We start from the raw sequence: 144,179 nt of genomic DNA, 5'->3' as shown, positions 1-144,179 counted from the left end.
TCTGAAGAAGTCATAATGGTAAGAAAACTTGGCAGATCTTTATTAAGTAAGCAAGCAGCTAGCTGACAGACAAGCAGAAAGGTAGAGACATTCTAATAGAGTGTGGGCACTCAAAGAGAGAGACATGCAGCTCTTTTGCATCATGGGTATTTATATGCCTGACTTCAAAGTTATGTAAAGATAGGTAGTGTTATACTTTCTGAGTTCCTGGATGTTTGGGGCATTTCTTCCAGGTAAGAATTCATCCTGTCAAAAAACAGATGCTTATCTTTGAGATAAGGAAGGCATCCTGTTGTTTTTATCTTAGAAACAAAAATAGTGTTTTTATGTTTCTAAATAGCTCATTTCTGAGTTGCCTTCTCCCGGTCTCATTTTCTCTAATTTATCCTGCCTCATTTTCCCCTAAAATGACTTTTGGTCTCTTATTTTTTTTTGAGGGGAGTCCGGTCATGGGGCCTGAACTCTGGGCCTGGGCGCTGTCCCCCAGCACTTCAGCTCAAGGCTAGGCACTCTACCACTTGAGCCATAGCACCACTTCCAGCTTTTTTCTTTTTGCTTATGTGGTGCTGAGGAATCTAACCCAGGGCCTCATGCATGCAAGGCAAGCGCTCTACCACTGAGCCACCTTCCCAGCCCTCCGTCTCTTATTCTTAAGGGAAGTAGATGGATGGATATCTCCTGTATTTGCTTTAAGTTTAAGTTTTTTGAATTCCTGGTAGCTGCTTGATTTTTCCTAACCTATCCTGCTTCAATTCCATTTGGTAATTCACCACATTTAGCTTCTGGCCTTATACAAGCAGCCTAGCATTTAATAAATGCTTGTTGCCTTGTTAGCTCTCTTTGTGTGTTTGGAGAAGGGATATATTGACTAACTCTATTTTCCAGTTTCTCCAAATATTCAAGTCTAGGAAAGGAGAGAATCCATCTTAACTTTCTTCCTCTTACTGGTGCAGGTGTCCTCACCTTCCTCTACTCACTCAACAAGATGCTGAATCCTGAGATTGATACCGAAGTCTTGGTTATCTTTAGAAATGCTCTGTGAGCTTACAGAGTAGCCTTTTCTAGAAAGAAAAGGAAGGAAGGAAAGAAAGAAAGAAAGAGAAAGAAAGAAAGAAAGAAAGAAAGAAAGAAAGAAAGAAAGAAAGAAAGAAAGAAAGAAAGAAAGAAAGAAAAGATTTCATTGTGACATTTCCTCACACGTATATAATGTACCCAATCAGACTCAACCCTTTATCTCTCTCTCCCTCATCCTTCTTTAAACAATTTCAAGGGTCCTGGGAATTTGGCCTAGTGGTAGAGAGTGCTTGCCTACTATGCTTGACGCCCTGGGTTCCATTCCTCAGTACCACATAAACAGAAAAAGCTAGAAGTAGTACTGTGGCTCAAGTGGTAGAGTGCTAGCCTTGAGCAAAAGAAGCTCAGGGACAGTGCCCAGGCCCTGAATTCAGGCACAGGACTGGCAAAAAATAAAAATAAATAAACATTTTAAACAAATGTCATTGTTCTGTTTTCTTTTCTTTTTTTTTTTTTGGGGGGGGGGTTCAGTCGTAGGGCCTGAACTCTAGGCCTGGGCACTGTCCCTCAGCTCTTCAGCTCAAGGCTAGCGCTCTACCACTTGAGCCACAGCGCCACTTCCAGCTTTTTTCTTTTTGCTTATGTGGTGCTGAGGAATCGAACCCAGGGCCTCAGGCATGCAAGGCAAGTGCTCTACCACTGAGCCACCTTCCCAGCCTCATTGTTCTATTTTCATACAAGCATGTAAAACACTTTGACGATATTCATCCTTGCTTACCCTGTCCTTTGTCCCCAGGTACCCCAACATAGTCTGCTTAATTTTCCTGTGACTTTTTCCATTTTAAAGTTTATATTAATTGTGTAAAAGGATTTTACCATGGCAGTTCACATGTGCTCATATCATAATTTAGTCAGATTAACACCTCTATTGCTTTCTGCTTATCTCCCTTATCCCTATTTTTCAATGCTTTCAGTAAGTTTCCTTATGGGATCTTTATAACATGTACTTTGATATCATAAAGGATGGACAATATCTTGATTCTACCAATACTAACGACATGTGGATTTCTGCATTTAAGCACTAATACACCCCTCTGTATAGTATTTTCACAATAAAAATAAATTAAAATGAAAAAAAACACTAATACATGTTGGACATGTAAATATGGATAATATAGACAACTGGAATAAAGAAACACATGTAATTCCACCACCAAATGACAACTATTGCTGTAAATCTAGAAGCAAATCTAAAGATCTTTATTTTAAGGCTGTTACTACATGTTAACTGATTTGATTTGCTAAAAGGGGTATACTAATTAGGTACAGTAAAACATGTTTGTAATCCCAGCATTTGGAAACAGAGAAAGAGGCCTACTGGAGTACATACCAAGAACTTGCCTTAAAAAAACTAAGCTATTTATGGCCCAGTAACCAAACACTTGCCAACCTCTGGTTGAATCCCAAACACCATAATAAAGGATATCTGTGACAAACTTACATTTCTACTAGCAACATATGAGTACCTGTCCTAATTGACATCATTAAATACATAATACATTATTAATATAATGTACTAGGAAAAATTCAAAATCATGCAGAATATAATTGTTCTTATATACAAAGTAAGTAAATAAGCAAAAGGTGAAAAACTATAAGGAGAGTAAGGTAGATCTGCACTAAATACTAGTGACATCCTTCATAAATTGGTAATGGGGGAAGTTAGTGTTAAAGGTTTGTTTTATTTCATTTTTGAAAACCTTTTTATTTGGGGCTGTGAAGGTGGCTCAGTGGTAGAATGCTTGCCTTGCATGCATGAGGCCCTGGGTTCGATTCCTCAGCACCACATAAGCAAAAAAAGCTGGAAGTGGCACTGTGGCTCGAGTGGTAGAGCACTAGCCTTGAGCTGAAAAGCTGAGGGACAGCGCCCAGGCCCAGAGTTCAGGTCCCATGACCAATAAAAAAAAATTATGTTGTGTATATTTGTTATATGAGAGAATTTCATAATGGTATTTTTACAGGCATAGAGTAAACGCCATCAGCCTCACCTCCTCTATCACTTTCCCTCATCTTCTCCTCTTCTTAAAACAATTTGAAGGCCAAGTGCAAGTGGCTCATGCCAACCCTAGCTACTTAGGATGCTGAGATCTGAGGATCTGCAGTTCAAAGCCAACCCTTGGCAAGAAAGTCCTTAAGACTCTTGTCTCCAATTAGCCACCAAAAGTCAGAAGTAGAGCTGTGGCTCAAGTGGTAGAGTGCTAGCCTTGAACAAAAAAGCTCAGAAACAGTGCCCAAGTCTTGAGTTTAAGCTCTAGAACTGGTACCCACGTGGGCACACATCAAGCACACAATTCAACAGGTTTTACTATTCTTTTGTCTACCATATTCACCCTCCTTTCTCTTACTAGAATGCATCCCCCAACAAAGCCTGTTTTATATTCCAGTCATTCATTTCTTTTAGTGTATATTAGTTTTACAAAGGAGTTCACTATGGTGTTTTTTTTTTTTTTTTGTCGGTCGTGGGGCTTGAACTCTGGGCCTGGGCGCTGTCCCTCAGCTCTTCAGCTCAAGGCGAGCGCTCTACCACTTGTGCTACAGCACCACTTCCGGTTTTCTGGTGGTTTATTGGAGATAGGAGTCTCACGGTCTTTCTTGCCCCGGCTGGCTTTGAACCGCGATCCTCAGATCTCAGCCTCCTGAGTAGCTAGGATTACAGGCGTGAGCCACCAGCGCCCGGCCCACTATGGTGGTTTTTATACATGCATATATTACACTTTAATCAAATTAGCCCCCTACCCCCCTTTCTTCCCCTTCCTCTCTCTCTTTCTCCCTCTCCCTCTCCCTCCTTCCCTTTCTCTCTCTTTCTGAACTCAGGGACTGGGCACTGTCCCTGAACTTCGTTGCTCAAGGCTAGTGCTCTACCACTTTAAGCCACAGGTCAGTTTCCTGGTGGTTAATTGTAGATAAGAGCATCACAGACTTTGCCATCCAGACTGGCTTTTAACCTCAATCCTCAGATCTCAGCCTCCTGAGTAAGTAGGATTACAGACATGAGCCACAAGTACCTGGCATTATTTTTCTTTACGCTTCACTTCACCCCTAATATCAGGGCTTATAATTTTTACATTAGTTTACATTTTTGAGGTATCTATTTCTGCTTGACTATGCTTTTCCTTAACATTAGAGCATAGAATTTTATAAATGAGTTTAGAATTACAAAATGACATCGCACACCATAAACCGTATGCTATTAACACTAACTCTGATCTGTGTGGTTTGAGTATATGGCTTTGCAGTTCATTAAGTGGTGAATTAATTTTAGATGGACAAGTTAAAAGCTGAAAATTAAATCAATAAGAACAATAGTAACTTAACTAGAGAAAACACAAGAGGGCAATCTTGTACAGCAATAAAATATGTTTGCATAAATTTCTTTCAAGTCAACATTTTTAGTCAACAATGTGTTTTTTCAATAGACATTTAAAGTCTTGTAGGTGTGTATTATCTTTATTGTCAACGTCACACAATGAATTTTGTGTGCACTTGAATTATGTTGCCAGTGTGTGTGTGTGTGTGTGTGTGTGTGCATTTTAATCCAGGAAAGAAGTAAATTTATTTCTCATTGACTACAATTTATACCACCTGAGTTCAATTTGAAGAAAAGCAAGGAAATAAATCTAAAAAATAAGAGACCTATTCTTTCATTATTAACATCAATTAATTATACAAGGGAGTTCCATATTTACATGTCCTTTTATGTGTATATGAACAACTAACCTCAACATTCACATATATAGTACATCTTGATCATAATTCCCCCCTATCATTCTTCCTTCTCCCTCTTCTCAAACCAGTTTCATCAAGTTCTTGGTCTATTCACGTGTACATGAAGTATTCTGATTGTATTTGTCTTCTCTCTCCATGTCTGCCCCCTCTCATATGAGTACCTATACAATAGACAGGACATGTTTCAACTTTCTCTTTCTCTCTTTCTCTCTCTTTCTCTCTCTCTTCCTTTCTCTCTTCCTTTCTCTCTCTCTCTCTTTCTCTTTCTCTTTCTTTCTTTCTCTCTTTCTTCCTCTCTTTCTTTCATTCTTTCATTCTTTCTTTCTTTCTTTCTTTCTTTCTTTCTTTCTTTCTTTCTTTCTTTCTTTCTTTCTTTCTTGCTTGCTTGCTTTCTTTCTTTCTTTCTTTCCTTTCTTTCCTTTCTTTCTCAGTCCTGGAGCTTGATCTCATGCCCTGAGCACTGTCCCTGAGCTTCTTTTACTCAAGGTTAACACTCTACCACTTGAGCCATAGCGCCACTTCTGGCTTTTTCTGTTTATGTGATGCTGAGGAATTGAACCCAGGGCTTCATGCATGCAAGGCAAGCATTCTACTACTAAGCCGCATTCCAACTCCATGTTTCAACTTTCTAATAGTAATTTTTGTTAAAGTGCAGCTTAATTGTCCCAATTACCATAGTATCACACACATGCATATACCATACTTTAGTCACACACACATGCTCCTGAGTGAACTTATATAAATGTTTATATTTTAGGTCTAATATCCATGTATGAGGGAAAACACGTGTCTTTTTTTTTTGAGTCTGGCTTTATCTAATGCTTTGGTTTCTAGATCCATTAAAAATATTTTTTATCTAGGATTTTATATATGCATGCAAACACATATAAAATAGAAATAATAGCTTAATTTTTTTCTGATGTAGAATGTGAGGGGTTGGGGATATGGCTTAGTGGTAGAGTGCTTGCCTAGCGTGCATGAAGCCCTGAGTTCAATTCTTCAGTACCACATAAAACAGAAAAAGCCAGAATTGGCGCTGTGACTCAAGTGGTAGAATGCTAGCCTTGAGCAAAAGAAGCTCAGAGACAGTGCCCAAGCCCTGAGTTCAGGCATCAGAACTGGCAAAAAAAAAAAAAAAAAGTGAAATCTGGCCAGGTGCTGGTGTTTCATGCCTGTAATCCTAGCTACTGAAGAATCCTAGCTACTGAGATACGAGATCTCAGTTCAAAGCTAGCCAGGGTAGTAAACTCTATGAGCCTCTTATCTCCAGTTAAGCACAGAAATTGCCAGAAGTGGAGCTGTGGCTCAAGTGGTAGAATGCTAGCTATCCTTCAGGAAAAAAGCCTCAGGGTCAGTGCAGAAGCCCTGCATTCAAGTTCCAACACTGGGGCTCATCAGTGAGAACCACCAGCACCTGAACCAAGTATCTTATTGTAGGTTCCTTACCACCACCTACAGACTCAAGGCAGCTGGAAAAAGAAAAAAGATGGCATGAGAAAAGAAAATGTTTAGTATTTCAGGTATAACAGAAACAATACTGACATAATCCAGAAGGCATCATGCATTCATATTGAAACATCCAGACAACGGATAATTTTCTCCTAATATTTTGTGTGTATATGTGCATTTTTGTGATAAGATATTTATAACATAAAAATGATCATCTCCAATTTATCATTTTTCAATGAATCTTCTATTATCATAACTAGCAAAATGAAAAATCTGCCACCTCTCACCATCACACTAGGGACCAAACTTCTAGCACATGAACTTCTGGGGGAAAAACACATCCAACCACAAAAATTCCTATGCACAAATACTCCCCTGTGAATAAGGACACCGATCATGCAAGTCTAGAAATTACTCAATAACCTTATCTTAACTTAGTCACCTGAAAAGAGCTTTTTTCAAATAAGTACACTCAAAGGTAGTAGGTGGGACAATGGAGCACTTTTTTTTGGTCAGTCATGGGGCCTGAATTCTGGGCCTGGGAGCTGTCTCTCAGCTCTTCAGCTCAAGGCTAGCGCTCTACCACTTTGAGCCACAGTGCCACTTCCAGCTTTTTCTGCTTATGTGGTGCTGAGGAATTGAACCCAGGGCCTCATGCATGCAAGGCAAATATTCTACCACTGAGCCACCTTCCCAGCCCTGAACACAGTTTTTGAAGGGAAGGAATCCAACTCTGAACATCACATAAGATATCAGTGGAAGAGAATGCAGGACAGGTAGTTGCATAAAGGCAGTGGCATAGGGGAAACAGTAGGTGGATTCCAGTAGAAGAGACTAGACAGATGTTCTTGGAGAAGAGAATTAGAAGAAAGACTCATCAATAGGACATACAGGAAGGTGAACAAATGCCACAGTGGTACTCAGTAGACACTATGTTGTGGGCAGGGATGGAAGAGAAAACAGGGAGTGTGAAGGAAGGGGTGACATTGTCCAAAAAGAAATGTACTCATTACCTGACATATAATTGGAACTCCTCTGTTCATCACCTTTATAATAACAATAAAAAAGAGGACATACAGGGCATAGTACTTGTTCAGTTCTATAAGTGAGGGGCTGTGTGGGAGAGATCCTGTGCCCACTAGTTCTTCAGGCTCAACCACTGGTGCCATAGTGAAATTTTAGTTGCCTCTGTTTGGAGGATGGATGGAACAAGGAAACGAGTGGAGGAAGAAAGACCAGACAGAAAACTCTTGAGGGCTGGGAAGTTGGCTCAGTGGTAGAGCGCTTGCCTTGCATGCCAGAGGCCCTGGGTTCGATTCCACAGTACCACATAAGCAAAAAGAAAAAAAAGCCGGAAGTGGCGCTGTGGCTCAAGTGGTAGAGTGCTAGCCTTGAGCTGAAGAGCTGAGGGACAGCGCCCAGGCCCAGAGTTCAGGCCCCACGACTGGACCCAAAAAAAAAAAAGAAAACTCTTGAGACTGTTTCAGAAACATCAGGCAGCATATCTTGAATTTGTTAAGGCACCAGACTCATGCTCACACCCTCTGCAACCTGAGTATGAAGGGGCTGTTTTCTTCTGAGTTGCAAATTCTCCCAGTCCAGATGGGCCTCATCTCCACCTCAGGAAACAAATAGTCTGGCAGTACATATTTTTAATTTTAATTTTTGCTTATAATTAGGATTTTATTTGAAGAAAAAGTTATTTTTTGGTTGTTTTTGTGCCTGTACTAGATGTTGAACTTGGGGCCTGGGCACTGTCCCTTGACATTTTTACTCAAGGCTGGTGCTCTACTGCCTGAGCCACAGATCGACATCTGGATTTTTGGTGGCTAATTGGAGATGAGAATCTCATGGACTTTCTTGCCTGGGCTGGCTTTGAACTGCCATCCTCAGATCTTAGTCCTCTGAGTAGCTAGGATTACAGCCATAAGCCACTGGCACCCAGCAGTTGAAGGAAAGTTTTCAGAGGGAAAAAAATTTATTCTCAAACAACTAGCTTGATGGAAAGAATAAACTTATATGATGGATATAAAAGCCAGCCAGGTAGTACTTGGATCCAAGTCTTCTATTTAGCAAGATCACTTACCTGAGTATCTGTTTCCTCATCAGCACAAAAGGGAGTAATAAATACTAAGAACTGGGCATGCATTATGTATTTAATTGCTTCCCTTATGCTATTCCTGAACTAGTAGGAACATGATGTTGTTATGCATTTCTTATTTATGAACATGAAATTCTCTGCAATACATTTTCCCCCTCAAGATTGCAATCTGTTCTTTCATTTTCCCAACTAACTGGGTTGCTTTATAAGTGGCGGTGCCATAGGTTGTCAAAGGTTATGTGTGTCGTTTGCTCTAAAGGAGGCCAGGGGTTGTTTATGGCTCTTTGGAAGGTGTTTCTGATATATTTTTTTTCCTTAGCAATTTCAGACTGACTCACCACAACATCTTGAATCAGAAAAATGAAATTTGAAAAGCGTCTTCTCCTTTAAGTTCTTAAGAGCTTTTCTGCACCTTTTGCTCAAAAGAGCGTAGAAAAGTGGGTTAATGGCCGAATTAAGTGTTGCCAGCTAGGCAGGTATTGTTTGCATCTGTGGAGGAAGCGTCCACCTGCCGCTTATCATTGTGCTTGCCTGCGATATGCTTACAATTATGTAGGGGATCCAACAACAAAAGAAAATAAAAAATGACCAGAAATAGATGAAAAGTGCCATTGTGTTCAGAAGCCAAGGTGGCACACATTTCAAAATGCCCCAGTTTTTGTTGTTGTGATTGTTGGTTTTTGTTTTTCCTCTGAGGAGCTAGGGCCAAGTAAAGTATCAACCATTTAGTAAGACTACCTAGTGTCCCTCTCTGGGACTGCTTATGAGGAGGTCCTGGAACATATTTAGAATTATATTGACCCCTCTTTTCAGAGAAGGCTTTACCTGGCTTCATCTTTCTCAGCAATTGACTTTTCAATACCACATTGCATGTTGGCTTGTGATTTCTGGTGCATACACATGATACAGTGTACCAACCAATGCTTGGTTCAGGTAGGGAGCAAAACATTATTAGCCAGGTGGGTTAGCCTGAATGTCCACTGTTGCATGTAGCTAACATTCAAAAGGAAGGCCACCATCTTACAATGACTCATCTCCAATTAACCACCAAATTAACCAGAAGTAGAGCTGTGGCTCAAGTGGTAGAGCACCAGCCTTTAACTAAAAAGCTAAGGGTCAGTAAATTCAAGCCCCAGTATAGGCGTCCACATACATACACGCATGCGCGCACGCGCGCACGCACACACACATACACACACACACACACACACACTTGTGTGCTGTGCCAAACATCATACATATTACACATGATAGCAACTATATGTGTTCAAGGAGCAAATGAACATAAAAGAGCTGAAGCTCAAGTAGCAGGCTGAATGCTCAGAACACAGTAGTAATGATTGCAAGCTGGTCTTGGTAGCTAAATTCAAACCATGAAATGAAACTAAAAATGCTTGTATTAAGATTAGAGACTCAAGGGTTGGGAATGTAGCTTAGTGGTAGAGCGCTTGCCTAGCATGCATGAAACTCTGGGTTTGACTCCTCAGTACCACATAAAACAGAAAAAGCTGCAAGTGGCACTGTGGCTCGATTGGTTAGAGTGCTAGCCTTGAGTAAAAGAAGCCCAGGGACAGTGCCCAGACTCTGAGTTCAAACCTAAGAACTAGCAAAAAAAAAAAAAAGATTAGAGTCTCAAAAATGATTATGTGTTTTCCTCAATGCAGTGTAACAAACTTTAGTGCACCTCCTTTGCCCTCTAGAAGACTCAGATATCAATTTCCTGAAAGTAATTTAAATTGAAGATCAATATCACTTTTCAACATAGGACTCTACATTGTCAGCACTTTTCATTTAGAAGGAGTTCAAGTATCCCTTAAAACTACTCAATTATCTTTTAGAATTGAAAATATAGGACTACCTTAATAGCAGACAATAGGGTACACAAATTTACACACACAACACTTTAAAAAACATAAATTATAACTGTGTTACATTATTCTTGCATTCAAGAACATTGAGAAGTAAAGATCACTTTATAAAGCTTCTTTCCCATAAAAGCCTTTAGGGCTATTTTTTATTCACATTGCATGTACTTAAGAAATAAAGATATTATTTAAGGAAATGTGTGTGTGTGTGTGTGTGTGTGTGTGTGTGTGTGTGTGTGTGTGCGCGCGCGCGCATGCGTGTGACTAACAGTAAGATCTATTATTTAAAAATCACATCTTCATCTCTTTTCTTTTTAAATTTCCTCCTTTTCTTTGCTCTTCTTGCTTTCCTGTTCTATTTAATTTTGCTTGATTTCTCTCTTACTGCCATCTTCCTTTGTTAAAATTTCTACCTTTTATCTCTTCATTTTTTTCTCATCTGTGTTCTTTCTCATTTTTACCCACCTAACAACTTCATATGCAACGTAATTACTATTCCACTAAATATTAAATGTATATTGAACTTTTGTCAGATATTTTATATAAAACTTTTCCAAACCTATAATTTGTGACAATTGAAAAATAAAAAAAATCTAAAACACCAAGAAATTGATTTGTTTGTTTTAATGCTTTTTTTTTTCATGAAGTTGACAAATTACTCCAGCTTTCTTAAATACCATAATGTAAACCTAAAAGGAAAATATAAATTACTATTCAATCAAAATAAGTCAGACTGAGAATGCAAAAGAAATCCCATAGCTTAGGTAATATTGCTTTTCTTGCCTCTGTACCTTCAGAGACAACACAACTAGAAAACTATTTGCTCATCTAGGTCAACTATGGCTCCTAATATGCACATTACAGAATAAAAATGGGAGGAAATAGAACAATCAAAAGAAAGATTCCCAGGAGAAATGGTACCTGCAAAGCAGAGCAAGACATTTGACATCCTAGCAAAGCAGAGTAACGTCAAAAGTTGTCCTCTGCACACTGTGAATCTGCTTTAGGTATAAAGCTTACAAGAAGTTGAGCATCCTGAAAACATTCCAGATTAACTTCCCAGTTTGACAGAAAGCAATTAGAGGTCCTGGAAGGAATGACAGATTGAAACTGAAAGCTCGGAATTTGTTTCTAATATATTCCTTCTTTAGAAAATCTTTTCTTATATAGAATCATGACTAGGAACTTATATAGTCATATTTTTTTTCAGGAATTGAGCTTAATAAACTACAAACATTCAAATAGGGAAAGAATTTCAGACATTGGTGCAATTATAATTTGTAAATGTATTACTGATGATTACTCCAGTAACAACTGGAACTCTTTCTTTATTTTTCTTTTTCTTATCTTCTTTTTTTGTTGGTTATGGGGCCTGAACTCTGGGCCTGGGCGCTGTCCCTCAGCTCTTCAGCTCAAGGGAGCACTCTACCACGTGAGCCATAGTGTCACTTCCGGTTTTCTAGTGGTTTATTGGAGATAAGAGTCTCTCGGACTTTCCTGCCCGGGCTGACTTTGAACCGTGATCCTCAGATCTCAGCCTCCTGAGTAGCTAGGATTACAGGCGTGAGCCACCGGCGCCCGGCTTGGAACTCTTTAAGTCTTGGATGCACAAAGATTTTCTAAATTTCTTTCATTATTTCTGTTTAAATTAAACTGAAGCTGATCACATAAAACCTCTGAGATTTATTGTTTTATTCCTTTAATTGTTTTGGTAATACTGGGATTTGAACTCAGGGCCTCAAACTCAATTGGCTTGTTTGCTGAGGTAGTGCTCTATCACTGGAGCCATTCCCCAAAGCCTGGCTTTTACTGGTTATTTTGGGGATGGAGTCTCACAGACTTTACCTACCTGGGCTGGCTTTGAACCCTGATTCTCTGGATCTCAACTTGTTCATTCATAAGCAACCAGCACCAGGCTCATTCTGAGATTTCTTAAATATGCTTCAAAGAGCACATCTTAATTACATATAAATTGGGGTGCAGACAAAGTACCGTTTGGAATTCATATTTCAATACAAACACAACATACTTTTTTTTTTTTGGTCAATCATGGGGCTTGAACTCTGCGCCACTTCCGGTTTTCTAGTGGTTAATTGGAGATAAGAGTCTCTCGGACTTTCCTGCCCGGGCTGACTTTGAACCGTGATCCTCAGATCTCAGCCTCCTGAGTAGCTAGGATTACAGGCATGAACTACCAGCTCCCAGCTAGAAGAAATATTTTTAAAAGCCCCTTTTGAGATTCTTTTTATCAGACTAGATTCATCAAAATGCCAGATGTACTAGGAATTTGCTTAAAATTCACTTTCATCCCAGAAAAGCCTTAAGAAATTCTGGTTCTCTCTATTATACATGTGTGCATATATACATTCATACAATATTTTTGACTAAAATAGAAATTACAAGGTATTTCTCATTTGACTCGAATAAAATTCTCTTCTTCCATATTTTCACACATCTCCAAAATATATACAATTTCAAAAAGGTAATTTCATTTATTGAGGAATGAAATACAAAATATAAAATACCTAGGCTTGAAATGTTATAAATCATGCTTTTTCCAAGTAAATAAACAAAAGGAAGCACAAGACTGGGCACAGTCAAACCCCTGCATTTCACTGAACTTTGTTCAAAACTCCAAACTCCAAACTTCACTGTAAAGTACTTTCAAAACCAATTTGAATTGGTATGAAACTACAAGTGCTGTTTCTCCTCGTGTCACACCAAGTCTGGTTGTACTTGATATGTTTGATATGTTTGGGATCAAGAGGTACAGAAATCATACTGTTTCTCTTTCTAAGGTCTTTGTCACCTATCTACTTCCCTTATGTCTTTTAAAAATTGACGTATGGGGCTGGGAAGGTGGCTCAGGGGTAGAGTGCTTGCCTTGCATGCATAAGGCCCTGGGTTCGATTCCTCAGCATCACATAAGCAGAAAAAGCTGGAAGTGGCACTGTGGCTCAAGTGGTAGAGCGCTAGGCTTGAGCTGAAGAGCTGAGGGACAGTGCCCAGGCCCAGAGTTCAGGACCCACGAGCGGCAAAAAAAAAAAAGACATATAATTAATATGCTATGAAATTTACAATACACAATAGAATTAAAATACTGAGTTGTGCAATTATCACCACCATCTTAATTCTAAAACATAACCCTCACCCTCAAAAGAAATTCCTAATCCATCAGCAATTATTTTTTTCCTTTTCTCTCGGCCCCTTGCAACCACCAATCAGCTTTCTAGGATTCTCTGTTTGGACATTGCAGGTAAATAAAACCATAAAATGTATGCCCTTTGTTTGCTGGTTTCGTTAGGCAGTATATATTCAAAGTTTATCCATGTTGAAGCAGATATCAGCACTTCATTTCCTTTTATGGCTAAGTAATAAGTACACTAAATTTTGTTTATGTATTCATCCATTGATGATGGACATTTCTTTCTACCCTTTGGGTATTGTGAAAGTGATGCTATGAATATTCTTGTACAAATATTTTTTTTTAATTCCCTTTAAGATTCACTTTATATCAGAGTAGATTTTGTGTATTTCTCCAAGTAGAATTACTGGTTTAATGATATTCTATGTTTAATATGTTTTGTATGTGTGCCAGTCCTGAGGTTTGGACTCAGGACTTGGGTGCTATCCCTGAGCTGTTTTTGCTCAAGACTAGTGATCTACCACTTGAGCCACAGTTCTACTTGCAGCTTTTGGTTTAGTGGAGATAGGAGTCTCACAGACTTTCCTGCCTTGGCTGGCTTTGAACTGTAATATGCAGATCTCAGCCTCTTAAGTAGCAAGGATTACAGACATGAACACTGGCTTCTGGCTTTTATGTTTAACTTTTTGAAGAACCTCAAAACATATGGAAGGCTACACCTTTTATAGCAGGAATGTCCCACTTTCTCTGTATCCTGACCAACACTTGTATCTGTCTCTCTTATTGCTGAAGTCCTAGTGTGTGTTAAGTTCTCATTGTGGTTTTGATTTCCCTGATGAGTAATAATACTATATTTTTCATGTGCCTATTGGCTATTCAGATTCTTTATTTGTAAAGTCTATGGGTTTTTATTAGGGTTCATTCTGTGGGGCCTTTTATTTTTGCAATTGAAATTCTGTATCAATTTCTTTCTTTCTTTCTTTCTTTCTTTCTTTCTTTCTTTCTTTCTTTCTTTCTTTCTTTCTTTCTTTCTTTCTTTCTTTCTTTCTTTCTTTCTTTCTTTCTTTCTTTCTTTCTTTCTTTCTTTCTTTCTGGTTGTTGTTGTTGTTGTTAGTCACGGTGCTTGAACTCTGGTCCTGGGCGCTGTCCCTGAGCCTTTTTTGCTCATGGGTAGCATTCTTCCACTTTGAACTCCACTTGCAGTTTTCTGGTGGTTAATTGGAGATAAGAGTCTTACAGACTTTCCTGCCTGGGCTGGATTAGAACCTCAGTTCTCAGATCTCAGCCTCCTGAGTGGCTAGGATTACAGGCATGAACCATCAGCACCTGGCCAGTGTCAATTTCTTTTACTTGTGTTATCAAATTTTCACTGGTTTAATTTGGAGGATTTTGTCAAGATCTAGATACATATATTGCTATTTTAAAATATCAGATAATGTAGTGGCTATCACAATATTATAGGGAAGAAATCCACATTTTCTTTTCTTGGAAGGAGATAAATGTAGTAGACTTTCATTTTTTTTAATGTACAATAAAAAGATTAAATTGTTTACATCTTATATAGGTTAGAAATGAATCAAGTATCATTATTTTAATTGTAATGTGCAAATTAATAATATGTACATGATATGGTTGTTGTAAGAATTGAGTATTTAGCTCATTGCTACACCCCTAGAATTTAACACAGTGCCTGGTACATAAAAAGTACTTAATAAATTCATACTTGATTAATCTGTAAAGTATCCAATGATACAGTACTGAGTTACTTTCTCCTTTTCTTCAGAAAACTTTGAGAGAGAAAGAAAGAAACATAGTAGCAGACCCCCATGAAACCTGTGGATTAAAGTACATTCTGAGCTGAGTCACTTGCCTCTTGTACATTCTGAGCTGAGTCACTTGCCTCTTATACACTCACTTAAACACTCTATACACAAGATGTATGGAGCTAATTGATTTAAAGAATATGAATGCTGGACCTCTACTTGTCTTTACCAGGGAAAAATAATCATAATTTATAGGACTGTTTGGATTTAGGAAGGTTAAAAAGCTCCTTTAAGCAAAATATTGCTAGCTTTGTGAAGCTGAGTTGCTTATTGATGCTCTTTCTAAACTGGCATTCCAAATTCTGGTGACTCAGATTCATGTCCAGGGAAATATGAAAGAGTTGTTTTGCCAGACAACAACTCAAAACATTAGGAGGTTAAACACAGGATTATCATTTAGGCTTTATTTATTTTTTATTTTCTTTTATTTGTTGGCCGTGGAGCTTGAACTCAGGGACTGAGCACTGTCCTTGAGGCCAGCACTCTACCACTTTTAGCCACAACTCCACTTCTGGTTTTCTGGTGGTAAGTTAGGGATAAGAGTCTCATGGACTTTCCTGCCCAGCCTGGCTTTGAAGCATGATCCTCAGATCTCAGCCTCCTGAGTCACTAGGATTGCAGGCGTGAGCCACCAGCTCCTAGCTTATTACTTATGTTTATATTTTATTTATTTATGTTTTATTTATATTGAAATGGTTGCAGGGAAAATGTTGTCATACTTGATATTTCAAGTATGATAGCATGTGATCAATATTTTAACTAATAATGGAGATTTCAAGTAAATCCTGTCTTACCACATCCCTCATCAAATTACTCTTAGTTACATGAATCAGTACAATTTATTTCTCACCCTCCAATATTATTTATGTCAATGCATAATTCAACATGACTAAGAAAGTTCTACTTATACCTCTTTATAAGCAGGATTTGACTCTGAGCATGAGTAAAGAAAGTACTTATTGCAAATTGGAACTTTCATTTCCTGTGATATATAAAAATAGCCTGTGAAGAGCATGACAGTTTATAATACCTTGAAAGTAGAAATGACTTATTAATGCCGATTTAATGAATGCAACAGAAATAGCTGCAGGCACATACTAAAAACCATTAGCTTTAAAAAAAAATGCCTGAAATGTAGAAAAAAAAACTTCTCATTTTTAAGAAGACTGATAATTGACATGCTTCATGATGCCCTTCTGAAAGGGAAACTTAATTTTTCAAAAGACATCTTTTACCTTGCTGAACACTCATGATAATAACGCTTGAACATAAAGAAAACTAACCTCTTAAAGCTATGAGACACAGTTGAAAGCATTGTGAATGTAGAATTCCTTTTAGTTTCTGATTTAAACTCAAGTGATTTTTTTTTTTTTTTCAAGGAGAATACACCAGGCAGAATGGAAAGGCCAAAATTTTCTGGCAAAGTTGAGGAAGTCCTGGCATTGCTGATTTGGAATCCATCCTCCGGCAATGACCTCAGGCTTAACATCTGCTAGTGCTGTGTGTTACCTTGAGACGGTTCTATCCTACTGGCTCTGAAAAGCTGGACTTTTCCCTTTAGTGGCGGGTATTTCTCCACATTGGCTGCCTCTGGCCTGATCATCCAGTGGCATACTTTGAGCTGGCTGTTTGTCTTTGCAGGGGCTTGTCTTAAAGAACATTCAAGGAAAAGAAGTGATTTCGTTACATATCACAGATCTCCTTAGCCATTTAAGAGAGATGCGGATAAAAGCCAATGGGATGTGCATTGTGGGGCAAGGGATGAAAAAAAATCCATCAGAAATGATAACATTGACAACATGAAAAATGTGCTGTTATTTTAGCTATCAGCCAACTCTTTGGAAATTGAAGTATGCAAGGTAATGACATGGTTCTGCAAGCATACTATTTAGTTGGAACTGGCAGAGGGTTTTTGTCTGATAGGCTGCCGGAGCAGAGAAGTGGCAGCTGATAGCCATGGAAACACTGTCCCCAGGACAACTGGGTGATTTGTGGGGAGGTGGAATGGTCTGAGCATGCAGGTTTAACATGACCAGACACATCCATGGTTCTCTCAGAAACCGGTTCTTAACTGAATTTTGCTCCTCTGGTGTGTTTTCCATTTGGGAAATTCCAGAAAAGATCAACAGTAGAACCTATGGCATTGACATGTTTTGAATGCTACATGAAATGAATAAAAAGAGTCCTCAGGATTCAGACATTTAAACTAAGTCCTCTGCTTTTCGTCTCTTCAGTATGTGTTGAAGGCTTAGACTTTGCTTTATGAAGTACTGTGTTACTCTGGAATTATTCACACTATTCACACAGGAATGATTAACAAGATGTTTTTCAATTTTTAAAAAATCATCTTGAAATAGTGGTACAAAGGAGTTGTCATTTAACAAAGCAGTTTATGAATATACTGTACCATTTTGTTGTTGTTGTTGTTGTTGTTATTGTTGGTGGTGGTGGTCACGGGGCTTGAACTTAGGTCTTGGCCCTGTTCCTGAGCTTTTTCACTCAAAGCTCGCATGCTACCTATTTGAACCACAGTACCCCTTCCAGTTTTCTAGGGGTTAATTAGAGATACAAATTTCATGGACTTTCCTGACCAGTCTGCTTTGAACCATGATCTTCAGATCTCAGCTTCCTGAGTAGCTAGGATTACAGGTATAAGCCACAGGTGCTGAAAATGCAATATATCTTGGTCAATATCACCCCTTTCAACATTCTCACCCATCCCTCCCCTCCCCAGCCCTTCCTTCACTCTTCTTAATTTTGTCGGATATACAATGCAGTCAAGGATCAAATATTTTTTTAATTTTATTTTTTGTCTACAAATGGTTGCGTGAGGTGGGTTAATATTTCACACGTCCATTTATGTGTCCAGAGTCTTCTTTTCCATCATTTTCCCCCTCCCACTTATACTTGTTCCTCCACCAATCACACTGATTCTCACTTCCTTTCTCATATACGTATGCTCAGTATTATTTTTCATCTACAATTCCCCTTTCCATTCATTCTCTCTCTTCCCATGAAAGCCCCCCCCCCCAATTCAAAACAAATTTCTGCTTCCTGATATTCATGAAACATATTTTTATCTGATAAATACTTACCTCTTGACAAATGCTACTTTTGTAAGTAGTATTTTTCACTCATATTAGATACCTAAGAATCTTGAAGCTTTTTTCCGAAAATATGTTCTTCAAAAAAAAATCATAGCATCCAGTAACGATGATTATGAGGTATTATTATACTTACAAGAGGTTGAAATGGAAATTATTGAAACGATTTGTTCAAATAATCTAAAGTATTTATGAATGAGCTCTAATTTAACCCAAATGACTAGGGTCCCATCTTAATGATTTCAAATACTGCTTGTACAAATAAAAGGATATTAATTTTAAGGCAATCACAACTGAGATGTACTTTGTCTTTCTGATAATTTTCTCAGCAAAACTGTTTTGTTTCTCACCTGGAAATAAATGCATGTGTAGTGGGTGGTGGTGGATCATGCCTGTAATCCTAGCTACTCAAGAGGCTAAGATCTGAAGATTGTGGTTGGAAGCCAGCCCAGGCATTAAAATCCATTAGACTCTTATCTCCAATTAACCACCAGAAAACTAGAAGTGGAGCAATAGCTCAAAGTGGTAGAGCACTGACTTGAATGAAAGAGCTCAGCAACAATTCCCAGGCCCTGAGTTCAAGCCCCTCAACCAGCAAAATTAAAAACAAAAAAACAAAACAAAAAAAACCCCAGCAGCAATAAAAACCCCACAAAACGTGCAAATGTGGTAGAAATTATGTATTTTGGTCTCTATATTTTTATAAATTAGAAAAAAGATAAGATGGGGCCCAATATAGAATCAAACTAGGAAATTTACATAGTCTGATACATAAGATTATTCTTATACTTTTATTTTTAAGGAAAGTAGTAAGGTGAAGAAAATCTCAGAGTTGAACAAAGTATTAAGACTGACTTAAAAAAAAAAAAAGACACATGCGTTTCTCTCTAAGGTAAGCCAAAGCAATAGGCCTTATATAACTGACTGACTGAACTTTTAAATACTGATTTTCCAAGTCACGGTTTCCATTATTTAGTTCTTTCACTTCAGGAGATATCTTCAGAGACAGATGTTTTATAGTAAATAATGGCCTCGTTTATTTTCCTGAGATACAGGGATGGTATAATAAATTACGCTAGGTAGCCTGCCTGGAATTATGTACAAAATACCCAGTAATTTTTATAGAATAGATAGAAAACCATTTTAAAAATTAACTATTGAGGAAGTAGCACTGTGACTCAAAGTGGCAGAGTGCTAACCTTGAGTGAAAAAGCTCAGCGATAGCACCCAGACCCTGAGTTTGAGCCCCACAACTGAAAAAAAAAAAAGAAAAAATAACACAAAAAAATAACCTCTCAATTAAGCTTGTACTTCTTTCTTTGGGAGGTAGACCACGGGAACATTTTTCTAAATGGTGAATTTGTTCCTGAGGATGGTGGAGAGATGGTCATCTCTGTGAGCCTTTGCACAAAACTAGATTGAGTGTGTGTATAAATCTGCGCCAATAGAACACTGATGTTGCCCCTTTGGGTAAGTGGGGAGATGCCATTGCTACATTATGTTTCATTAGATAAGATTGTCTCAGAGGCCAGAAATAAATTTTCCACTGATCATAAGAAGCCAGCTGCCATGTTGTGAAAAGACATGATTTCATTCTTCTTTATGTCTGAATAGTATTTCAAAGTATACATACACTCATCCATTGATTGGCACTTAGACAGAGATCACAACTTGACTATTACTTACACTTTTCTTTTTTAAACTTAAATTACAAACTTAACAGTTTTAGTTCTGCACATAATCATGATCATATTATTTTGTTGTAAGATAATATTGTACCACTCAGGCTACTTTCTGTTTTTCTAATTTGTACTTTGTTGTTGTTGTTGTTTTGGGAATCTCACCTTCCACAGGTTAGGCAGACTTTCTACCACTAAGCTACATTGCCAGCCCTAATCTGTACGTTTCATTCAGAACATAATAAAACAGAGATAAAGATTTAATGAGAGGGGCTGGGAAGGTGGCTCAGTGGTAGAGCGCTTGCCTTGCATGCATGAGGCCCTAGGTTCGATTCCTCAGCACCACATAAGCAAAAAGAAAAAAGCCGGAAGTAGCACTGTGGCTCAAGTGGTAGAGTGCTAGCCTTGAGCTGAAGAACTGAGGGACAGCGCCCAGGCCCAGAGTTCAGGCCCCACGACCTGACCCCCCCCCCCCCCCCCCCACAAAGAAAGATTTAATGAGAAGCAAGTTTAAAATCAATCATATGTCCTTTATAACTAGTCTGATTCCTTCCTTCCTTCCTTCCTTCCTTCCTTCTTTTATTCCTCCACCTTTCTTTCCTTCCTTCCCTCCTCATTTCTTCTTTCCTTCCTCTTTTCCTTTCATGTTGATGCTGGGACTTGAACTCAGGGCCTAGTTGCTGATTCTTAGCTTTTTTCACCCAAAGCTGGTGCTTTACAACTTGAGCCACAGCTCCACTTCTAGATTTTTGCTGGTTAATCGGAGTTAAGGTCTCATGAACTTTGCTGCCCAGGCAAGCTTCAAATGTCAATCCTTACATCTCAGCCTCCTGAGTAGTATTATAAGCAGAAGCCACTGGTGCCTGACTGATTTCTTTTGAGGTAACAGAAGCATATTTTATCCTTGTATGTTTTACTACAGCTGCTTTTTGGTAGAAGGTACAAATGTATAATAGTATAGACTTACCAGTAATTGGCTAGCATAGAAACCTCCTAGAAATATGATCTTCTGGAAGTGGTGCTGTGGCTCAAGTGGTAGAGTGCTATCCTTGAGCAAAAGAAGCTCAGGGACAGTGCCCATGCCCTGAGGTCAAGCCCCAGGACTAGCCAAAAAAAAAAAAAAAAAGACTTCTGTTGTCATTAAAATGTCAGGTTATATAAAACCAAAGACTTCTCCAGCTGCTAATATGTCTTATTTTATTTTTGTGTGCCTTTGTTCTGCTTTTCCTTTGTTCCTCTGCCAAAACTAGAGTCTTACTTACCTTTGTGATGATGTTTTTTATTGAAAGAGGCAGTGTTAACTGTTAGTTTAAAATTACCAAACTTATCAAATCCAATTGATTCTTTTATGTACAAGTTATACAAATTTATAATCCCATCCACCCGTGTTCTGACTCCTGTTGTTCAAGATTTGTGCATTCTCTATTTGCAGTCTTCATGGTGATGTCATACACAGAAGTCTGCTCATCGTTCTGTTGCAGATTTCCATAGCAATGGTAGTGGCCTGTAATTGGACTTGAATCTTCCAGAGGTGGTTGTTTCCCTGTGGTGGTTGTGATGACCCGTATGGTGGTATTATTTGGCTGACTATGAATTAAACATTTACTGTGTCATTTGTACTTGCTTCTTTTTAAAGATTGGTGATTACTAAAAATTTGTGGATTAGTGGGTCTGCTGTGAAATCGTGATGTTGCTGATCCTGTTGTGCTGTATTTTCATAAGTTGTGGGAGCAGGCTACAGGGTTGGATTTTAAGAGGTAGTAATAGTTGTAGTTGCCATAGAATTAGAAACATCTTTAATGTCTTTATTTGTTACAGTCACAGATGATATTTGAACTTAATCCAGTTCCATTTCCATCTTGTTTCAACCGAGAAAATGGTTCTTGTGGGAATTCTTTTTACTGTTCCCACCTGCCACAGGGTATTAGCAGATTAGAGCAAACATTGGGAGGTTCTCTGTACCTTATACATGAACAATGGCACTATTGTTTGCCTTTTTCACTCTCGAAGATATTTGAAGGTCGGTTGGCTTTTGGAGAGAGCATTTTGTGAACATAACAAAAAGCCATGTACTTGTGTAAAAATAGACAGATACTTGTCTAAAACAAGAATCTTCAAACTACATAACTACAAATAGGAAAGAAAGCCTAAGAGACTCTTAGTATCTTTTGTTTGTTTGTTTTTTCCATGTACTCAGTGCTTCAGCCACTCCTAGACCTCTCTTGCTCAAGGAAACCTTGACGTAGAAATGTACAGAATCCCAGTGAGCTGCAAACAGGTCAATAATCTTATCCTATAGGCAACACAAGAAAAATACAAAAGAGTAAATGTAAAAAGATGTCCTTTCCCCCAAAGTCATATCCTACGAAGGACTGAGAATCTATGCTGTTCCTGAATGACAGCATAATGCCCACCAAATAATTTAATTTGGTGGTTTTCTCATGTTTCCCACTGCGTGATAGAGCTCTGCAGGTATCATGAAGCTGCTTTAATGCTTTTTCTATAAAATAGAAAGAGTAAGGGGTAGTTCCTTCTAAAAGAACGTTCTAGCCCTGTTTAAGAAATGTTCATTTAAGCTAGGCACTGGTGGCTCATGCCTGTAATCCTAGCCACTCAGGAGGCTAAGATCTAAGGATCGTGGTTCAAAGCCAGCCTAGGCAGGAAAGTATATATGACTCTTATCTCCAATTAACAACCAAATAGTTGGAGGTAGGGCTTGTATCAAGTGATAGAATGCTTACTTTGAGCATAAAAGCTCAGGGACAGTGCCTAGCATTTATACCTTGAGTTCAAACTCCAGGACCAGCATCAAAAAACCAATATATGCCGGGCAATGGTGGCTTATGCCTGTAATCCTAGTTACTCAGGAGCCTGAGATCTGAGGTTTGCAGTTCACAGCCAGCAGGGCATGAAAGTCCATGTGATTCTTATCTCCAATAAACCTCTCAGAAAACCAGAAGTGATGCAGTGGCTCTAGTGGTAGAGAACTAGCCTTGAGCTGAAGAGCTGAGGGACAGCGTTCAGGCTCAGATTTCAAGCCCCATAACTGACAAAAAAAAAAAAAAAAAGCAAAAACCCCCAACGTATATGTGTGTGTGTGTGTGTGTGTGTGTGTGTGTGTGTGTGTGTGTGTGTGTGTGTGTATTATATGCTCATGTAAGAAATTAACCCTATGGGGTGGCAGTTCTTAAGATTGATAATTTTTCCCCTAATCTTTGACATTCATAATATCAAAGGAAAGAATTTTTTTTAAGAAGCAAGTACTTTTTTTTTTTTTAAAAAGCTGACATACCATTTTACAACTAGCAGAAGATGCTCAAGACATTGGTCTGTAAGATTTTATATTAAACAGAAAATGTATACTTAAAAACAGAGATTCATTAGGGGTTGTCCAAGAAGGCAAGTGGCTAATTCCATACTCTCCCTGGAAGGACAGACTGTATTGGGACTGAATTATTGAAGGAGAAATTATTTTTTAATAATTGTATTGTATCACATTTTATAGTTCCTTAAAAAATACTTGGATTAAAACCCATGAAGAATGACAAATCAAAACCTTCCTACGAATAAGCACCAAACACATTCAGAGCTTCAATGAGTCCATCCCTGTCTTCTTGCCACAGAGAATTTTCCAGAAGTCCAGAGGAAGAGAAGCGGCCAAGCTTCAACTGGCCGCAGGTGCAGCAGCTCTTCCACAGGGCGAGAACAATGTTCGGAGTGAGCCTGTGTTGGTTTGGCATCCCCCGTGGTGACTGCCAGTCGTGTGCAGACTTTTGTTTATTCTTTGTGTTTGGTTTGACTCAGCTTGAGCCAAACAAATCAGTAGCTAAAGCCAGTGCCTACCTTTTTTTGCAGAGAACATGGTGTTTGATGTTTCTGGACATTTTTCTAACATGTAACCCCTGCCCCGAGTTCCTGCTGCCTTACAAGCACTTCTCACATGAAAGTACAAGACTCTAAAATGGTACCTTCCACACACTACACTCCTGTTGAGGACGCAAGAAGACAATATTTTCTGACAGCTGGCTGTGCGTCTGGTGTTTGATGTGTGGTAGAAAAGCACCATGGGGTGATAAGGGAGATGGATGTTTCTGCAAGGTGACAACTCAGTGTCCCTGAATGTACCCTCCCTTGGGCTTTCTGCCCTTTGCACAGGATTTGAAGCGTCCCCTTCTCCTTTCTAATGCTCTAAGCTGTGTCTATTTAGCTACCTAGCTTTTCATTTACACCCAACTTCTCGATCACAACATACATTTCAAACACTTTGTTATAGTTTGTCAGCATGAATGTACTGCTAAAGCTTTCCAACAGTATCCATTCTTCTGCATTTTTATTCTTGCTGGACATGCTTTAGTTTGATTTGTTTGTGAACAGTGTCTCACCTGCCTAGTCCAGAAAACTAGAAAGAGAAATGTTTATGCTCAACACAAAGGTATCACCTTGGCATCAACATCAAGATATAGCTAATCTTTGTAAAACTTTTAATACTCTTTAGCTTGCTGTCTGAAGCTTATAAATAGTTCAACTATCTGTATATAGATTCCTATATCATAAATATCCAGATTTGTCCAGGTATTAAATACATTTAAAAACCTATGCTTTGTGTCAACAAAACCTATTTCACACCTTTCATAGAAAATTACAAGTAATGAAATATAAAGGAATGTGCATGGTTTAAGTGTCAGAATTTTCTAAATGGATCTATTATACATACAATCATTTTTTGTTTGTTGTGTGCCAGTCCTAGGGCTTGAGTGCTTTCCCTGAGCTTTGTTTATCACTCTACCACTTGAGCCACAGTCTTACTTCTGGATTTTTGGTGGTTAATTAGAAATAAGAGTCTTTCTCATGGACCTTCCTGCCCAGTCTGCCTTCAATTCCAGCTTCCTCAGTAGCTTGGATGACAGGCATGAGCCACCAATGCCTGGTGTACAATGTTTATTTAAAACAAACGTAAATGGTAAAGGTACTAACTGGGCATATTGGTTTATACAATCCTAGCTACTTGGGAGGTGAAGAGAAAGAGATTATGGATAAAGGCAAGCCTGGGTTTAAAGAGTTCACAAGATTCCATTTCAACCAAAGGCTTAGTGCAGTGACATGCACCTGAGAACCAGCGAAAAAGAGAGGCATCAAGGGAATTTTAGTTCATGTTGGCCCTAGTACAAAGTGAGATTCTATCTCAAGAATAACTAACACAACACAAAAAAATCTAGTACCATTAAAAAACAACACAGCTGAAGTACGCAGCCCAATAATGTTTACATAATAAAACATTGAAAATACTTTTATTTTGATTTTATTTTCAATCAAGGTATGCGATCAGCACATAGAAAAATACTTCACAGTTGTCCCTTGAAAAGAAACCAAGCCTCTAGGGCACTGGTGGCTCTCATCTGTAATCAATCTCAGCTACTTAGGAGGCTGAGATCTGAGGATCATGATTTGAAGCTAGTCCAGGCCGGAAAGGCCATGAGACTGTTTATCTCCATTAAAGGACACAAAAAGACGGAAGTGGCGCTGTGGCTCAAGTGGTACAGCACTAGCCTTGAGCAAAAAGAAGTTCAGGGACAGTGTCCAGGCCCCGAGTTCAAGCCACAGAACCCATACACAAGAGAAAAGGAAGCTGTGATGATCAGGTTAATTCAAGAGAAAGGAGATCAGCTTTCCAAGGAGTAGCCTGGACTTCTCACATAGACTGAGCACTTTTCTGAGATCCATGACCACTTTACTGCCAAGAAGACCCTTATGCAGGGTCTTCCATCTTACTCAGTATTATTCTCTGTTTTTATTCCTCTTGGCACTCATTTTCCATTTGCAGTGAGTGTGAGAACATCATGGCTAGCTTTGAGTTGGGCCTGGCATCAAATCTCAAGAACTCTTAGATGGACAGATGGGAGAAAACAGCCCAGGGATGGTAATCTCAGCCAGACTTGCTTCTTATACTCAACAGCCAAGTGTTTTGTTTCTGTGCCCTTCTGGTAGACAGAAGAAAACAAGAGATCAAAATGTTGTTGTTGGTTCTGAGGCCAGATTGGCTGAATGTGGGGTGTAATGAAAATGGCAAGCTGGGGTACAGTTGCTACCAACACTGAGAAATAGCTGCTAATGTTAATCATTTCAGATAAATGTTTTAGATGATATGGGTATTGCTAGGTGTCTTGTTTAAAATGGAGAATAAAAATCTGTTTTAAGAGATACAATTTGTTTTTCTTTTGCAGTGCTGGGAAATCAAACCCATGGTCTTATGCACGCTAGGCAAGTGCTTGGTTGCTGAGCTATAGTCTTACCCCAAAGGCATACAATTTTAAGAGGCCTAGCAAGATATCTAATACTTGTAATTAAATAGATTAGAAGGTAAATCCAAGAAAAGTTTTAAAAAAGATGCAAAACTAAAGGAGGCCAATACAATTTAACAACAAAATTTGCTCAAACAGGGATTTAAGTGCATCCAGAGAATACACAAAGGAAGGGAAGAGGAGAGGGAAAGAGGGAAGGAGCAAGGTAGAAAGGGAGGGAAATGGAAGAGGGAGAAGGAGCAGAAGAGAGGGAGAGGGAAAGGGGAGGAATAGAGAGAAGATAAGGGAGGAGGAAGGTGAGAGGGATGGGGGGGTAGAGAGAAGAGAGAGAAGGACATACCTGTTTAGTGAAAGAGGAAACATTTTAAATACTAAGTTTAGGTTTTAACTATTAGTTATTTTTTTTTTAATATAAAGCATAATCTTTTCCTACAGTGTTCACCTTTTCACTTTTCATGACATGGCCATCTTGCAGAGTGATCCAGAAAAACCAGAGAGCAGCAGCAACAGGTCAAGTCCAGGAAGATAGCATAGAAAGTAGACAGCCTCTATTCTCAACTTCCCTAAGGCTGAAGATGAATTCTGGATTTTTCCCCCTATTTCCCAGAAGTGAAGAGTAACAAGCTTTTCAGTTTGCATGAAATTTCCTACTGAGGACAATGGAGTCACTTCTTCCAATTGGAGAATATATTTGTTCCTTGATCTAGCTTCAAGGGTTTAGCTCTTTTCTCTATCATCTTAATTTTGCTACTAATCTTATCCAGTAAGATCCTAAAATTTCAGTTATGTGTTAAGGTTCTAAACATTTCCATTTGCTTTCTACTTTGCTTGGTTTTTGCCTACTTGCCTGCCTGCCTGCCTTCCTTCCTTCCTTCCTTCCTTCCTTCCTTCCTTTCCTCCTTCCTTTGTCTTTTTTTTGATACATTCCTTCGTATACAACTAGTTCACTCACAGAATTGCATTCATTCTCAAAATCTTTCCTCTCAGATTTCCTCCATAATTTCCTGCCCCCAAAGTCTCTTTTCTTGTCTCCTCTGGACAAAAGAAATGGGGTCCAGCCCTGAGTGTAAAGAAGTCCCCACTACCACAGGTCTGGCCCATACCCAGTATAAACCAGTGGGAGGGGGGAACTAGGGGTAGTGGGAGTGCTTAGCATGCAGGAGACTCTGTATCCTACATTAGCTCTGAAAACAAACAAGGGCAAATAGTAAGGCTCCCTCTGCACTCTGTTCTGTGTCCTATGACACCAATCCATGACTGGCCTCACTTCAGAGATTAAAAAAACAAAAACAGAAAAGAAAAACAGATTCCTCCTGGTTTAGTGGTTTCTCATTACAGACCCTGGCCAGAAAGAGTTTGTCAGCAGTTCTCTGATATCATCTACCTTGTAGTAAAAGTTAGAAGTCCAAGAAGCAAAATAGCTAAAAAAAATCTAACTTGAAAAAGAAATTCCCCAGAAAAAATCACCACCACTGATAGGCACTGGTGGCTCACACCTGTAATCCCTAGCTACTCAGGAAGCTGAGATTTGAGGATCACAGTTGGAAGCCAGCCCAGCAGGAAAATCTGTGAGACTCTTATCTTCACTAAACCCAAAAAGCTACAAGTAGAGCTGTGGCTTGAGTGGTAGAGCATCCTTGAGCAAAAACAAAACAAAACAAAATCTCAGGGACAGCATCCAGGCCTTGAGTTCAAGTCCCAGGACAGGCACTAAAAATAAAAAGTCACCACCACTGACATGATCACTACACAAGATGAGAATGGGTTCATAAGAGTCAGAAACTTGTCAGTAATTCCCTGAACTCACTGCCATTGTGGCTATAAGTTTTCAATGTACTTTCCTCAATTCCAAGGAAGTTGCTTCTTTTTTTTTTTTTTTTTTTTTAATTTAATTTTATTTTATTTGAGAACATACTGTACAGAGGGGTTACAATTACATGGGCAGGATAATGCATACATTTCTTACCAAGCATTGCAGCCTCCTCCTTTGTTTACCCTTCACCTCCCTTCCCAGCCTCCCCCCTCCCTCCCACCCAAACATACCCCCCCTCCCCCCCCCCCCCCCCCGACATTGTAAAGCTGGTTTTGATATGACATTTTGTACTTCTCATTGTTGCAACAGGTCCACCTGAATCCTTAAACGACTTGTTTGTCCCCATCTCCTCCACATGTTATACTGGCATCAAATATAGTGAAAGCGGGGGTTACACTGTGGGGGAGGGACATACAAAGCAACAAAGAGATAATATTATAAATGCGTTAGAAACACATGCATGAAAGAAACAAAAACATTAAAATACATATTTGAGGTTTCGTTTTCCTAACATCACATTATTTGACTTTTTCCGCTTGACTCATACCTATACTAGATATTGCAAATAAGGGAAACCATGGGACCTATGTTTCTTTCCAAGGAAGTTGCTTCTTATAGCTTCTCCAGAGTATTTTGTTTCTATTGTGTTTGTTTGCTTGAGTTTTTTTTTTTGTCAAGGTGATGCACAGAGGGGTTTCAGTTACATAAGTGTACAGAGGGGTTTCAGTTACATAAGTTACATAAATTTCTTGTCAACCTTGTTTTACAATACTGGGCCTGTGTTTGCCAAGTAGGTACTCTACCACTTGAGCCATCCCCCCCCAACCCTTTTTGCTTTGCTGTTTTATTTATTTTGTATTTTTATTTACATATTTATGTATATGTATACACTTTATTGTGAAAATACCTTACAGAGGGGTTACAATTACATGGGCAAGATAATGAGTACATTTCTTATCAAGCATTGTTGCCTCCTCCTTTGTTTCCCCTTACAATCCTTTCCCATCTCCCCCACCCTCTCCTTTGCTCTTTTTTTTTAAAAAAAACAAATTTTCTCATTTATGTTTCAGTGTATTATGGGGACCAGACTTATTCTTCCTATTTATGCTTTCTGTGTTCCTGTGATGACAGGTATGTGCCATGCACTCAGCTTTTTATTGGTTCAGATGAGGTCTTAGAAGCATTTTGTTGAGACTGGGTTTGAACTGCAAACCTCTGGATTTTCACTGCTCAAATAGCTAGGATTATAGGTTGAATCACCACATCTGGCCAGAGTTTAATCTCTATTCAATGGAAGATAAAGGTAGATTAATTACTTATATGGAAACATAGAAGTAGTTGCATAATAATACATTTAAAAAATACTATAAAGCCAACATTATCATCATGGTTATTGTGGACTGGTGGAATTCTGTTTTCTATTTGCTAAGTGTTTTATCACATACCTTGGTTAACCATCATACTTAATACCACTTCCAGATCTTTGGCTAGCCGAGTCTTTCCTGGAGGAACATGTAGTTTCAATCATTAAACCCTGTAAGAGCTGCTTCCAGCTGCTTTCTCTGCAACAAACAGAATTTACCAACTCAATAGCTTAGCCAATAACAAAGTATATTTTCTTACATAATAAAAAAAAGCCATCGGAAGTTAGTTCCAGGATTGGTTGACTTCACCTGTCCATGGTTAGGTTTGGCTGTGGCCTCAGCAAGAGCCTAAAGGCAGAAAATGGGCTTTCTTTCCTTATATTACTTAGTTTTCGATTTGATTTGTAAATGTCAGAAAACCTAAAGTCTCCCTCTCTGTCTCTCTCTCTCTCTCTCTCCGTCGATTGTGGAGCTTGAACTCAAAGCCTAGGCACTGTCCCTGAACCTCTTCGTGCTCAAGGCTAATGCTCTACCACTTGAGCCATAGTGCCATTTCCAGTTTTTGAGTAGTTAATTGGAGATAAGAGTCTCATAGAGACTTTCTGCCCAGGCTGGCTTCCACCCATGATTCTCAGATCTCAGCCTCTTCAGTAGCTAGGCTTACAAGGTGTGAGCCACCAGCACCTGGTTCTTCTCTTCTGTTTTGACATACATGATCCCTATTCACAAGGCCATTCACCATCAAATCCATATTCCGCATAGAAGAATGAAGAAAACTAGAGTGGGCAAAGAGAACTCATCAGCAGTGATCTCTCATATCATGTCTGTGTTTATCCCAGGAGCCAGAGCTGATCAAGCCACAATGGATAACAAAAAAAAGGGAGGCATTCTTTATTTTAGATCTCCCTGTGCCCAGTTCAACTTTCTACTGCTAAAAAATAAGGAGGCCTCAGTCCAATAGGGAACTACAAGTAGCCCTTCATCAAAGCCACAATCAGACTCTCCCTTACATCTTATGGCCCGGAAGAGAAGTGCAGGCCCATGGCCAAGTCAATCCAAACAAAGGAATAGGACCACCCAAACAGCTTACAGCAACCAAGGATCACTTTGGAACAGGGTTAAATCTTGTGAAGGAAATGGCTTTCAGTAAACAGGCAGACATCTTTGTGAAGTCAGGATTCTCAGGAAGGAGGTAAGAGTGCAGCAAAAGGAATGGCCAGGAGTACATTTCATAGGAAAAATCAGCATTCCCTTTATATGGAAGACAAAGATCCAGGCCCCTAAATCCATCAACTGTAATTAAAATGTTTATCTGTGATGTTTTTATCATAGTTCTGCCTCTCCAACATCTTTACCCTGACATGGTATCTTTTTATTTTTGTTGGTCATGGGGCCTGATCTCTGGGCCTGGGTGCTGTCCCTCAGCTCTTCAGCTCAAGGCTACTGCTCTATCACTTGAGCCACAGAGCCACTTCCGGCTTCTTCTGCTTATGTGGTGCTGAGGAATTGAACCCAGGGCCTCATGCATGTAAGGCAAGTGCTCTACCACTGAGCCACCTTCCCAGCCCCCTGATATGGTATCTTATGCCTGTAATTCCAGTTACTTGGGAGATGGAGCTTGGAAAGATCATGGTTCTAGAACAGCACCCCCAACCACCCCCCAAAACTCCAATTAAAACCCCAAAACAGAAATCCAACATACAAAAAAACCCTACTAAAAAAGTAAAAACCCCCAAAGGGGGGGTGGTGGGGAATGTCTGAGGGCATGGCTGAGGTGGTAGATTACCTGCTTTGTGAGCACAAGGCTCAGTTCACGTTCCCTCCCTCAATAGTGAGTTTATTGCAAATGTATATGCAAGCATGAAGGAAGAGGAGTGAAACCAAGTCCCCTTCATTGCCCTTTACTCCTAGTGGCTGCCCCACAGAGCATTCTCCTGCCACCTCATTCAAATTAAGTACTGAATTATAAAATTATTTATAGTGAGAAGTACTGATTTGAGTGAAGGTTATCACCAAAGAATCCTTGGAGGAGGCAACACTCCGGTCTAAACACAAAGAAAGCATGAGCAGAAATTAAGAAACAAAAAAGAGCCAGGCACCAGTGGCTCATACCTATAATCCTAGCTACTCAGGAGACAGAGATCTTAGGATCTAGGTTCAAAGCCAGCTCAGGCAGGAGGATCTGTGACACTCTTATCTCCAATTAAGCACTAAGAGTAGGATGTGGATGGAGTTGTGACACAAGTGTTAGAGTGCCAGCTTTAAGAGAGAAATCAAAGGCAAAATGCCTAGGACCTGACTTCAAGTCCTAGTACCAGTACGTGTGCATGCACACGCACACACACACACACACACACACACACACACGCACACACATACACAAATACACACAAATTGCTAACAGGTATATGAAACATTTATCAACATAATTAAACACTAACTCCCTCTTCTCACACATCAGTCATTACTGTTTCTCTTTTACCTACTGTTACTCGTTGCCTTTTTCTGGTATCCAGTGTTTCATCCTTTTCCGATAATTACAATTTCACATAGAAAAAAAATGATTCTGGGACTGCTGATACCCTTGGACTCCCAGCTAGGTCTGCCTGTCTGCTGGAGCCCAGAGCTCTAGGAGATTCCTTTTTTTTTTAATAAAATCTCTGTGTAGTCAAAAAAACCCCCCAAGCCTGTCCAGTTAGCCTGTCCAGGCTTCCAGTAGGGGGTGCTGTTGTCTAATACAAGGTCGAGTCTCAGACCTTGGGTTGTAGGTTCAGATCACTTCTAATCTTTGCCCTTTCCCAAGATTTAATCTGTTCAAATTAATATTGGTTGTTTGCTCTTAAGGTTACCGTGAATTTAATATTATGTTACCATTTAACACATTGAAGTACTATTTTGGTTGCTGCAGCTGTGCTGATTAGCATTTTACTTCCCTAGAATGTGTTCTGAATATCAGTGAGCCTACTCTGAAAATTCAATGATAATTTTAATATTTGAATACTTTGGGAAAAAATGCATGAATGTTTTGATGAGTTTGATTTTGTAATCAAGCTAAGACTTTTGGAGAAATTGAATATACAAGTTTTGCTTTGGAAGTTTTATTTTTTTTGGCTGGCAGAGATGTATTATATTTGCATTTTTGAGCCTGAATAATTTTAATTCCATTTTTATTGTACAAACCCGAGAGGAACATTTGCTTTGTTTTCACTGATTACTTATACAATTATTCTTTTCAGAGACTACATGAACCATGAACCATAATATTATATTCCTTGCTAATACATTTTGGCAAAAGTATTTACATGAAAACACAATACATAAGTGTAATGACTTTCTCAAATGAGTACATTGTCACCATGAAGCAATCACCTTTATGTTAATACAAGTTAAATTCATTAAAATTTTCTCAATTAGCAAAGCAACTTTTCCAAATGAGCCAGAGAAGGAAAAACATTGCCGTTTTTTTTTTTTTTTTTTTTTTTTTTATTTTTATCCCAACCCAGATGATTTGTCTTTTGTTACCAGATGCCTATTTGAGAAGGATAGAGACAGAAAAAAAAAGAGAAAGGTTTAATTTTAATAAACTTGATGCAATGCTGACTCCTAGGAGATTAGGTACGGTTCTGATACACTTAGTTTCTTTTCAGTTACTTTCAAAGTAAAAGTTAAATTTGAAAGCAAAAGCCTTTGAAGCAAAGATATTACATTCAGGCACTCGCACACTGAAAAGTAGAACTTGAAGGCCCAAATGAACAAATCCTTTGAATGGCAAACTTAATTTAACAAAAGAATATTTTATTTTTCCCCTTCTCACTGAAATGTTTTAATCCCGTCGTAAGCTTAATAAACAGATTACGCCATTTGACACAGACAATTGAGTTGAACCCTGTATCTGTAAGTAAAAATGTAGCTTTTTGTTGGTGTGTGTGTGGGGAATAACACAATTAATTTTAAGTGAAGTTATTAGTATATATTAATATAACTTAATTTCCTGTTTATGAAGTAATATTTTGTTGATGATTATGCATTTCATGTGTGCTGTGAAAGCATCTTTCCTTAAGAAAATAAAAATGATTATAGTCTTGCACATAGTGAGTGGGATATATGAAATCCATTACATGTCTTTAAGAAAAGCCTGAGAGGGTTGGGAAGGTGGCTCAGTGGTAGAGTGCTTGCTTAGCATGCATAAAGCCCTGGGTTGGATTCCTCAGTACCACATACACAGAAAAAGCCGAAAGTGGAGCTGTGGCTCAAGTAGTAGAACGCTAGCCTTGAGCAAAAGAAGCTCAGGGACAGCGTCCATGCCTTGAGTTCAAGCCCCAGGACTGGCAAAAAGAAGAAAGAAAAGCCTGAGAATATTAATTTTTCAATATTGATGGACTTCTGCTGTTAAGATAATATTGCTGACATCTAATTCTTGGGATACTTGTTTAGCAATTTTTAGGTGGACTGCCAAATATTCATTAATATTTGTAAGGGCATAAGGTTAAGACTGAAAATTCCAACCCAAAGTATATTTTTCTAGGAAATAAAACCATGAAGATAGTGTCTGTCTTGTAGGAAGCTAGAATAAGGTGTCAAGATATTATGCAATAAGTATGAGGAAATTTATCAGTATCTTTCTCTTTTCCTGATACAGTACTACAAATAGTTTTTAACTTGAATGGGAACTGGAGGTCTTAAAAACCAAACCACTCTGAAGACATAAAGTAAGATTTATCCACATGAACTCTAGGAAATGGAAACAAGAGTTTTGTGGTTGCTTTTGTTTGGTTTTCTTTTTGTTTTGTTTGTTTCGCTGTCTTTAGGAGGGTAAGGGGGAGACACAGAAATGGAGGGACAAAGGGTGAACAAATATAGCAGTGGTACTCACTAGACACTAGCTTGAGAATGAACTATACAAGTTGTGGGAGGCAATGGGAGGGAAAATACAGGAGAGAGACTGAGGGAAGGGGTGACATTTCCAAAAAGAAATGTATTCATTGCCTAACTTACATAACTGTGACCCCTCTGTATGTTATCTTTTTAATAACAATAAAAAAATAATTTTAAAAAATCAAACCAAACCAAACAACAACAGGAACAAAACAAAGAAAGGGAGAAAGAAAAATAGCAAGAATAAAAAGAAAGGAAGGAAAGGGAGAAAAAAGAAAAGGGAGAAGCAAGCATGTGAGAGCCCCCATTTTAAAAAAATATGGCTTCTCAGCAAAATGTCTGATTCTAGAGCTGAGGCAGGGAATATACAAGATGAATCTAGAGCAGTTTTAATCCAGTGAGTGAGAATGTATTCAAAATTCAGAAATGAAAAGACAAGGTGCATCAAGGGGATGCTGACACAGGAGCCAACTTAAAAATTGCCAATCAGAAGTAGTGTTGTGGCTCAAGTGGCAGAGTGTTCACCTTGAGCTGAAGAGCTGAGGGACAGTGCCCAGGCCCAGAGTTCAAGACCCACAACCGACAAAAAGGAAAAAAGAAAAATTGACATCAACACACAGCTCATAACTTAAGCATGGAAGGCTACCATCACAAATGACCACCAACTGGACAGTTTAAAATACATTTGTCGAGGAGAGTTCTCAAGATGGCGACGGGGCAGTAGGGAAACGCCACAGCTCTCTCCAACCAAAAAGAGAGTTCGAGTTCCAACCTTTAATCTCCCCAAGAGACCGACAACAACAAAAAGACGAACACTCAGAGAAAAACCAGAGGTGGAAAATAACAAAAAAAGAAAGAGAGGAAAAGAAGAAATTCAGAACAGAGAAGAGCGAAGACCCCTCCCCCAACCTTTACTGGCCGCGCGGCAGTGCGCCAAGCCGCCGGCCAGCCGGCCCGGCGGGGGCTGCCGGAGCCACAGAGACACAGGGGGCTGCTTGCAGATCACCAGGTACCGGATTGCAGAACAGCGGATCGCCAGGAACAGAGAAACCTACCAGCCGGGAGTCTCCAGGAGGATCCCACCCCACCCATCACTCTCCACCGGAGCGGAGAGGCTCCATCCCGCCAAAGCCGCCCGGCACCAGCAGCGCCACAAAGGGACCTGTCGCGATCGCAACGACCCGGCGGGGGGCCGCCCAACCCAGCCCGCAACCACCCCAACTGAACTCGGACTGCAACAACAACTGACGGACTGCAACAACAACTGACGACCTACAGGGTGAGTACCCATCAGGGGACAGGGAATCCATCAAGGGAGACCAGAGCTGGAGGGAATCCCCAGACCCTGACCTAGACTCCCTACCCCAACACCCGGACCTCAGGACCCACTAAAACTGGGAACTGTTCGAGAGCCCCACCAGCCGGTGGAGCACACTCTGCTGGCCAGGCCAGAGCAAGAGCGCCCCGGGAAGGGAGCTTAAATGCTCAAGCCAGGAACAGTGCCCCTGGGTCAAGACTACCAACAGTAGAAGAAATTTGAACTGTGTCCTCCAGGCTGCATAACCAAGGTGGTATACACATTAGCACAGGCCTAACGAGCGCGCTCCAGGCTGGGGCCGGAACCAGGCCAGGGGACCGGCGCCTGAACAAAGCAAAAAGGGTCAGAAGTGGGGCTGTGGCTCAAATGGTAGGGTGCCAGCCCTGAGCTGAAGAGCTGAGGGACAGCACCCAAACCTAGAGTTCAAGCCCACAACCAGCCCAAAACAAACAAAAACACATCAGGAGCCCATAGCAGACTCCAGTATTTGGGAGAGTGCATCCAGAGCATCTGATCTTCCCAAGAGCACCCGCAGGAGCAAACACAAGCAGTCTAGGCTGCTCAACCCTTCCAAAGGCGGGAATTGCTACAGCAGAGAGCTGAGAATCCTAAGTGAATAGCAGCTGGAAATAGGCTCCCAACAGAATCCAGATCAGACACAGACTCTCTCTACCAATAGAGAATCAGCAACCAAGCAAAGACAGACACACCAAAACAAGATTGAAGAGCAGTCTCCTGAACCCCCATGCGAAAATCACAGAGAAAAATCACAAGGTTTACCACTACCCAGGACAGCAAGCTCACCTCAAAAGCCAGCAGCCACGCAGGGGAGAGCCCCAGTGGGAGCAAAGCAGGAATGGAAGACAAAAACTACATCCAAGGGTTGCTGGAGGCAATGACTCAAGAAATAAAGCGAGAAATGGATCAGAAATTGAAAGAGCACAAGGATGAACTATCAAAAGATATACAGGATATCAAACAAAAATTGGATGCAAAAATAGAAGCTGCACAAACCTCAGTAAGAAGTGAGATAAACGCCAAATTAGAGGTAATGCATACTGATATCACCTCATTGAGAGGTGAGATCAGTACTCTGAGAACCAACATTGAATCCATAAAGGGATCCATTTCCATCATGCAAACCACAATAGAAGCCACGGTCAACAGAGTGAATGAAATGGAAGGTAGAGTGTCAGATACAGAAGACAGAATACACCAACTGGACCAAAAAGTGACAGATATGGAAAAATCACTCAAATTAAACCAAAGGGAAATTCAAGAGCAAGCAGATAATGCTAAAAAATTTAACCTTCGCATAATCGGAGTGGACGAAGGTGAGGAATTCCAGAGCAAGGGAATGCAACACCTATTTAACAAGATAGTCAATGAAAATTTTCCCCACCTCAAAAACGACCATCTTAACTACATCACAAAAGCTTATCGAACACCCAACAAGCAAGATCCCAGGAGAAACACTTCTAGGCACATAATAGTAACAATGATGGATCTGAATAATAAGGAAACAATCCTGCATGCAGCAAAAATGAAGAAGGAGCTATACTACAACGGGAAAAAAATTAGAATCACTGCAGATCTCTCCACACAAACAATGAATGCAAGAAAAGCCTGGGAAAGCACCATACAAGCCCTGAGAGCCAATAACTGCCAACCCAGACTGATATACCCGGCAAAGCTAGCATTCACATTCGATGGAGAACTGAAAACTTTTAATAGCAAAGAAAAACTAAATGAATACATAAACATTAAGCCAGCATTACAAAGAATTCTAAGAGGGGGGACACAACCTGAAGAAAGCAACCAGGAACTGGGACCTGCCCCAAACAGGCATTACTCAAAGTCTAACTGAGCAAGCACAGGAGGAAAGGAAAGAAGAAAAACTTAGGAAAACGGAATGGCAGGGACAACAATGCATCTCTCTATACTTTCTCTTAATATAAATGGGCTGAATTCGCCAATTAAAAGAAAACGAACTGAGGACTGGATCAGAAAACAAGACCCATCCATCTGTTGCCTTCAGGAGACCCACCTCTCAGCCAAACATACAAACAAACTCAGAGTGAAGGGGTGGAAAAGGATCTACCAATCAAATTCCCCCAATAAGAAAGCAGGTGTAGCTATCCTGATATCTGACAAAATAAACTTTTCATTAAAATCAGTACAGAAAGACAAGGACGGACATTACATATTAATAAAGGGAACAATCCAAGAGGAGGATATAACCATCATCAACTTATATGCCCCAAATATCGGTGCACCCAGATATGTTAAACAAATGCTCTCAAACTTACAGAATAAAATAGATCCCAATACGATAATACTAGGAGACTTTAACACGCCACTCTCACCAAAGGACAGGTCTACCAACCAGAGGATTGGCAAAGAAGCTACCGAATTAAGTGAGGCCATACTTCAAGCGGAATTAACTGACATCTACCGAGTATTTCACCCTAAAACAACACAGTACACATTCTTCTCAGCAGCTCATGGAACTTTCTCCAGAATAGACCATATCATAGTTCATTCAAGGAACTTAAGCAAATACAAAGGGATCGACATAATCCCCTGTATCCTATCTGACCACAGTGGAATCAAGCTAGCTCTCAATAACAAAGCATACCGCAGAAATTTCTCTAATACATGGAAATTGAACAGCACACTCCTTAACAAGGCCTGGGTAACAGAAGAGATCAGAGAAGAAATAAAGCATTTCCTAGAACTCAATGAAAATGAAAACACCTCACAAAGAAACTTGTGGGACACAGCAAAAGCAGTCCTGAGGGGCAAATTTATTGCCCTCAGTGCCCACATCAAGAGAATGGAGACAGACCAAGTAAATAATCTCATGTTGCAACTAAAACAGCTAGAAAAACAAGAAAAAATGGGACCTAAAGCTACTAGACGAAGCCAGATAACCAAATTGAGAGCAGAGATTAACCAATTAGAAAATCAGAAAACCATAACCAAAATAAACCAAACAAAAAGCTGGTTCTTTGAAAAAATAAACAAAATTGATGGCCCGTTGGCAAGATTAATTAAAAAAAGAAGAGAGGAAACCCATATTAATAGGATTAGGGATGCCACGGGAAACATCACAACACGTACCCAAGATATCCAAACAATTCTAACAGACTACTTTCAAAAGCTATACTCTCTAAAGGAAGAAAATCTGGCGGAAATGGATGCATTTTTAGAGAAATACAAGTTACCCAAACTGAGCAAAGAAGAAGTTAACCAATTAAATAAGCCAATATCCTATAATGAGATACAGGAAGCTATCAAAAGTCTTCCAACAAAAAAAAGCCCAGGACCAGATGGATTCACAGCAGAATTCTATAAGACCTTTAAAGAAGAACTAATACCCATACTCCTCAAGCTCTTCAGAGAAACAGAGAAGGAGGGAGCTATCCCAAACTCATTCTACGAAGCCAATATCACACTCATCCCCAAACCAGGCAAAGACCCAACCAAAAAGGAGAATTACAGGCCAATCTCCTTGATGAACACAGATGCAAAGATCCTTAACAAGATTCTAGCTAACAGAATCCAGAAACACATAAAAAAAAATAATACACTATGATCAGGTAGGCTTCATCCCAGAGACACAGGGATGGTTTAACATACGTAAGTCAATAAATGTAATCCAGCATATCAACAGAGCCAAGGTCAAGAATCACATGATTATCGCCACAGATGCAGAAAAGGCCTTTGATAAAATTCAACATTCATTCATGCTAAAAGCTCTGGAGAAAATAGGAATAGAAGGAACATTTCTAAAAACAATAAAAGCCATTTATGACAGACCAATAGCCAATATTATACTTAATGGGGAAAAGCTACAACCAATCCTCCTAAAAACAGGAACAAGGCAAGGATGTCCACTGTCTCCACTCCTCTTCAACATAGTCCTAGAACCCTTAGCCAGGGCAATAAGGCAAGAAAAAGACATTAAAGGGATCCGCATAGGGAAAGAAGAAGTGAAACTATCCCTTTTTGCAGACGACATGATACTATACCTCCACGATCCCAAAAACTCCATCCCCAAACTTTTAGAAATCATAAGTCACTTCGGCAAAATAGCAGGATACAAAATAAACCCACAAAAATCAGTTGCCTTCCTATACACTGATAACGCACAGGAAGAGAGGGAAATAAAGGGAGCAACCCCATTCACAATAACCTCCCAAAAAATAAAATATTTAGGAATTAACCTAACCAAAGATGTAAAAGAACTATTTAATGAGAACTATAAAAAGTTAAAGAAAGAAATTGCAGAAGACACTAGGAAATGGAAAGACCTCCCATGCTCCTGGATAGGCCGACTTAATATAGTAAAGATGGTGATACTTCCAAAATTAATATACAAATTCAATGCAATTCCTATTAAAATCCCAATGACGTACATCACTGAAATACAGAAAACAGTCCAAAAATTTATATGGAACAACAAAAGACCTAGAATAGCCAAAACAATTCTAGGGGATAAAGACAATATGGGAGGGCTATCCATGCCGAACTTCAAACTCTACTACAGAGCTATAATCACAAAGACAGCATGGTACTGGCACAAAAACAGACCCGAAGACCAATGGAACAGAATAGAAGATCCAGATATAAATCCACAGGCCTACAGCCAGCTGATATTCGACAAAGGAGCCAAAGACATACAATGGAAGAAACACAGCCTCTTCAACCGCTGGTGCTGGGAAAACTGGGCAGCCACATGCAGAAAACTAAAAGTGGACCCCAGCCTATCACCATGCACCAACATCAACTCAAAATGGATTAAAGACCTTAACATTAAACCTGAATCTCTGAAACTACTGCAGGACAGAGTAGGAGAGACACTTGAACTAATAGGCACAGGAAGGAACTTCCTGAACAGAGTCCCAGGGTCACAACAAGTTGGAGAGAGACTCGACAAATGGGACTACCTTAAAATAAAAAGCTTCTGCACAGCTAAATCTATCGCAACTAAGCTAGAAAGACAACCAACTAATTGGGAAAAAATATTTACCAGCAATATATCAGACAAGGGGTTAACATCCTGTATATACAGGGAACTCAAGAAACTAATCCCTCCCAAACCTAACAAACCAATTACTAAATGGGCAAGGGAACTAAAGAGGGACTTCTCAAATGAAGAAATAAAAATGGCAAAGAAACACATGAGGAAATGTTCATCATCCCTGGTGGTGAAGGAAATGCAAATAAAGACAACCCTGAGATACCACCTTACCCCAGTCAGAATGTCCCACATCCACAAATCAGCCAACGACAAATGCTGGAGGGGATGTGGAGAAAGAGGAACCCTATTACACTGCTGGTGGGAATGTACACTTATACAACCACTTTGGAAAGCAGTCTGGAGGGTCCTTAGAAAGCTAAAGATTGACCTCCCTTACGACCCAGTCATACCACTTCTAGGCATCTACCCTGAACAACAGGAACCAATATACAAGGACACGTGCACCTCCATGTTTATTGCAGCACTGTTCGCAATAGCTAGGATATGGAAACAACCTAGGTGCCCCACCACAGATGAATGGATCCAAAAATTGTGGTATCTATACACAATGGAATATTATGCAGCCATTAGAAATGACAAAATAATGGCATTTGCAGGGAAATGGATGGAGCTAGAAGGAATCATGTTGAGCGAGGTAAGCCAAGAACGAAGAGACAAACGGTACATGGTCTCCCTCATAAGTGGATGCTAAATCCAAAAGGTTAGTGATACGACAAAACTAACAGGACTTAAGAAACAAAGAACTCCCGCTCATCTGGTTGAACCACTACTAAATATCCTCATGCTGCTGATCACAAATATGGTATATAACATGTGAACACTGTTATATATTACAGACTGTGGTAGACAATTTGCTCCAGGGAAGTTAGAATGAACTTGTGACTTTGAAATTATGTAATCATTTAATCACAATCAAAAAAAAAAAAAAAAAAAAAAGAACCTCGGGGAAGGGAGGGAGGGAGGGGATGGTAGGGGAAAACAATGGAGGGGGTAACAATGTTCAAGAGGAAGTGTACTCATAACCTCACTCATGTAACTGTGACCCTCTGTATAGTAGCTTTACAATAAAAAAAAAAAAAAAAAAAAAAAAAATTGCCAATCAACAAAACCTGGATAATTTGAGCATCAAAATAAAGAAGATGGGATGAAATTATATGCTGAAATAAAAAAAATAAATAAATATGAATCCATGTTTGAATAAATAAACAAGAGTGATGCCCTACATTTTCCATATAGAAGAATTCCAAATGATTTCTGTAGACTCTTAAGGCCATCTCTCATGAAGGTACAGTTTCATTCTTTACTTAATTGTGAGCTGTGCTTGGTCGTGAGCTTAAGATGACGAGTAAAGAGCAAAAAAGAGGAAAGAGCCTACATTGGAAAAATATAATCAAGGTAAACATGATCAATGACAAAACCATATTGAAGCTGGGCACCGGTGGCTCACACCTGTAATCCTAGCTACTCAGGGGGCTGAGATCTGAGGATCATGGTTCAAAGCCAGCCAGGGCAGGAAAGTCTGTGAAACCCTTATCTCTAATAAACCATCAGAAAGTGGGAAGTGGTGCTGTGGCTCAAGTGGTGGAGTGTTAGCCTTGAGCTGAAGAGCTAAAGGATAGTGGTCAGGCCCAGTGCTCAAGCCCCATGACTGACAAACAACAAGAACAAGATAACAACAACAAAGCATGTCGATAATATGTCTCCTTTTGAGACATTTATGTTTTACTCAGATCTCCATAACCCCAGTTTAACAATAACAAAAATCACCATCTAAGCCCACTTTGAAGGATATTTTACAAGTTACCTGACCAGTACTCTTTAGAACAGCCAACATCATTAAAAGCAAGGAGAATTTGACAAATTGCCATACAGTAAAGGAGATTCAGGAGGGCAGATGGTATGGAGATATCCAGGAATATAGTCCAGGAAGAGGGAAAAATTAGTGGTACTGAGTAAACTGTGGAATTCAGTTAATAATGATGTACCAATGTTGGATCCTTAGATGTTTCCTATGATTTGGAAAATTTTCTTATTATTTTACTTAATGTTTTCTATCTCTTTAGTTTTCACCTCTTTTCTTCTACTCTGCCCATGACCTATGATATTTCGATTTGGCTCTTTAATAGTTTCCCATAGCTTTTGCCTATTTTTCTCATTTTTGTTTTCTTTTGACTGTTCGAGTATAGCTACTTTGTCCTTAATCCCTAATATTCTGTCTTCAGTTTGATTCATTCTACTTGAGAGAAACTCTCCTTTTTTCCTTCAGTCATGGGGCTTAATTCAGGGCCTGGGTGCTGTCCCTGGGCTCTTTTTGCTCAAGGCTAGCACTCTACCACTTTGAGCTCCAGTTCTGGTTTTTGAGTGGTTAATCAGAGATAAGAGTCTCACAGGGACTTTTCTGTCCAGGCTGGCTTTGAACTGTTTTCCTCAGATCTCAGCTTCCCAAATAGCTAGGGTTACAGGCATGAGCAAGACTAGCGCTCTACCACTTGAGCCACAGCGCCACTTCTGGTTTTCTGAATGGTTTACTGGAGATAAGAGTCTCACCACCTTTTCTACCCGGGCTGGCTTTGAACCTCGATCCTCAGAGCTCATTCTCCTGAGTAGCTAGGATTACAGGCGTGAGCCACTGGTACCTGGCTTCGATGGAGCTTTTATTTGACTTATTGAGCTTTTATTTCCAGAATTCCAGTTTGGTTATTTTAAAATGATTTTCTGTCTTTATTGGCTTCCTCTTTCATATATTGCATTGCTGTGTATTTGTATTCTTTTTGTTTCAGCAGTTCATTTGTATCCTCTGAATTCATTCAGCTTCTTATACATGCTTTCTGACTCCACTAATAATTCTTATAATCTTGCTTTTGAATTCTTTTTCTGAGCTTGCTTTACTATTGTTAATGTCTATTACTGTGGGGTTGTCTCTCACTGGAAGTGTCATGCTGCATTTTTTTCCTTATAATTTCTTGAGATTTATGCATCCAGGGCAGTTTATTGGGTAGACTTTAATCACCTTTCATTCACTTATTCACAATGGTCAGACAGAATAGTGTAGTAGAAGGTTGCTATTAGTTCCTCCCCTCCAAGCTAAGGGATAGTTTGTATCCAAGTTTTTGTCACATGACCAGGACACCAAACCTGTTCCTCCAGATAGAGAAGAACTAGCTGAGGTCTCTTGTATTTCCTATTTTTAAGTTGGTATTCTATGTGTCTAGGTACAATTTTCCAAGGGTCAGTTACACATTGCTATCCTGCCTCCATCTTAGAAGCTACCTTGATGTACTAGAACCTCTGATTGGCTACTTAGAGCTTTTATCATTTATGGTCAGGTCAAGATTTCACTTGCTACACATGTCCCCGATTGTGTACCTTGGGCAGGTGTCTCCATAATGTGCCTCATAGGAGGGGAACAAGTACTCACTTCTCCACTGGTGGTGGGAAATCGAGGAAGTTGGTGCTCTGCCAGGTCTCCTTCTCAGCAGTTCATTAGACTATGAGAGAGTGGAGGCTAGAGAATATCCCATGAAACCAATGTCCCATGATTCTTAGCCCCCCACCTGGCAACCCTAAAGCTACCAGATAGCTCCTCTATGTTGCACCCTCTGCCAGCCACCTACTTGGTGCTGTTTTGGTGGTGATTCTCAGGCACTGAGTTTTCTTCTAGCCAGGGGAACGGGGTCATGGATCCCCAGATTGCTCATGCCTGAACTCCTGCTGCCTCCATGAATTCTCAGCTTGCCTGGGTTTAAGCTGCTCTATTGAATAGCCACTGCTCATGGCTGTCTCTTGATTGTTCTTTGTTTTCTAAGCCTTTGGGTTGTGGCTCAATCTAGACCTGACTCTGCAGACTGCTTGCAAGGAGCTAATATAGAAAGATCACTCTCATAGCTCCCAGACTCTGAGAACCTCCACCAGAGGTAAAGTACCTGTTTTCTGCAATGTCCTTTAGGTAATGAAATGGTTCTCACAGATTGGGGTAGGGCTTTTTTTTTTAGCTCTCCCTGGAAGTTTGTTTGAGTCAATACCTCTCCCTCTGTACATTATCATCCAGTGATAGTCTCCCACATAAGCACCATGGCTAGGTGACCCAGAAATCCCTGAACATTGCTTGTTCAACTCTGAACCCCTTCCTTGTGTCTCAGTAGTAAAGTCTGCCTAAATTTAGGCTACTTGCAAGCAGCCAATGTGAACTCTGCAGATCTGAGTTTCCTACCAGTGCGGGGTAGGTGACTTGTTTTCCAAAGTGGCCCTCCAGTAATGAAGCTACACTCACTGGGAAGAATGGAGCCACCCACTACCATGAGACCATTGTCAAGACCTCTTCTCCTCTACCTCCACGGCAATCTGGCACCAGACACTGGCTACATTTCCCAGAATTCACTGATTACTGATTGTTCTTTGGTTTTATAAACTACAGGTTTTATGTCAGTCTCAAAGATTGCTTGCCTGGCCACTTTTGATACTCTGAGTTCCTCAGTCTTAATGAGAACATCTTGCATGAAAGTGTATATCTTATTCTCAGAGAGACTGGGAGTGAAAGGTGGTTTTGTCTGATGCCTACCTGTCATGCTGGGAAGCCATTGTCACACCCAATGTACTGGAGTTCAAGGCTGTAGGAGTTGTGGATTTATCCCACAGCTGAGTCTGCCAGTCTGTTTGTTTTGCTCTCAAAAAAAATTTTTTTTAATTTAATTTTATTTTATTTGTGAACATACTGTACAGAGGGGTTACAATTACATGGGCAGGATAATGCATACATTTCTTACCAAGCATTGCAGCCTCCTCCTTTGTTTACCCTTTGCTCTCAAAATTTTATGCTTCTTTTTAAAAGAAGCTCTTTCCAGTCGTTATGTATTCAGATAAAAATATTAGAAGGAATGTTGAGCTTTTTAACTGTCATCCTTAGATTGAAATCCAACAGAATACTGAGGGCAAGATGTTTTCTTGGTTCACAAAATTGAATCGTTGCCAGGTCACAGTTTTAACCTGAAATGCTTAGCAAGCATGGAGTAATTCAAGATGATAATTTTCCTCTGACTGATGATTGAAAGAAACCTGATTGGTGTAATAATTGTGGCAGTTAGAATGAGTAAGAAAACTTGCTGGGAGTATTTTTATGCAGAAATTTCTATATGCAGAAATACCTTTCTTCTTCCTCTTCTCAAAGAAAATTAATGAAGTATGTATTTTAAAATTATTTCATTTGTGAAAACTGTCTTCTTTGAAGGGCCTTAACATTCTCATGATTCAAATATAATACACTGAAGTTTCATAATCAAAAGCCCCTAAGAAAGAGAGGCAAAGGGCTAGATAGAGTACTTCCCTAGCAAGCACAAGGTCCTGAGTTCAAACCCCAGTATTGCCAAAATAAAAAATGTCTCCAGATTTTGGTGATTACAGCCTTCATCTCTATGAAGGTTCTTAACATTGTGCTTTTCACTTAGTAGACATGTAAGTGATGTTAATTTCTACTTATAAATTTTGTGATTCAGATATTTTACTGACTGAATATGTACAGTCTTAAAAGTTTAGATGATGTTCATATCCAGGTGGGGATAGAAAACATGATACATTCTTGTAAATGAGTTAGTTAAAAACAAAAAAGAAATATAGTCCTTGTATTTCATGCAACAAAGTTAACATACAATTCTTACATAGATTATGGAGAATTTTCAGTGAATACTCAATGTCCTAATGACTACATCTTTTTTTTTTTTTTTGGTCCTGTTGTGGGGCGTGAACTCTGGGCCTGAGTGCTGTCCCTCAGCTCTTCAGCTCAAGGCTAGCACTCTACCACTTGAGCCACAGCGCCACTTCCGGCTTTTTTTTTCTTTTTGCTTATATGGTGCTGAGGAATCGAACCCAGGGCCTCAGGCATGCAAGGCAAGCGCTCTACCACTGAGCCAACTTCCCAGCCCAAATGACTACATCTTGTAGATGATGCTAAGAGAATTTTTCATCAAGATAATTGCAACGCAGCACTGGTGGCTCATGTCTGTAATCTTTAGCTACTCAGGAGGCTGAGCTCTAAGGATCACAGTTTGAAGTCAACCTCAGCAAGGAATTCAGTGAGATTCTTGTTAACCACCAGAAACCTGGAAGTGGTACTGTGGCTCAAAATGGTAGAGCCCAGACCCTGAGTTCAAGTCCCACAACTGACAAAAAGAAAAAGAAACAAAAGGAGATAAATTGCAATATATTTTACACCAATATATTCCTCCAGGTATATTTGGTTTTAAGGGTGTCCTCCTTTTGTAGAGGGTTTTGATAGCTCCAAACTGTACTTACAATAGCCCACCTGTCTAAAAGCAAGGGCTAAAGGCTAACTTTTGGTGTTTTTCTCCTGAAAATACTCCATCAATGTTAATAGCTAGATAGTACCCCTGTTACTTTGAAGGACATATGCAGTGCCCTTTGAGAGCTTCCCAAAATAGTTCATGACGCTTAGTCCCTGTATCTAAAAAAAGGCACAGATTAAGATCTTATAAGTGCTACTGGAAAAACAACAACAACAACAACCCAACCATGATACTTACAGGGGTCAATCTTCGCAATAATGAAGTTTATATTTGGTATGATGGGTCGAGTATGTATGAGTTGTTTCTGGTTAATAATAGTCTTTGTTTAGTAATCACTCTCCTAGGAGGGACTGCTAATGTAAGACTCACTGAGTTTTCTGCTGCTGACTGGGAATTGTCAATAGGAACTACCACCACACAGAAAAGACAATAAGATTATATATACTCCTACTACCTCCAATTATAGTAAGAGCAACAATTATAAAGTACTCCTACAACCACCCTGGGGAGAAAATGAGAGGAAAATGTTCCATTAGCTTAATGAAGAGAGCATGGCACTGTCATAGTCAAATTTTCTTACTATTAGCACCTATGGTGTGTCTCCACACACTAGGGAAGCTTGAGTTCCAGGGTAACAATTAAACTTTCTGACAATTAGCGCCTGCAATGTACAGTCCCTGTACCCAAAGGAGACATTTCAAAAGATCACATTTACATTCTTCTCATCTCTTGCCTATGAAATTTGAGTGAGTCATTTGTTGTGGAAATGGAGGGTGTCGAGGCTAACCGTTTATTTCACAGATGACTGCAAAGCATCTTTGGCTTGGTGGGAGAGCACACAACTGAAGGCCACTCTTTTGTGAACAGGAGGATTAAGAGGAAAGACCTGAGAAGAAATACTCACCCAACTTAATTAAGGAAAGGATGGATCAAATGTAATTTGGCTTTGAAGTTATCTGGGTTAGGAAGAAGACCTGTGAGGTTTTAGAAAAGATAGATGTGAGGGTTCACTTTCCAAGTGCCAAAGAATCACATTTTTGCCTCTTGGAAGGTGATATATTAGAAAAGGAAGAAAGAAGGCTTCCTAGGCCAAATGCCTTTGGCTGAGTCCACCTACACCATTTAGCCATTCCAAGTTCCATTTTTCTTTTTTGGTCTTTTGCAAAAGGGATGCACGAATAGAACAAAGTTCCATGGGTTATTAGAGTTAGAGAAAATGAATGTAGATGTATCAATACTAAGTACTTCACAAGAGTTAGTTCTTATTATCCATATTCAGAATCAGTTTGGGGCATGCATTTGTATGGCATAAATAAATATTTGGGTGATGTTGAATATGGCCAAAATTTCCTTCTGAACCATGATTCAAAGCACTGAGTAGAGTCAAGTAGTTTATTTCCTTTCCTATCCATTGAAAGAACAGTAAAGGCTATTTATACAATTTTGAGGATATATCTGAGTTATTCTACAAATTATCCATAAATTGATAAATATGGGAATGAATGGACTATCCTGACACTCCCTATGGAATCCGGATGTCAATTTCGCCAGCCCACTACTCCTGCTGCTTCTGTTTGCTGCATGAAGTCGCTGTTGAGAAGTGTGTGTTCTGTACTCCCCTGGGGAGGGTAAAGCAGTTCTTTAAAGAAGCCTAACACTTCTTTCTTGACCACAGCTGTAACATACATCTCCTTCTATTTTCTACCCCATATCCTCCAAGGCTAACTGGCCTCAGTTACTATTGTGACTCAACTCAGAGAATAATAAGTAGAAAAGACTTTCATAAATTGGCAACTTTTTATAAGCATTTCTTACCATCACCACCATCATTTTTTCTCTACGAATAGTTTCTCTACGAATAGTTTTCTCTATGAATAGTTTCAATTCTTCTGTGTAAGGGGAGGCATAGAAATGGAGAGACAAAGGGTGAACACACACAGCCATGGTACTTACTGGACACTATGTTGAAAATGACCTATACAAAGTGAAGTAAGCCAGGCCCAAAGAAACATAGGTCCCATGGTTTCCCTTATTTGCAATATCTAGTATAGGTATGAGTCAAGCAGAAAAAGTCAGATAATGTGATGTTAGGAAAACAAACCCTCAAATATGTATTTTAATGTTTTTGTTTCTTTCATGCATGTGTTTCTAACGCATTTATAAGATTATTTCTTTGTTGCTTTGTATGTCCCTCCCCCACAGTGTAACCCCCACTTTCACTATATTTGATGTCAGTATAACATGTGGAGGAGACGGGGACAAACAAGTCGTTTAAGGATTCAGGTGGACCTGTTGCAACAATGAGAAGTACAAAATGTCATGTCAAAACCAGCTTTACAATGTTGGTGTGGTGGTGGGGGGGGTATGATTGGGTGGGGGGGAGGGGGGAGGCTGGGAAGGGAGGTGAAGGGTAAACAAAGGAGGAGGCTGCAATGCTTGGTAAGAAATGTATGCATTATCCTGCCCATGTAATTGTAACCCCTCTGTACAGTATGTTCTCAAATAAAATAAAATTAAATTAAAAAAGAAAAAGAAAAAGAAAAGAAAATGACCTATACAACTTGTGAATGGAATGGGAGGTAAAAAATGGGAGAGAGCAAAGGAATGAGTGATATTATCCGAAAAGAAATGTACTGTTTTCCTGACATATAACTGTAACCCTTCTCTACATCACCTTTATAATAACAATTAAAAATCTGACTGTTCTCCCAAAACTGCCTGTGGCTACAAATGATAAAATATGACACCTACACTAAAAAAATATATATAATTCTAAGAAGATAAAAAAGGGGAGACCATATAGTTATCCTGTTCTTACATTTTCCAGATGTGAAAAGTGACAGGAGAGGACATATTGGCATTTGTATACAATTCCTGCCTCTATTGTCTGAAGTTGAGGGTTTGGGCTTTAGTTTTAAGAGGAAAAAAATGTCACTCATGGAAAGGTTTGATAACTTGTCCTCATCAGGATAGACTCCTATAAGTTCAGGAGCCCTAAGCTCCATTTGCAAACATGAACAATGACTTAGCTGTCAGTTTCTCAGGGTGGACTAGTAAGTGAGGATGAATAAGAAGTTGCTGATCCAATATGTGATTTGACAGGTAGTGTAGCAACTCTAGAACTCAAAATATAAAATATTCCCAGTGTCAAAAATTGTGCGATTGGCTTTTGTGCTAAGCTTCACTTGGTCTGCAATTCTATTTGAAAAGCAAATCCTTAGAATACTGAAACATGAAAGGTTCTTAATACTTTAATGAGGACACAGAAACTTTGAAGGGATCCCAGAAATTCAGGACCACAGAAATACTGAGAGCACCGGGGAAGAAGCAGAGTGCATACTGGGAATGTACTAAAAGAGGAAACAAAGATGCTGAAGGTCAATTGCACACTGAAATCAAGTTCTGAGTTTTCTGGCCAGTTAAAAAATGGTAGGATGTGATGCAGAACTAATCATGTTGGATAAAGGCACTGGCAAACATATGGTTGATACACAGTTAGCTGACAATTGCTAATTTACTAGATCTCCTTTTAAGTGAGTATCAGTGGGCACATAAGATTCAAGATTGGTGAGATGTACAAGTCGTTAGAAAAACGAACTTTACAACTTTGGTGGGGGGAATGAAGGGGTTGATACGAAGAATGGGAAGGGGAAACAAAGCAGGAGGTTACAATGCTTGATAAGAAATGTGCTCATTATCTTACCCATGTAATTGTAACCCCTCTGTACAGTATTTTCACAATAAAAATAAAAAAAAGATTCAAGATTGGTGCCGACATCTAGGAATGTTTCTGTAGATGGATGTATTAGGCAAAAATGCAAGGCACATCTCATAGGTAGAGATGAAATGCAATATTTTGTGTAGCAGGTAGCCTCTTCTGATGTTGTGAGGCCTTGTCTGTACAGAAGTTAAATACAGTTAAATTTATTTTGTTCACCATGTGTCAACAGTTCTAATCAAGGAAGCTAGTTTTCACTGGTTTAAATGCTAAACAATTTCTGGGTTATTGTTGAGGCAAAATAAAGCATACAAAGTTTTAGTAAATTTTGTTAAGTTGTGCCGTAAGAAGTTACATCTTCCACTCAAGTGAATTTGGAAAACTTCCAGTTAAACTTCTACAAATGGACTCTACTTCTTCCAGGAGCAACTAACAATTGAGAAGCATTGAAGCTTGCTTGGAAAGCAATTTCTATCTATAAATTTTGTGGTGTTAAGTGTTCTATTTTCTGAAAGTACATTCAAAATTAATAATTGAGCATAATGATTTTAAAGATGAAGAAACAGAGCCCTAGTTACTTAAAAGGGTCACCCTGTGTAGTTTTTAAGCACTAAAATGGGACACCATAATTCTGAGATGGAGAAGTGAGATTTGATTTAAAACAGCAAGTCTTTTTTTTTTTTGCCGATCCTGGAGCTTGAACTCAGTGGGCCTAGGCATTGACCTTGATTCTCTCTGTGCTCAAAGCTAGTGCACTACCATTTGAGCCACAGCTCCATTTCTGGCTTTTTCTGCTTATGCGGTACTGAGGAATTGAATCCAGGGCCTCACACATGCTAGGCAAATACTCTATCACTATGCCACATTCGCAGCCCCAATTATCTTTTGTTGTTGTTGTTATGGGCTTGAACTCTGGGCCTGGGTACTGTCCCTGGGCTCTTCAGCTCAAGGTGAGCGCTCTACCACTTGAGGCACGGCGTCACTTCCAAACAGCAAGTCTTTTGCTGTATTTGAATAATACTTTTAACTCTTTCTTTTAATATAAACTATAACTCAGGAAAACAGCATTACTTCCATAGCATTATTTGTCTAAATTGTTCCTACATGAGAATGTTAAGAGTAACCTTGACAGAGTCATATTGAATATATAAACTTTTTGTCAAATGGTAACTCCTTTGTACAACTCACAATAATAAAAACATTCAAAATAAATTGTAACTAAATTTTATAATGTTTTGGTTTTATTTTTTTGCCAGTCCTGGGGCTTGAACTCAGGGCCTGGGCACTGTCCCTGAGTTTCTTTGTTCAAGGTTAGCACTCTACCTCTTGAGCCACAGTGCCACTTGCGGCTTTTTCTGTTTATGTGGTACTGAGGAATCAAACCCAGGGCTTCATGCATGCTAGGCAAGCACTCTACCAATAAGCCAACTTCCTAGCCATGCTTTGGTTTTATTAAAACTAACTTAACAGGTTATTGCAGTTCTATGCATTATTTCAACAGACAAATATTTAGGTATAAATTCTACCTCCTTTAATTAAGATTATGCAATTTTAAAAGATTGTCAATTGTCCATATTTTGTGATGATACTTGAATTCTGAACCAGTATGATTGAGTACACACACACACACACACACACACACACACAAAGATGATCTTTGCTATTTGCATTCCTTTATAGATCTTCATTCTTGTTCATGATTTTTGTTGAAAATAATTTGTCATGTGGAGGTGATAGGTGTCAGATACTCTAGCTAATACCTACACGGTATGATTCACAGAAAATGTAACAGACTATTAACTAGAAATTACCTCTATTAACTGGTTGCAACTAGAAAATATACTTTGCACCTTGATTGGTTGATTTTTTTTTTCTTTTGTCAGTTGTGGGGCTTGAGCTCAGAGCCTAGGCCCTGTTGCTGAGCTTTTTTTGCTCAAGGTTACCACTCTACCACTTTGAACCACAGCTCCACTTCTGTTTTTTTAGGGGGTTTGGAGATAAGAGTGTCATGGACACGTGCTGGGAATGTGTCTTGGCCTTAAGGAAAAGCTCAGGGGCAGTACCCAGGACCTGAGTTCAAGCCCCAGGACTGGCAGAAAGAAAGAAAAGGAAAGAAGAAAGAAAGAAAGGAAGGAAGGAAGAAAGAAAGAAAGATAGAAAGGAAGGAAGGAAGGAAGGAAGGAAGAAAGAAAGAAAGAAAGAAAAAGAGAGAAAGAAAGAGAGAGAGAAAGAAAGAAGTCCCATGGACTTTTCTGCCTGTGATTGGCTTTGAACTGCAATCCTCAGCTCTCAACCTTCTGAGTAGCTAGGGTCACAGACGTGAATACCAGCGTCCTGTGATTGATTGATTTTTCTAATGGTTACTAAGCCAGTGAGCTACATAAGAGCAATTTCAGTTCCATTTTTGACTCTATTAAATGATTTCTTATTAAATTAACATTTGGTTATCGGAGTTGCCATGCAATATACTGTATTATTTTACCTACTGTGTGTTCAAAGTAGTCTTGTCACAGAAACAGCATGCTTGCATGAAAAGCATTAGATCAAATAGGTAAACACATGTCATTTGTGAATTAAAAGGGGGGTAATTATGTCAGCCTTGCTGCATTTGTGAGTGAATAGTTAAGAGTAATTGAAGTAAAAATGTCAGGAAATATTTAACCTTAAATATGAATAATCACAGATTGTCATGAGAATAACCTATAAAACATAATTTTTAGTTTCTCTTGATCAAGTATTCAAATTAGAATATGAAAAAACATGGACAAATAGTCTCTTATTTTCTCTTTATTTAAAAGTTTCACTCCTAGACTAGACACTACAGGTACAATTGCTATAATTTTCCTGTCAAAATAGATATTCGCTATAAAAGACCTCCAAATTGTTATTTTTAAAATAATTTATCTTCATTCTTTGTTCAAAGAAGACCCAAATAAACCCCGATATTGAAAATATATTGGTTTCCTTGCAACATGTAAGACTGCATTGTATGGGGCATGCCTATTGTTAATATTTGTCTAAAAACAAACATTCCAGACCTTGCAAATGAGCCTCAAAGTACTATTTGGTTAACTATGCCAATGATCCTGCCATTGTGCAAAAATCTGTTGAGAATTCCTTTCTTTGAGAATGAACTTCATATTCTGTGGCATATTCTAAATATTTGATTTTTTCTTTCCTTGTCCTTTTTTTTTTTTTTTATTTTTTTGCAGTAGTGGGTCAAATCCTGTGCTGCAAGCATGCTAAGCAAATGCTTTACAACTGAGTTATACTCATTTAAAATAATTTGATGTGTCTGCTTCTGCTAAATGAAAGTTTTTGTTAAAAAAATTAAGGTTCATTTTTCCTCTGTACCTTCTAAATTATTACTGAGGGCTTTAATAAGAAGTCCCCTAAATTCTTTTCTAGCTGAGAGCTTCTCTGGAATCATCTCTAGAGAAGAGCAATTTGAAAAACATAATTTTTTGTATTTGAAAACATAATCTTCTAAAGTTACTAATGTGTCTCCCCTCCATATTTTAAAAAGTCAGATTCTAATGGCTTTTGTGAAACAATTATTTGTTTGAGCAAAAATACAATGCTGGAAGTTAGAAGTCATCAACCAGGCTAACACAATGTTTCATTAATCAATAAATTAAGCAACTGACAGTTTTAAAGATTGGTGTCATTAAATATTAAAAACATTTAGAAGAAACCAAGACCTTAAGCAATACTTCACAACATTTCATATCCTTTTGGGAAAGCAGGCACTTAGTCTAATCACATTTTTTCCCTCCTTAGGATGTAATACAGTATTTGGCATAATAAATACGTTACCAGAATATTCTGAGTAGATCCATCTTCTTATCAAAAAATCCAGCCATTTATTTTTATCAAGAAATGATTTTCAGATGAAAATTATTAACACAGGCTTTATCTTTAACAATGCAAAGACCTCTATTAATAGTTGGTGGGCTTTTAAACTTTTTCATTGTTATTATAAAAGTGATGTGCAGAGTGGTTACAGTTACTTAAGTCAGGTGACGAGTACATTTCTTTTTGGACAGTGTCACTCCTTCCCTTGCTCTGTTTCCCCTTCCATCTCCACCCATACGTTGTACAGTTAGTTCATTTTCAACATAGTGTCCTAGTTGGCGGATTTTAATAAATTTATTCTATTTTCCTGTAGGTAAATTTTAATTTTTTCAATCTTACTTTTTTTTTAGACTATGGCTGTTGTCTTTTATGTAAATTTTGAGTGAAAATATTCCCATGTATCATGAGAAATTAACAAATGCCACTCTTTTATAGTCATTTCATTTTTTTACTGTACTTTTTATTGTTATTACAAGGGTGATATCCAGCGGGGTTATAGTTACGTAAGTCAGGTAATGGGTAATACATTTTTTGGAAAATGTCAGCCCTTCTGCTTTTCTCTCCTGTCCCCACCCACAAGTTATATAATTCACTTTCAACATAGTGTCTAGTGAGTTCCAGTGCTGCATTTGTTTACCCTGCCTCTTCATTTCTGTGCTCCCCTTACCTCACAAAGATAGACAAATGAACAAACAGAACAACACAGTCATTTCATTAACTCCAAAGGCCCAATTCAAACCATTGTCCCTGCAGTATATAGCTGCACATTTAAAAAAGAGTATATGGACAATAAATATAATTTTGATAATCTGAAGGTATAACTATCTAATAATAGGAAGAGATCGTTCTATGAAAAGACCATTATAAACCTTTGATTTAGAAAGAAACAAGCAAGCCGGGCGCTGGTGGCTCACGCTTGTAATCCTAGCTACGCAGGAGGCTGAGATCTGAGGATCGCGGTTCAAAGCCAGCCCGGGCAGGAGAGACTGTGAGACTCCTATCTCCAATAAACCACCAGAAAACCGGAAATGGTGCTGTAGCTCAAGTGGTAGAGCACTCGCCTTGAGCTGAAGAGCTGAGGGACAGCGCCCAGGCCCAGAGTTCAAGCCCCACGACCGACCAAAAAAAAAAAAAAAAAAAGAAAGAAACAAGCATTGAATACTCATGCACTTAGAACTTGGAATCATTCAATGCCATTGCCCTAAGAAAAAGAAAACTAAAGACCACAGGTTGGGCAGTTTCTCCAGGACTATTCAGTTTGTAAACAGCAGAGCTGGGATTTGAACTAAGGCCTGTGTGATTTCAAATATTATTTTCTCTTAATGACTTTTGTCTTTACGATTAATGGAAATGTTCCAAACCATCACTTTAGGTCTGGGAGTATAGGTTTGGAGGTAGAATGCTTAGCCTTTGCGAAGGCCCAGGTTTCATCTCTAGCAGTGCAAAAACAAATGATCAAGAGTGACTTGCACTTCTTGGATATGGACCAGTCCCTCTCATCGGTACTTGGGGTCCAGTGAGAACCGCGGCAGACCACAGCCTATCCCGTCAATTTGAACTTGACTTTGGCAAATAGGGGGAAACCCACAAAGCTGCTGGAGCGTGAATTCCTAGGAAGGGAGCTTTCCTGAAGCTTAACTAGGCAAAATGAACCTAAGAGGGCCAGATTTGGCTGTTGTCTTAACAGGTTGAGCCAAAGCTCTGTAGAGTGTGCCTGAAGGGCAGTGTTACCAATGTCCACAAATTCTCTGAACACTGATGGAAGTAGCAACCACAGGCAGAATTCACCTATACAGATTGCAGACTGAATCACTGCTTGTACAGTGGACTTTCTTTATGCATATACAAAACCCCAAATTAGACAGCATTGATATGTCTTAGGGGAGATGACATGTTACTTTGGTATGTACCTAACATTTTGCTACTTTATTACATCAACACTAAGCTTCTTTTGTCTTTCTTGTGGCACTGACAGTATAAGGATGTGATCATTGACACTGTCAAAAGTTCAACATATTGGGTGAAACAAGAGGTAAGGATTTACATACAAAGAAGCAAATGTACATCTGTAAAGTAAATAAGGCTAAGAATGTGCCCCAAAAGTAGAAATTTTATTGAACTATCCTAAAGAAAAATTTAGCTTATCAATCCACAAATCGTAATAGTTATCAATAGATTGCATAGCATTTCCTCATAATACTGTACATTCAATTTATGCATTGATAATACAAAGGCAAATGTCATACTAGTACATGAACACTCAAAACTTAAAAGTTATTATAAAGGTGTACAGAGGGGCTACAGTTACAAGTCAGCTAAACAGTATATTTCTTTTTGGACATCACTGCTCCTCTACCCCCCTCCTCCCAGTTTTTCCCTCCCATTTCCATCTACAAGTTTTACAATTCATTTTCAACAGCATCTAGTGAGTACCACTGCTGCACTTGTTCACCCTTTGTTAGATGAATGTTCTTTGAACTTGTTATATTTTATCTGATACAGTAGGCACACCAAACTACAATAATTGCTTTATTCTACATTATCTAGACTGAAAACATTTGGAAGGAAAAGTGTAATCTCTTGCATAAATACACTTGTATTTAAAACCTCCCTTTTCTCTTTGTGTTACATCAGACTTTCAAGTTTCTGGGATTCAGACAGAGACAGACCTAGAGAGAAGCTCTTGCCTCTCCAATTCTGTTGCCTCTTGAATTTCCTTCTTTCATTTGCAGTGACTTTCAACCACCTCTTTGGAAAGCTTCTGTGTTATCATAGGGAAGTAGCTTTCTATACCATAACAACAATACATTGCAGAAGTTACAATGGATGGCTTAAAATCTGGAACTATTCTTGTCTTCATGTTTAGTTATAGAATATATACTGGAGCACAATAAATGTGCAAATAAAAATAAATCTGTATTAATAAAGTGGAGTAAGATGTTCACTTTAACTTGGTTGCTCAGTAATGTCTAAGCCATACCTTCTGTTTATAAGCAGAATTGCTACCTGAATATGGGGAAATGTGTTACAAGTCTGAGGCAACAGGTCACAGAACTGGGAGCATATACTTTTGACATAGTTCACAAAGAATCAACATTACTAGCTGGTAGGCCAATATTTTATACATTATGGATGAAGAAATTTTTTTTATTGATTCTGGACTTTAAATACAGAAAACCCACCTTATACTTTAGTGTACTACAGTTAAAAAATGTAAGAGTTTCAAAAACAAAACTTTACCTCAGCCTTTTTCTTTTTTTGTTAGTACTGAGGTTTAAACTTACAGTCTCATGCTTACTAAGCAGACGCTCAAACATCTGAACCACTCCTCTTGCCCTCAAAACAAAAAAATTCAATTCCTGAGTGTGAATTATGCCCTCAAGAATTATTCCTTAATCAATCAATCAAGCCAATAAGGGATTCAGAATATTGAACTCACATTCGATCATCAGAGATGTGACAATACTTGACTCTTAAAATGATTCTTCTATTCCTAAGATATAAAAAGAGCTTAACTTGTCAATTTTATAAAGATTAAAGCTAAACTTTCTAAATTTTTAGTCATCAACTTCCCATTTTACTGGTATACGCAAAATATTAAATTTAAATACCAGCCTGGCATGTTCTTCAGAAGGCTTTCTCATTCTCAATTTCATCTGTGAGGTAGTTCAAGATGACAGTTACTCTCAAAAGTAATTGCACCAAATTGTGTATGTTGCTGCATAAATACCTATAATCTCTGCACTGGAGGTGAGCAGGACTACAAGTTCTAGGTTAGCCTAAGCTACAAAGCAAGACCCTGTCCCCAAATACAAATGAACAAAAAAATCCAAAATAACAGTAAGTTATCACAGCAAACAGGAAATACCTCTCTCCAATGCATATATATATATATATATATATATATATATATATATGCGTATATATATAATTTTTTTTTTTTGGTCGGTTGTGGGGCCTGAACTCTGGGCCTGGGCATTGTTCCTCAGCTCAAGGCTCAAGGCTAGTGCTCTACCACATGAGCCACAGCACCACTTCTGGTTTTTTCTGCTTATGTGGTGCTGAGGAATCGAACCCAGGGCCTCATGCATGCAAGGCAAGCACTCTACCACTGAACCACCTTCCCAGCCCCTCCAGTGCACATATTTTATACTCAGTTGGACACCCATGTCAATAATTTCATAATTGTTTTCATTTTTATTTTCAGTAGAAGAAAATTAAAAGACTATTATTTAGTCATTCTAGTTTCTGGGAAGAAACTTACAGAGAGAATCTGGAAGTAAATGGAAAATATATTCAAGTAAATAAGTTTTTTTGGGGGGGATACATTTTCTAGAGAAATATTTAGGAGGTATTTTTCAGTCCAAAAACAAGATATTTTAAAGAAACACTTAGGTTTTGTTTTTCTAAAATATGCAAATGACTCATTTTTCTTATCAATTATGCAGTGGAATAGTCTAGAAGGCAGCAGGCTGCTTGAAGATGCAACGAACACTCTAAACACTTCAAAAAACACAATGTAAACATTCACTTTAATGTTTCCTTTGTTAAAGCAAAACTGAGGGCATATTTTCCTCTCCTGTGGCTGAGCCATGACTAGCTAAGTAGCAACAGCAGAGTGCTGAAAGAATTTTTCAACAGTAATTTGTTTGCTCTAATTTACTTTTCAAGGTTGATCAGAATCATGACATTGTTTGCAATAAGATCTATTTTTATTAATTTGATCCAGTCTTGTTCTCATCATATTCTCTGACAGCTCCAACTAAGTTAATTGAAACAGGAATGGCTACAGAACCCAGTTTTAGGTTCATATTAAAATGAACTCCTATGCCTTTTGAATCCAATCTGTTATACCCATTTAGAAAGCATAGATATACGCAATTGGATGACTTGTACTTCCTTACTATTATGTTCTTCAAATAGAATTATTATTACCAGTTGGTAGACTTAGGTCACAATAATTCCTTGTTCAATCATTTAAAAAATTAGAAGAGGACATTATTCATCAACCAGATCAAGTAACAGAAGAGTCACATACTTTTTAATGTTTTCTTTCATGCCATTTTACAAGTCATGTTAAAGAGGCACACCATTTCAGACACAAGAAAAAATAAGCTATCTAAAAAATCTTCAGGGTGAAAATAAGGGTGAAATATAAATGTTTTCCCAATTTTCTTTCTGTGAGGAAATGTGTGTTATTATGGATCCAACATTTAAAAATCCTAGCTAAAGTTCCGGATAGTCCAATAGTATCACACTTTTAATACTAAGTACAATTAAACCAGCAGAGAGAGAAAAAGAAACCTCTCATATTTCAATCACTGACAAATGAATAATAAATAAGTTGGATCATACCTTAGGATTAGACGTAAGCAGATGATACTTATAAAAGGGGGAAAAAAATCACAGGGTTCTTATGACATATGGTCATTAATTATCTCTTTGTAACCTGTAGAGGGCACTCAAGTCCCTTGAAGAAAAAGGTAAAAATTTTAAGAGGGATAATTAATTTTTTTTTCACCAATACTTTATAGTTTGTTAAATATTATTAAAAACCTCCAGAAACTAGCATTTAAAATAGGACTTTAAATGTTTAATGTATTATTTGATATGCAATCTTGACTTCCTAGAAAAACTGTTAGTAGATGGTTTCCATTCCTAAGCACTTAGCAATCTGCATGCTTATGCTATCCATCATACACTACCTCACCGATGTCAACTACAATAGCCAAGTCCTCGCAGAACCCAACCTGTACCTCAAGAGTAACTGGCTTAGGTAGCAAGAAGCTGAGGATAGAGTTACATCACTGTACTCTTTCAGGCTAGTTAGGGACAATACTGTGTAAGTTAGGAGCTAGTTGAAAAGCCTTCACCTTTTAAGTCTTAACCATTCTGTAAGACTAAATTCATGAGATCCTTGGTAATTTCCCTTTTAAGGAATCTATATTATTAACCAATATTATGCCCTGGGGGATGATATCTTAAAAATATTTGGTAGCAATATATCCATGGGATCCTCCTAACATTGTTTTTTGCTGATCCCCACTTCTGCTGTGATTAAATTGTGATCCAGAGATATTTAGGAACTGATTAATAAATGGAACGAGAAGAGGCTGGTTTGACAAAAACTGAGGTGTGCATTCTTTAGGTCACTGTTTCAATTTATAAATTAGATCCCAAAAAGGTATCAGCAAAATGCTGATAATTGAGTTGTTTTAAAGCTGAGCACTGGTGGCTCATGTCTCCTAGCTACTTGTGAGGCTGAGATCTGAGGATCAGAGTTTGAAGCCAGCCCAGGCAGGAAAATTGGTAAGATTCTTGTCTCCAATTAATCATCAAAAAGCCAGGGTGGAGCTGTGGTTCAACTGGAGAATAGTGGAGTAGGGACAATGCTCAGGCCGAGTTCCAGCCCCAGAATCAGTATGTGCATGCGCGTGCGCGTGCCCCCCCCACAGTGCGTTAATAAGCTTAGTATGAAAAACATCTTATTTTTCCCTCATAGTTCTACAGTATATTTCAAAGTTTAAGTATACAGATAGCTAAAAAAAGGGCAGAAAACATCCAAAATAATTCCAAGTATTTTGGTAATGATATCATTTACATTTTTAATGGAAGAAAAGCTTCATTCTGAAAATGGCATAGTTCTTTTAGTGGCAATGTAATAAATAATTTTCCTTAAGGAAATTAACAAGCAAATCTTTGAATTCAGAAGTCTGTTTTTCTACATTAGTACATACTATATGTACAAAGGGTTTCATCATGCTATTTCATGAGTATACAATGGATCTTGATTAGCCTCACCCTCTGACTCTCCCTTATTCTACTCTGGTAAAAAAATCAGAAGTCTTAAAGACAGTTAATTTTGTATTATGTTTCACTAACTGGACTGTTTTTACCACACAGCATGGTGTTTTCTAACGGTGGTGGGGGTGAGGTAAGAAGAAATCACATCGTTTAATAAAACAGAAGCATTTCTCAATCTCAATTGTAGCTGCCGACTTCTGGGTTACTTCAGGGCCAATAAGTATATACTGTAGTACATGAAACAAAACAAGAATGATACTTGGAACTGAGTCCCTTTTTCTTTCTTTCATCAAAGCCTGTTTCCTAACATCATTGTTAGGCAAAGCAAAAAAGAAATGTTTGCTCTGTTACGTAAGAAATAAACTTCATTTGGTATTCAACTGACTTTCTAACTCAGCAGACAGGACTTTACATCTTCAAATACTGAAAATAAATTGCATTCTTGGCCCTTGCTTGAAAAGGTTATAGAGAATAAATGCACACCCTGGTAGTGTTCTAGTGATCTCCCTAATCTCAGTTGCACTTTGTCAGAACGAGGTAACTGGTAGTTAAGTGAAATACCCTAGATCAAAGGGGGATTAATCACCAACTGAATCCTTGCTGAATAAACCTGTCATTCAAGAAAATTATTTCCACTGAACTTAGCAGAGGATTGAAGGTATTTGCATAACAGGGACCAACATACTTCAGCCAGGTTAAAAGGTTCAGAATTCATCCCATGTTTAGCTTTTTGCCTCCTTTTCCTTTCAGCAGTCGGGTACAATGGTTTCTAATCTGATAATACAGCTAACTATCTAAATGATGTCAGAACAGGAAAGTATTGCAAAGTTTCGATGAGGGATGGATCAATTTCACTTTCAGCATCTTCTAAATCTGATTTGTTGGAATTTAAGATGTAATCCTAAAAAAGTCCCTTAAACCTGGGGACTGTTTATTAACATCCTTTTTTGACCTTTGTCTTAGGAACAACTATTCTGCTGTGGCAGCAGTCCCTGCAGTAGTTTTAGATGTTAATTCTGTCTATCTATGTCTGTCCTAGAGGTAGTGGAGGAATGTATGACTGTTTACACAAAAACCAGAAAAAAAAAACCTGAATAATTTTTACTATGTACAAAATGATGTTAAAAAAACCCATACAATGTATAAAGCCATCTTAATTTTAACATGACTAACTGGTATGAAAAAATTTTATGAGACTTAATAATGTCTAATCAAACTTTTAAGTAATTTTCATAAGAATTCTGGACAAGGCTATTTATTTCAAACATAAAAGAGACAATCATTATAAAATACTACTAGATTATTACCTATAAAATGTTTAAAAATATTTTTTAGTAAAAAATGGGGAAAAGCTTTTACCAAAATCATACACCATCTTTTCTAGAGTTCTCAGAAAGTTTCTTTCTTTTTTTCACATTTTGAGTTTAGTGAATAATAATTACCCATATAATAGACATCAGGTTTCATAATCATATTTGGCATTTAACGGGAATTTAGCAATTTAGTGTCTAGAGTGGTCTGACACCATCCAAATCTTTCACTGGAAATAGTTGCTCATATTCATTGCACACGCAAAGCATCTTTCAAGTTAAAAAATGCAAAGAATAGTTATCAAAGAAAATGAATGAAATCCATAGTGAGATAATTTTTTAGAAAATGATTGAAGTTTTACCCCAAGAAAGGACTCTTAGAGTCTTATAGCTTAGAATAAGAACATGTCAATCACGATTAAGCTTCTGGAATCGGAATCCCTTTGAAATGCAGCTGTTTCTTCTTTAATTGTGGCAGTGGACTCTGAAGAAAAGAAAGGTCCAGCCTTAAAGATGAGTAAGGAATACAAAATAGCTCAGGATTAGTTGAGGAGTTCAAAGGTCGCTAATTACACTAAGGAGTTCCCAGACACAGGGAAAACATTAAACAGGTCACCTACCAAACGGGAAACAGACTTTGTCTTCAGAAATTATCCTGAAGTGACAGGTTTCTAGACAAAATCAAAAGCATCACAGTGTGCCCAGCTGATCTCAATGGGATGAAAACATGAGTTGGGCTTTAGTGCTGTAGTGTTATGTTAGAATGGAATGGCAACAGATGGTTTTGGGTTCCTTATCAACCCTAAACTTTTCCAGCACTTCCTATATCTTCTTCAAGTTTCTAGAAATGTCAAAAACCAAACAGTTCACTGCTTTTTTTCCCCCTCTTATCTGTTTATGAAGAAAACTTTTCTCAGAGTTTATTATATACCACTATATATTATTATATATATTACATACCACTAGATAAATGACTGTGAAACATTGTACAATCAAGATTTTCAAATGTCTCTATTAATACTAACCCAAGTAAAAGGCTAAGCTTTCACTGAGCTGAAGCACGACAATGTGTGAAAAACAGTATTTTCTTCTTTAAAAAGAAACCTTTTTACTACCGATTATGTATGATTAAGCTAGAATAGCAAGTTAAAGTCCTGGGCAGGCAGTTATTCTCTTTTCTTTGTTACTTGGGATCATTTTGAACATGGAATCTATGTTATGATAATGCTTTCTATAAATGAGGGTTTATAATGAGTAGGATTGACCTTAATTAAAAACTCATATTTCAAATCCTAAGTTTATAAGTACTATCCCTTCAAACTAGTAAAACTCTTTAGAGGAGTTAACAGCTCTTTTCTAAGCTTTCCCCTAGGAGCCTCATTAAAAAAACAGAACTCAGGATGTAGTTAAATTGAATATTAATCTGTAATGCATATTTTTTTTATAATGCTTCAAATTCTGTTCTGTAAAAAGAATTTCCAGATGTTCTGAGGATCTTATCATTATTATTTTTTGTTCTAAGGATCATGAGATGTCTTTTCTTCTTATGGTCATTTAAAGTCCACCCCGACAATGAATCACTTTGAAAAAAGAATTGTAGAATTAGAGAATTAAGACTATGGGTAGATAGAAAAAACTAAGAGCATGGGTAACAGAAAATAAGAGTAACAAAGTTAGAGAAAATATGCTACATAAAATAATGGTAAATGATACATTCTACTCACAGAAAGGTTTTTGAGTTTTTACCTAAATTCATTCATTAATAGATTTAATTTGGTGAAAGGGATAAAAAGCAGTTTTATGACTAAATTCTTTTTAAAAAATTGGTCTACAGACATTAGGTGGTCGTAAAGTACTATGCTCATTTTTTAAAAGTATCACTAACATCTTCATATGCCTAGCATCTTAAGCAAAATGTTATTCTGTCAGACTAAAAAGATTAGTTAAAAAAGTTCTAAAAAAAGAAGAAGAAAAGTAGGGTGCTAGTGGCTCACATCTGTAATAGTTTCGCAGGAGGCTGAGATCTGAGGATCGTAGTTTGAAACCAGCCTGGGCAGAAAAGTCTATGAGACTCTATCTATACAAAACTACCAAAAAATCTGGAAGTGGAGCTGTGGAAGTGGAGCTGTGGCAAGTGGCAGAGCACTAGCCTTGAACAAAAAAGAAACTCAGGAACAGTAGCCAGACCTTGAGTTAAAGCTCCTGGACTGGTGCCAAAAAAAAATTTTGCAGCAAAAACGAAAAGCTCTAGGAGAGAGATCAAAATTAAATAGAATTGTGGATTCTTTATTAATCAATAGATCTGATTTAAAAGCAAGATCAAATAATTTTTCTTTGTTTTCACTGGCTATCTTTTGAAGAGATTTACAGTTTTGCTTTTTCAGTTGTGGGGCTCGAACTCAGAGCCCGAGAGCTGTCCCTGAGCTTTTTTACCCAACTGGAGATAAGTTTCATGGCCTTTCCTGTGAGGGTTGATTTTGAACTGCAATTCTCAGATCTCAGCCTCCTAAGTAGCTAGGATCAGAGGCGAGGGCCACTAGTGTTGGGCTATTTTTAACCTGATTTCTGGTACTCTTTAACAGTACACTGTACTAAGAACAATTAGGTTTAGACAAGCAAATATTTTTGTCTTGCATACAACTGCAATGCATTGGAATGGCTGCCTAAAGCTCTGCACTGAAAAGAAGCCTGAGCTCTTACCCAGGAAAGCTTGTTGTAGAGAAAGGGCTATGACTGATTAGTAATGTCTGCCTCAGGAACATGTTGACCCAAGACTTGTCTGAAATAAGCCAAAATGAATCACTCTAAATTCTTGTTCTGGATCACAGTGACGTAACATCAAAAGGTAACAAAAACTTAGCCAAAACACATTAAATAAGTATTTTATAACTAATTCATTCAATGATATTCTTTCAGTCATAGGTTTTACAAATACATCTTTTAAAACAATGACTATGATTGGATACAATTCTAGTTAAGCTATGTTACCAGTATACAAATCCCATTTAAATACATTGTAATTACAATAACAATGATCCATATGTAACTGGAGCAGGGGCTTTAGAATTCCAGATGTAATAATCAGAAGAAATTATTTTCCGTCCTAAAAATAGAAAAAAGAAAGGAAAATAATGACAAAAATATTTTATGGTAGTTTAACTTCAACAAACAGCAAATCCATGACTTTGAAGTGTGGAAAACAACATTTCATGGTAATATTGTCCACATTCATTTTAATTTCACCTTATCAAATTTTTACCACTCTAATAAATGAGTTCTTAAATATTTGAACAATTCATCTTTTAGCTTATATGAATACCCTGTAACTTATGCCGTCTCTCAATTTTTTTCCCTCACATTTTCCCTAAATTCTACTTCTTGTGAATCATTACCTTAATTGAAAAGCATTTAAGATGGCTTGTTGGTTTCTTTTTTGAAGGCTCCCCTTACCCCCTTTTTAACTTGTTTCTGGTCTTGCAAATCAACATTCAGTTTTTCAGTAATACTTTAAAGAAGCATTCTTCTTATAATTCTGATTTATTTCTGTTTAAATACCTTTGTAACTGGACAAATGGCAACCTCTTTGAACTTTTCTGATATATAAAACTGAGATAATAATCCTCAGTTGGAGTTGGACATATAACTTGAAGTTCTTATTGTATGTATCACTAATATCCAATTCAGCCTTTTATAACCTTCATAACAGAATATGGAAGTAGAATCTTGTCCTTTTTTATTCAGTTCAGTTCAAAAGTTTGACAATCTAGAATGCCAAGAGAAAACACAGCACACTGCTGTGTGAACACATTCCAGAACAGACTGCTTGAATTTTGACTCCTAGTTCTGCCATTTACTAGCTACAGAATCCTAGTGTTACTGGTCATAACATGTTCTATCAGTGATTCTGTCTATAAAATGGCCATAACTCATATAGAATGCTGTCAGTTTTAATAAAAGACATACAGAAGCCAGGTGCTAGTGGCTCACACCTGTAAGCCTACTCAGGAGGCTGAGACCTGCCTGGGCAGGGAAGTCTGTGAGACATATAGTTAATATTAATAAAATGCTTAAAAGTATTTTAGTTACTACATAAAGAGAACGTATTCATCATAGACAATCTAAATACGGACCTGCTGGTATACAGATAAAACCACTGACTGTTCAGTATTAAACTTCCATTAAAAAATGAAAACAGGGGCTGGGAAGGTAGCTCAGTGGTATAGCACTTGCCTTGCATGCATGAGGCCCTGGGTTCGATTCCTCAGCACCACATAAGCAAAAAGAAAAAAGCTGGAAGTGGTGCTGTGGCTCAAGTGGTAGAGCTGAGGGACAGCGCCCAGGCCCAGAGTTCAGGCCCCATGACTGGACCCCCCCCCCCAAAAAAAAATGAAAACAGCTGGGTACCGGGGCTCATGCCTGTAATCCTAGCTACTCAGAAGGCTGAGATCTGAGAATCTCAGTTCAAAGCCAGCCCGAACAGAAAGTCTGTGAGACTCTTATCTCCAATTAACTACCAGAAAACTGGAAGTGGTGCTGTGGCTCAATTGGTAGAGCACTCGCCTTGAGCTGAAGAGCTCAGGTACAGCACTCAGGCCCAGAGTTAACGTCCTATGCTGACAAAAACAAAAACCAACAAAAAAACAAATGGTATACTGCTAGGCACAGAGGCTATGCTTGTAATCCTAGCTATTTGGATGGCAGAGATAGCTGGAGACCAACTGGGACAAAAAGTTAGAAAGACTCCAACTCAATGAAAAAAGCTAGGCCTGGTGGCATCCACCTGTCATCTCAGCTATTTTGGAGATGCAAAGCATGAAAACTGTAGTCCACGTTGGCTGATTAAAAAAAAAAGTGACACCATATCTGAAAAATAATTAAAGCAAAACCACCAGGGAAATGGTGCAAGTTGTAAGGCATCTGCCTAGTAAGCGCAAGACCCTGAGTTCAATCCCCAGTACTACTAAAGGGAGGGGAGGATACATATATAGATATATATATATCTATATATAGTATATATACACTATTACTATTTTATTTTATCAATTCAGGATACTGGCTTATTCTGGCATTACGCAGAATTAATTACTGCTAGTTACAAGAGATTGCTTACAATTCTGGTACAGAGTCTTGTTATATACCCTTCCGAATTTTAGGGCCCCATTTATGTGGTTTTTTTTCTTTTTATAATCAATAAACTCAATGAAGGTAGGGAACCATCTCTTTATTGCTTGCATATTGGCAGAATAGAAATGGTACTATATAATATTTACTGATAACATTACTAAAAATTATTTAAAATTTTAAATAATAATTATTTGTGACATCTATTGAATCTACACTATATGCTGAGTGCTTGATCAACATGTTATTATGCCTTATTTCAACTTTATAGATGGATGGAAAAGTAAATTTTAAAGTTCACTGAATTGCCCAAGCTACATAACCAATAAACTATTAGAGCTAAGTCAGATCCTGATCTATCCATTAATGAAGTCTCTGCGAACCATTTTTGAATGTAAAAGTTTATTATAACCAGAGCAAGGGAAATCCAACTTTATACTAAGAGTTATCCCTTTCCAATCCTTGCTCATTGACTTTTTTTGTGGAGGCAGCACTGTGGTTTGAACTCCGGCCTTGCCCTTGATAGGCTATGCTCTACCACTTAGGCAAACTTCCAGCCCTGTTTTTTTTTCTGTGTAGGCTGACCTCAAACTGTAATCCTTATCTTCTCAACTTCTGAGTAGCTAGGATTACAGGCATGAAGCATTGGTGACTGTCCTTGTTGCTGTTGTTGTTTTAAACATGAGAGAGTAACATAAAGTTCAGACAATGTAAAAAGGAGTAGAGCAGAACAGAATTTTTATTATTGAGATTACTCTTCCAATCTCTAAATTCTGTCACATTTTAACTCAGGCAAAAATATACCACTTGAATTCCATTACGTTAATTTGAATCTGCATTACTTACGTGCACTTATTTTTGGTTTTCCTGACCCAAAAACTTGAACTGAATGCTGATCAACATAACATCCTGTAAGTGTGTAATCCAGGATCCTAAAATGGAGCTAAAAAAATGAGAGGAATGTGCCAAATTGAGGTGATTATTTGATAAAAATCATGGTTACATTTTTGCCCTGACACCAATTTAGGGAATTTAGTTGACCATAGCTCACAAAGTTCAACTGGATGTGTACACATGTATATACACACTATACATACATACTTCCTTCCTTTGCCCTGGGCCATTTCTTTGTAAAACTGCCATGAAATACTTAACAGATACCAGGCACTTCATCAGTATGGACTCTAATCCACAACAAGGCCATCTTCATTATACAGAAGGGGAAAATAAGGTTCAGTGAAGGAAGCAATTAGCATCTAGAATGTAAGCAACAGAGCTGGTATTTGAACTCAGACCTGATGCACTATAAAAGCTGCATGCCTTCCACTGTACTGTTTAGAATACCCCTACGGCCATTTAATCCCAATATTATTTCAGGTCACAATTCTTTTGCAGGCAGGAATCGTGTACCTCTTAGTATAACAGCATAGGAATGCAATTACTAAAACAGAGACATCAGTTTATTTTAGTGTCAGAAGCAATAAGCTGATCTACTTCATTTTCCAGAAAATTAAAATTGACCTTTTATAGAACTAAGCTTAGAAATTTCCCCTTCTCAAAACTTTCTAAAATGTAATCTATCCTTCCTGAATTTCATTGACAGTGTGTTATTCTTACCATAAATGCCAATTATAATACTATGTTGTAACAAGCTGAGACATTACGACCTTCTTTGAAGGGATGGTGTCAGAGTGCATCTCAGTCACAAGTGTCACACAAGAACTATGAAAAGGCCCATGTTTTAGAGTTGCAGTCTACTTTCACTGTGGTTCTCCTCTTGCCTGTTGCTAAATGCTCCTGATTTTGCAAGATTCTTGAATTTTCTATACTTTTTCTTTTTACACAACACTGGGGACCAAATTCAGGGTCTTATGAATAAGTGCTCTATCACTGAGCTACAAGCCCAGCCTCATACTTTCTTTTCTCCTACCTGCCAGTTTCTCCCACTTTGTAAAAATGTTCTTTTCAATTGCCAAACTAGCTCTCAGGATATACTTTTTAGACTTCAGCAACTTCTTACTGCTGCAATGTAGGTAATTTCTGATAGTAAAGGGTTTGTTCTTGTTTGGTTTACTTCTGAATGCTTAAGGGTCATGCACAGCAAAACTGATTTTCACACAATTGATAGATAGAGCTGGCTGACGCTGACTGGAAAAATAATCATCAGTATATTTCTGATTTTTGTATTACTTCCTCAAGTTGCCTTTATGGATAGATTTCAATGTTAAATCTTTGATTTCTCTGACAGCATTATATTTTCCTTTCTAATCACTCAGTTTGCCTTACTGAATCGTTATTCTGAATTGTGTCTCCATTTAAAAAAAATTATGATCTTAACTATTTCTTCCCTGTGGTAACTTTTAAATCCTTATTTGAAGCTGGTTTCTCACTTGTGAATCAAGCTTTAGGTATTTGGCTACTATAGGACTTTACATTAAGGTATGTTACTATTATCTGCAACAATATATGAAGCTTACTCCTTCCCAACTTCTTCCACATCAATACTTTTTCACCCAAATATATTCACAAGTTCAGGAAATATTTATGTACTAGGTACTGGACTGGGATATTGGGAATAAAACAATAAACAAGACATATAGTTTCTGTTCTCTTGGAGTTTCAAGTCCAGGTTAACTTACATATTTTTAAACACCACCATCTTGACTAGTAACTATTTTTTGTCCAAATGTTAGCGACCAGGGATTCATGCACCTTTATCACAGATCTGCAGCAGTACCTTTCTTTCTCTTTATGCTCACACTATGCTAGATAGTATCAATGTATTAATTTCCATTTGCAATATTAAAGTATCTATAAAATGTTTTTGCTGTCTCTATTTTCTTCACTCATTCCTTGTGGATTAATGTTCTTTATAGCTCTTCTGTGAAATGCTACCACACTCTTTTAGAAATCCTAAAATAGGGCTGGGAAGGTGGCTCAGTGGCAGAGTGCTTGCCTTGCATGCATGAGGCCCTGGGTTCGATTCCTCAGCACCACATAAGCAGAAAAAGCTGGAAGTGGCACTGTGGCTCAAGTGGTACAGTGCTAGCCTTGAGCTGAAGAGCTGAGGGACAGCACCCAGGCCCACAGTTCAGGCCCCACGTCCAGCAAAAAAAAAAAAAAAAAAGAAATCCTAAAATACCTACCAAAGGAATAAAAGACTCAAATAACCAAATAACTACATTCTGAATTTAAACTACGTATCAAGTCTTACATAGAATGTCTGTTAATAGTGCTGGTTCTTATCTGCCTTGTTTACCCTCTGAACATTAATTATACAGTGTTTACTTCCTTTCATTATGTTATTTCTTTATCTAACCTATGATAGTCTTCAAGGAATGGCTTATCTTGTCCTCAGATTTTGCTTTACCTCCATCTTTCTTTGACCACTTTGGCCAGCAGTGCTCACTTGTTCTTGAGACCCCAAAAGCAATTAGCACTCACCGATTACTGATATGGATTACTGAAAAATCCTCAGAGACCAACAACTACATCTTATGTATTTTAAAATACAAATCTCAAGTTTGAGAACTAGGTAGGTAATTTAAATTAGGTTATTTAAGTTATACTTAATGTAAATTTTAAGGAAAATAGGAAAAAAAACTAATACTAAGCCAAAAGAAGCAAAACAATTTTAAAAAGGAGTTAAGAAGGACTATGCCAGATATAAAGCATAGAATTTAAAACAAATTTCTAGAAAATATAAAAAAATCTAGAGGCAATCTAGAAACAAAGGAAGGACTTTAAATATAAGAAGTCACATAAATAGGTTTACCTTTACATATGCTGTTGTGCCAATACAAATGTGGTCAAATGGTTGTTTATCACGGCTCTTGGATCCAAAAGTTACAGTTCCAGAAAGACTAATTTCCATTGATTTGGGGAACTTCTGGCCTACAAGCACAAGTATACCAAATTCTAAATTACTTAGATTCTACAACAAATGAAAGAAAATCAGTGAACAAAATCTTCTCACCAATAGTCCAGACCAATAAGCTTTTCTCTCGAAATACATCAAGCTGGCCAAAACTAACTTTGTATTCCAAATGTGTGATTGAACCTCTTAAAAAATAGGAAAAAAAAAGAATCTTAGATTTATGAGATTGAAGACAATCTTCTGTTACTAAATACAAGGGCAGCATAAAAGCTGATAAAGCTGATCTGTACTCTAGTTTGTAGAATAGAATGAATATATACCTCAGAACAACCAGAAATTATCTAAACATTTATATCAATGATTGCATTTGATTATTACTAATGACAATTATGAAATCACAAAGACTACTAATAGCCACATGGGTTGGTTCAACACTAAAAGTATGATTTTAGTATATATTTAAGTATTTTTTTTTTTTTTTGGGTGCTTGATCCTGTGCTTGAACTCAAGGCCTGGGTGATGTCCCTGAGCTTTTTAGCTCAAGGCCAGTTAGTGATCTACCACTTGTAGCATAGCTCCACTTCTAGCTTTTTGGAGATAAAAGTCTCATGGACTTTCTTATCCAGGCTGCCTTTGAACTGCAATCCTAAGTCCACTTTAAAAAGACTATGCTGCAATATAACTTTAAAAGAGATCTTGTGAGAAAGTAATCTTATAATTAGATAATTACCAGATTGCTGATAGTTGGAATTGACTTATATGTGGAATATGGAGGAATGATAGAAAGGAAGTTCCTAGTAAAATAATCCTTGAGGAAGTTATATTGGCTTAACTTTAGAACTTACTAGAAAGTTTAACCAGAAAAAGGAAGATACATTTAAAGTTATGCACATTATTTTGATTGAGAATCAGAATTCATTTGAATAAAAAATTTAATTTTAAAAATAAGGTTAAAAGAATAAATAATTTGTGGCAATAGGGAGGTAGAAATTGATAAGTTATTTATTCCTACCTATTGTAAAAAGGTATATGAGCTTCACAGAATTCAAAATTATTTTTCACACTTTCATGAAGTTTTAAATTAACTGTTAATTTTAGTTGTACTTCCTCTTCTTTCATTTGATAAAAACCCAAAATTGGTGGAACAGGGACCTGAAAACCAACACAAAATTTTATGTAATTCTCTCACTTTTGTAAAATGGGTCTAAAATATTAATTATGATTACAGTATTATACACTGTAGCAATATATATCTGCTTACATTGTGTATGTATATATAAAGATTATGGTATATGTAAGAAATATGTATCATATTTTAAGATTTATCAGATATTTAGTTATTCCAAGTTCTTTTGGTAATAGCAATAATGGGTCTACATTCACTTTAAGGACAGAGATTCTTCTATTTTTCCTGTTCCTAGAGATGAGAAAGGTACCTTACAGAAGGACACAGTATATTCTTGATCTTCTATGTTCTCAGAACTGCAGAATAGGGCCTGTGCTACAAACACTGATCACTGCTGTCCTGTCCATTCCCTGCTGATCCTTTCTGTGACTGCACTCCCTTCCATTTCCTTACCATCTAGCTCAAATATGCCTTATTTGATTGGTCATCAAAACTGGATGAAGGGGAAATAATATGAAGGCTGGTAAAAACCAATCACTGCTACTGGTACACTGAAATAAGACATAAAGATTTCTTCTACATGGTAATCCGTAGAACTGTAAGGCCATAGGCAAACACAGAAACTCAGGTGAAAGAGAAGAATGAGAAGCAGCAATGAGATAACTGGTGCTTGAGCACATAACGATTTTAGCTTTCTGGTTCTAGTTTGGGTATGACCTGGATCTACTTTTTTTCTTGAATGATAATAACCTATTGACTTCTCAAAATTAATTTCTTCTACTTAAACTAGTATAAGACTTTTTAACCTACTGAGCTATAATTAGAAAAAAATAAATGAAAAAAGACAAGATAAACAAATGGTATGGTTGTATAGAAAACATGTTGGGCTTGTGAATCTGGAAAATCTGGCTCTTCCATTTATCAGTCATATGACTCTGAGACTTCAAATGAAAAATCAGGATAGAAATACCCAAGTTAAGATTCATTAAAAGCACGAGAGAAAATATACCTGAAATGCCTAAGATCTGACACAGCATTGATTCAATAAGCAATACATAGCTATTAATATATTTGTAACTAAGGTTTTCCTGTGATTAGTGTTAGTTCATGTTTATAGTTAAAATCATGACTAAATCTTAACAGGACCTATCATGTGACCATGGACTTCTTATTAAGGAATATTAAAAAGAAATAGACTCCCAAGAATACAAATGATTTGCTTATCAATAGTATTTATAAACATACCAGAAACTTTCCTGATTGTTTACCTGGGAAGTATAGTAGCATAAGTTGAATGATTCTAAAGGTGGAGTGAATGGAAATTTATAAGGTCCACTAAATGCAGAATCATCCATTCCATCAACACTACTAGCAGTCAGAATGGCAGAATCGAGAGAAGTCACGCAAGGATGAACTAGGATATCTTGAAGTGGAGATCCATTGGTGGGGAGACTCAAGCTCATGGTAACATTTGGCATGATTCCTTCCAAATCACACTGCAATACAAACACAAATGAGATCTGAGTTGCATATACCTGTTTCTCCCAATTTACTTTACTTTTCTCCCTCGGTTTTCTTTTCTTTGCTTTCTGCTTTTCTGTTTAGTGGTTTTATCACACTCTTAGATAGCCAAGCAACTGGCCAGAGAGGCTTCGGACTCCTATGCTTACCTGTAAGCTTCTTAAAAAGATATTTCAAGCCACCCACTTCTCTCCATTCCTTTTCCAACATTTGTACAGGCCTTTACAATTTCTGTCCTGGTCCTCTAAATATGTTTAGACTTACTTTCCTCTAGCCAATCCATTCTTCATCAATGCTAGAGCTGCCTTAATGAATGATAATTAAAAAAAAATTGTATCCATGTTTAAAACATTTCACCTGGAAGCTTGTAATCCTAGCTACTCAGGAGCCTGAGATCTGAAGATCACAGTTCAAAGCCATCCCAGGTAGGAAAGTCTGTGAGATTCTTATCTCCAACAAATCACTAGAAAAGTGAAAATGGCGTAATGGCTCAAGAGGTAGGGTGCTTGCCTTGAGCTGAAGAGCACAAGGACAGCGCCCAAGACCAGAGTTCAAGCCCCAGGACCAACAAAAAAACAACAACAACAAAAATTTCACCAGGGCAGTTGTGGTTCATGCCTATAATCCTGACTACTCAGGAGGCTGAGATCTGAAGAATGGGATTCAGAACCAGTCTTGGCAGGAAAGTCTTATCTCCAGGAAGGGAAGACATTTATCTCCAATTAACCACCCAAAAGTTGGAAGTAAAGCTGGTAGAATACTATCCTTGAACAAAACAAACTCAGGGACAGCACCCAGACCTTTGAGTTCAAGGCCCAGAACTGGCACAAAAAAAGAATTAAAAAAAAAACAAAAAGAAAGTTCTTTTGGTTATAATTACAATAGTATCAAATGAAAATGTCCAATAATGTTACTAAAATGAAAAAAGGTGTATTTTAGTTTTAAAATGTTTGATACTTTGTTTTTATGTGCAGCATAAGAATAAAATTAGTTTTGGTTTTATACTTACGGAGATAATAATATAAGCCAACATTTACTAGTGCTATTAAATTTTAAATTTTATGCTAATTGAAAATTTCCCTATGATTTTAGAAACAGCATCATATGGACCCCTCCAATGAATTTCCTATTATTTAGGCACTAAAATAACCAGGGCAGCCATTTATTATAAAATGAGGATTGCTATTCTAGGACTTATCTACTACCGTTTAAACTCTTCTTCACATGCAAATCTGGACCTTAAAACCAGGAATGATAACTCAAGAGCTATGAATGACATCAGTTTTAAAGGATTCATATGGTTGTGTGACTTTTCTGTGGTCACAAAGAAAATCAGCAAGATTAAGGGCTGGAACTTCAGTTTAAATATACTATCATATATATAGTTCATTCCTATTCATTGTATTCCCCCTCTCATTCCCTCCTTCCCCTTCACTTCTCTCTTCTTCACCTTCCCTCCTTTCCCTTCTTTTGATAGGTGGTTCTGGTGATTGATCTGGTTCCTCAGAAATACTAGGTTAGGACTCTACCATTCAGTTACTTCCTCAGCCCGAGTGCTCAGACTTTCAGTTAATCAGTTTTTGTTGTTGTTGTTGTTTGCTTTTTTGTCCTGTTTCTGGGGCTTGCAGGATCTGGGTGCTGTCCCTGAGCCTCTCTGTGCTCAAGGCTAGCACTCTACCACTTGAGCTACAGGGCCACTTCAGACTTTTTTGAGTAGTTTATTGCAGATAAGAGTCTCAAAGGGACTTTTCTGGCTTTGAACTACAATTCTCAGATCTCAGCCTACTGAGTAGCTAGGACTGCAGGCATGAGCCACTGGTGCTTGGCTAGTTCATCAGGTTTTCTATTAGATATTTCCATTTATGATGGCATTCACAATAAGGCCATCAAATACTAAGTTCTTGAAATACTGTTTAAAGTGCTTGGCTATCTGTTGTGCTACTATGTACAATTGATAACATTTAGTGTTTCCTTTGTTTTGTATTTTTTTTTTAAAGGATGGTAATTTGTACAAAGAATCAATTCAAGTTTACATAAGTAACAAACTAGAGTCAACTTATAAATGGGCTGAGACATTATACACTAAAAGACATTATACACTAAATCAACTCAATTTAACATTTATGAATGACATAATCCATAATTTTAGAGCCATTTCTGGCTAATTACTGCTGATAGAATGATTAAGAGGAATGTATATGTTAAAAATAGATACAAAGTTTAGGTCATTGTAATTATGATAGAAAGGAAAAGAGAGATCTATTTTTCCATTAACACTGCTCTAATTCTTTGCAAAATCTACTTTTACATATAGTGCTTATATAGACACTTAAAAATAAATTTGAAATTCAAAAAGTTTACATTGAAGGCATATACAGTAAACAAAAGTAAAAGAGTACAAAGAAGAAAAGGAAGAAACAGACATCTGAGAATACTATTAACAGATAAACATAGAAGGTTCCTTGAAGAAATTTTACTTTGGTTGTTATGTTACACGAAACTAATTGCTGCTAACTATATTGATATTTCCTTGTTTTTTTTCCCAATTTTCTAACTGTAAGTCAGATAATTATGTATTAACCTATGGTCTTATTTAAATAAAACAAGAGGTTTTTTTGCATATCATGTCAGAGGATTTGTCAATTTCACTCACTAGAGAAAATAGGAAATGGATGTGGTGATATAAATATGCTCACAAATTCTCTGACAGTCTTTTCAGAAGGTACATCTAATACATGTGAGCAGACTTTGGTGACTCACATCTAATGCAGTAGAATTGGTGGTGGCATGTGACTTTTCTGTCTAACTCATAAAATAGCTTCTGACTCAACTTCCTCCTCTTTCTTCCTCCCCCACCACATCATCTGTTCTGAGAAAAGACAGTCATCAAGTTGCAAGAACAGTTAAGCAGCACTTAGAGAAGTTAATGTAGAAAGGAACTGAGGCCTCCCCCAGTAACCGGCATCAACTTGCCAGCCATACGAGTGGATTATCTTCCAAGTTGATCTCTTACCCCAGTCAAACCTTCAGATAACTATAGCGGCAACCAAAATCTTGACTGTGATCTCATGGTTCTACACTAGAAGTTTCTAGCTAAGGTACTCCAATACGAGCAGCTCATAAAGATAGTAAATAACCATAAGGATAGTAAATGTTTATTTTAAAGTAATGGAAGAATTCATCAATAGTTAAAACAAGAAGGAATATAACATTTCACAACTAACACTGAATGCTGCTGCTAAAGACAAAAATCAAGCATGCCATTTAACAGTGTAAAATAAAGGTCACAAATTTTACCTTTCTTTATATGTTAAAATGTTATGATAAAGCAAATACCCAAGGAAAAAAACTCTCACCTTGCAAACGACTGTTCCAACAACTTGCCACGTATCTGCTACATCCTGTTTATCATACTGCATGGATTTTACCTTTTCAGTTATAGAAATAAAAACCTGTGGTTTTCCTTTGTATGTTCCAGCTTTCCAGGCTGGCTGTTTTGGTAGCTGAGTCATAGAAGCAAAATCAATATTATCCATTGAATTCTGTAAGTTAGCATCTAATAAAGTACCAAATGGACAAGCCTGAAGAAGCAAGTCAGGTAATTGACTCAATCTTGTATTTAGCTCAGTGTCATTTTTCTGACCAGAGAAAAGAAAATCTTGTATCCCAAAAAGAAGTTCCAAGCCTTGTGAAATTCCACTAATGCTGATTAATGGTGGGGGAGGAGACAGAGTTTGTTCAACTAGTGGGATACTGGCATATATCATGCCATTCCTCAGAAAAGCAATTACTGGCCAGAGTTCTTGACCTCCTAATAGAAGTCTATAGATGGATGTTTTATTGATGCGTGAACAACTATCACGACTCTCCACAAAGTCCTTATCATCATCCAATAATCGAAATTCAAAGAGAAGTGCTTTAAGAAAGGGACCATCTTCAGGAATAGGCACATAACTTGCTCTATTGAAGACTTTGGCTCGTTTTTCAACAGTAGGGAATCGTCTGCATAGGAAAACAAAAACGTTGAAAAGAGGGAAAAAAAATTAAAAACAGCCCTAAACCACATGGCAAACAGTAGCAATCACAAACATACAACAAATATATATACCAAGAAAAGCCAGCAACCAAAAAATATATGTGTATTAAGTTCCTACTACAGTGTTTCATACTTAGAATGTTACCTTAAATGATAAAATATCATTTATTATTAGCGATGCTAATTCAACTTACTTAATTTTAGGGTAAGAGTATGTGATTTTAATCCCACATTTTTATTTTTTAGTCTCACAGATTTCCTTTTGGTGGACAAGGGGTATGTATCTAGACCATTTTAGTCATCTGTAAGACTTCTGTTTTTCTTTTGATTCCTTCTTAAAGAACAGAACCACAGTTGTGATTCACTATAAACTTCTAATTTGGATTCACCAATTAAGATGATATAATTTAAAAAAGAATGTCCTATTTTACTCAGTCTATTGTAACAGGTATATTAAGTCTTCCTCCAAATATTAACAAGAACGTCTTAGAAACAATGGCTTATCTCTAGAGTCCTGGAAGATACTAGGAGGTAATAAAACAAAATCTGTAATTCTTTATTGCTTGCTGGCTCTGAACAGAACATTAAGTTACTAATTTATCTGTTCTCTTTGGAAACTTAATACAAAATGCTATTGTTCTTGTACAGAAGTCTGCTTCTCAGTTTGACAAAATACATTTTTCCTATTCCTTCTCCCTCCACTTCAAAGTCTAGAGTAATATTAACTATTAACTTTTGAGTAAATCATCTAACTTTCCTAAGCTTATTTTCTTATTTGTAAAACAAATAGGAGGGCCATACTACAGCTCAGTGGTATAGCATCTGCTTAGCAGCACAAAGCCTTGGGTTCAATCTCTAGCATCAAAAATAAATAAAATTAGAGAAAATAAAACAAATGGGTGGCAAAAAATCAGCTGTTTTTATCAAGGGGCCAGAAACATACTTCCCTAAAACAATGCTTTTTACCAATACCAATGTTTGCTAATAATTAAAAAAAAAGAATGTATTCCAAGCTATCAATCTGAGTAAATTTCCCTCATTTAAATTCTAAAAGTTATAAAGTTAAGAAGTTCATCTGGAACCTTAAATAATTCCTTAATATGTGCTCAATAAATATTTTTGTTGGATGACTCAATTTGTCATTCCAAATTTTATTCTAGGTTTTTTTTTTTCCTAACAGGAGTCAAACCTTAATTGGGCCTATAATTATGGACACAATACCAACCTAAACCAGGCTTAAGCTGATACTATTAGTATCTGGACAGCAAATATTTAAACTAGAATTTAATTTTTAAACCAAGTTTTGGTGTGCTAAGAACATTTGCCTTCTTAAATCTTAAACAATGGCCAATGTACATCTGCTCAGCCTAACTCTAGTCTCAAGAAGTCAGAATTCTGAAAATAATGTAAGCTTGATTTGTTGAATAATACAGAATCAGTATCAGAGAGATAAATTATGTGAACCCAGAAAGCAGGGTTCACATAACCAATGAAGATATAAAGCTTAAATGATAATAGCAAAATTGATACATGGTCTAGAGAAAAACTAAGTAAGATTCCCACTTAACACCATGACTGAAGGAGTACCACAGATGAATTAAAGACCTAAATATAGTAGATAAAATAATGTGGTATAGTTGAATTTAGGATTTAAGAGTAGGGTTGTTTGGTGGTACTGGGTTAAAAAATATAAAATGGTTTTGATTGTAACAAAACTGCTACTTTGCCAGGTGCCAGTGGCTCACACCTACAAAGGAGGCTGAGATCTGAGTATTCCTGTTCAAAGCCAGCCCAGGAAGACAAAACTTAAGGATTCTTATCTCCAATTAACTAGCAAAAAGCAAGAAGGAGAAGCATGGCTCAATGCACCAGTTGTGATGGAAAAATCCCAGAAAACTGAGGGATAGTATGAGACCTGGAGTTCAAGCTCTAGAATACACACACACACACACACACACACACTCACACACACAATTTTAATGGCAGGTAACATAAAAGTTATTGATGAACTAAAAGAAAATATGTGAATATCTAAAATGACATGCATTAATATAAAAACACACAATAAACTTTCATAAATCAAGCAGGGAAAAGCATTAACTTTTAAAGTAAAAAAAGAGAAAATGTATAGGCAATTCACAAGAAGAGCATACATAAAGGACTCACAAATAACACAATTAGATATCCCTTACTGGCAAACATCAGATTAAGTGACATGAAATAAGAGAGATACAGAAACCCTCAATGTGTTGATGGGTACAATCAGTATTCTGGTAGTGTTTGGTCACTAGCATAGATATGTCCTATAGATCAATGTGAGTATAACTACAGAGCAATTGTTCTGATGGCTAGGAGGAAGGCACTAAAAAAGAGACAGGTAAAACGTGGAACAAGTAAAACATGAAGTATTACAGAGTAAGTTGAAGCAATGGCCTAGCTCTGTAATCCAATATGGTGGACACTAGGCACATGTGGTATTTAAACTTAAAAGTGATAGTGCTGAGAAATCTGAAAAATGTAAGAAAAGGGAATGAAAGTCTTGCATTCTTTTCTAATGTAAGAAAAAATGAGTCTTTTAAAATTATGTAACTTAACAATATATATGCAAACACACACAAATGACAGGATAAAATGAAATAGTGTAAGATTAACCCATGAGAGTAGAAATAGACAACCATAGGACAGTAGGTAAAATGGAAGGGTTCCTTAAATCAATGAAGCTGATGAACCATGGAGCTAAGAATATAATCAATTCTCTGTACCAAGGACCAGTAACAACAAATGTTCTCTGTCCTGAGGTCCAACAGCAACAAATGTTAAGTCAGGTATCCTGGAGGAAAATGATTAACTTCAACTCTGATACCTTCAGTAAGACAACTGTTTGGGTTGCAAAGACAGGATTTTTTTCATAGCTGCACTGTCAATCACTTTGCATTCAAAATTGCACTAATTTTTTATCCGTTTCAATCTCTCATTCAACTAGACCACAGGGCTTTCCTAGGAGAAGAATGCATTGTTAAGGTGGGAGGAGGGAGAGAAAGAACTATCAGTGGCCATTGAGAGTGAAAGGTGAAACAAATTACTACCTACATTTTAACTTATATTAAAAGCAGCGTACCTACAGCTAATTCTTTTAAAGTGGGACAAGATCATTTACATCATCAAAGGAAACAGTGATGGTAATTTAATGTTTTTCCCACGTCTTCTTATTTATTTCAACGACTGGGAACAGTAAACGACGGCGACTTCTAGCAGTCACGCACCTTGGTAAGATGAAAATACTACTGCTCAGTAATAACGATTTTTCAGCAGAATGAGTTTAAGATGACTTCGAATGACATCCTCCGTATAGTCTGATAATCCTAATTTTTTTTTCCCCTTTCCTTTCTCCAGCCTGCATCGACCCCCGAAGCAGATGGAGTTAATGTTAAGATGCCACCCTGGGGTGGGGGTGCGGGGCCCGAGGGGAGCCCAGGCAATACTTCATACGTGCCAGGTACGAAGTGAGTAGAACGCTTCCGCCTTCAGGGACAAAACAGGTGAAGTAAGATGCCCCAAGCCCTGGCGTGGCTTATTCGCGGCGGATCTGGGCTACAAAACATCCTCAGACTGTGCTCCGCCCTCCATCCCCGCCCCCGGCGTGCCCGAGGCCTCCGGGCGGCACTCACCTGGAGAATCTGACGGTGCCACCAGGTGGAGTTCCCGGTTCGTGGCGAACGAGCCACAGCGCCCGCTGGGCCATGGGGGGCCCCCGGCATCCGCTCACCTCGGAACTGCCCGCCACGCCCGCCGCGACCCACAGCGGCCGCCTCAGACCGACTCCACCAACACCTCCCGGGCTGGGTTCCGTCACCAGAGAAGCACCAGTCTCTCCGGTCAAGGCACGTCAACTCAAAGTTCTAAGAATCCGCACCGAGAACCTAGAGAAACTTGCCCATTCCGCCCTCCGCCAGCCAGCCGGTCTTCCTCGAATTTCTACTTCCGGGACGGTGGCCCGAGAGGACGAAACTTCCTCCAGGGCCGCCACGCGAACACTCACGAGTGCTCCAGTACTCGCTCTTCCGACGCCGGCCCCGCCCCGCCCCGCCCCTCCCGCGGCCTCCCCGGGCGCGCGCAGCTCCACTTCCGGCGTCCGAGGCGGTGACAATGGGAGCGGCGCGGGCGGCGCCGGGAGGCAGCTGACAGGCGTCGCTGACTTCGCTGCATGGCGGCTCTCTCCTCCAGCCTGGGCTCTGCGAGGACTGGGAGAGCCCAGGACTGCCCGAAGCCGGAGCTGACCGTGCCGAGCGGGGATCTGTGCGCCGCGCCGCGGAGGCGCAGCATGTGAAGCGGAGACGGAGTCGCGCGCGCGGCGATCCTCTCTGACGGCCGGGATGGCTACGACGGCCGAGCTCTTCGAGGTGGGTCCCGCGGCCGTGCGTGCGGGGAGTGGCAGGCCCGGGGTGCGGCGGAAGCTGGCCGCGTTCGTCGGGCTCTCCCCCCCCTCCCCCGAGCCCTCCGGAGCACGGTGCGAAGCCGGGGGGGCGGGGCGAGGTGGGATGGGGCGGCGGCCTCGCTCTCGGGGCGGGCTCCGTGCAATGGGGGGCGGGGGGGGCGCGGCTTCGGGTCCGGAGGGGGCCCGGGGTCGGGGGGGGGGAGCGTTGGTTTGTCAGGAGTGGGAGTCAGGAGGTTGCGGCGTTAGGAATTGTCTACCGGGAAGGGCTGGCTCGGGACGGGGAAAGCCCCCCCACCCCACCCCGAGCTCCCGGTGGGGCGAACCCGGTCGGGACGCGCGGATAGGCGGTAGCATTCGTAGAGACCACCTGGCGCGCGTGTGCGTGTGCGTGTGTGTGCGTGTGTGTGTATGGGAGGGGGACTCCCGGGGGTTTGTACCGAGCCACTGCTGAATGTTGTCCCGCTGCTTTTCCTTTACATTTAAAAAGGCTAGGAATAATCATTTAGGGCCCCAAAGGCCTACTTTATCCCGCAGACACAGGCAAGTGCACCTACCATGAACCGAGGGGCTCGGATCTCAGGGAATTTACAATTTTATGAAGCCACCGAACTGCTAAGCCAAAGGAATCCTTCCTGTGTGTTTGACAGGGAAGGGGAAGGATCACTCGCTGATGAATTTCCTGGTGTGTTTTCAGTGCCTAAACCTGCAATTTTAGTATAAAGTCCACTTTAAGGAGCTGTCATATTAGATGGTTGAATGAGACCAGGACACAATGAAACATACAAAATCTTTTCTTTTGTGAAAGGAATGAAAAGGGAGCATTAAAAAAAGGAAAGGTCTTTAAAAAAAAATATTATTAATATGAAGTACCAGAAGTGCTGTAAGTGGTAGACAACATTGCAGTTCACAGCTGAGAATTTCTCCAATAAAAATTGTATCTTTGAAAGCTTAAGATTTATTAGTTCTTGTAGCTTAAATTTTAGATGCCACTATTTACATAACAAATGTAACTCTTGATTGTTACTTTTGCTAGTAACTGCATCTTGGCTTTCAGTCACCTCTTGCATAGTTAATGCTTTTGTTGAGAGCAAAAAAAAAACCCCACAAAACAACCCATGTCAATTTAGAGTAAATTGTAACGAAATATTAATTTGTGAGTGTAGGATTATAATTTCACTCAACACTTAAATATTTGTTGCATTTTTTTCTGGGAGATTACACTAACATCTGCCATCTGTTCATTGATACTGGAGCAAGGAAGCATTCTTGTTCTGAATTCATTACTGTATGTTCCTGGGCAACATAGTGGTTTCTTGTTTGTATTTTCACATTTTATAAAGGTAGAAAACTTAAGGAATTTAATGCATTTCATGACAAGGAGACTGTTAGCAGAAAACCATTATATAGTCATACATTTCATAAGACATTATGTTTTGAATTAATGTCTTTTTTGATATTTATAGTTGTGTCTTCAGTCATATTATGTGTATTTAGAAATTTTAAATGTGTGATCACATGTGTTTGAAAAGGCTATTTGAAAATGTATTTTTTTCCAGAAAGAGAGGAGTGAAAAGTACATATTTTACTTTTTAACTTAGTGACTGGAGTTACATGGCAGCTGGAAATACTCAGCAGTGATATAGATACTGCTTAGAGGGCTCTTACACAAAGTTAAGCATGCGTATAGGCCTAAACACAAGTGACTTTCTTTACTGACCATATATCACTTGTTGCTTCATCAAAAGTAAACCAAATTACAGTAATAGTTAGAATGATGTATTATTAAATATAAATGTAAGACCTATATTTATCTTTTTTCTTTATGATTTTTGAGTATAGCTAGCCCTGTAGTGGCCTGTGCTCTTGAAATTACATTTTTATTCCCAAGTGAAAAGTTTACCTCTTTGCTTTAGAAAGAGGAGGACAAGAAAAAAACCCCTCAGTCTCTGCTGGCATTTCCTGCAGCTATTGCAATAGATCTAGGTTATAGGATAAATGAGGGTTTTTTTTTTTTTATCTCCTCTTTGACCTTCTTAGTCACAGCTGGAGAACCATGGAAAGCAGGACAGGATGTAGTCAAGGATATTTTGTTTGTATGCATCCTGGTTTTCATGCACTACTAAATAGAATGGGCTCTCATCTTCCACATTGAAGAACTGGAAACAAAATTAAACTTTGTTTAACCAGAGTTAACAATTGTCAGTTCTACTTTTAAAAAATATTTTGATCTTTTGAGTTTTCCCTTTTTACATAGACAACATCAAACAGCAAAATTGAACTAGGATATTTCCTTAATTGATAGAAGTGATTTATTAATACATAACTCAATTATTGTAATAATGTATATGTTAGAAGCTGCCCAGAATACCTTCTTAGTTTTCAACCCTTGTTGAAAGATCCTGAAAGGCTTCAACTGTAGTCTTTTAAACAACACACTTCAGGATGTCCTTTCTGTGGTTTGGATTAATGATATATCCTACATTTAAGAAGGCTTGGATGGTAAATACATTTGTTTCGTTTGCACTGCTGAAGACATTTCTCATGTTTGAATTTTCTCTTACATCCTTAGAAATTTTCTCTTACATCCTTACATCCTCCATTTTCTCTGGGCAGTCTACCTGTATGGAATAGTTCTCTGTTAATAACTAAAGTCAATTATTTACTCGGGAAATACCTTTGAGTACCTGCTGAGTTCAAGATAATGTGCCAACATTAATAAAGCTAAATATCCCATCGAAAATTCATCCATGCATTAATTCAGAAAGTATTCATTGAATACCTGTCTTATGCTGGATGTCATTTTAGATACTGGAGTTAGAAGTTAGTGAATTAAAATTATAGTTGGGGAGGACATGTATAACTGTTATCACAGTGCAGTGAAAGGACAGAATCTTCCTGAGGTGATTAGGAAAGATTTTATATGCATGTACACATCCTTTCTCTTAGTATTCCCTAAATAAATCTCACCTTAGGGTTGGGAAGGTGGCTCAGTGGTAGAGTGCTTGCCTTGCATGCATGAGGCCCTGGGTTTAATTCCTTAGTACCACATAAGCAGAAAAAGCCAGAAGTGGCGCTGTGGCTCAGGTGGTAGAGTATTAGCCTTGAGCTGAAGAGCTGAGGGACAGTGCCCAGGCCCAGAGTTCAGGCCCCACGACTGACACACACTCACACACACACAATATCTCACCTTAGAAGTTGGTGTTACTTCTGTGGCTGCTTTGGAAATTTGTACTCATCCATCAATGCTAAGTTTACATGTCATCACAATGTTTTAGGAATAGAGAGTAGAGGCTCCTGACAAAGCATTGAGACCTTAAAAGTCTTAGGAAGTTTGGAAGAGTCTTTATGTACCATGCTTGATGGGGCTGATGTTACTTTTATTTAAAGGTTTCAGGTGAGGTTGATAATTTTAATGTTAGTTTGAAAAATGTCATTTAATGGAGAAGAGATTATCAATCTGGCAACAGTCTCGTCATTTGGTCATTGTTCTATAATTGTCCATAATTGACTAATCAGGACAGTTGAAATCCTAACCTGTAATGGACAGGAAAGACAGGAAATTTGAGATGGCATTTTGGAGGAAGAATGAAAATAATTTGGTTATTGTGAACTTCAAAAACAATAGGTTGTTGGTATTGTACTAACTGTGGCAGTATTTTGGAACAATCCTTTCAGAAAGAAGAAGTCCTGTTAATTGTATTTAATTTATTTTTTGGCCGTGGGGCCTGAACTCTGGGCCTGGGCGCTGTCCCTGACCCCATCAGCTCAATGCTAGTGCTCTACCACTTGAGCCTCAGCGCCACTTCCGGCTTTTTCTGTTTATGTGGTGCTGAGGAATCGAACCCAGGGCTTCATGCACGCAAGGCAAGCACTCTACCACTGAGCTGTTACATTTCCAACCCGTGTTAATTTTTTTAAAGATATATATTTAGTTCTAGCAAGATATCCTTGTGAAAAAGTCTAGATGGTACTTATACATATGAATTAGAAATTCAGAAAGTGGTAGACAACTAGTTGACAGGAATTATTTTATATAGGTGATTATTTAAACTGGAAATTTCCCAGCTCTACCCTTGAGTAGGCTTGGATAAGTTACCTAACTTCTTTGTACTTCAATTTTCCTATTTATAAAATGGGAAGATAATAGTTCCTACTTCAGAAGGATGTTTGATAGATTACCTTTAATTGATAAATCACTTAGAAGAATGCGATTGAAAGAGTGATTGTAATTGAAAAAAATTAATTGGTAGCTACTTTATGTGGGTTAAGAGGAGAAAATTGAGCATCTTTTAGGGAGGAAAAGCTTTTCAAAGTAGACTAAGAAGAAATGATCCTAGAAATAGGAGAAGAGAATTACAAAAAGGAGTAGAAGGTTAATTTCAGGATTACCTAGTTAAGATTTGTCATCCTACAAAGTGACTTCTCATAGAGAAGAAGGGTCTAGTGCTGCTTTCTTGACTTGAATCAGGCTATGACTACAGTACAAGCAATGTAATACATTGATTTCCAAGATGAAGTTGTGAATGTTAATATGCCTGGACCTTTTCTGATATTCTGTTTTGGACTCAGACACCTTTTCTTTTTTTTTTGTCAGCCGTGGGGCTTGAACTCTGGGCCTGGGTGCTGTCCTTCAGCTCTTCAGCCCAAGGCGAGCACTCTACCACTTGAGCTACAGCGCCACTTCCGGTTTTCTGGTGGTTTATTGGAGATAGGAGTCTCACGGTCTCTCTTTGCCCGGGCTGGCTTTGAACCGCGATCCTCAGATCTCAGCCTCCTGAGTAGCTAGGATTACAGGCGTGAGCCACCAGCGCCCGGCTTCAGGCACCTTTTCAAAGAACCAAGACCCTTGGCCTTCAGCTTTGGCTAAACTGCCAAAAGACACTAAACACCAATTTGTCATCCTATGTTGAACAGAACTAGCTGATGTCATGTGGAGCAAACACAGGATTTGCTTGCTAAGTTGATTTGTGAACAAAATAATGATTATAGTTATTTTAAGTCACTAAGGACGGGAGTGGTTGGTGTACTGGGATGGTTGGTATGCAGTGATATAGGTAGCAAACTGTGGCTGATCTACTTACTTGCATCAAGATAAAGAGGCTCTTACTACTTTTAGTAAACAATGAATTGAAATATGATAAGAGTCATGGGTTTACATTAAAATGTTTTAAATATTTTTGTTATTAAGATGTACAGAGAGAGGGGTTAGAGTTTCATAAGTCAGGTGATGAGTACTTTTTTTTTTTTTTTTAGACAATGTCATCCTTTGCTTTCTGTATTTAAGTATTTTATGCCCTTGTTTTCTATACAAAACAACTTGGAATGAATTTGGAGAGAATTTTTGGAAGAAACAAGTCTTTAAAGACAGTTTTATAGACTACACATGTATGTAACTAGAAGAATATGAGTCCCTTATGTTCTAAGGAAATTGAATAGTTGTGTGGTATATGTGTGTGGCTTAAATGATTTATTTACCCCATTCTCCAGTAATGACTTGAAGTTTTATGTAGCACTCACCTGGAAATAAAACCTACACATTTTAAATAAAAATTTGAATCAGTTGAGTAGAATGCAATTTAGAAGTTTTGATTATTAGAATTTTTTTTTTTTTTTTTTTGGTTCGGTCGTAGGGCCTGAACTCTGGGCCTGGGCACTGTCCCTCAGCTCTTCAGCTCAAGGATAGCGCTCTACCACTTGAGCCACAGCACCACTTCCGGCTTTTTTCTTTTTGCTTATGTGATGCTGAGGAGTTGAACCCAGGGCCTCAGGCATGCAAGGCAAGTACTTTACCACTGAGCCACCTTCCCAACCCCACTGATTATTAGAATTTTATATACATTTAATATATTTTAAGAACTTAATATATTCAGCCCCAGCTAACTTAACTTTTCTTGGAAATGAAGTATGAAAATAACTATACCTTCCCTCCCCCCCCACATACACACATGTGCGCACGCACGCGTGCAAGTGCGCGCGCACGCACACACACACACACACACACACACACACTATTTAGCAGTAAGCCAAAGAAATAATTATTTTTTGCATTTACTTACTTAATTTCACCCAAGGCATCCAATAAATATTACTAACTTAAGGTAATCTTGAAAATAATCTTAGTTATGAACTTATTTTCTCAGTTTTCCAAATGAGTATACCGAGCCACAGATAACTAGGTTAAGACTGCACAGCTACTAATTACAGCTAAGAAATGCCATCCACTTAGGTTCTATATAAACATCGATAGTTTTTATTTTAAAACATGTTAGAATGGAAAAATAAATCTGGATTAGATACTGGCTTAGTACCCTAAGAAGACTTAAATTTTATGCTTACAATTCCTGTGTGTAAAAATATGAGATGGAAGAGTCAAGCCAAAGTTCATTCCTGCTTTAGAAATTTTAAATCTAGTTCTGTGATTCTATGAATTATGTAAGAAGTATCATTAAAGTTTGTTACCTTTCTCTTTGGAGCATAGAAATTAGATGTATTTTCACATGTGAGGTATATTTTCTCTTGGGAAGATATTTGACTTAAGAAAACCTAACGTATTTGAAAAAATTTCTAAAGTGACACAATTTAGATAGTCTACAAAACAATTCTGATAATATAATTAATTACAGATAGTTTAAAGATTGTCAGTTACTTGATATTGATTGTTTACATGGGCTTTACTTTCAAAGTAATTTTCAAAAATATATTTCAAAAGGTGGAGGCAACAACGCTCAATAGGAAATGTACTCATTGCCTTGCTCATGTAACTGTAACCCCTCTGTACAGCATTTTTTACAATAAAAAACGTACCCAAAAAAAATACATTTCAGCCGGGCGCTGGTGGCTCACGCCTACAATCCTAGCTACTCAGGAGGCTGAGATCTGAGGATTGTGGTTCAAAGCCAGCCTGGGCAGGAAAGTCCATGAGACTCTTATCTCCAATAAACCACTCAGAAAAGGGGAAGTGATGCTGTGGCTCAAGTGGTAGAGCACTAGCCTTCAGCTGAAGAGCCTGAGGGTCAGCGCTTAGGCTCAGAGTTCAAGCCCCATCAACGACAAAAAAAATTTTTTTTCAAACTTGGTTAAAAACTTTTTTTCTCTTCAAATAGTTTCTATTAGTATCTTGGGTTGATAGTACCATATGTTTGCTTTAATTTCTGGTTTTGGTATGATGGTCTTACCCTTCTGAGTTTGGATATATAGATCAGAGTGTGATTTTCAATATCATTTTAGAGGATTCAGCCAAACACTCAACTATCTAGTGTTTGGTTTGCCTAGCATTGTTCTGTTGACCATAGCTGGAAAGCAGGACATTATAAGGCAGAGCCTACCTTTGCTTTCAATTAAAATGTGGTGAAAAGAACTTAAAAAATAGTTTTAAGACAAAAAAATGAAGCTGGGTGCCTATGCAGGCCTGGGCCCTATTAAAAAATATAACAAATGCATAAAAAGATATGGTGGCTTAGCTCAAGTAGTAGAGTGCCTGCCTAGCAAGGCCTTATGTTCAAACCTCTTAGTACAAAGGAAGAAAGGGATAGGGGAGAGAAGGTGGAAGGAAGACCGGAAGGAAGGAATGAGAGAGAACAATTAGTAATACATGGTTCTCCATTGGATTTAGATTTATAGAAATCAAGAATGGAGAAATTAATGTGTATCATCTAGGGAAGGAACCATTCAAGGGCCAAATGGAACACTAGGGAAGAATTGAGCCAGTTTTTTAGTATGGGCATAGTGTTATTATAGTCTGTTTTGTGTTACTGTTAACAGAATTTCACAGATCAAATAATTGAAGGAAATTTATTTCTCACAGTTCTAGGGATTGAGGAGTCTAAAATCAAGGTGCTAGCCTCTAGTGAAGGCCTTTTTGACATATATAGAGAGGTACAATGATAGCCCAGTAACAATATTGGTGGCTCCTACAGAGAGTTCTGGAACTAAAATGACCTTTTGTAGTTGTGTGCTTTTGGCCAAAGGGATCAGGCTTTCATATGCTCATCTCAATCAGTCATTGGACTCATGCTATATTGAGAAAGGTCTGATATTGAGTGAAGTGTATCCTATACTGAAAGGATCCCCACAAATACTGCCAAGTAAAAGGTTGTTTTTTTGTTTTTGTTTTTGTTTTTTCCCTGACAGCGGTACTAGTAGCTAGAGCAAGTTTCTTTTCGATGGGAGATCTGGAGTGCACATAATTGTATCTACTATAGACTGCTCTTGTGTCTAGACTCCACATCTTCATATTTAAAATTGCAATTGTGTCTCATCCTGGAGGAAAATTAGAAGAATATGAGTAGAATGAGCAGTTTCCGCAACTATAGCTAGTCTTGGTTGCAACTGATACTGTCTTGCTCCTCTACTACACATTCTAACTCCACTTCACTTTGCATAGTGTCTCTATAATTCTTTTTTTTTTTTTTCTTTTCAGTCATGGGGCTTGAACTCTGGACCTGGCACTGTCCCTCAGCCCTTCAGCTCAAGGCTAGTGCTCTACCACTTGAGCCATTGTACCACTTCCATCTCTTTAATTCTTGAGAGTGTGTTTGGAGGTTCTAGCAGGGAGGCATAACTACTCGTATACTTACTCATCTATTGGGGATGGTCATCATAGTTGGTCAAACATGCAGCTTTGGGAGGGACACGCAGGGAGTGGTGAGAAAGTAAGGAGACACTGCCTAGCCAGCCAGATCAGGCGAAACTGCCTAGCCAGCCAGATCAGGCGAATCAACCCTGGTGATGTGGGGGGAGGGGTTGACAGGTGTCACAGCCAGATCACCCTCACATCCATTTCTAAAATTCTTGTCTTAACTGGTTGCCATACCCTTGTTAGGCCTTTATTACACTGGTTTTCAATTTCAGAATTGGTTAGGGGAGTTCATACTCCCAAGAGGATCACTTGCATGACAAAGATAATATTCCTTTTCTCTGCTGGCCTCATTGATTACAATGATCAGTGTTGATTGTCTCTGCAAAAGTTGATCATTTTTTTATTCCTTGAACATAAGCAATAAATGTGAATAGGCAGCACATTCATCTATAATGGGATTCTGTTCCTAGCCAAGTGTCCTTCCTTTGGTTGACTTTTACTGCAGACCCTAGATTTTTAGAAATATACACAAACTAAGGGTCATGGCCATGTTTTCTACTACTTCTTTCTGGATTCATGTTTTTCCTATTGAGGATACACCAAAAAGTGATTCAGAATGCATACTGCGTCTTGAAGATTAGTGCTCCATCTTTACAAAGTACTGCTTTTGAACTGGTATACTTCAGATATGCCTTTGTTATATGTGATTTATTTTGTTAATTATGTTGTTTAAGTGTCTTTATGTGAATCTCTTGGAATTAATCTTACTTGGAGTACTTTGAGCTTCCTGGATATTTATATTTATGTCTTTTTGCAAAATTGGGAAGTCCTCAGCCATTATTATATCAGTTTTCTCCCTTATTATTTTTTCTTTCTTTCTTCTGCTGGAACTTCTATAATGTGTATATAGGTCCACTTGGATTGGGCCCCATGGATATCTTAGGCTCTGCTGACTTTAACTGTGTTTCCTCTGTTTCACAGTCACAGTAATTTTCATTGTACGATCTTCAATTCTCAGATTGTTTCTTCTTACTCAGCTCTGCCTTTGAATTCTTCTACTGAATTTTCATTTCAGTTATAATTTTCAGGTCCAGTTTTTTTGTTCTTTTTAAGCTGTCTTTTTATTCATAATTTCATTTTGTTTATGCATAGTTTTTGACTTCACATCTTTATTTCTTTGCTTATCTTGAAGACAGTTCTTAAAGTCTTTGATTGCTAGATCTACTACCGTTAGGACTTTTCAATACAGTTTTTGTTCGGTGTTTGTTCCCTTTGACTAGGCCATATTTTCCTAGTTCCTTTTTTTTTTTTTTGGGTCCGGTCGTGGGGCCTGAACTCTGGGCCTGGGCGCTGTCCTTCAGCTCTTCAGCTCAAGGCTAGCGCTCTGCCACTTGAGGCACAGCACCACTTCCGGCTTTTTTCTTTTTGCTTATGTGGTGCTGAGGAATCGAACCCAGGGCCTCATGCATGCAAGGCAAGTGCTCTACCACTGAGTCACCTTCCCAGCCCCCTAGTTCCTTTTAGGCTTTACGATTTTCTTTTGTTGAAAACAACATTTGAGTCCAATAGTCTTTTAATTCAAAATAGAGTTCTTTTCCTTCATAGAAAAATAACAAAATAAAGACTTTTTTTTTTTTTGGTTGGCCAGTCGTGGAGCTTGAACTCTGGGGCCTGGATGCTGTCCCTGAGCTATTCAGCTCAAGGTGAATGCTATACCGCTTGAGCCACAGTGCCACTTCCGATTTTCTGGTGGTTAATTGGGTAAGAGTCTCATGGACTTTCCTGCCCATGGCAGATTTGGCTTTGAACCTCGATTCTCAGATTTCAGCCTTCTGAGTAACTAGGATTAAGAAGAGAAAAAAGACAGAAGGACTTTGAAAAAGGATGCTAGTATTTGCCATATGATGAAGGAAAAAACCAATGATAAAATGTATCAGTCTATTCTTTCTTAGCCTCACTGCTTATCTTCACTAACATAACTTTAGTAGTTTCTTATAGCTTACTGAACTTTCCATTCACTTTATAGCTGTAGAATAGAGTAATTTAAATCTCAGGGTTATAGCATATAAATTGTGTTTTCTTGAATAAGTAGTTAATGTCTCACAACTTCAGTGTCTTCAGATAGTAATGAAATAGGACCTTCCTTACTAATGTGAGATAAAACACATATATAAGGCATTCCTATCTCATTCTGATAGTTTTTCAGATGGTTATTCTTATTCTGACTGAAATTCAGCTGTGTTTACCTACTCTTACTGCATGAGACTGGGTGATCCATTCCTCACATTCAAAATGTGCTGATAATAAACCATTTATTGATCTTGTCATCCCTCTCTGGATCTTCTATATGTGGTTACTTGGACCTAGCAGCTGCGCCTGTTTCTCAGTTCCTTTAGCAGTTAAAACTTATCTTCCCTTTCCCTAACAGTATAGAAAACAGTTTGTTCCATTATTATCTGGCTGATTGGTCTTCTGCTCACAGCTTAGTTGCCCCAGCACCCTTCCTAGCCAGTCTTCATCTGAACTTCCTATATTCCCAGCATCTCTGTTCCTCTGTTAGAACGTTTCTGGCGATCACATTTGAATCAATTATAATTCATTGTTTTTGTGATTACTTGGTTAATTGGCATCCCTACTTAGAAGATCATTTTTATGAGGTTTTTCAGGGAACTCTGTCTGTTGACTTCACATCTGTATTCTCAGTGCCCAGCATATGTAAGTGTTTGGTAGATATTCTGAATTAAGGAACAATTCATTTCTACCTCCAATTCTGTATTGAGAGAATGACTTCCATATTGAACTAAAAAGTCATTCAACAGTGTTCATATTAAAGTTTGTTTTATATTAATAAATAATGCTGTTATCAATGGAATTCTATGCCTCTATCAGAAAGAATGACATTGCCCCATTTGTTAGGAAATGGAAAGACTTGGAAAAAACTATATTAAGTATATATGAAGTAAGCCAGGCCCAAAGAAACATAGGTCCCATGGTTTCCCTTATTTGCAATAACTAGTATATGTCTGAGTCAAGCAGAAAAGGTCAGATAAGTTGATGTTAGGGGAATGAACCCAAGATAAGTATTTAAGTGTTTTTTTTTCTTTCATGCAATTGTTTCTAACATATTTATAAGATGATTTCTATGCTGCTTTGTATGTCCCTCCCCCCACAATATAACCCCTGCTTTCACTGTATTTGATGCTGGTATAATTTGTGGAGGGGAAGGGGAAAAACAAATCGTTTGACTAGGGATACAGGTGGACCCATTGCAACAATGAGGAGATGTACAAGTCATTATGTCGAAAAACGAACTTCACAACTTTGGTGTGTGTGTGTGGGGGGGAAGGTCAGGTGGGGAGAATATGGGAAGGGTGGGGAAGGGGGAACAAAGGAAGCAACAATGCTTGACATCATTATCTTGCCCATGTAATTGTAACTCCTCTGTATGGTATTCTCACAATAAAAAATAGAATACAGAAAACACACAAACACACACACACACACACACACACACAACCTAGAGCAGGGGTTGTGACTCAAGTAGTAGAGAGCCTACTTAATAGGAAAACCACCCAGAAGGACTCAAGAAAATTTGTCAAATTTGATTCATACTTACAGAAGTGAATCAAGAAAGACATTTGCCGAGATAAATCATAAAGTTGGTTACATATAAAAATAAACTAAATTTTGCAAAGATTCTTAAAATAATGCTGTTATTTTCCATAAAACTGTTTTGTGAACTAGGAGCCTTTTGTGGCTGACGAGTATATTGAACGTCTTGTATGGAGAACCCCAGGAGGAGGTTCTAGAGGTGGACCGGAAGCTTTTGATCCTAAAAGGTAAAGAAACAATCGGAGAGCTGAATGCCAACATTCAGAAACCTTGCAAAGTTTAAAGTCAGCTTGGGTTACATGATAAGACTCTCCTAAAATAAAGAAATAAAGAATTCCTCCCTCCCAATAACACATGTTGAAAATGTTTTTCAAAATACAGTAGCTGCAAATTAGAGAACATAGTCATTGAATTTGGGGAATGAATCATATATTTATATTGTGCATTTATTTACATCAACTATTTTGAAAATTGAATGGAGATTCTGGATGTTTTTATTTACCTCAGAGACAATCTGTTGAAAAGTTAAGAAAGAGTAACTATATTTCCAAATGCAGTGTTCCTTTGAAAACAATGTGACCTAGACAAAGCAAAAGAGAAATTATGACATTTTAGGAAGACTAAATTACTCTACGAGAAATTATTAACAAGTTGCTATCAGAGAATTCTATTAAAACACTACTTAGTAAAAATAAGTAAAGGTTTAGTGATTATAAGTGAGCTAGTCAATTTCCTTTTAACAAATAAAGGGTAGGTTGATACATATTCTAATTTTCCTCTATTAGATTATTAGAAGAATTTGTAAATCATATTCAAGAACTCCAGATAATGGATGAAAGGATTCAGAGGAAAGTAGAGAAATTAGAACAACAATGTCAGAAGGAAGCCAAGGAATTTGCCAAGAAGGTACAAGAGCTCCAGAAAAGCAACCAGGTAACATTTAGCAATGGCATGAATAGCTTATGTAGGATATGTTTTTATTTTTTTTCTCTTTAAGTTCTTGAGAGTCAAGTCAAATTGCAGTAGCAGTTGAGGTTTGTCTTTTCTCTGGTCCCAGCAGATAAACAATTAATGATGTTACGAATTGACATTGACTTGTTACTGGATGTTAGTTTGGGATCACACTATTCCCTTTTCAGGCTAGGATGATAATTCAGATGTGATGTGGTCTGTGCTCTTACGATGTAAAAATTTCTAAATGACTGCTACATAGACTTGTTCTTTTAGAGACTCTTTATAGCATGAATATTTAGGAGTCATTTGCCGTCTCTTCTGTCATGAAGAAATAAACACCTGGATCAGATTTCCTTAGAGAAACCTTTTTTGGGTAGTTTCACAAAAGTATAAAGTATATGGCTGAGTGAGAATTTTACTGAAACTAGAAAAGCAGATATAGAATATTTTCTCTACTCTGAAGTGAAACCAAAACATTTGGCCCTAGAACTAAGTAGGCCAACTTCGTACTCACTTTTAGAGGCCCTAGAGTTAATCTGGAATCTCCAAATTCCTTTCACAATTTGCCCTTTCTAAATGTAGTTTGAAGAGTATTGTTGAACTCTGAACTGCCTCCCATGGGTTGGTTTTTTTCTTTAGTGATGGGATTAACAAACTGTTTTCTGCTAAAGAACTTCATTTACTTAGGTTCTTTCATGTTCTTTTAAACATACATGGCTGTGAGAAAGTAATTAAAAAATCAGTAATTTAATGAGATGGGGAGTGTGTTTTCATGTAGTTATGGTAACAGTTTCCAAATGCTTCTAATGCAGTTTTCCTTTGGTAATAAAAATAGTATTAATAATTAAGCTAACAAACTCTGGAGCCAGTTTACCTAAGTTTATATTGTAGCTCTGACATTTCTTAGTTTTGTGTAATCTGAAACAGTTTAACCTCTCAGGGCTAATAATCCTTATGAGAGTTATTTAATATATATATATATTTAGAATGATATCTAACATATAAGAAGCCATCAGTACAGTTTATAGCTTTTTCCCCTTGATTTAAAGTTAGAACAGAAGTACCGTACTGAATTGTCAGCAGTCCTGCTAATGAGACAATTTTAAGGCAGTCATTGCACACAGTTTTCAACTACCATAGAGGAATCCTTTGAGATAAAGGAAAGAACATTCTGGGAAGGATGTTGCCTTTGTAAAATAATTGCTGTAGACTTTAATGTTTTCAAAACTAGAAAGAGCAATTTTACCATATATAATCTTTAGCATCGCTTGTTTTAGGAAGCTGAGGGCAATGAAACAGTCTTGCTATGTAGCTCAGGCTGACCTCAAACTCTTGATCCTCCTGCCTCAGCTTCCCAAGTGCTGGGATTACAGGTATGTGTCACCATGTCTATCTTAGCTTGCAGTTTAAATATTTAAAATACATACTAAATATTTTCATTTTAATCAATAATTTTACTTGTGACATTTTTAAATGTTATTCTTTTAGTATCAAGAGGGGTCTTCAAATATCTGGGCTCTTTGATACTTGGTTTCAGTGGTTCCAGAATTATTATTTAAGGTTCTGTAGTGCTGAGTACTTTTGTTAAGTACGATGTATACATGATAAATATGGTTGTTGTAATAGTTGAAAGTGTTAAAGCTTATAACATGGTTAAAGTTTTAAAGTTTTCAGATCGTAGACTAATAATCATGAACTATTTTGTAGATCTCATTATAATTTCTGTGTTATATTTAATCAAAAGCAGAAATGAGATTGGAGGTTTAGTCTTAAAGTTTTTGTTACTTAGTCTTTTTTGTGCTGCTAGGCATCAAACCAGTGTCTGGAGCATGTTGGGCAAGTGTTTTTACCACTTTGCTTTACGTTGATAGTTTTGATTTGTAGTTCTCCGATTATATTTTATACTTAAGCATATCTTTCCTAGGTTGCCTTTCAACATTTCCAAGAACTAGATGAACACATTAGCTATGTAGCAACCAAAGTCTGTCACCTCGGAGACCAGTTGGAGGGGGTAAACACACCTAGACAACGGGCAGTGGAGGCTCAGAAATTGATGAAATACTTTAATGAATTTCTAGATGGAGAATTGAAATCTGACGTTTTCACAAATTCTGAAAAGGTAAGTACTATAAGGTGATGAAAGAAAATCACCAGCAATTCATAATAATGCTCTGATTCTGAACAGTAGTTACAACTTCCAGAGTTGTTGAATAGCTGACGTTATGAAAATTTTTATCATTCTGAAATAAAATTTAATATGGTGCCTGTAGATTGCTGAAATATTTATATTCAGATTTTAATTAGTTTTCTTGATATTTTAATATATGAAAGCACATGTTTGTAAATGCTGGATCAACTGTTCATAAGTATATCTATAAATTTGAGTTTATAGAGTGCTTAAATTATTATATACCATTGGGTGGTGGTAGATTAATCTGACCTAAGTTGTTGTTAACTTACGTTGTTAGCAAGCTGAATTACCTTTCTGTAAAAGAATTCCAAGCTTCTATTGGGTGGGGGGGAGGGGGGAGGCTGGGAAGGGAGGTGAAGGGTAAACAAAGGAGGAGGCTGCAATGCTTGGTAAGAAATGTATGCATTATCCTGACCATGTAATTGTAACCCCTCTGTACAGTATGTTCTCAAATAAAATAAAATAAAATTAAAAAAAAAAAAAGAATTCCAAGCTTCTAATTTTTAATCACTTAATGGGAATAAAGATGGGAGGATTCGGTTATAATATTCAGTGTATATATGTGAAAATGGAACTAGGAAAATTGAGAGGATGGGTGGAGTTGGAAAACATGGGGGAGAATGATGATAAAAGAGGTAACATTGATCAAGAAGCTTTGTATCCATAAACTGACATGTTGAATATAACTCCTCTGTACAACTACTGAAATGATAAAATTGTCATAAAAGAAATCTCTTGAAAGGAATTAGAACAGTTTGAATCATAGAGGATTGAAAAATACGGATTATTTATGTTAGACTCTTTTTCATTTTTTTTTTGTTTATGTAGTATGGAGGAATCGAACCCAGGGTTTCATGCATGCTAGGCTAGCACTCTTCCACTAAGCCACATTCCCAGCCCCATGTTAGAGCCTTTCAAACACTTAATTCATTAAACTTGGTCTAAGGGTATATAATAATGGCTAATATAACAGCCTTGAAAGAAGCTAATTTAGCTTACCGCCTTCTCAGGAAAAGAAAATCAAAATGCATGATAAAGTGGACATTCTTGTGTTTATTCTAACATTGCTTATTCATATTGAGTACAGTTTTTCTAATTTTTTCCCAGTTTACTTCATAGTATATCAGATAGCAGAATGTTAAAAGCTAAGTGTTATTGAGGTTCTCTTAATTAAGCAAGATATTTTTATGAGTTATAGAATTTATAATTTTTAGGATCTTTGAAAAATGGTCACATATATAATAATTCCTCCAAAAGATGCCAATATTTTAAATAATTTTTTTTGTTGTTGTTGTTGTCAGTCATGGTGCCTGAACTCTGGGCCTGGGTGCTGTCCCTCAGCTCTTCAGTTCAAGGCTAGCACTCTACCACTTGAGCCATAGCACCACTTCCGTTTTTTTCTGTTTATGTGGTGCTGAGGAATCAAACCCAGGGCCTCATACATGTGAGGCAGGCATTCTGCCACTGAGCCAACTTCCCAGCCCAATAATGAGTTTTTTAATGCAGGAAAAATTTTAATGTATTTATATCTTGAAGAGTAAAGGACACAAAATCTAGTTTTAAAAATGAACAATTTTAGAACCTTTAAATAGAGATTTGATTGTAGTCTGAAACAGATTGACAGTAAGTCTATATTACTGTTATTATAAAGGTTATGTACAGAGAGGTTATAAGTACATAAGTCAGATAAAGAGTACATTTCTTTTTGAACAATATCACTCCTTCCATTGTTCTCTCCCAGTTTTCCCTTTCTACCCACAAATTGTATAGTTCACTTTCAACATAGTGTCTAGTGAGTATCACTGCTGCATTTGTTCACCCTTTCTCCCACCATTTCTATGCCCCCGCCCCCTTTACCCTCTGAATGGCAGATAAATGAACAAACAAGACCAAAAACAAAAACAAAAACAGCCACAAGCAAAAAGATCTTATTTCCATTTCCCGGAGTTCATCTTGATAAATGTTGTTGTTGTTGTTAGTAGAAGTAGTAGTAGTAGTATTTACTGGTCCTGGGGCTTTTGGAAAGGCAAATAAAGATTCCTAGAGTATTTAAGTAAATTTATTTTTCTCTCCTTTGCTTATTTTTCATCTGTCTGTTTCTTGTTTTCTTCCTCCTTTTTTCCTTCCCTTTTTTTAAACTTTTCCCCCTCCCTTTTCCTTCTCTCTTCCTTATCTCCTTTTCTTTTCCTTCTCAGCACTATGATTTGAGCCTAGTTCCATAAACATGCTAAATAGGTTCTCTTACCATTATCATTTTCAGTTGCTAACCACTCCTGCCCTGCTTGCTGCACATGAGTACGTGTGTCATTGCCCTTTTGTTTATATTTTGTTTGAGATTGAGTTTTGTTAACTGTGCCTGGACTGATCTTGAACTCCTAATCCTCCTGCTTCCACCTGGTGACTAGCTGTGACTATAATTAATATCTGCCAACATACCCAGCTGAGTTTTATTTATCTATTATGCTTGATTCCTCCTCTGTTTTGTTCTCTCATCTTTCTCACAAGTTCTGGTTTACTGTTTGCTAATTAAGGGTGTTCACTTTTTTGGCCTGGAACTCTTATTACAGTTAACCACATTTAAGAATTCATGTATGATATTAGACTGCCAATTATTACATAAGTTTCCAACTATCTCATTTTCTTGGTTCTCTGTCAATTACTTTGACAGTGGAAAAAAAGGAAAACTCTATCTAGCTAGAAAGATGTGTGATTGTGAGAGGAATTAGAATTGAGTAAGATATCAGTAAATCATATTTCTTTTTCTTCTTGCTCCTGGGAAATTTTTGCTTTTTATTTTTTTACTTTTTTTTTTTGCTAACCTACAGTAAGCAAAATTTTCAGTCTTAGAATATTACCTATTTTTGTGAAAAATGCAACCACAACCCCTCCCTCCCCTCCATATGATGTTTACTGCTGTCCTTACCTGTATGTGGCTTATTTTTCTTAGACTGGCATCTTATTGTTTTTCATGTAGATTAGGCTTAATAATTGGTTATTCTTAAAATTTTGGGGGTAATATATCCTAATATCAATATCAGATTCAAGCATATTATTAGATTTTGATTTTAATACGTTTAATATTTATTATTTATTTGCATTAATTATATTATTGTAACCTTTAGGGATGTATATGCTTTAATCAGTTTTTATAAAATAATTAGCTAAAACAAGTCAATAAAACAAACATGATTTACTGCTGTACTACATTGTATTACTATTGTACTAGCAAAATCACTGCTTATGTTAAGCAAAATCAGCAAACAGTATACTTTGGTCTCTTCAAAGAATAAGAACAAATACAGAGCTGATTGTGTACCAGCTATTTTCTTTGGTAAGGAGAAAATGATGGAATTTGCTAGTACAACTAAATGGTATTGAGAGGAGTGGTACTGAACTGATAACTTGTGTCATTTTGTAGAAGGGTAGGAGGTGTAAATGGCAGCTGAAAAGGACAATGACTTAGTAGATAGAAAGCAGAGGTAGCTAAAGCGGGAATGCTCTTCACTATTGTTTGGAATAATAATAAGAAATAGGCCCTGCTCTTATCCACAGTTGCTTGTCACACTTAGCATGACCACTTAGAATAAAAAAATCTAGGGAAGCATTCCCTTGGAGGAGCACTGTGTATGTAGCAAGTGTGATGCCCTGAGTTGTAGTAGTTGTACTAGTAATAATATGAATGGTAGTAATAAAAATAGAAAAGAAAAAGCTAATACATTATTGTTCTTAGCCATTCCTTTACTTTCGTAAGACTCTTTAATGAAAGAGGAAAAGAATCACCATAAAATTATTTTTCAAAGTTCTGCCAAAGTAAAAGTCAGCATTAATTAGGAATGTAAGGGAAAGGTATACATTTTGGAACTTACCTACAGTGTTCTATAAATAAGTACAAATATATACATTAAAAAATATTTACTCCTTGTCTAATTTCCTCTGTTTAACAATTTTAAAAGTTATCTCAGCCCAGCCTGTAATCCTAGCTACTCAGGAGGCTGAGATCTGAGGATCACAGTTCAAAGCCAGCCCAGGCAGGAAAGTCTCTGAGACTCTTACCTCAATAAACCACCAGAAAACTGGAAGTGGTACTGTGGCTCAAGCGGTAGAGCACTTGCCTTGAGCTGAAGAGCTGAGGGACAGAGCCCAGGCCTAGAGTTTAAACCCCATGACGGACAGCAATAACAAAAGTATATATCTCTATACTATGGTTCATTCAATTGGCTTTATATTAAACTTTATATTTGCTTTTAGAACAAGTGTTTTAAACTTACATAGTTATTGACAAACATTTTGTTACTATTTTCTTTATTTATCTTAAAGTGGGCATGTGCAGCAACATGTTCTAAAACATTTCATAAACCTTGTTTATCTTTCTTAGGTTTATAAACTTAGAAGAACTTTACACTTTGCTTTCAGTAAGAAAAGATTTAAATTTTTCCAGAGTAAAGATTGCCTATAGGTTTCATCAGGAAAGAACTGTGGCATTTAAAAAATTTTAAAAAAAATCACACCGGGGCACTAGTATCTCAGGCCTATAATCCTAGCTACTCAGGAGGCTGAGATCTGAGAATTAAGGTTTAAAGCCATCCTGGACAGGAAAGTCTGTGAGACTCTTATCTCCAAAAAATGACTCAGAAAAAGCCAGAAGTCACACTATGGCTCAAGTGACAGTGTTAACATTGAGCTAAAGAAGCTCAGGGACAGTGCCTAGGCTTTGTGTTCAAGACCAGGACTGGGACGCATGCGTGCGTGCACACCCCACAAAATTTTGCTACCAGAAAGACAAATGCTTGGATTTTGGACTTACTATGGTGATACCTCAGATGTATTCTTTTTTTGGGGGGGGGTGGGTCTGGTCGTGGGGCCTGAACTTTGGGCCTGGGCGCTGTCCCTCAGCTCTTCAGCTCAAGGCTAGCGCTCTACCACTTGAGCCACAGTGTCACTTCCGGCTTTTTTCTTTTTGCTTATGTGGTGCTGAGGAATTGAACCCAGGGCCTCATGCATGCAAGGCAAGCGCTCTACCACTGAGCCACCTTCCCAGCCCCCTCAGATGTATTCTTGTTGCCCACAGTTTCATTTGTGGGTTTTAAAGAAAAACGGAAGGGGTAGATTTTACTATTATTAAGTGTACTGTTAATTTGGATATGCCTAAAGTTGTGTGTTTTTTTTTTTTGTATTGTTGCTTTTTTTTAATCTTTAATAGATAAAGGAAGCAGCAGACATCATTCAGAAGTTGCATTTAATTGCACAGGAGTTACCTTTTGACAGGTAAGTTTGTCTCAAGAGCTAATGTTTAAATATAGTATAATGTATGGAATAGAATGGATTTTTTTTTTCTCTCTTTGACTTTCTTTGCCTGTTAAGTCAACAGAAGTTGTCAAGCTCTGTTTTGTAAGTTATAATGTAAAGCAATATAATCTACTGTTAGTATATACACTTAATGCTACTAAGTCTTTAAATAATTTCAATTTTTCTTGTTTGCTATTTGAAAAAAAATTGAAGTTGAAGTAAAATTTTGAATATTCTTGTGTTGAGAATCATGATGGTAAGAGACAGCTAGAACAGGGCTATTAAGTTGCTTTTTCCTATTTCTAGATGAGAGTACTTAAGTTTTAAGGAGTCTTGGGCACTTTTGAAAGGCTGATGAAAGCTATACAATTTTTTTTTTTTGGGTCCGGTTGTGGGGCCTGAACTCTGGGCCTGGGCGCTGTCCCTCAGCTCTTCAGCTCAAGGCTAGCACTCTACCACTTGAGCCACAGTGCCACTTCCGGCTTTTTTCTTTTTGCTTATGTGGTGCTGAGGAATCAAACCCAGGGCCTCATGCATGCAAGGCAAGCGCTCTACCGCTGAGCCACCTTCCCAACTCAACAGTTTCTTTAAAAATTATATCAGATTATTGTATATAATTTTATGGTACTTTAGATTTTATCTGTACATTTCCTGGAGACTTCAGAGTAAATGCAAGGTCTCAGGGCCATTGCTATTAAATTTCACCCTAATATAAACTATCCGCTGAGAAGGAAATTTTTTCATAAATTCCTTTAGTCAACAGAATGTTATACTCTGTAATAAAGTGTTGCTGGTAGAGGTAGTTTGTGTGAATATCTGAAAGAAAGATATGATTTTTTTTCATGCCTGTCTTGAATCCTGAATGCAGGGACTGGGTTTGTTTTTTGAGTTTTTTGTTCAAGTCAAGCACTCTACCACAGGACCATTTCTGGCTTTTTTGGTAGTTAATTAGAGATAAAAGTCTCGACTTTGTTACGATCTTCAAATCTCAGCCTCCTGAGTAGCTAGGATTGCAAGGGTGAGCCACCAATGCCTGATGAAAGCCAACTTTTTGTACAACAGATGTTCTTCTGTTAAAAGGTTTCAGTTACAAACAGCATATGACTGCATTGTTATGTTTAAAGATGGACATTAACTCTGAACATTAACTTTAAAACATAAAGTGAATATCCCCTTCCCCTGCCAAAAGTATTATTTTAACTGTTAATCCTGTATCATCATAAGGATTAACAATTTTTGGAATTACAGAGTAAAACTGCTGTGTTTACTACTTAAAATGATATACTGTATCTACCTCAAAATAGGTGCATGCTAATAATAGTTGACTACATCTCCAATTCTTCTATTCTCCAAAACACAGTGGTGTATATTTACCTTCTCCATCCCTCAGGTTCATACAGTTTTGTTTGTTGGGTTTTTTACGTACTGAGATTGAGTTCTACCACTGAGCCATACCCCTACCCTTCTCTTAGTTTTAGCCTCTCTACTAAGCCTTGATGTTGAATATTTGTCCTAATCAGGTCTAATTTTTTTTCCACTCAGATCATTTTGGCCTCATGAATTCTGAGATTTGCTATGATTGACCCCTCCACTCCCCATCTTACTTTTCCTTTCTTTTCCTCTGTCCCTTTTCCCTCCCTCTTCTGTATTTTAGCAATGGTGGGGATTGAGTCTCACGCTTGATAGACAAGCATTCTACTACTTGAGCTATGCTGATGTTCTTTCTTCTTCGTTTATTTTCAGATAGGGTCACATGCTTTTGTCCTGGCCAACCTTCACCCTCTTACTTCTATCTTTCAAGTAGCTGGGATTGTAGGAATGCAGTACTGTGTTCTCTATTATGACTTTGATATATCATTCTTGTGTAACTCTTAAATTTGGATTTCTTTTTTCACTTGCCTTTAACATCTCTTTTTCCAGCTACTTTCCTGTCTTCAAAGGATAGATTGCAGGCTCTCTCAATGACAGTTTCCTCAATATTTGGGACTTGAAAATATTTTAGTCTGTGATATTTTAGTTTTTGAATTAGTAAAAATTCACTGCACTGTATGTGTCTATTCTTGTCTGAATTTGTAAAAAATGGAATGATTGCTCATGTAGGCACGTTGATGTACTCTGTATAGTCTCTTTCATTTTCTAAGTTTAAAACTATTTGTAGTTTTTGTCATTAATCATTGATTTTTAATTTTTATCATTTGCCATTACTATATCATATCTTACTGTTACTCATTCTTTTCTTTTTTCCCTCTCTCTCTCCACTGTGCTCATGCTCTTGTTCTTGCTCTTGCTCTTGCTCTTTCTCTGTCTCTCCTTTTTTGATGGTACTAATGTTTGTACCCAGGACTTTGTACTTGATCCATGCCTCCAGTCCTCTGGTTAGTTTTGATATTGGGGCTTGCTTTTTGCTTGAGCTAGCCTGAGCTATGATCTTCCTATTTACACGTAACAGCTATAGTTGAGATGACAGGCTTGTGCCACCATACCTTTTTTTTTTTTTTTTTTTTTAACCAAGATTGGGTATCTTTAATTTATTTTTATTTTTATTTATTTATTTTTTGCCTGGGCAGGCCTCAAACTGCAGTCCTTCCAATCTTAGTCTCCTTTGTGGCTGGGATGACAGGCATGTACAACTTTGCCCAACTTATGGTTGAAATGCAGCCTTGTGAACTCCATTTCACTAGCCTGGGCTGGTCTTTAACCACAGTCCTCACTACTTGATCTCAATCTCCCAAGTAATTAGGATTACAGGCATCAACCACTGCACCCTGCTTTTTTTTTTAAAGATAATTTAAACTTTATTTTTAAAAAGCTTGATGGGTGAGAATTTTATTTTTCATAATAAGTGAGTTTTAAATAAGCAAGAATAGTAATCTAATCCTGGTCTGGCTATGTTCTTAGAGCTTCCTGCAGACATCTTTCCTTATTAACAAGTGAATGATTACCCAATGATTTCCTCAGTGAGAAACATATACCCTATCTGAATTAACTAAATTTAGTTAATGTACCTTATATCAATACCCTTTTCTCTGGCTTTGCCTCTTTTTTTTAAAATATATTAACCTTTTAATTTAGTAGTAGTATTAAATTTACAGAAACATGTCTGAAATATTGTAGAGGTTATTATCAGAGGTAATATAGAAATGCTCCCATTTACGTGTGAACCTTTTATGTCTTATATTAGTATCCTGGTATGTTCATTGTAAAAAAAAATAAACTACTGTTTTTTTTTATCTTCCAGATTTTCAGAAGTGAAATCCAAAATTGCAAGTAAGTAGAATGTATTTATTTAGGCTTAAAAAAGTTGTGCCAGTCCTGGGGCTTGAACTCAGGGGCTAGGCACTGTCCCTCAACTCTTTTTTTTTTTTTTCTTCTTTTTTTTTGTTCCAGTCATGGGGCCTGAACTTTGGGCCTGGGCGCTGTCCCTCAGCTCTTCAGCTCAAGGCTAGTGCTCTACCACTTGAGCCATAGCACCACTTCTGGCTTTTTTTCCCTCTGCTTATGTGGTGCTGAGGACCAGGGCCTTGTTGCATGCAAGGCAAGCACTCTACCACTGAGCCACCTTCTCAGCCCTGTCCCTCAACTCTTGTAATCAAAGTTAGTGCTTTACCACTTTAGCTATAGCTCTGCTTCCAGCTTTTTGGTGGTTAATTGGAGATAAGAGTCTCAGACTTTCCTACTTGGGCTGGCTTCTAACATCGATCCTAAGATCTTAACTTCCTCTAATTAGCTTCAATTACATGTGTGAACCACCAGCATCCAGCTATTTATCTGGTTTTTTAAGTAAACAAAAACTACACCAAAGGGAAAAAGTAAATAGCAAAGGAAAGAAAATATGAAAAATGTTATCTTCCTCATACCATCTTTGAATTTGATTTTTCTTTTCTGGATACAGCTGTTACCAGTTTAGTCTAGGCATTCTTCTAGAGTATGTTTTGATTCATTCTCCCTTTCTTTCTTTCTTTTCTTTCTTTCTTTCTTTCTTTCTTTCTTTCTTTCTTTCTTTCTTTCTTTCTTTCTTTCTTTCTCTCTCTCTCTCTCTCTCTCTCTCTCTCTCTCTCAAACACACACACACACACACACATGTGCACATCCCAATTTTTTAAAAATTGTAGCTTTAGACTTTTTTTTTGCTGGTCCTGGGGTTTGAACTCGGCCTGAACGCTGTCCCTGAGCTTCTTTTTGCTCAAGGTGAGCTCTCTACCACTTGAGTTACAGTACCACTTTTGGCTTTTTTGGGTAGTTTGAGATAAGAGTCTCAGTTTCCTGCTCAGGCTGGCTTTGAACCGAGATCCTCAGATCTCAGCCTCCTGAGTAGCTAGGATCACATAGAGCCATCAGTACCTAGCTTGTGTTCTTAATATAATTGGAGAAATTGTATTCATACATATATGTCTGAAAAAGATTCATTTTAATGTTAAGATATTATAATATTTAATATCTATTTACATACTTACATGCTTGATTCTTTTCTATCTTTGGTATATTTTAGACTAGATCATCTGAGTTTCTGGAAGATCATTGTATTTGTAAACTCCCAAATCACTGATTGGTAGCTTGGCTCTCTGTTTAGAGGACCATTTTAACGGAAGGTCAAAAAACCACCTGTATTTTCAGAAGTCTAAGAATAAAGGTGACGTGTGTAGGCTGGACTTAGGTAATCATTGAGAACCATAACATTCTAAGGAATATAGTGAATCAAGTATCACATATCATCTTAAGAAATTTGTTGTTGTTAAGTCCATCATTGCTTATGGTAGAGACATCTGAACAATAGTAAACTGAAGTTTTTAGTCCTTTTCAGTTTTTCTGTAGCTTTTGGTTTAAGACTCAGGATGTTTTAAGTTTTTTGCTGTGAGAACTGCCATCTGGGGATTTTATTCTTCTCTTTACCTCCCTCCCTCTGGTGGTTGTGTCTTGAAAATACAGATTTATATATTTCAGTGTTTTAGGAGCTAGGTCCACTGTTTATAATCCCACTGTGTTTGTAATTGTTTCAAAAGAAGGAATATCCATAGTAGTCATATTTATAAATAGCTTAGATGCATATATATATGTATATAACTTGTATACTTTTGAAAAACATTCAGTAGTTGTGCAGAGGTTACAATGTCATAAATCAGGTTATAAGTATGATGAATCTTGATCACTGTGACATTTCCACTGTTCTCTCCCATTCTTCTTCCTCCCCATCCCAACCCTTAAGTTACAAAACTCAGTTTTTATATAATGTTCATTGAATATAATGACTGCATTTTCTCATCCTTCATCACTCCATATGTGCCTCTCCCCCCCCCCCCCCCCCCCCCCCCGCATTGATAAAAATATCCTTGGATAACAGAGTGGCTTTCTTTTTTTTTTAGGCAAATATCATGATTTAGAATGCCAACTGATTCAGGAGTTTACAAGTGCGCAAAGAAGAGGTGAAATCTCCAGAATGAGGGAAGTAGCTGCAGTTTTACTTCATTTTAAGGTAACTGTTACAAATTTAAATTGGAAGACTCTCTTCAAGGTTGTAGAGATTTTGTAAGTTTTATATATTGTATTTGATTTTCCCTCTTATATAACAGTAATAAGTTTAACTTTTATAGTAATTTTTATGCATATTTTATATATCTAATGTTAAATGTTAGGTATTTAATTAGTAAGGATTTTAATATTTATATATTTAATATTTGATATAATTTGACAAAATTGTCATTCTCTTACTTTTTAATGTATTTTTCTCAACATGTCAAATAAGTCAAAAGAAGAAAACTTCACTATAAAATACCCAGTAGAATATAGGAACCTAATAGTAGATGAATGTGACTAATAGAAGAAATCCAGGAGATCTCAGAGAGATGTTGTATTATGGAATTGTCTTTCTAGAATTTGAATTGGAGATCTGTTGTGGTAGTATATTCTGTGAAGAAGATGCTTAAATAAATAGTTCTTCCATTTCAGTGTCAATGACTCACACTGGTAATCCTAGCTCAGAGCTGAAATCTGAGGATCATGGTTCAAAGCTAACCTAAGCAGAAAAGTCTGTGAGATTCCATCTCCCTGATAACCAGTAAAATTCTGGATTAGAAGTGTAATTCACATAGTAAAATCCCACCCTATCAAAGTTAGCTCAAGGCATTGAGTTCAAATGCTGGTATTGAAAAATAATTCCTCCTTTAGTCTGTTTCTTCGTATTTATATCACATTAGGAAAATGGAAACTGTTTATTGGACTTTTTATTTGATAATGTGAATGAATATTGGCAGTGGTTTTTGAGACAGTGATTTACTTTATATTGATGGACTTTTTTGGGGGTGGGAGGGGGTCGCGGTTGCTGGTGCTGGGCTTGAACTCAGGACCTGGGCACTGTCCCTGAGTCTTTCTGTGCTCAAGACTAGCACTCTACCACTTGAGCCGTAGCACTACTTCTTTTTTCTCAGTAGTTCATTGGATATAAAAGTCTCATAGACTTACTTCTTGCCTGGCTTTGAACCACAGTTCTCAGATCTAAGCCTCCTGAGGAGCTAGGATTATAGGGGTGAACCACCAGCACCCAGCAAGCTTAGTGCCATTGAGCCATAGCACCATTTACAGCTTTTTCTGCTTATGTGGTACTGAGGAATCGAACCCAGGGCCTCATGCATGCAAGGCAAGCACTCTACTACTGAGCCACCTTCCTAGCCCCCAAGCTCACTCATTTTTAATGTATGATTTATTGATAACCAAAGATCTAACTTTATTGATCTTAATGTATAGCTCTGTTTTAGACACATTTATTGAAATAGATTCAGTATAAAGAGTAAATGTTCAGGCATGGCTTAGCCGTAAACTGTATGTCTAGCAGTCCAGAAGTCTGAGTTCAAACCCAAATATTGCTTTGTTTTATTTATATATATAATAAATTTCCAGACTGCCAGTTAAACAAAAATCTGTCTAAATTCATGGAAAGGAAAGGAAATACGTCAGTCCTTCTCACTTCTTTTCTGTGTGTGTCTGTGTGTTTTTGTATGTGTGTATTGGAGTGAAAGAGTTTACTAGATGATTGATCCTAAGACAGAATCCACTGTAGAGAGCACAGTCATACTTCAGCTTTCTTCTTTCATGTAAACTCCAACAAGGATATAAAGCAGTCAGGGAATTTCATCATAAAAAGAAGGAAAAGACACTCATGTTAACGTACTGGTTATTGACTATTAATTTTATTAATTTCAATGACTATTGGCCATTCACTAGAAAAATGACATAGTTTTATTACATACAATGCTTTTCCTGACGTTTTTTATTTGAAAGAACAATAAAAATGTGTTTCTTCTTTGTAGGGCTATTCCCATTGTGTTGATGTTTATATAAAGCAGTGCCAGGAGGTAACTTGACAATCTTATTTTTTTTTAATTTGACGCTAATTTCTATTTTGAAACTAATATAAAATTTATGTATCCACTATGTATATTTACTCTGCTATTTAGGGTGCTTATTTGAGAAATGATATATTTGAAGATGCAGCAATACTCTGTCAACGTGTGAATAAGCAAGTTGGAGATATCTTCAGTAATCCAGAAACAGTACTTGCTAAACTTATTCAGAATGTATTTGAAATTAAACTACAGGTAATTTTAAACAGTGACAAATTAAATCAGTTTTAAGGCAGTTTGTGATGTCTTGTTCTATTTGATTTTTTTTTCTTCAGATTTTAGCTTACTTACATAATGACCTTAGAACTCAAGGTCTACATGCTGCTATTCCTGAGCTTCTTTTGCTCAAGGCTAGCACTACTATTTGAGTCTCAGATCCACTTCTGGCTTTCAAAGTAGTTTACTGGTGATAAGAATCTCAGGGACTTTGCTGCCTGAGACTGGCTTCAAATTATGATCCCTCAGATCTCAGCCTCTTAAGTAGCTAGGATTATAGGTATAAGCCACTTGTGCTCCAGCATTATCATAATTTTTGAAAGCTGGTTTGTTTTTCACTAAGGAGAAGATGTTAATCACTCTGTCATTAGAGCATATGCTTGAAATATGTTTTCATAATAGTGATGGGCTGTGGTAAGGTAGCTTCAGATATTCTATTTTGCTTTGGTTCTCACTTTGACCTCAGACTGATATTTGTGAAAATGAACAAGAAATGCAAACATGCTGGGCATTGGTGTTCAAAGCCAGCCCAGGGAAGGCAGGCTGAGATACTCTTATCTTCAGTTAACTACCTAAAAGCTAGCTCAAAGTGGTAGAGTAGCTTTAAGTGGTACAGTGCTAGCCTTGAGCACAAAACTTAAGGACAGTGCTCAAATCTTGAGTCCAAGCCCCTGGACTACCACCAAAAAGAAAAAAACAAAGAACAAATATGATCTGTATAATTTTTTGGTATAGTATTACCCAGTAAAGGGAGAACAGTAATTTCGCTTTTAACCTTTACTTCTGTAGTACAGTGTGTTCAGGCAGCATTTCCTAAATTCTACTACCAGTAGATTAAGCCACATTCAGTGTTTGTTTTTCAAACGGAAGATTTTGATAACCTTTGATAGTGCTCATATGTTACAATTCTTTAGAATGAGAATGTAATAAATAGCACTTCCCATGTTTACTGAAGGAATACTGTTTTAGAGTATAGAATACCCTATAGAATACCTATAGAATACCCTAAAACTGTGGTAATTTTCAAGGAAAAAAATGTAATATATGTATTAAGAATGTATAATATATATGAAACTGGGCGCTGGTGGCTCACACCTGTAATCCTAGCTACACAGGAGGCTGAGATCTGAAGATTGTGGTTCAAAGCCAGCCCGGGCAGGAAAGTCTGTGAAATTCTTATCTCCAATAAACCACCAGAAAACCAGAAATGGCGTTGTAGCTCAAGTGGTGTAGCGCTAGCCTTGAGCTGAAGAGCTGAGGGACGGCGCTCAAGCCCCATGACTGACCAAAAAAAAAAGAATGTATAATATATATGTTAAATATAATTAACAGGATGTTCTTTCATTTTTTAGAGTTTTGTAAAAGATCAGTTAGAAGAATGTAGGAAGTCGGATGCAGAGCAGTATCTGAAAAATCTCTATGATCTATATACAAGGTATATTTTTAATTACAAGAATAATAATCTCAATTTCCTTTTTTAAAGTAAATAGAAGGGGAGGGAAAGTGGAAGAAAAATGAGGAAAGGGGTAATAAGTTTGACAAGAAATATATTTATTATGTAACTGTAACTCCTTGGTACATCACCTTGACAATAAAAAAATGGTAAAAGGTAAGAGGTATTTTGAATTAATAGTTTTTAACATAGCAATATGCCTTTTAGGAATTTTTGGTTTAGAATTGGGCAAGTATAGCATTCTTAGTCCATTACTTTTAGGATTTGAGTATTTCGATTGATTGTACTAAGAAGGGAAGATCCTTGTTTAATCTGATTCAAGGATTTTTTTTTTTTGTAATTTTAATTGTGAGCTAGTTTACTTTTTTGTATTGTTAGTATAATTAGATTTATTTGCAGTTAAAACTAGAAAGAAATAACATTCTTAACAAATGTTAAGTCCTGTGTGAGTTTGTCTTTTTCTTTTGTAAATGACAGGATTACCCTCAGAGATATTATCTCAGAAGCTTCATATGGAGCACTTTTTATTTGACATTTTCAAACTGTTACTTATCCTTCAATCTCTGCATTTGGGGAGAAGTTTGATTTCGGTAACAGCAACAACATTGTCTTCAACAATGGGAAGTAAATAAGAGGAGAGTCCACATGGAGAAAGACAAACAGGGTGCACAGTGAGAGCAGACCTCTCAGTGCTGTTTGGATTCTTTGTGATGAATGGTATAAGAAAGTATTTGAGACCATTCTGCCGCTGTCTCCATTTCTAGCGTGGATCATTGTCTCACAAATTCTTAGAGATCACCCACAGGAGTTGGACAGTTCTTAAAACCATTAGTATTGTTTGTAGTATTCCATTCTACTTTGTATATAACTCTATAGGGCTGTTTTCTAAATCCTAAGTTCTGTCTGCCAAGGTTTTAAAAATAGTAGCTTAATATGTCAGTAAAGTCACATTATAAAAATATATATTCCTTAGTATTACTACTGTACCTAAAACATACATCAATCTTTTTTTCCTCCTTTTCTATGAAAAGAACCACCAATCTTTCCAGCAAGTTGATGGAGTTTAACTTAGGTACTGATAAACAGACTTTCTTGTCTAAGCTTATCAAATCCATTTTCATTTCCTATTTGGAGAACTATATTGAGGTGGAGACTGGTTATTTGAAAAGCAGAAGTGCTATGATCCTACAGCGTTATTACGATTCAAAAAACCACCAAAAAAGAGCCATTGGCACAGGAGGGTGAGTTTTCTTATATATTATGGTTAAAAGTAAATGCATGAAAAATGGTGAATTTGGGCAAAGTTATAAAATATTGATTAGATAAACATCAAATATTGACTGTCAAGATTTTTTGTGAAGAATTCTTTTGCCAGGCGCCGGTGGCTCACACCTGCAATCCTAGCTACACAGGAGGCTAAGATCTGAGGATCGCAGTTCAAAGCCAGCCTGGGCAGGAAAGTCCGTGAGACTCTTAATCTCCAATAAAAACGACTAGAAAACTGGAAGTGGTGCTGTGGCTCAAGGGGTAGAGCGCTCGCCTTGAGCTGAAGAGCACAGGGACAGCACCCAAGCCCAGAGTTCAAGCCCCATGACCAACCAAAAAAAAAAAAAAAAAATTCTTTTAACCAGTGTTGTTATATTACTGACCAACTCTTGATCTTGAACTACATGCTGAAATGATATAGCATGATTAAAATATAAAACATTTGTTAATGAAAAAATTAATAAGCACAGTGACAGTAATATAAAGAACTTATTTCTTTTTCATTTCAGACAGAGTAAATTCTTTTGGGTTATTGACTAAGAATCAGTTTTTATTGTTACGTAGATATGACAAAAAGAAGAATAAACAGTTGACAATTTAGAGCTGATGACATCTCAGTTCCAGGTCTTCACTACCTGGGACCTACATGATTCTAGGAGGTATCATGATTTCTGTAGTGTCATATAATTTTGAGTCCAGAATTCACACACTATGCAGCCAAATAATTTTGTTCCACAGTTTTGTATATTAAATGATTAGAGAAAGGTTATAATTAGGTATAAGAGAAAATCTGAATGGAATTCTATGCCTCCATCAGAAAGAATAACCTTGCCCCATTTGTTAGGAAATAGACTCGGAAAAAAATTATATAAAGTGAAGTAAGCCAGGCCCAAAGAAACTTAGGTCCCATGGTTTCCCTTATTTGTAATATCTAGTATATGTCTGAGTCAAGCAGAAAAGGTCAGATAAGTTGATGTTAGGGAAATGAACCCTAAGATATGTATTCAAATGTTTTTTTTTTTCTTTCATGTGATTGTTTCTAACACATTTATAAGATGATTTCTTTGTTGCTTTGTATGTCCCTCCCCCACAGTATAACCCAGTATTTGATGTTGGTATAATTTGTGGAGGGGAAGGGGAAAAACAAATCCTTTAAATAGGGATACAGGTGGACCCATTGCAACAATGAGATGTACCAGTGGTTATGTCGAAAACAAACTTTACAACTTTGGTGAGGGGGCGAGGGGGGGGGGGAGGATAGGAAGGGGAAACAAAGGAGGAGGCTATAATGCTTGATAAGAAATGTACTCATTATCTTGCCCATGTAATTGTAACCCCTCTGTACGGTATTTTCACAATAAAAAAAAGAGAAAATCTGAAAGACAGTAAGAAGAAAAAAAACGGAAACTAAAAACCTTAAGTTATAAGCCTTTAAAAAAAACAACCAAAACTGTATTCTAGGAGCAAAAAAAAGTTTTACTTAAAGATGCCCCACATATGGCCTGATGGCTCATTCCTGTAATCCTAGCTTTTCAGGAGGCTGAGATCTGAGGATCATGGTTTGAAGCTGCAAGAAAGTCTATGAGATTCTTATCTCCAATTAGTTACCAAAAAAGCCAAAAGTGGAGCTGTGGCTCAAGTGGTGGAGTACTAGCTTTGAGCAAAAAACTCAGGGACAGCACCCAAGCCCTCACTTCAAGCTCCAGGCTGGTACCGCCCCCCACTCCCCACCCCCTCCAAAAAAAGATACTCCACATGTTTCCACTCTCTGATACTTAGGAAAGCTGAGTTATGTTGACTACATCTGGTCATACAATGAAGAGATGCATAATGTGTTCAAATGACTTAAATATATCTTAGCACTTTTTTGATCAAGGATAGCATTCTACCCCTTGAGCCACAGGTCTACTTCCAGGCTTTTGGTTGTTAGAGATTTGTCTTAAGAGCTATCTTGCCTGGGCTGGCTTAGAACTAAAATCTTTAGATCTCAGGCTCCTCAGTAGCTAGGTTTACAAATACGAGCCACTGGCTCCTGGCTGAAGTTTTATTTTTAAATATGACTGTTTAGTTATTTGTAGTGCAAACTTACTGAAATAAATCACTTCCTGAAGAAAACAAATTATTTTTCACTGAGTTAAAAATTTAAAACTTTAAGGACCTCATAACTCTGAATATATACTCATACGGATCATAACTCTGAATATACTCATAAGGATCATAACTCATAAATGTACTCATTTTTTTCAGCTGAAAATCTCCACAAAATTATAGTAATTTGATTTAGGGCTCTTGATTATTGGTCCTTTTTCTGTTGTTGTACACTAAATACTTCAAGCTGAAATTTGTGTATATGTAGTAAAATCTTTTTTTTTTTTTTAATTTGGCTACAATGGTATACAGTATTCAAGATTTGAAAGAGAGAATTAGACAACGCACCAATTTACCACTGGGGCCAAGTATTGATACCCATGGAGAAACTTTCTTGTCTCAAGAAGTGGTGGTTAATCTTTTACAAGAAACCAAACAAGCCTTTGAAAGATGTCATAGGGTAAGAAAGATTGTACATTTATTGTATTTTATTGTGTTTTGTCTACCAGTTCTTGTGTATTTTAGGTTTTATTTTGTTTACAGAATGATTTTGTTTGTAATTTTAAAAACGTGTGTATTTTGCCAGGTGCTAGTGGCTCATGCCTGTAATCCTAGCTACTCGGGAGGCTGAGCTCTGAGAATTGCAGTTCAAAGCTACCCTAGGTAGGAATGTCCATGAGATTCTTAATTAATAAACAATAAACAAGCAGAAAACCAGAAGTGGCACTGTGGCTTAAAGTGGGTAGAGCACTAGCCTTGAGCAAAAAGAGCTCAGGGACAGCACCCAAGTCCTGAATTCAAGTCCCGTTACCAGCAGCAACAGCAATTTAAAAAAAATGTATTTTTTGCAGTCGTGGTAATTGAATTCAGCCTAATGCTTACCAGACAAGCACTGGTACTATATGAGCCATTTTCCCCCCTGACCCTCACCCCACTCTCTTATTCCCCCTTAGTCCTGGGGCTTGTACTTTGGGCCTGGGTACTGTCCCTGAGTTTCTTTTGCTCAAAGCTAGCATTCTATCACTTGAGTCACAGCACCACTTTCTGCTTTTTCTGAATAGTTTAGTAAAACCGAATAATTCCAACAAAAAGACCATTAAAACTAACATACAAATTTTTAAGATATAAATCAATTTACAAAAAATAGAAGCAATTCTATATTCCTGATAGCAAGTTGTCTAAAAAATCAAAATTGCCAGGTGCTGGTGGCTCATACCTGTAATCCTAGCTACTCAGGAGGATGAGATGTGAGGATCACAGTACAAAGCCAGCTTGGGCAGGAAAGTCCATGAGACTCTTATCTCCAATTACCCACCTGAAAACCAGACATGGAGCTGTGGCTCAAAGTGATAGAATAGTTTATGAGAGATAAGGGTCTCACTGACTTTCTGACCAGGCTGGCTTTGAACCACAGTCCTCAGATCTCAGCCTCCTGAGTAGCTACGATTAAGGTGAGCCAGCAGCACCTTGTTCCCTTCTTTATTTTTAAATTAAATAATTTCTATGCAAAGGATATTTATTAGGTACGATATGATATTTTAATCAATGTGCATATTGAATAATATTCAAATCACCCTAAGGATATATAGCTTTTCAGACTTTTTGTGTGTGGTAAAACCTTTCAAAATCCATTCTTTTAAAAAAATACTCAGTCTATTATTATCTGAAGTCAACCCACTGATGTTATAGAACACAAGATATTGCTTCTTTTACCTCCAATTCATCACCAAAAATTGAAAGTAAAGCTAAGGCTCAAATGGTAGAGCTCTAGCCTTGTGAAAAACACTTCAGGGAGGCCCTGAGCTTATGCCTTAGGATTGGCATGTGTGCATGCATGTACACACACACACACACACACACACACACACACACACATCAAACAAAAATAAAAACCCAGTACACACACACACACACACACACACACACACACACACACACACACACACACACACACACACACACACACACACACACACACACACACACACACACACACACACACACACACACACACACACACACACACACACACACACACACACACACACCCAAACAAAAATAAAAACCCAGTCACTTATTTCTGGTTTGTTTCTATTTCCATTTGTCTTTATACCAATATCATGCTGTCTTAGTTATAACTTTAGAGTAGATCTTGAATCAGGTAATATAAATCCTCTCATAATTCTCATAACACAGTTTCTGGGAAAAAGGTGAAGTTTTGATTGGAATGAAAATGAATCTATAGTTTTATCTGGAGTTAAAACAAAAATGCATTTAAACTTATAGTTTAGTTTATATATAGAAATGCAGGTGATTTTTGTTTATCTTAAGTACCCAGTAACCTAATTAAACTTTTTTATTTTAATAACTTTTTAAATAGATTCCAGCAGATTTTCTATATAGACTATTGTGTTGTCTCCCTGAAGAGAATTTCCCTTAATTCCTCTCTAGTACAAATAATTTTGTTCTTCTGCCTTAATTGCCCTTCCCAGACTTCCATATGATATTGAATAAATGTGGGAAGAATAAATACTTTCCATTATTTCAAATGTTTAGAGTAAAGTAGTCAGTCTTTTATCACGAAGTATGCTAACTACAGGTTTTTCATAACTATTCTTCCACAATGAGGAAATTCTTCTTATTCTAGTTAATTTAACTGTCTGTAAGCTGGATTTTGTCAGATACTTTCTATTAATGTTGTGAATTACATTAGTTGATTTTAAAAAATGTTTTGCATTCTTCAATAAATCCAAGTTGGTCATCAACTGACTTTTACCCTGTTATCTTACATACATATTTGGGGGTAAAAATGAAGCATTTTACATTGGTGTTCATGAAGAATGATGGCCTATCTTCCTTTAATGTCTTTGTTTTGTTGGATATCATTAAAGGTTGGTCTCATGAAATGTGTTGGGAATATTTCTATACCCCCTTCAGTTTTCCCCAAAAGTTTGTGTTAAATTGATAGACTTTTAGGTTTTAACCTTTTGATACTGGTATAATTCACTAATAAACCTGTAGATGCCCCTCCCTCTCTTCTGTTTATCTGTGTGTGTGTGTGTGTGTGTGTGTGTGTGTGTGTGTGTGTGTGAGAGAGAGAGAGAGAGAGAGAGATTTGTGTTTATGCATGCTATTCATAGGCTCTACCACTTGAGTCATGCCTCAGCCCCTACATTTTTCTTTGTAAGAATATTTTAACCTCAGATTCAGCTTCTCACCTATACACAGGGCTATTCAGGTAATCTAGTTTAAGTTAGCTTTGGTAGTTTCTGCCTTTTAAAGACATATTTTATGTAGATGTTGCATTCATTGAATAAAATTGTTCATGACATTTTGTTAGTCTTTTTGTATTTGTAGAAGTAGTACTCATGTCACCGCTCTCATTCTAGTTTACAGTTTTCCCCAAGAGCCATTAGCTTGTCTTTTTTCTATTTCATATTTCTTTGGTTTCTTCTCTATTTTCTTCATGTTCGGTGTCATTTGCCTTTTCTTTTTCTATTTTTTGAGGTAGAAGCTGAGATCATTGATTGAAGACCTTTTTTCTCTTTTTTTTTTTTTTTTTTGTTTTTTATTGTAAAAATACTGTACAGAGGGGTTACAGTTATGTGAGTAAGGTATTGAGTTCATTTCCTATCGAGCATTGTTACCTGATTGGAGACCTTCTTTACCATTTGTATTTAGTATTAAATTTCACACTTAAAAGACTAGCAACATCAAAGAAGTTTTGGTATTGTGTTTTTATTTTATTCAGTTGAAAATATTTGCAAATTTCTATTTGCTTTCTTTTGACCCTAAGCTGATTTAGAAGTATGTTTTTATTGTCATGTATTTGGAGATAGGTTTGTGTTTGATTTCATTCTAGAGGATATACTTTATGTGCTGTGAATCTTTAAGAAATTTATTGAGGTGTTTTATGGCCTGGAATATGGTCCATATTAGTAAGTAGTTTCACGAACTTGAGAAGAATATATGTTCTATTGTTGTTGGATTATGTATTCTGTAAATGTCAGGTGTCATTGACTGTGCTCATTGACTCTTCTGTATCTGTCGATTTTCTGTTTGCCTTAACTATATTATGCATAGACTTTTTAAATGTGAACAGGAGGGTAAGAAGCTAAATTTAGTCTTTATGGTTTAGAATGAAGATAAGGACACTTGTTGAATCGATTGAAGAGGAAAATTGGGTAGAGAGACTAGTGAGGAATATAGGTTGAGTAGTTATGAAGTGTACAACAAAATCAGTATTTATAATTAATGGTGATTGTAAGAAGGTTATGAATTCTCACAAACTTCTGATTTCATACATAGGGATTATATCATACTTCATAAGGATTATATTATTACGTTAAGGTTGAGCATGCCTAATTTTAAAATCCAGAATCTTTCATGTTCAAAAATCTAAAATCTTTAATGACAATAAAGATTCCACAGTAGAAAATTACATATTTGCCTTTGTAGGATATATTGCAGTCAAAATGCAGGCACACTGAGAAAATTTTATGGGGCCATTTTTAGGCTGTGTGTATTAGGTAGTATATTAGGTGTGAAAAATAACTGAACTTTATATTTGGATTTGAGTTCCATCCCCAAGATATTTCATTATGTATATGCAAATATTCCAAAATCTGAAAAAAAATCCAAAATTCAAATAAATCTAGTCTTAAGCCTTCTGGATAAGGGATCCTTTACCTCTAATAAGTATTATCCTGAAAGATTGCATAAATGGAGACTACAAATAAGCTTGACAAAGGCAGAAATCAATTTATAAAAACAACATAGGAACCCCTAGATAAGTATTCAAATGTTTTTTTCTTTCATGCGATTGTCTCTAACATATTTATAAGATAATTTCTTTGTTGCTTTATATGTCCCTCCCCCCGGTATAACTTACCCTGCTTTCACTGTATTTGATGTTGGTATAATTTGTGGGGGGAAGGGAAAAAAACATCATTTAAATAGGTATACAGATGGACCCATTGCAACAATGAGATGTATAAGTTGTTATGTCAAAAAAACGAACTTTACAGCTTTGGGCATGGTGGGGGTGGATGGGAAGGGATGGGAAGGGGAAACAAAGGAGGAGGCATCAATGCTTGGTAAGAAATGTACTCATTATCTTGCCCATGTAATTGTAATCTCTCTGTATGGTATTTTCACAATTAATAAATAAAACATAAACAACATTGGAAGCAATTAAAAGAACTGAAAAGTTCTGAGTTTTACTGGAATTTCCCTTGTTTAGTGAGTGGCTCTCAAATCCCTTTGGTCATGACTCAAAATGAATAATGTGTTTTATATGGCAGCAGAGTACGTGTTATATATGTGTGGTGTAGTGTATGTGTTTGTTGTAAGTGTAGTTGATTCCACTAAAGGATTATAATTTAAGTTTAAAAGCATTATTCTAAGACGCAAGAGTTTTAAATCAATATGACCCATTGTAATTATGTATGGACAGGGAGGATTGGAATAAAAGTTACTTTCATACTTGAAATACTATGTTTTATACAAAATTGAGTACTTTTTAAGTTGGCAAAAGTTCGCTTTGTTTAAAAGGTACACTGAGTACAGAACTCAAGGGAAAAACGGGTGAAAAAGGTGCAGCCGTGGAGCTCACTATACACTGATGAATGTGAACTATGCAACTTATGGGTAGAGACTGGAGGGAGGGACTAGGAGAGAGTGAGGGGACAGAAGACACTATACGAGAGGAAATATACTCCTTGCTTGACTCATGCAATTGTAATCCCTCTGTACATCACCTTTATAATAACTAAATTAATTAATAGAAAAGGTACATTGGAGGAGTGATATTGTTTATATTTTTGTTTTTAAAGCTTTCGGATCCTTCTGATTTACCAAGGAATGCCTTTAGAATTTTTACTATTCTTGTGGAATTTTTGTGTATTGAGCATATTGATTATGCTTTGGAAACAGGACTTGCTGGTAAGTATATTTGTATCACACTTTCCGTGAAAGTTCTTTGGTACTACTTAGTTAAACTGAACATAGAATTAGAATTTTTGTATCTAATTACATCTATATGTTAAATTTAGTAGAATGAATTTTGAGCTTCTATAATATAAGGATTTGCCAGGTGCTGAAAGCTATACAAATAAATACATTCTGTAAAGATTCTAACAGTAAACCAGAATTAGCATAAATCAGTTGCTTTGGCTTAACTGGTTTATCCTTTCCCAATTTTTCACAGTTTTGCTCTTATAAGCAACAAGATAGATTTGTTAATTGGAGATAAGAGTCTGATGGACTTTCCTGCCAGGACTGGATTTGAACCATGGTTCTCTGTGAGCCATTGGTGCCCAGTAAGATAAATATTTTTAACTTAATTATTAGAAGACCTGTGATGACTTCCAAGTATTGCCATTTGAAAATGATTAATGTGTTAATTTAGAGATAATTAAATCTGCAAAGATGTGATGAGAACTAAAAATATAATTAGAATTTGAACTTTTCGTATGAAGGATTTTAGGGGCAATATTCTCTATTGAGAAGGGCTTATGAAAATTTCCACTTAGAACAGAAAGATTGCTCATTCATAAGTATTTTTCATATAGCTAATTAGCACTTATTGATATTATTTTTAAGACTGCACAAAATTTTTGGGTGCTGGTAGCTCACACCTGTAATGCTAACTACTCAGGTGGCTGAGAGCTGAGAATTAGAGTTTGAAGCCAGTCTGGGTAGGAAAGGCTGCAAAAGAGACTCCTATTTCTAGTAAACTACAAAAAGCCGGAAATGGAGCTGTGTCTCAAGTGGTAGAGTGCTCAACTAACCTTGAGCAAAAGGATAGTACCCAGGCCCTAAGTTCAAGCCCTAGGACTGGCATGAAATAAAATAGGATTTTATGAAGTTCTGTCAAACACATATAGCTTCCATACTTTGTTACTCTAGATCTGGAACCTTTTGAAATGGTAGTTACTAAATTATAATTTCAATTACTAAATTTTAATTTAGTAGTAATAAGTACTGGTCAGCTAACACTATATAGGTTAAATATTCCCTATCTTGGCTTATTTTCTCTGGCTAAAATCAGAGACATGAAATAACCAAATCAAAGTATCTAATATAAATATGTATATATATGTGTATATGTTTTAAAATAAGGTGTTTTAAAACACAATTTTTTTTTCATTTTGATATAAACTTATTTTTAAAGGATTCTTCCCTACCAATGTTTACTACTGTTAGCCTATTTACATATACTGCTTTTTCAGGACACTGTTGAATGTTCCTTAAAAACTTCAATAACTTGGTAATTGAAAACAACAATATTGCCTTAAATTTTCATATCTTAATAATAATGATTAATGAGGTGTATTTTTCTTTTCAAAGTTTGTGTCAGAGCCTTTAATTTTCTTACCACTTGATTTTGCCTAATGTGGAAAAATACATATATTTTCCATTTTTAAAATGAGTTCTGTACATAACTCTAGGTTTTAGGCTAATATGTTGTTATAAGCTCTGGATAGTTTTCTGAGTCTCAAGTCTTTTAATTTTGGGTGAAAGTGCAAATATCTAGGAACCTTAGAGTATCTATTATTCTTTACAAAAAGAAACTTTGAAATCCAGTGATTCAGCTCAATTTTTAGTGTCAGAATGTAGAGTAGCTTGATTATTATGCTGAATATCAGGAATTTACTCTGATATAGTTTGATTTTTGAATATTTTTGAGGAAAGAATAGATAATGTAAGATGTATAAGTTGAGGTATATTTTACTATGACATGATATATAGGATAGAAGATAAAGACATAGGAAACAGGAAAACTAATAAAAAATATTAGAGATAGAAATGAGATAAAGACCTGTTACAAGAAAAATGGTTGATGTATTCATGGAGCGTATGAATTTTTGAGTACTAAAGAATTGGAAAAGACAATGTCATGTCAAAACCAGCTTTACAATGTCGGAGTGGGGGGGGAGGGGGGGTTTGATTGGGTGGGGGGATGGGGGAGGGTGGGAAGGGAGGTGAAGGGTAAACAAAGGAGGAGGCTGCAATGCTTGGTAAGAAATGTATGCATTATCCTGCCCATGTAATTGTAACCCTTCTGTACAGTATGTTCTCAAATAAAATAAAATTAAATTAAAAAAAAAAAGAATTGGAAAAGAGGGGGGAGGATTGGGTGAGGGGGGGAAGCTGGGAAGGGGAAACAAAGGAGGAGGCTACAATGCTTGATAAGAAATGTACTCATTATCTTGCCCATGTAATTGTAACCCCTCTGTACAGTATTTTCACAATAAAAAAATAAATAAAAATTAAAAAAAAAAGAATTGGAAAGGAAAGGAGAAGATAGATGCAAGATGATTGCGTGGTTTATTTCAACAAAATCTTAAATAGCAAAAATTTGAGCAGCAAAGTGCTTTGAATGAATTTTATTAAGCAATTAACAATTTTCTCTTAATCATTGCTGAATCTTGAAATAACATTACTTTTAACTCATGCAATATATATAATGCCCATTTTCTTTTACTCAAGGTGAATTTCTTTAAGGTTGATTTTCATGTATGTATTCCTTCAAATTGTAGGAATTCCTTCTTCAGATTCTAAGAATGCAAATCTCTATTTTTTGGATGTTGTGCAACAGGCCAATACTATTTTTCACCTTTTCGACAAACAGTTTAATGATCACCTTATGCCACTAATAAGGTTAGTCACAATCATTGATATTTCAGTAAATATTACAGTTTTTATATTAAATTTTTTAAAATCATGTTTTGAATTGTTTTAAAAACATCAACAGGACAGGAGATGAGAAATAAAATTATTCTTTTTAGCCAGGTGCCAGTGGCTCATGTCTGATCATAGCTACTCAGATAGAGAGCTGTAGTTTGAGTTCAGCCTGGGAATAAACAGGAGACCACATCTCAATAGCTGGCTTCTGTTTTACATGTCATCTTTGTTATCAGGAGGTTGAGATTGGAAGGGTTGAAGTTTTCGACCAAGCTGTGATACTCCATCTCAATTAATAGCTGGATGAGGTAGAACATACATGTCATTTTCTCCACGTGGGAAGTATAAATAGGTAGATATTAGTACAATCTGATCCAAGCTACATGTAAAACCCTACTTAAAAAACAACAAATGCAGGGCCTGTGAATGTGGCTTAGTGGTAGAGTGCTTGCCTAGCATGCATGAAGCCCTGGATTCAATTCCTCAGTACCACATAAACAGAAAAAGCCAGAAATGGCGCTCTGGCTCAAGTGGTAGAGTGCTAGCCTTGAGCAAAATAAGCTCAGGGACAGGGCCCAGGCACTGAGTTCAAGCTCCATGATTGGCAAAAAAAATGCAAATGCAAAAAGGGTTGGGATCATTGCTCAAAAAGTAGAATGCCTGCCTAGCAGGCTCAAGGCTATAAGTTCAAACATCAGTATCACAAAAAAAAGTGTTGATTTTCCTTTCATTCCTGTTTTCTTTTTCTGTTGTGTAAGTAGAATATGATCTAAACCTCCCTATAGCAAGGATGACGTGTGTGATGCAGAAGCCAGCTACTGAGATGTGGTCTCGTATTTATTCCCGGGCTGAACTCAACTTTTTGGTACATTCGAAAAGATAGCTATCATAGTCTAAAATTAAAATCTTGTATGGAAGAGGCCTTCCAGCCTACTACAGTTCAGTAAATTTACATCCTTAAAATTTCAGTGACTCACTGAGAGGAGTGACTCACTCCACTCAGGAGGCTGAGAGCTGAAAATCATGGTTCAAAGCCAGCTGGGGCAGGAAAGTCTGTGAGACTGTATCTCCAATTAACATCCAGAAAACTGGACGTGGAGTTGTGATTCAACATTGTAGAGCACTAATCTTTAGGAACAGCATCCAGTCCCCAACTTCAAGCCCTTATGACCAACTGCAACAACAAAAAAGATCCAACAGCCTAGACACCAACAGATGATTGCAGTTCAAGGTCTGGGAAAAATATTTGTGAGACTCCCATCTCAACCAGTAGCTGGGTATTGATGGCCTATATTTTCTTATTCCAGCTACTCAGTAGGGTGAGATCAGGAGGATTCCAATTCTAGGCCACCCCAGGCAAAAATATCCACAGCACTCCATCTCAGCAGAGAAAGCTAGGCATGATGGTACAGTTCTGCAGGTACATTGGAGGATCAGTCTAGGCTGGCCTGGGTAAAAAGTGAGACCATATCTTGCAATAAGCCAGAACAAAATAAGCTTGAGGCATGGCTAAACAGCAGAGCATCTGCATAATAGGTGCAAAGCTCTGAGTTCAAACTCAAGTACAACAAAAGAAAAAAGATTCAACAGGTACAGCCTGTTTATTACAATATAAAGACATAAAAATCTTTGTGAGGGCTGGGAATATAGCTTAGTGGTAGAGTGCTTCCCTAGCATGAATGAAGCCCTGAGTTCGATTCCTCAGTATCACATAAACAGAAAAAGCCAGAAGTAGTACAGTGGCTCAAGTGGTAGAGCACTAGCCATAAGCAAAAGAAGCCCAGGGACAGTGCCCAGGTCCAAGGGGTGGGGGGTGGGGAATCTGTGAGATTGATAGGGGATAGATTTTTCTTTGGGGGGGTGGCGGGGGACGCAGCTGTCAGTCGTAGGGCTTGAACTCTGGGCCTGGGCGCTGTCCCTGAGCTCTTCAGCTCAAGGCGAGCACTCTACCACTTGAGCCACAGCACCACTTCCAGGGGATAGATTTTGTGAGCCATTAAGAGTTGACATAATTTTATGAAAATTTATATATGAACTTTAAAAGCATATAATTAATGAGTAAAGTATGTAATCATCTCTTTAACACTATTACAGAAAAGATATTTACGCAAAAGATAAATTTTGTCAGTGTGTCATAAACATTGTTATGCCAAGAATAATCCATAAGTGAAGATCACTTGTAATGCCTGAATTGCACTTTAAGAGAATATTTATTTATTGGGTTTTATTTTCATTTTACTTTGTTTTGATATGTACTCCTGGGTGACTTGACTCTTGCTTTCCAAAACCTACTAACTGATGAGATTTGTAGACATGCATTACTATACCTAGTTAAGGGAATTTACTTTTTAACTTGCTTTTTAAAGGATTGTTATACCATATAGCAGAGAATTACATAGTCTTTTTTAACAGTTTATATTTTAATATAATACATTCTTAAGGGTTTTGTGATATCTTGTGACTTTCCTGGTATAATACCCAGCATTTACTTATAAAGGAAACGAATAGATACCAAATTTCAAAATTACATATTTTTTGTTCTTAATTAAGGGTAGCTTCACAGAAAGAGTAACAAATTTAATTTTTCCTCTTCTGACAAGTTAGTGGGATCCTACCTAAAAAACAAAAGACAAAGGAGTTAGGGGTATAGCTAAAGTTGGTAGAATGCTTGCCTAGTGTGCTCAAGGAAGCACACTAGGCATTATCAATTGATTATCAGTGTTACTCTTCCTTTCTTTTTAATGAATTTCTAGTGTGAGTGAAGCAATCATGTTAGTGTAAATTAAAGTATGTTATGTTTTTATAAATATATGTATATAAAAAACCTTTTGAAATTAGGCTATTAATGTGATTTTTTTCCCTTTAAATATACAATAGCTCCTCTCCTAAATTATCTGAATGCCTTCAGAAGAAAAAAGAAATAATTGAGCAGATGGAGATGAAATTGGATACTGGCATTGACAGGCAAGTTGTTGGGTTATTTCTGTTGCATTTTTTAAATTGTAGAAACACAGTAGAGCAACATTTTTTAAGGTATAAATATGTTGTGATGTGAGTAGCACTATAATACTAATTAAGCATTTCTATCCCTAAACATAATTACCATTTTTAAATTTTTTGGTCAGTTGTGGGCCTTGAACTTAGGGCCTGGCTGCTGCCTCTGAGCCTCTTTGTTCTCAAGGCTAGTTCTCTACCACTTGAGCCCCAGTGCCACTTCCAGTTTTTGAGTGGTTAATTGGAGATAAGCATCTTACAGGGACTTTTCTGCCTGGACTGGCTTTGAACTGTGATCTTCAGATCTGAGCCTCCTGATAAGCTAGGATTATAGGTGTGAGCCACCAGCACCTGGCCATAATTACCAATTTTAAGAATATTCTCTCAACAAATTTAAAGTGTTAATATAGTATTACTAAATATAGTTACCATACTGTGTATTACATCTCCAGAATTGATTTTTATTGCATTACTGAAATCTTGCCCTTTTTGACTGTCATATCTATTTCTTCTACACCTCCCTTCCTTAGCCCTGCCAAGCAACAAATTCTGTACCACTGTTAGCTTCTTGTTTATATTCCACATCTGAGATCACAGAATATTTGTCTTTTTCTGTCTAGCTTTTTTCATCTAGTTTAATGTCCTCTAGTTTTACTCATGTAGTCGCAAATGACAGAATTTCCTTTTTAAGTCTCAATAATACACTGTTGTATAAATATACCACATATTCTTTCTCCATCCTTCATGGGACATCTAGTTTATTTTCATATCTTGGCTATTGTGAATAATTCTACACTGAACATTAGTTAAAGCAGTTCTCTCTCTAAGGTACTGATTTCATTTTGGTTGTGTATAGGTGTATAAGAGTTCCTCTTAATCTGAATCCTAGCCAACATTTAGCCATCTTTGGTCTTTTTTATAGTAGCCTTCCTGATAGATCCTGATCTCACTTTAAATACTTGTATTTACCTGATGACTAGTAATGTTGGGCAGCTTTTTATATATTTGTTGGTCATTTATATGTCTCCTTTTGAGAAATATCTGTCAAAGTTCTTTGCCCTTTTTAAATTTGTGTCGGTTTTTGTCTCTTTACTCTATTGGTTATTTCCTTTGCTGAGCAGAAGCTTTTTTTAGTTTACCGCACTCTTATCTGTATATTTTTGTTTGGGGAGTAATATTAAAAAAAATTGACATCAAGAAGATTTTCTGGTATCTTTACTAGCTAAAGTCTTAATGGTAAAGCCTTTAAACTGTTTTGAGTTTATTTTGTATATATGAAATCTACTTTTAATTTTCTCTGTTGTGATCAAGCAATATTCATGGCACCATTTAACAAGGATACTTTTTCTTGCTGTGTGTCTTTGGCACTCTTGTCAAAGATCCATGGATTATAATATCCTGAGTTGATTTCTGGCCCTGTCTTCTATTGCATTGGCCTACATGTCTGTTTTAAAGCTAGCATCATACTGTTGTAATTACTTACCATACTGTTAATTGGATTTATAATACATCTTGAAATTTAAAGTATAATACTTGCAGTTTCATCCTTGCTCAAGATTTCTTTGGCTATTTTAGAACTGAAAATTCATATGATTTTTTTTTCTATTTCTGTGAAAAACACTTGAAATTTTGATAGAGAATACTTTGAATCTGTATAACACTTTGGACAGTATGGATATTTTAATTATACTCTTATATGAATATAGAATGTATTTCCTTTTTTTTTCTCTCAGTTGTGGTGCTTGAACTCTGGGCCTGGGTGCTGACCCTCAGCTCTTCAGCTCAAGGCTAGCGCTCTACCACTTGAGCCACAGCGCCACTTCTAGTTTTCTGGTGGTTTTTGGAGATAAGAGTCTCACAGACTTTCCTGCCCAGGCTTGCTTTGAACCCTGATCCTCAGATCTCAGCCTCCTGAGTAGCTAAGATAACAGGCATGAGCCACCGGCACCTGGCTATTTCCATTTATTTATATCTTTTAACTTTTTTAGCTGTGTTTTAAATTTTTCAATGTACAAGTCTTTTTTACCCCTTTGTTTAATTCCTAAAATATTTTTTTCATTTTGTTATAAGTAAAATTAGGATATTTTGAGTAGATCATTGTTAGTATACAGAAACACAACTGATTTTTGTATATGAATTTTGCATTTTGTGACATTTCTGAATTCATTTTTGATGGAGTCTTTAGAGCTTTCTATATAGAATCATGTTACCTGCAGAGACAACTTTACTTTTCCCATACCAATTTACATGCTTTCTTTTGTGTTTTAATTTTAGTTTTTAACCTATTTCTCTAGCTAAGATTTTCAGTACTATGTTGAAGTGGTGAGAGTGTACATCCTTGCCTTGTTTTTGCTCTTAAAGGAAAAGCTTTCCAGCTTTTTGTCACTGATGTCTGTGTCTCATATTTTTTGGAGGATATATGGATATATGTCTGTGTGCACATACATAGTATGTGTGTATAAATAAGTTTTTTTCCTTCTATATTAGCCTGTGAGCTTTAATATTGGGGTGTTTGCATTAGTTACTCTGCTAAAAGCACAGTGGGCTAATGAGATCTCTTGAAGGACCTTGCGTATTAAGTAGCTCAGTGTTACTTGCTTCCCTGCTAATACTTTCATACCAGTAGGCCAGAAAAATCTTTCTGTCTAAAGCTTGTATCTTTCATTTTTGTGTTGTCATTTCAGCCTTTTCTCTGTGTTACTGAGGACTTCGGATCTTTCTCATAGTCATTTTGTTGTTCATCTGCACTTACCTATTATAACTAAAACCAATCATTGATTCTTGGTTATTGATTCTTGGTAATAAGAACCTTCAGCCTGAATGTACTACTCTATATCATAGCCTGCTGTAGTCCCAATTTTTTAATTCTCTGTGTACTTGTTTTCTGACTTCAGCAGAACCTTTAATCTCTTCATTTAATCTCCTTTAATCTCTTCATTTTATGGTAGTATCACAGTCCTTTTCTTAACTTGCTTTCATTCATTATTGTGTTAAAATTACTTGGCCTGTCTCTTGAATTACTTCTTTATATTTATTTAAATCTGTTTTCTTCAACCACATCTATCTTGCCAGAATCTGGATCAGTATGGTCTCGTTATTCCTGTAGCTGTGTGACTGCTTGTTGGAGAATATAAATTACATATTATTGCTATCATTGTAAATCTATGTTCTCATGTCTTAGTTGGATCTTTAGTGCCACTTTTTCATCATCTTAAATCCCCTTAGACTGAGAGCCTGGAATCTCCCACCTGCTTTTCTATGACATAGTCATTTTCCTTAAGCTTTCTCTCTTTCCACCTTCCTAAACACTGTATGTATAGTTTTGCCCTTGAAGATACTTGTCAAGGAATCAAATGAGGGACAGATTTTTAAGGTCTTCCAGAGTAGGAAATTATAGCCATGAGCCTTTTGATTCAAGACATATAGTTGACTTTTTTTAATTCTGAGGTTTACCAATAGCAAAAGTTTTATGGTGATACGATATTAAATAATTTTAGTGTTGTAAATGATATAAGTAAAAGTATCAAACAGATGTATCAAATAAATTATGTTTTCAATTCTCCAGGACACTAAATTGTATGATTGGTCAGATGAAGCATATTTTGGCTGCAGAACAGAAGAAAACAGATTTTAAGCCAGAAGATGAAAATAATGTTTTGATTCAGTATACTAATGTAAGTAAAGCTATTCAGCTTGCTAATAAAATTCCATCACTGTATCTTACTATGTCCTCTGTTTTCTGTTATTTGTATAAATTATTGAAAAAAATATATACTATTCTTTCTCCTTACTTAAGCTGATATACATACCTATATAGTAAATGTAGGAAAACTTTTACAGGCCTGTGTGAAAGTCTGTGCTTATGTAAGAAAACAAGTTGAGAAGATTAAAAATTCCATGGATGGAAAAAATGTAGATACAGTTTTGATGGAACTTGGAGTACGCTTTCATCGACTTATTTATGAGCATCTTCAACAATATTCCTACAGTTGTATGGGTGGCATGTTAGCAATTTGTGATGTTGCTGAATATAGGAAGTGTGCCAAAGACTTCAAGGTATGTATGCACAAAAAATCAAACTTGCATGTAAGATCAGAAATATAAATCTGATCATTATGGTTATTAAAATGTTATTTAACTTTTGTTGATACGCAGATGAATACGTACATATTCTATCTAAAAAAGTGTTGCTTCAGTCTTGTTTTCAGTGTTAACACTTTCTTCTTGCTTTGTTTTCACCAGATCCTATTTTAGTTGCATAGTCCAAATAGCCTTATTTGACATCCATGACCATACATTAAGAAAATAATATTTTTCATGTATGGCCTTCTGAACTTTTTCCCTCAGTTTAAATTATTTAAGAAAGGTGTTAATGATAACTTGTTTATCAGTTATTAATTATTGAGACAACTGACATAATACAAATCTTTTCAAAAGATTATGGAAATATTTTAGTGTTAACTTTTTAGAAGCCAAGTATTAACTTTCAAGTTCTAATATTTAGTGAGTTCTAATTAGAAGTATATACAAAACATTTGCCAAATTAATTATAAAGTAAGAAATTATTTTGTTTCAGTGGGTTTTTTTTTCCTCTCATTTCAGATTCCAATGGTATTACATCTTTTTGATACTCTGCATGCACTTTGCAATCTTCTGGTAGTGGCTCCTGATAATTTAAAGCAGGTCTGCTCAGGAGAACAACTTGCTAATCTGGACAAGAACATACTTCACTCCTTTGTACAACTTCGTGCTGACTATAGATCTGCTCGCCTTGCTCGACATTTCAGCTGAGGTTGAATTTACAATGGAAATGTGTTTTATTTCATCAAGCCTTGGTTGATGGAAAGCACAGGAGATTCCTTATGACACAGCCAACATTTAATTGGAAGGAAAATGACTGGAAGAAAACAGCAGCCATAGTTAATCCTTGAGGTCTTATTTGAAATTTGGACACTAGCTATATTTTTCTCCCGGTTACTTGAATTTATTAATTTCAAATTTGGCAAAACCACGTGTCACTGTTTTTATCCTGGAAAATGTTGGTGTGAGAAGGGAAATGAAAATTTACCAGTGCTCTAGTTCTTGTCTTTCACATAGTCCATCTGAAGGGGTATGCATTAATAATGGGTGAAACACAGCAAAACCACATTTATTATCCATCAGTTTTTATTGACCTTTCCAGCACTGGTAGTTATTAATCAAAATATTTTTAAGATTTCTTGAATCTTTTGCTTTTTTTCAAAAAGTTAGCAGTTGAACATCATTTCTGTAGTTTACTGATTGGAAGTTTTTCTGAGAAACAGCAGTGCTAATGTTATAAATTAAAGTAAAATGGTAAATGTTTTATATAGACACTAGAAAGTGGATCAGAACATACCTGCCTTCTGGGTAAAATTTAAAGTTTACTATTTCTTATTTGGTAAATAGGTTTTAAGCCAGTTCTAGCAAGAAACTAATGAAACTACCTTATTTTATATATCACAAAGATATGTTGGAGAACTTTACCTAAAGGACCATATTTATTCATTTTTTAATAGCATAGGAAAGTTAAAAAGTGAGATACAGTCTAAAAGGTGCATATGAGAAATAATTGACAATGTTTAGCATCAGTGCAGTCCTTTTAAATTTCTATCGTTGCTAAACTTGAATAAGATTGGAGGGCTAAACATGTAGGTAATCTTCTATTTTAAGAGGAATTGATACATATTCTATATTTGGAGACAAGCTTTGCAAAGACTGATTGCTTCTCCAATGCATAAATTCTTTTTTTCAGAGTGTTTTAAAAGTTTCTTCTTGGATATGGTTAATTGAATTGGCTTAATATGGTGATATAGTCACTTACACATGATAAACATTAATAAAAGTTTAGACAGGCCATTACTCTATAAACATTATGAACTTGCTCTGTGAAAATGCATTTTAAATTATATGTTGTGTATCAGTTTCCATTGTGTTGTTCATAGTCCTCTACGAACCAGAACAATTTTAATGTTCAATTTGTTCTCAGCACTTTTTCCTTTAATGTAGGCTTTGGGGCTTAAATTTGGAAAACCACTTTTCCTCTGAGAACCTGATTCTGAATAGTTATTAACTTTTCCAAACTTTCTGAGTCCAAAACTAACAACCATTTAAGTTACTATTGATCGAATTTTCTTCATTTTCTGTTTAGCCCAGTGTTACCAAGGCAAAGCAAGGGAGATGAACTATGCCAACTTTTGTCAACACATTTTAGGACATTGTGGCAGCTTTAGAAGGCTTTCCAGATTTATATTCTGCAGCCAAGGGAGAGCCAGAACAGGTTTTGGATACTAGAAAAAGTCATGCTTGTTCTATTGCCATTTTAGAGAGCTCTGATGTGAATTCAAATTATACCTCTGTTACTTAAAGCCAACAATTTAAGGCAGTAGTTTTACTGGCCATTTGAACTCTTTGTACAGTGTCAATTTGTAAAAAAAAAAAAAAAAGAAAAAGAAAAAAGAAAAAAAATCTCAGATGAAATATGAGATATAACATTTTAAGACTTCTAAGCCAGAGAAGCACTTCAGATTATTTTGTTTGGATTAATTTTTAAAATGTAAAGCATATATTTGTTGCTTAGATATTTTGTTAATTATTATTTCCATGCTTGAGTTTTGTGCAATATTTTCCATTATGTCCATTTATAGGACAATGACAAATTCATAAGTGATTACCTAATTTAGAAGTGTTAACATTAATGCTCAATAAACAAATTCCCTTCAATTGTTTTTTTATTTCACTCTTCTTTTTACATTTAAGGACATCCATACTAAATTTTATAACATTTCTATTTAAAACTTTAAGATACTTATTTTTCATAGCACTGGTCTTTTTACTTTTTTCTTTTTTTAGCAGAAATGTACTTGACTGTATAATCAAGGTTATAAATTTAGCCTAAACACAGATATTTCTCTAAGAAAAAAAAAATGTTGAGCGAAGCAATATACATTCTTTGTTATCTGGATTTTAAAGTATTTTCATATGTAGGCATCATAAAATTTATAACCAGGAAGAGATGATGAAGGGAAAACTTTGTAACAGTCCACAGTTCCACATAAGACATGTAATATTTAGGTAAAACTAAAACAGTACAAATTATTTTTTCATAAAACTTTTGTATGTGGAATATAAAACAGATTTAAGAAAGAAATGTAGTCCTTTTAACTGTATTGAAAATGAGAGTAGATGGGCGATGGTGGCTCATGCCTATAATCCTAGCCACTCAGGAGGCTGAGAACAGAATCATGGATGGAAGCCAGCCCTGGCTGGAAACTCTGTGAGACTCTTATCTCCAATAAACTACTCAAAAAAGCTGAAAGTGCCACTGTGGCACAAGTGGTAGAACGCTCACCTTGAGGAAAAGAAGCTCAGGGACAGCGTCCAGGCCAAGTTCAAGCCCCAGGACTGGCAAAAAAAAAAGAAGAAAAGAAAATGAGAATGGATGAGGAGTTGATGAAAAATATTAAGTAACAACTGAGTTGATCTTTAGATGGCCACCTGACCATTTCAAGGTAGTTATTGGCATCATTTTGAAGGTGATCCTAGTTTCAAGTCCTTAGGATTTTGTTTTAGGAATAGTTAACAGGTTCATTTAAAGTAGGTTAAATTGCTGGTGCCAGTGGCTCATGCCTGTAATCTTAGCTTTTCAGGATCTGAGGTTTGCAGTTCAAAGCCAGTGTGGGCAGGAAAGTCCATGAGACTCTTCAAATTAACCAGAAAATCAGAAGTGGTAGAGTACTAGCCTTGAGTAAAAAGTTTAGGGACAGCATTCAGTTCCTGAGTTCAAGCCCCATGACTGAAAAATAAAAAAATAATGTAGGTTCAATTAAAATTTGAAATAGATTAATGTATGTTATATTTTAGAACATTCTTCTTTTTCCTCTTTTAAGTATTTCACTTTCTGAATACTATCCTTCTGGCTTACAGTGAAATTATTGATCAGTCAACATACTGATTTCCAGGTAGAAAATGTAATTCCTTAAGATGATCTTTTCTCACCTAATATGGTTAGTATTAAAAATAAAGAGAAAACATTACTGGTTCCTGTAATACTATAAAACTGTCAACATGGACATACTTACAAGATATAGTGACTTAAGGCCTGTTTGAATTTATGTGGGAGATAGCACAGTTCACTCAGTGCATACTTTGTTGGTGACTGAAAAAAGCTCACCTCTGGCCAGTTATATTTTAATGCAAAAATATTCTGTCATTGGCCACATATTGCATATTGACTTCTTAGAAGAGTTGAGATGTTTTTCAGAATCATACTGAATTCTGATTTCTAGTGGAGAATTTGACATCAAAAGCATTTTATGCTTTTAGACAAATTAACTACATTCAGTTCCTGTACTACTCTGCTTGAGAAGGCTTATCCTACAATATATGATGTACTTTGGAAGAAAAGACCAATTTGTATTATTAGACTAATTCTATTTGAAGTACAAAATAGTTAACAATTTAAAGAATTTTAATGCACAATAAAGATAATTTTAGATACATTTGTTAGATTTAAGTCCCATGTATTATGCTGAGTCCTTTGCATGGATTCTCTTATTTGATTCAAAGGTAACTTCTAAGTACTATTATTTTTATTTAACAGGTGAAAATCCTAAGGCACAAAAAGGTAAGTAGACAGACCTGTGAAGGTCTGCAGCTGCTAAAAGCTCATTTAAATGCTTTTTAAAAGCTCATTTAAAAGCTGCTTTAAGTCTTTCCAAGTTTAGTGGTGAAACTACCTTACGAGTGCATATGAGAATAACCTGACAGAATAGTGGATCTCTCTCTTTCTCTTGTATTCTGTTATTTTTCTTATGTAACAAATGGCTTCTTTAGTTTGATAGGCTTGTTTTGCTTAATCTATTTTTCTTTTTGTTCAATGGTTGACTGCCATTCTGAGGTTTAGATTATGATGTTAGAGTGTAGTATCAGTATATAAATTACTGTTGGATTTGCTTATGTGTCCAGTATGTGGTCATGCTTTCTTAGTTTTTTAAAATTAAGCAGTCATGAGATTTTAATTGAATAAATTCATACTTAATAGAAATTTTTTATACATGAAGTTTTAGTAAGTGTTATACAGTCAGATACTGTTTCTGCTTAGTGACAAGTCTAGGTATTTTGCACAATATTTTGTAACATGATAGAAAATGTTTAACTACCTTAGAAGCTATGAGGAAACCAGTATTTATACATTCAGTCATAGACTACATCTCAGAAGTTTGCTGATTCTGTTCAGAGCATTGACTGTTTTTAACCAGGGCCTCATTTCTTGCTAAGCAAATACTCTACTACTTGAGTCATGCCTGAATCCTTTTGGTTTTCTTGTTTTGGTTTGGTTTGGTTTTTGTTTTTGCCATTTGGATTTCACAGTCTTGCCCTTTTGCCCCAGCAAGTCTCAGACTATAATCCTACTTCTATCTGCCAAGTATCTGAGATCACAGATACGTACCACCATAGAGTGTGTTGGCACTTTTTTTTAATATCAGTACTAATAATAGTGAAAATGTAGGGCAAAAAGTACTGTATAAGCAATCCGTAATCATTTTTATAATACCAATATTGAATGCTAACTCTTCTAAAAATTGTTTAACACATTTTATTCCTACCAATGATAAATCACTTCTCTTTCCTAGTTTAGTGAGGAAACAGCCTCTGAAGCATATGGTAGAGAGGAACCTGACACATTAGAAAAAGACTTTTAGTTGGTAAATAGGAACAACTACCCTGATAGCCCTAGACTTAACAAAATTCATATTTTTAAATTAGGCCTTGTATATTTTATATCTTATCACTACTATTCAGTAGGTTTTTATGATTAAGTATCTTTTTAGAGAAGACAAATACATTTGCTCATTTTCTAAATGGCTAGGTTGCAGTTTGCCTCTCCATACAAAATTAAATAAGAATATCACATTGTACTAGAAATAGCAAACAGTCTCAGAGGCAAACCATTTATTCAGAAGGCATAGATTTCCTTTAGACAGCAGTGATGCATTACAAATATATAATTATTTGCACTAATATTTGAGCAGGTGGAATGGATTAGAACATGGTCAACATTACACTGCTGATAACATGTATTTTTCCATATTAATATGTACTGCACAACATGTATTAAAATTGTCAATAATTCATTTTAACCAAGAAACTAATATTTATATTACTATGTTTAGGAGACAGTAACCAACTGAGCAACTTTTAATTTAAAAGTTTGAAACTGGAATTGTTTACTTTCAAAAACCCATTTAAATTACTTTATCATCAGTGAAAGGTTTGTAAAGCATAGACTTATCAGTGACTGGCGACTTAATAGGAAGAAATATGGAAGGATAAGAAGGATAAGAATCTTGAACGAGAAAGTTAAGTTTCATTTATAACTCAGCTGACTGATTTCTTTAGTGGATTTCCACTGTTGGTAATCTTAAATGAAGAAAATGTCTTTCCCCTTCTCATCATATCTTTATATTCATAAACTAAGTGAAGATTGGAAAGAACTAGTTCAGAGGAACTAATCTTTAGTGGTAGATTTTTCAAATATTTAACTAGTTTTTTAGATTGATCTTCCTGATGTTCTTATAATCTTAAATAGCCAGCTAGATGCTTTGGAATGAAGCTATCTTTGCCTGCCTGCCACTGTAATCTTTATATTATAGGTGACCAACCAATCCTTTTAACTCTGGCCTTTCATTGTGCCAGTTCTATCACACCTGAATTTTTTTTTAAACTATGAAGGCTATTATCCAAATAGAATCCAGACAATGCTGACCTAAAGAAAACTGAAACTACTTCTGAGTACATTGTTTGAAAATACTGTGTATTACTTAGAGCTAATATAGAAGGTTCACATGAAATTTTATGGAAGTACTTTATAAAGAATAATAAGTGCCAGGAGCCTGTGGCTTACGCCTGTAATCCTAGCAACCCAGGAGGCTGAGATCTGAGGATCATGGTGCAAAGCTAGCCTGGGCAGGAAAGTCCATGAAACTCATCTCCAATTAACCACCCCAAAACCAGAAATGGCGCTGTGGCTCAAGTGGAAGAGTGGTCACCTTGAGCTGAAGAGCTGAGGGACAGCAGCCAAGCCCAGAGTTGAAGCCCTTGACTGACAAAAAAGAAGAAGAGGAGGAGGAGGAGGGGAATAAGTACCTATTCTTCACTAGAATTTATTTTCAGATTTTACCATAAGAGGAAAAAGTTATTTTTTATAGTACTATTTTTTATAGTGCATTTTTATTTCAAATACAGAATTCATATAACTCCTATACTGAACAACACCTAGAACCATGTCACTATTGTAATAGTTGGAATGTGTGTGTGTGTTTAAATTAGACCCAAAATCATTTATGAGAAAAATTAGGGGAAAATTAAGGACAACCAAAATATGTACACAATGGACATAGAAATTAGAAGAGTTCGCTACAGTTAGACTACTTTTGTGTATTTCATTGAATTCATTTTTAAAAATTTTTATTTTATTGTAAAGATGCTGTACAGATTTACAGTTATATGATCAACTTTTTTTTTTTAATTGTGTTTTTGGTTTTTAGGCAGTGCTGGGGTTTGAAATCAGGGACTTGCCTCTTGCTAGACAGGCTTTCTCCTTTACCATTTGAAACATGCCCCAGCCCATTTTGCTTTGGTTATTTTTGAGATAAGGTCTCATTTAGGCTCAAGTCATTCTGGAACACAATCCTCCTATTTATACTTCCTGCATAGGTAGGATGACAAGTACATACTCCCAACCTAGCTTTTGATTGGTTCAAATGAGATCTTGGAAAGTTTTTTTTTTTGTTTTTTTTTTTTTTTTACCAGGCTGGCCTTTAACGACAACCCTTTCAATCTTCCTGAGTAGCTTGACTCACAGATATGATGGATTATACTCATCCTTTATGAATGTTTAAATAATGATAAGGATATTGGTTTATGTTCTCCCTTCTGCTTTTTTGTCAGTCTTTGGCTTGAACTCTGGGCCAGAGTGCTGCCCTTGAGCTTCTTTGTGCTTAAGGCTAGCACTCTACCACTTGAGCCACAGGGCCACTTCTGGCTTTTTCTGAGTAGTTCGTTGGAGATGAAAGTCTCATGGACTTTCTTGCCCCGGCGGGCTTTGAACCACCATCCTCAGAACTCAGCCTCCTGAGTAGCTATGATTACAGGTGTGAGCCACTGGGTGTCTAGCTCCTGTTTTTTAAAGGAAAATTTTTGGAATAACCTCAAGCTTACTGGTGGGTTATAAACTGAATATTTTTTCCCTTTTAGAATAAATTGCTTCTATGATGCTTCTTTCCCTGCAATACTTTTGTATTTTCAAAAAGAAGAAATTTTCTTGTACAGTTAACCCTGTACAGCCATCAAATTTGGAAAGCTAATCGTGAGGCCCCTCTCAAGTCTTACAAGTTGTCCCAGTAGTGTCTTGGGATCATGTATTGCTTTAGGCTGTTGTGTTTGTAGTGACTTTGATTCTTGGACGGTTCCTTAGTTTCTCCTGACTTTGTGACCCATGACACTTTAATTTCTTATAAGTGAGACATATCTTTCCTATATTTAGATTTTGTTACCTCATGATTAGATTCCGGTTGTAATTGTTGGGGAGTATTGCAGATGCTAGTCTGTATTTTCATTTTTCTCCTATCAGGTAGTGAACAATACTATCTTGTTGTTTTCTGTTGCTGTTCATTTTGATGCCCTGCTTAAAATAGCAGATTTCTCCACTGTAGAGCTACTATTTTTCCTTTTGCAAATATTTTGTTGAGAAGAGTTTGAAGGTATGTATATATCATGTTTCTAACCAAAGCTTCAGTTTCCTTCTGTCACCATAGATTCATGATTTTCTATTTAGGGGATTATAATACTTTATCCTATCTCAGATTGTCCAAAATTTGGTTAATAGCAGCCTCTTGAAGTTGAGTTTTTATGGCCTTTTGACATGTTGCCATCATTTAAAAAGCACCATGACCTTCAGCGTAACGGGGTTTTTCAAGTTCATTTTGCACTTGTATTGCCCCAGATCTGGAATCAGCCATCCTTCCAAACTTTTACAATTGAGGTGTTTTCTCGGTGGATAGTGCTAGGGATCTTTATGTGTACACACACACAAACACGTATTTTGTATACACACATGCTTCCTCTGTGTGACACCCTTCCCACCCCACCTGAGCTTTCCACCCTTGCTCAGGAGAAGGGCATCTCCCTCCCATTCAGGTACTGTAGTTGTACTTTAGGAACAAATTGGGTGAATGAATATGGTCTTCACAGAAGTCATATAAAGATTAAAAATTTCTAAATAAATTACTCATAGTTTTGTGCCTCAGAAATTGCTTTATTTTGATGTTTTTCCCAGTTGTGGTAAATTAGTAAACTTGAATTGAGTGTAAAGTGTTACACCAAAGACACCAAAGTTAAATTTTAAATGAATTAAATTTGGAATGCCTACTATTATATTTTTCTGTAATCTTCATACTGTAATTTATTTAATAGTAGAGTACTGCAGAGAAATGTGAATCGAAGTCTGACCATTAAAAACTGAATATAACAATAGGTTATTTTGCTAATAAAGTTCAAAGGAAAAAACATATAATTGTTGTTTTTGAAGGCTTTGAAAAAATACATGTTAAGTAAGATGGACATATGAGAAAGGAATCGACTGATGTTGGATCTCATACGTACTAAGATAAACTTCATGTGAAATAGCAGGTAAACTGGCTAAATTACCAAAATTATAAATCTAAAAAGGTTAGAATTCAAACTCATGCCCTCTGGCTCCCAGAACCAATGTTTTAACCACTTTGTTATTTTACATGTAGAAAGATTTCATCAAGGAAGTCAATGTGTGGTTGGGCAAAATGCGAGTAGTGTTTCAAAAGGCAAGGGAGAGGGGCCAGTAGTGACTCATTTACAAAAGTGCAGATATGAGTCAACTGTCATATTCAATGAATAAGATACCTGCCTTCAGGGTAGAGCTCAGTGTGAGCACCATCAGAAAAGCAAGTGGAACTGGAATAATTGGGTTGGGGTTAGCCAAAAACAAACAAACAAAAACAAAAAACTTCAATGCTATGTCAGTTGATTTGTGTTTCATTACAAAGACAACAGGAAACCATTAAAGATTAAGTGGGTGAATGACATTGTGAACAATTCTGTATTTTAGGACATGCAATAGGAATGTATGCTGTGGACCAGAGAAGTGAAGGGAGAAAACAACAACAAAAAACAGACTATTGCATGGATGGTGACTGGTGAAGGCCTGAACTAGAGGAGGTGGTTCAGGAATGAAGTCGAACAATACTAGGGAATAAAGTGATTATTGGCTCCATAAAATAATGAGACACTTTTTCTGTAAAGCATCAATTGCTTATCAGGAAGAGGCAAATATAATGGACCATTGAAAATGACAGTAAACCAAAAATCTATAGCTGTAACTGGAGATTTATAATGGACATTATTCACTTTAAATCATATATAATAAATTCATTTCTTATTTGACACTTAAAAAACCTGACAAATTCACAAAGACTTACCAGTTCAACCAATATCAGGAAATGTCTTACATATTCTATAGGCATTCAAAAACAATGTCAACTCCCCAAGAAACTCAAAGAAATGTTACTTTACTTCAAAATAATTTTAAATTTGTTATCACTTGTAGTCAGATTAAAAAGTATATATTAATAATCCCAATAGTTATTAGGAATAGTTCAGTAAATTCTTATAGAAAGAGAATGTCCAATATTCTATATTAGCCAATAAAGCCTTAATCCCCCAAACTGAGACATTACAAGATAGGAAATTACAGACTATTCCAAAACAAATTCCAAACCTAGCAATATTTAAAAAGGAAAATATATACACAGAAGTTTAGGGAATAGAAAGTTGATTAAATTTTTCAAAAATCAAATTTACCATATTTTTTGGATAAAGGCGAATAGTCAAAGAAGAAAAAAGCTGATGGAACTATTATTGATTTTTTTAATCCAACAAATTCTGAGTTAGAAGTTCTTTAATCTGAGATTACCTACAAAAAATACAACAAAGTTTATAATGTATGATATGAATATAATATGAAATGAAATTGAAAACCTTGAGATCAGTAATGAGGCAAGGACATTTGCTCTTCTGTTTAATATTATACTGGAGATCCTTGCCAATGCAATAAGGTGGAAAGAAATTACATTATTTGTAGATACTATGTGCATAGAAAAATCTATATAAGATAACTGTCATAACATGAATTTAGCAGGGTTGCTGGACGCAAAATCCATATACAAGAAACTATCTTTTTTTACACTAGCAATAACAGCCTGAAAATAAAACTTAAAACAATTTCCAATTATAAAAATGTCAAAAAATAGCAAAAGACATCTATGCCTAAGACTTCAAAACAATGAGTGAGGTGAAAGGAAGGCCATAAACATGTATCAGAAGATTCAATATAAGTAAATTGCCCACAGAGTGATCCCTACATTTAATAGTCATAACCAAAATAGCCATATTTGTTGTGGAATTGTTAGGCTGATTCTACAATTCACAAAGAAATGCAAAAGCCATAACAAAGATGTTCTAGAAGAAAAAGTTTGACTATATTCACTACTAGATACTAACAGTGCAAAGTTACAAGGTAGTCTGTGGGCGGGGTATGACTAAGAAGTAGAGTGTTTGCTTACAATGTGAACAAGGCCCTGACTTTGATCCCCAGCACGCAAAGACTTACCATTAGAACAGTATGTCACTTGCAGGGGAAATGCATGTACCTAATACAAATCATGTTAAGTGAAGTACACCAGGCTCAGACAAACAGCACATGTTTTTCTTTCATATTCAAAAACTAGATCTAAAATACAGCTAGGTATAACAGATACAGGGCTCTATGTATTTATATACAAACTGATTCAAGGAGGGTATACTTAGGGAAGGAATCCAAAAGTATAACTCCTCTGAACAGCTAAGGTACTGTTTATCAAAACAAATGCCAGGAAATCAAAACATGTTTTATTTTTTTGAGGGGGTATATTGAAGTTCAAAGCCAGCCTGGGAAAGAAAGTCTATGAGACTCTTATCTCCAATTAACCACCTAAAAATTGTAAGTGATGCTGTGGCTCAAGGTAGAGTGCTAACCTTGAGCAAAAAAGCTCAGGGACAGAGCACAGGTTCAAGCCCTATGACAGCCTTCCTCCCTCAAAAAAAAAAAAAAAAAAAAAAAATACAAAACACCAACAACCAAAACAAGTGAACTCTGTATCTGTAACTTGTGGGTAGGGATGAGAGGAGGAAAATGGAGTAGAATGAAGGAAGGGATGACATTGTAAATAAACATTGTACTTATAACGACTTATGGAATTGTAACCCTTCTAATAATTCTTACTTAATTCTTATTTACAATAGAAAAAAAGATGCTGTGAATAACACAAGGATAGAAAAACAATATGAAAGAGAAGACAGAGGTTTCAGAAACATGCTTTATGCGAACACTGGCACTGAAGAGTAATAGAGGAAAAACAGTTTTGTAACAGTTGTCAATAACTAATACATTTCTATAAAATGAACCTTGACTATCAACGCCACACCCAAAACCAAATTCTATGTTAATTATGTACTCAGTGTGAAATAAAGCTTAAAAAAAAATATATGATAACATGGGGAAAACAGCCTTTTAGGTAAAAAAAAA

At 37.0% G+C, this 144,179-nt stretch overlaps 2 protein-coding genes across 2 annotated transcripts; one reads left to right on the top strand and one right to left on the bottom strand.

The window, feature by feature from the left end:
• Positions 1 to 65,531: 65,531 nt before the first annotated feature.
• On the bottom strand, positions 65,532 to 82,330 carry Ap5m1 (adaptor related protein complex 5 subunit mu 1). Its single transcript, XM_042682608.1, has 8 exons — positions 82,015 to 82,330; positions 77,667 to 78,312; positions 74,058 to 74,285; positions 72,676 to 72,815; positions 71,763 to 71,848; positions 71,562 to 71,680; positions 68,633 to 68,729; positions 65,532 to 65,768 (listed from the first exon to the last, which is right to left on the bottom strand). Exons 1-8 carry the CDS (start codon positions 82,086 to 82,088, stop codon positions 65,686 to 65,688), a joined length of 1,473 nt encoding a protein of 490 aa, XP_042538542.1. The 5' UTR covers positions 82,089 to 82,330; the 3' UTR covers positions 65,532 to 65,685.
• A 147-nt stretch (positions 82,331 to 82,477) lies between these two features.
• Exoc5 (exocyst complex component 5) lies at positions 82,478 to 134,242 on the top strand. Its single transcript, XM_042682510.1, has 18 exons — positions 82,478 to 82,746; positions 95,104 to 95,198; positions 95,757 to 95,904; positions 97,850 to 98,044; positions 103,317 to 103,381; positions 106,641 to 106,669; positions 108,763 to 108,872; positions 110,704 to 110,748; positions 110,851 to 110,991; positions 112,365 to 112,447; positions 113,497 to 113,706; positions 116,132 to 116,279; positions 121,654 to 121,762; positions 124,363 to 124,483; positions 127,385 to 127,471; positions 131,067 to 131,175; positions 131,342 to 131,557; positions 132,104 to 134,242. Exons 1-18 carry the CDS (start codon positions 82,720 to 82,722, stop codon positions 132,290 to 132,292), a joined length of 2,127 nt encoding a protein of 708 aa, XP_042538444.1. The 5' UTR covers positions 82,478 to 82,719; the 3' UTR covers positions 132,293 to 134,242.
• The last annotated feature ends 9,937 nt before the right edge of the window (positions 134,243 to 144,179 follow it).

The sequence above is a fragment of the Dipodomys spectabilis genome, unplaced genomic scaffold (genome assembly GCF_019054845.1).
Source record: "Dipodomys spectabilis isolate Male_0828 unplaced genomic scaffold, ASM1905484v1 ptg000073l, whole genome shotgun sequence".
Taxonomy (NCBI): domain Eukaryota; kingdom Metazoa; phylum Chordata; class Mammalia; order Rodentia; family Heteromyidae; genus Dipodomys; species Dipodomys spectabilis.
This window is presented reverse-complemented; position numbering and strand designations above follow the sequence as displayed.

What these genes read in the sequence shown, in the direction of transcription:
- Exoc5 (XM_042682510.1), top strand. Translation starts at nt 82,720, where the DNA reads ATGGCTACGACGGCCGAGCTCTTCGAG. An exon ending in AGCTCCAGAAAAGCAACCAG is followed by an intron (nt 95,905 to 97,849) that starts GTAACATTTAGC and finishes TATCTTTCCTAG; the next exon opens with GTTGCCTTTCAACATTTCCA. An exon ending in TATTTGAAATTAAACTACAG is followed by an intron (nt 110,992 to 112,364) that starts GTAATTTTAAAC and finishes TTCATTTTTTAG; the next exon opens with AGTTTTGTAAAAGATCAGTT.
- Ap5m1 (XM_042682608.1), bottom strand. Translation starts at nt 82,088, where the DNA reads ATGGCCCAGCGGGCGCTGTGGCTCGTTCGCCACGAACCGGGAACTCCA. An exon ending in GGCACCGTCAGATTCTCCAG is followed by an intron (nt 78,313 to 82,014) that starts GTGAGTGCCGCC and finishes TTTCCTATGCAG; the next exon opens with ACGATTCCCTACTGTTGAAA. An exon ending in GCACAACAGCATATGTAAAG is followed by an intron (nt 68,730 to 71,561) that starts GTAAACCTATTT and finishes TCATTTTTTTAG; the next exon opens with CTCCATTTTAGGATCCTGGA.